Source organism: Haliotis asinina, chromosome 11 (genome assembly GCF_037392515.1).
Source record: "Haliotis asinina isolate JCU_RB_2024 chromosome 11, JCU_Hal_asi_v2, whole genome shotgun sequence".
In the NCBI taxonomy this organism is placed as follows: domain Eukaryota; kingdom Metazoa; phylum Mollusca; class Gastropoda; order Lepetellida; family Haliotidae; genus Haliotis; species Haliotis asinina.
In genome coordinates this window covers 7368457-7512635 of record NC_090290.1, presented here as the reverse complement: position 1 = coordinate 7512635, position 144179 = coordinate 7368457, and the positions used below count along the sequence as shown (strand labels likewise).

The 144179-nt window shown below is 40.7% G+C and overlaps 3 protein-coding genes across 5 annotated transcripts; 1 reads left to right on the top strand and 2 right to left on the bottom strand.

Annotated features, from left to right (window-relative positions):
* Positions 1-194: 194 nt before the first annotated feature.
* LOC137256471 (zinc metalloproteinase dpy-31-like) lies at positions 195-32067 on the bottom strand. The gene is made up of 16 exons (XM_067794310.1): positions 32017-32067; positions 31319-31452; positions 23506-23797; positions 16572-16682; positions 16147-16333; positions 14254-14374; positions 13730-13796; positions 13393-13596; positions 12684-12807; positions 12307-12441; positions 10085-10198; positions 3449-3566; positions 2479-2597; positions 1442-1559; positions 650-726; positions 195-199 (listed from the first exon to the last, which is right to left on the bottom strand). Exons 1-16 carry the CDS (start codon positions 32065-32067, stop codon positions 195-197), a joined length of 1977 nt encoding a protein of 658 aa, XP_067650411.1.
* A 31213-nt stretch (positions 32068-63280) lies between these two features.
* Positions 63281-107035, bottom strand: LOC137255710 (sperm-associated antigen 1-like). Of its 2 annotated transcripts, none has more exons than XM_067793202.1 (22): positions 106830-107035; positions 105152-105286; positions 104118-104192; positions 103334-103538; positions 102815-102879; positions 101500-101618; positions 98979-99037; positions 97599-97698; positions 96511-96588; positions 95700-95806; positions 93285-94008; positions 75853-76027; positions 75208-75288; positions 74612-74909; positions 73318-73425; positions 72525-72614; positions 71620-71733; positions 70986-71118; positions 69842-70129; positions 68617-68688; positions 67829-67924; positions 63281-64553 (listed from the first exon to the last, which is right to left on the bottom strand). In XM_067793202.1, the coding sequence occupies exons 2-22, from the start codon at positions 105277-105279 to the stop codon at positions 64459-64461; spliced, it is 3210 nt and encodes a 1069-aa protein (XP_067649303.1). In that variant the 5' UTR covers positions 105280-105286; positions 106830-107035; the 3' UTR covers positions 63281-64458. The 2 variants fall into 2 exon arrangements, with proteins under 2 accessions (XP_067649303.1, XP_067649302.1); XM_067793201.1 differs by having other exon boundaries at positions 102815-102882; positions 106830-106977.
* A 3254-nt stretch (positions 107036-110289) lies between these two features.
* On the top strand, positions 110290-141831 carry LOC137255763 (cullin-2-like). 2 transcript variants are annotated; one of them, XM_067793282.1, is made up of 21 exons: positions 110290-110409; positions 113350-113474; positions 115247-115349; positions 116144-116241; positions 117239-117344; positions 117694-117776; positions 118174-118270; positions 118794-118904; positions 121040-121202; positions 124355-124479; positions 125115-125222; positions 126443-126505; positions 127806-127934; positions 130055-130141; positions 130660-130809; positions 131426-131503; positions 133242-133308; positions 134177-134379; positions 135699-135800; positions 136308-136424; positions 137277-141831. In XM_067793282.1, exons 2-21 carry the CDS (start codon positions 113356-113358, stop codon positions 137406-137408), a joined length of 2241 nt encoding a protein of 746 aa, XP_067649383.1. In that variant the 5' UTR covers positions 110290-110409; positions 113350-113355; the 3' UTR covers positions 137409-141831. The 2 variants fall into 2 exon arrangements, with proteins under 2 accessions (XP_067649383.1, XP_067649384.1); XM_067793283.1 differs by having other exon boundaries at positions 110371-110430.
* The last annotated feature ends 2348 nt before the right edge of the window (positions 141832-144179 follow it).

Sequence of the window (144179 nt, the reverse complement as noted above, 5' to 3'; positions counted from 1 at the left end):
CTATCTTTCGAATTATTTATACGATATGTAGTTAACATAATTCCAGATGATACAGACATAGTTCCTGTCATACTAGATGTGATGTAAGAAGATACTTGTCGCCACTGATCCATCTTTATTATTTTATCATTCTGCTAATGCTAATTCTCGTGCAAATTAGATGTACCAGTATCGATGTTGCCCCAGCAGTGCAATCAACCTGAAACATATCATACGCAAAATATCCATATTCTGTTTCCAAACATGGAAGCATGAACACTTCCTAAGGTGTGTGGGTCCTTGGTCATTGGTCCACATTGTGTGGGTCATTGGTCCACGGTTCATCTGAGTAATGAATTTGGACGCAGTGAAAGACCTGAGAGAATTCATCGTTCAGGGTTATGACCATACGTGTTTGTGAGTGAATGAGTTTAGCTTTAGGTCTCTTTTAGCAAAATTCCAGCTATATCGCGAATGGGCTTCACACATAAGGCCCATGTAGGGGATCAAATGCTCTCACTTATAGGCTACCCAAAATACCTGCATAGGTTTTAGACCATTACAACATGTTAGTGAAAAAGCAAGCATTACGTTCTTACTACGTGTTAGCAGAATCTGGCCAACGGGCCTCGCTGTACACTGTACAGCCTGAACATACTGATATACTTACGGGTGCATGTGTCCCCCTTGAGCGTGAATCCAGTACAGCATGTTTTCACTTGTCTGTAACATGTATTCAGTCTATACCTAAAACACAAGCAATACGAACTCCTCAGAAATTGTGTGAGTCTTTGCACGTCAACGTCGCGCTCAGCAACATAGTTTTCTTTCGTTGTAAAGTATGTTTAGGGGGAAAGTAGGAAGATGGACAATTAATTCACAGGTTCAATAAACAAGGTTAACCGTATGTTCAAAGATATTCCGGGACAATCACATAAATATAGTGCGAGCAGAAGGTCCTTGACATCAGCAAGGACAGGATTTGTTTTGTGGGGTTTTTTTTGGTTTTTTTTTTTTTGTTGCTTTTTAGGGAGGTGGGGGAGAGGGTGTTGTTCTGTTTATTCATCGTTTCTTTGTGTTTTTTTATGGGTGGGGTTGAGATTTATTCCTCGTGGGGCCGACTGTAAACGATACTAATAATCAAGGACAAAGGCTCTAACAAGAAAACCCCGTCATCAAGCAGTATGAGCATCAATCTACGCAGCGGGGATATGATGACAAGGATAAACCACGTCAACAGGTCTGATCGCCTGATCCTGTTACTCAACAGGCACAAGTTGGCGAAGCACACGTCTGACTCGCGGGTACGTCGAGAGGCAAAGCTAAAACAGAGCCATTAACAGAGACAGACAGACACAGAGGCTTGGATAGACAGAAAATCAATCTAATAAACAGAAACTCAAGGGAAAGTAACACACGCATGCAAGCAGACACTGAGAGACAGAAACTCAGACGAACTTACCGTGGGCAACGTCCGTTTCCACACCAGACATAGTATCTGCCTCTACACGTGTACGTCTGTGTGTCCACACATGCAGGTCCGGATCTGCTTGTACTGGATGAACAGCCGCCACATGGTTCTGAAACAGAGGGTCTTTAACTGAATGAAAGACAATGGCAAGTACCACTACTATAAGGTTAAAAGAGGGAAAAAGTCAGAGAAAGGAAGAGCAGTGTATGGATGGGAGACACATTAAGAAAAAGCTACATCAAAGACTTGAAAACCAATTGTCCAAAATGGCAAAATATTTTATTCTAGTAAGCTTTGTATGATAATGCTGATTCGGATGCATTACGGCTAGTACAGAAATTTGATAGAAGATGTGACCTCCAACGATGCTGAAAGTGGGGACCATATTCGGAAAAAAGACAGTGAGTGAGTTTAGTTTTACGCCGATTTTTAGCAATATTCCAGCAATATCACGCATTGCACTCATGTGGGGAATCGAACCCGGGCCTTCGGCATGACGAGTGAACTCTGTAACCACTTCGCTACCCCACCGCCCCGGGAAAAATAAGATATTTCAAAAGTAAAGATTTGTGATCAGCAGCTGTACCGATGGTAATGGAATCTTTGATTCCCCAGTGGCTATCAGTGTATGAAGCAAAGTGCATCGTGAATGTTGATCCAGATTTCTTCAGAGTCGGCTGTCCACTTGTATGTGTCTGAGTTACAGGATTTCTCCAGGGAGGTTACATCGGCAATACAGTCATCAGTGTCAACATAAGAACTCTGTGAAGGGCGTGGGTTGCCTTTTACAGACAAGCACGTGTTTGAATAGGATGTATATAGCTCATGATTCCTATTTTGCCTTAAACAGCACTCACAAACGAACATACACGCACGCACACACACACACTGGTTCAGCATGATATACATTTTCAACATTTCACGACAAACGGAGAGAGCACTGCAAGAGTGTCTCATTAATATCACTGTGTATCAGCATAACATGAGGAGAAAATGAAAACGGACAACCAAATTATTGTAGTTGTTACCAGTCTTGTATTCCACAGAGAAGCCACCGTATCTGTATCCTTCATAAGCCCTCATCAGTATCAACATCTCACTACCATGGGAAACAATATTGCCTTTGGGTGCTGAGTTACAGCAGTATCTGCAGAGAGAGCGGGTGAGTTAGGTTAGTTTTACGTCGCACTCCGCAATGGTCCTGGTGTATGATGGCTGTCAGTAAATAATCGAGTCTAGACCAGACAATCAAGTGATCAACATCATGCACATTGATGTACATATTTGTGATACGATGACAAGCTTGACTACACGATTAATGCCCCTCACGACAACCATGAGTTACAAAATATCAATTCCTACCTGGATCACTGGTCAAGTGTAGAAGGAAAACGAAGGGGGTATTTTGAGAGTATTACACGATGCCATTTATAAAGTGGTCAAATGCAACATATGTCATATTTGGGATTACAATTTCTAGTATGTTTTTTGTTGATTCGAACCCGCACCCTCACAGTCAGGCACCGAATCGCCAGCGCACAAAGTCAGCCGCCTAACCCAGATGGGACTCAGCCAAAAACGTACTAGAATTTGTACTTGACTGAGAAAGCGAAATCCCAAATATGACATATGTTGCATTTGACCACTTTCTCAATGGCATCATGTTATCATAGCTTTCGGCCGTGGGACCCGTGCCAATTCACACTTATCAGAGGGATACACAAAGTACGCAGTCTAGACTACCAGTTGTCCGACTTTCATTTTTGTGGAAGTCGCGGTGGCTGAGCGGGTTAAGCGGCTGACTTTGTGTGCTGGCGATTCGGTGCCTGACTCTGAGGGTGTGGATTCGAATCCCGGATGGGACCCAACCAAAAACGTACTAGAGTTTGTACTTTACTGAGAAAGTGAAATCCCAAATGTGACATGTGTTGATATTTTAATAGCATTCACGAGGATTCAGTGTTTCTATTTGTGGTTATACGTGTAAAAATAGCAAACCTTGGTCCTGCTTTCGACAGTTCGGCGTTCCTTATTTCCACGTACTCCAGGCAGGTTGAGTGACAGGGAAATGAGAACTGCCCCTTGAATCTTACAAGGATTCTTTTGAAACTTCCGCCTAACTGAAAGGAAATGCTATCGTGACTATTATAACAAGTGAGAAGTAATTGATATGTAAAACACACACCATGGTGCTAAGTATTAAAGGGCAGACAAAAATCTAATTTAACACATCACACATAGTCCCATTTCATCAGTGATGATATCAACCTCTAAACCTTACCCCTAGGCAAAACAAAAAGACTGCATTTAATTTCTAATTCGTTTCTTGAACATCTTGGTCACTTGGATTTACTATTCTACATGTATATTAATGTCAAAAGGAATTATTTACCCATTATTCAATGTTTTCAAACTTACCTGACCCTTCACAGATATACTTCCCAAATGAAACCAAACAGACACTATCGCAGCAGAGAGACAGTTGAAACAGATTTCCCTTGAGTTATCTACCTTGGTTAATATTCAATCCTTATCTTCAATGCATGGCCATATGCGCACCATGAACAGTAGTGAGAGAAGGCAGAGGTCCTCGAGGAAGTACAGATGTAGTATGTGGTTAATATCGCGAAACTGCAAGCGGGCTAAGCATAATACACGACAGGCACGAGGGGTGAGCGGGTGAGTTTTTACGCCACTTTTAGCATCACAGCAGGCAACTCCAGAAATAATAGGTACAGGTAATAGAAATGATAGGACATTTCCAACGTGCATATATCCACAGTGAAGTATGCCCAAAGTTCTACACTGTACAAATATTTCAGCATAGTTTGAAAGACATGAGAAAAAGATGGGTTTTGATCGAAAGCTAGTGAAGTCACTGGTGTTCCGGAGAGGAAGGGCCAGAGCATTGCAGACTGTTAGGAGACTGATCTGCTGTCTGCATAAGAAGAATGATCTGTATGGCATAGGAAGAGTGGAGAAATAAGCAGACCTAGTCACGACAGGTGCAGCAGCATTTTGAATTCGTTGAAGTCTCTGGAATAGTCATTTGTTTGTTATAGGGTTTACAATAGTCATTACTTGGGATACGGTGACAGTTTTTGCCGAATCTGTGGTCAGGTATTGCCTAGTGGAACTGCAAAACATATTCTAGATAGGTGCGATATGTGATCATCAAATGAGAATGGAATATTTTCTCCATCAAAATCAAGAGCGTTCAATGAGAACTGAGAGCAACGTTTTGCAGGACAGAACCAAGTAGAGTGCACTTTCTCTTCTCACACTGTATCACGTGGCACTGCATCACAGAGTTTTGTCCCCTGTTTTCAGCAGCATCCGTCCGTATGTCCGGTTTCTTGTTAATGCGATATGTCATGAAGCATTTCACTTGTCTTTAAATATGGTGATTTACGCACCAGCCAGCCTGGGCGGCCTTGACCATATCTTCATGGTCACTATGACCACTTTTCAAACCGCGGTATCTCTTAAAACGTTGTACACAATTTCTTCATGTTTACCCACAGCCGTCATTAGGGGGTTATGCAGTCTTTTCACTGTCACATGACACTTTTCAAAATATCGCCTGTCGCTATACCAGTCATTATGATCTTTCATATGTGAAAGGTTGTATTGGTCTTGACGATTTAGACATAAATCTTAAAGTCACCTGTTTTAAATATTATACATGGTAAAGATACCTGAAGAATATGTTACCATTTCTTACAATTTTGATGTCAGGAATTACGATAACGGGTATTAGGGTAGGGTAGGACAACAGGAGGTAGAATACCAAGGAAGAAAATTTAGACTTGCCCAAGTCCTAATACACTCTGATACTGACAGTGGATTTGTGTACCTGCATCTATGCATTCAAATCTACTATATTCATGACATATTTCTGAGAAGTGACCATGACTAAAACCAGCATCACACAAAAGTGTGACCAAAAGATACAAACTATTAAAAAATTGCAGTCCTCTTTAGCGGTGGTGGGCATTGTCATGTTATGACTAACACTTCTTCGATTCAAATGGAAAGCGGTTTAACTGTAATACGTTTTAACCACGCTGTGCATTCTTTGAAAGCGCTGCATAACGGTCAGGTGAGATCTCCACAGTATAGTTTCTGTCAGCGGCTCCATGGGGCATTCAGGTCCTGGGGATATGACATTGGTGGATCCCCATTGGATCGTCCTGGTGGTCAGAATATAGTGCAAATATTGCTCAGTGTTTGTCAAAAGCATCTATTTTACATCCGGTTCATGAGATGAGATGAGATGAGAAAGGATATCTGTACTTTACTAGGTGCAGACGAAACAGTTCCCTGCATCACATGTTTTATAAGGATCAAAACAAGGTATGTCGCTACCTTGTCGGTGGTCGCCTCTGTATCAGTCTGCTTCGGAACATAGTTCTGCCAAAGTATGGCCCTTGGCATTTCACCAAAGCTATGTGATCCCTAGTCGTCCTTCACTTTCTTGGCTAGCAAAAGCAGGCAACATCCGGAAACAGCCCTTCAGGATGGAAATGTTCTCATGAAGGTCTATCATGACTGACGAGGATCAGATGTCGTGTTGAATGTGTATGCTGTTTATCCCGTCGATAGGGTTGTAGTGTCACTCATGCGACTTGCTGTTATGAGTCACTTCGGAGGTGACTCAGTCAGAGACTGGTACGGACTGAAACTGACGCTGGTGATGGCATTCTGTGGATACAGAGCCCTGACAAAGCACAGAGCTAATTCCTTGCCCTCGTCAAGTTATATCTATATTGTCATCATTTTATGAAAATAGCAACATTACTGTTAAAATAGAAATATGTGAAGCATCACATCTTCACGTCCACTATTACCTATCAGAACTGTCATGAAAAAGTCATGAGAACCACACCTCGTACCCACAAGATAAAGGCAAAATGACAATCTCGACACGAATGTTATAGAAGGTTGGTGGGTCGTCCCAATGTTATCTTTATGGGAGGATAAACAAAGCTCATAACATATACCACACAGAAGAAGCCTCATATTGCTCACGGAAAGGGTTACTGGAGAATGATATCTGTTAAAGTGCAAAATATCCAAGAACATCTAATGCAAGTTCCCTAACACGTCCAGTTGCGCGAAGCGATGCTTATGATGTTGATCACTGGACTGTCCGGCCCGGACTCGATTTTTACAGGCGACAATCAAACAAATACTTGGGGAAAATGAGAATGCACAGACTAAGGCACAGGGACTCAGATCTGTCTCAGTGGTGTCTATGTTCCATAGATGTCAACAGGAAAGTTGGTTTCAGTGGGGAAGGGAAACTATCGTGTAGCATAAGTTAAGACACAACAGCATGAAAATGGGCTATAGATTACCAACAGTTCAAGGTAGATCACCATACTAGAGGACTTATAGTACATTTGCTTCATTCATTTAACAAATCTAAATCTCTCAAAAATGAAATAATTAAATGACAACACTTATTGTTAAAAAGATCCTTCATAGTTCGTGATTTGAAATAGTTATCCCTTGTGATGGAATATTCAACACAGTCAAAGCGGGACATGCTTGACCATGATTCTTTCATCACATGGGATACAGAACGGCGGATCCTCACCTTTCAATACCTATGCGTGAGTATACCTTGTGTGGCCAATACGACATCGTCGAATGATGACCATGTAATTTCTTGATACCCACTTGCGTGCCCCACGTCTTCGGCATCAGACTTTAAAATCAGAATATGGAATGTTGACAGCAAGATCGGCCTTTGTGTTCCCAGAAATGCCCACATGGCTTGGTAACCAACAAAAGACGATGTCGTATTGGCCAGTAGCACGATCATTATACAGTTCATTTATTTCTATTAAAAGTGGATGTTTACAAGAAATATTTGTAATAGCCTGAAGGCAAGAAAGAGAGTCAGAATAGATTATATACTGTTTATGTTTTGGGTGTCTTTCAATATATTTAAGAGCCGTTAGTATGGCGTTAGCTTTAGCTGTAAAAATAGAACTGTTGTCTGGTAATCTAGAAGATATTGTTCTGGATCCAATGACAGTGGCACAAGCCACCGGCCTTGGACCCATCTGTAAATAAGGATTTGTAATTGCTATATTTACTTTGTAATTAATGATATTCCTGTTTATATTGTAATTCATTAGTGTCTGGTTTCTTAAATGCAGTGATTGTTAGGTCGACTTGTGGCCTCCTAACCAATTGGAGAATTAAGAAGACAGGAGGGAGCTATATTTTCTAGCTCAATGCCGGCCGAAGAAAGGACTGGCTTAATTCTGTGTCCTAGAGGCGGAACAAGAGAAATATTTCTTGTTGTATAAATCCTCATAACGGGGATTGAAAACACAGTTATAGGCAGGGTTAGATTCATTAGAGTACGATTTGATTATGTATTGTTTTATACAGTGTTGTGTCAGAGATGGTTCATCAGTCTCAACCGAGAGACTTTCAGTAGGTGAAGGTCTGAAAGACCCAAGACAAAGACTTGCACCTTGGTGATGGACAGAATCAAGAAGTTTAAGGTTACTTTTGCAGGCTCCACCATATACGATGGGGCCATAATCGGGTTTTGAAGGGACCAGTGATCGATATAAGTGTAAGAGGGTAGTTTGATCCCCTCCCCACTCCCCACTGGAAGCACCTTTCAACAAATCGAGTGCCTTCAGGCATTTGGCTTTAAGGGATTTAATGTGTGGTAGGAATGTGAAATGGGAATCAAAACTTAGACCCAAGAACTTGGACTTTACAACTTTGATGAGCGTGCCCTTTAAAGATAGTTCTGGGTCCTTATAGGGCTTATGTTTTCTACAAAATGGATTTTGGATTTAGAAAATGTAAAGCCGTTTCCAAGACACGTTTATTTATTTTGTTTGAACATAACTGCAGTTGTCGTCAGTTGTATGTGTATGCTTTCCACGACAGGAAATATTGAAATCATCCACAAATGAAAACAAGTGAAGCATCGATTGAATCATTTAAAACTTGAGCTAAACTGTTAACAAACAGATTTACGTTACAGGCAAAAGGCAAAATAAGTAAATGTAAATCATTAAGATTATTCCTTAGCCCCCCTACAATTCCACTGAATAATGGCATCGGAGCTCATGGAGGCTTAATTGGAGTCCTTGACTGGGGTCTATTCCCATGGCCTGAGACTCCATCTCAAAAGGTTCAAATGGATTGTGAACCTTTACAATGGTGTTTTTGTTTTGTTTGTTTTTTATTTTCACTCTTTGATAATTGTTTATGGCTACTGGCATCTTTACCGTTTTGAAAATCGATTTCAAATGCAACGTCATTTATGGATTCAGACAGTAACTCTGTCTGAGAACATGACACGGATGTGTCTGTCTGTTTCATGGATATCTGAGAAACGTCATCTAAAAGGAGTCGATCTGCAACCCAGGATATTGATGTCTGACACATGATGGAGGTGGTGGCAACTTTAACGACTGGAAGTGGGCAAGAAATGACAGTTGAATATTTAATGGTAGGAGTTTCAGAAGGATTTAGAACCATTTGAGGTATATTTGATTTTAAGAATTTGGGACTCTTGTTGGAAAAAGGGACAAGTCTTTTATGAGGCCAAATGTTCTCCATTGCAGTTGGCGCACTTAATAGCATTTGTGCACCCAGTGCTTTCATGGTTACCATTCCAAGGAGAGCACACCGTATCATTTCGGCAAGATTTTGTTCCATGTGCAAATCAGTGGCATTTATACCATCGGAGGAGATTTGGAACATGAACTTCCACACCGATATTGAAATAACCAACCTTTCTGATTGATTTTGGAAGGACTGCAAAACAAATGTTTGTTTTGACAACTTCATCATTTTATTTTATTTTTCTTTTGTAAAGCGTTTAACGCCGTAACTCCTTGATTCCTTAGTTCAACTGGAATATTTTCCTCGATCATGTCTGACAGACAAAGAGCTCGGTCCCTGATTATCCCTCGACATGAGTTAAGCTTCTTAGGCATAAAACATGAAAAGCTGTAATGACTAAAGGAATAAATTCCAGGCTGGTTCGGTCCATGACACTGTTCTCAAGAAATACAGAATTCAGAGTTTCGAATATCCAGATTAGTCCATGAGCCACCGCCTTCTGGCACTGGGCAATTTAACAAAACAAAGAGCCATTGGTAGACACTGTGTGATAGACCTGCCATGAACAATAGCAATATAACAATAACCAACCGATTGATAGAATCGTTCCAGTTCTACCAGCCGTCAAGGTAAAGTAAGGGCCAAAGCGGTGTACTGAGCAAATGAAACATTGGTCCAGGTTCCAACTGCCCTCAACCATCAGGATCCCATCATCCACCGACACAGGGGAGCAGCCCACGGCAAACGGGTTGTCCAATTTGGGACCTGCAATATGGTGCTGTTGACACATTCTGTACCGGGTCCACACGGGACAAGAGCGCTTAGTATTACCCAGCACCCACCCGGAGGAAGTGGCTTTAAACGGGTGCCCTGACCTATCAGAGACAATGGTAAGATTAGTTCATTCAACAAGAGATACACGTTTTTTAAATGTAAATTTCACTGTTGAAGAAGTGTAAATTCAAATGTAAATTACCCAAATGGTGAAACAGTAATCAATCCATGGTGACAATGCTAAAATAGCACCTACTTTTATTCGCCAACTGCATTCTGAATTAGCTGGATATGATTGTCCATAGCTTGGAGACTTGAGTGTCTGCCATTCTGAAGATGCCTCAAGGTCCGTATCCCCACACACAGCTGAAACAAATGAAACGCGAGCCTATAGGGCGTTGCGTAAGGTGACAAGACGCGTGAAGATTGGTATTAGGATTGATCTTCAACAACCCGTGCTTTTCGTCTGAGGTGACTAATGGGATCGGGTGGTCAGACTCGCTGACTTGGTTTTCACACCTCATCTTGCCCGGATTCGATTACTTACAGACCGCCGCCCTATAGGCAGAAGTTTGCTGAGTGTGGCGTTAAGCAGCGAACAGACATAATAAATAAGTATAGCTGGTTTAATGGTCAGAATGCTGTCTAACGCAGACGTGATGTTCTTTGAGCTTTATCACGGAAAACCAAATTGGTACATAACTAAACTAGTGTGCAAAAGAAACGATACCACTTGTTTGTAACGACATAAAATGAAAACAGAACACGGTTAGGATTGGTGTTATACTTTTGATAAATCATTTCAGTCAAAATTGAACACTGAATTTGACAAGACCTTAAAGATGGGTGGGGGCGAAAAATGAACATTTCCTTAGAGCACTAATGAGAGAAACAATATGAAACGTCACATGAAACGTTTCAACGTCAAGTCAGTAGAGGGTATGTCCACCGTCAGCCTCAATACACGCCCGAACACGCCTGCGGACTGATGACGTCAAACGGGTGATGACGTTGCCATTCCTCGAGAAGATATCGTTCCAAGTCCTGAACGTTTACTGGAGGCACAGGACGACGTCGGATGTGCCGATCGAGGTGGTCCCATAAGTGTTCGATGGGATTCATGTCCGGTGAACATGTGGGCCATGGCAAAACCTGTATGTTGGCGTTGTGAAGGAAGTTCTGTGTCAATCTTGTGTGGCCTTGCATTGTCCTGTTGGAAAATGATTCCACGTGGTTGTCGCTGAAGAACGGGCACCACAACAGGTCGTAATGTGTCATCACGATAACGCTGCGCTTCAGATTTCCACGAATTACGACAAGCATTGTCTTGACGTCACCACATATGCCACCCCAAACCATTAACCCTCCACCTCCAAACGGCCGGACTTGATGAACACAGTTAGGCGCCAAACGTTCACCAACTCTTCGGTAAACAAACTGCCGTCCATCGTTTCTGAAGATGAGGAATCTGCTTTCATCCGAGAACAGAACACGTGCCCAGTCACGACATTGCCAGCGTCGGACTCGCCTGACCCACATCAATCTGTCGTGCCGATGTCGAGGTGTAAGGAGCGGTCCGCAGTAGGGATGACGGGGCCGGATACCATACTGCCGTAGTCTCCTGTAGACAGTCTGTGGACTGATCTGGTGACCCAGTGCTGCAGCCGCCATGGACGTCGCCGCTGCTGTGCGGTTCCTCAGGTGAATTACCCTGATGTAACGATCTTCACAGAGTGTGGCTACTCGTGGTCTTCCACTCCTGGGCCTGGCTAACGTGTGACCTGTCTGTCGTAGCCGCTGCATCAATCTGGTTGATGGCTCTCTCTATGGCTGTCAAACGTGGCATGTCTTGTGTTCTTTTGTGTTGCTGTGATATCAACGTGTTGACCCATCCGTTTTTCTACAGTCTTTAGGCACGTCACTTTCACGAATTTACGTTTTCCCCGGAAGTGGTAAAGTGTTCCAGGTATTTTCCATCAAATACGCTTTGTTTGGAATATGCAATGCGGATTGGCACTAATTTTTTAAAAGGTTGGTATAGTTTCTTTTGGACACTAGTTAAGTAAATAAAAGCATGAAACCGTGGAAATACGATCAAGTCAAAGACCACAGTCATTCCCCGTTGATCTTACAACAATTAGTCAAGGCCGACATTGCTCTATCAAGTAATGACAGGCTCCATTTTTCTTACAAGCACTGAATGACACCACTGCTCATACAGCAAGCACATGAACTCCCCCAAGCACTGAAGACTTACAATTATTGGGATTTCCCGTTACTCTTCCAATAAACACTGGATTTGCCCATTGCTCTTACAAGCACTGAAGGCCCTTGGGGGGCAGTGTTTCCATTGACAACTATGAAGGTCAATGTAGATGTAATAATTGTCTGTGTTTTGCTTACTAGATCTTTTAAGTGAACATTAATTCAGTTACTGTTATCTACAATGATAATGTGTACATATAAAGAGTTACCTCCCTTTCCTGGTTTCACATCCGCGCAGAAGTCCCCACTAAGTCCATCTGGGCACTTACATCTGTTGCAGTTCTTTGGGTCTCTGTAGCCATCATACCTGCACGCCTCCCATGACAAACCTCCGTCGCATGTCGCTGTTGAAACAAAGGCATGCTTCATAAAGCATGTTTTATTCATGAAAAAGTACCACGACACGTTGATAGTATATTTTCAGTTTACCACCTCAAAAAGATTTCACAGACATGATTTCAAGTTTGGAACCACCACAATCACCTATATCATGAAGCCATGCAATCAACCAATGTTATTCCATTGTATTGTAACCAGCACGTCCGGGTGAACAAAGACAAACGAGTGGGACGATGATATTACTTACAGTTGCAATACATCAGATTCGCAAGTTTGACATCATAAAAAGAAAGATTTCGTCTGGAACCCAAAGCCGAATCCATACCGGCCTCTTTAGCTGTGATTGTTTTTGCCCAGTTCCTGCTGAATGCCTAGACAAACAGATGATCAAATTATGATTAACCCAACTCAAAGGTATTTATAAACGACCGAACAGGAGTTGATAACGGCAGGGCCATAATCCTTTGACAATTGTTCCAATATGCCTTTCAAAGAAACAAATAAACATTCTCAAAGGAAAGGAGTATAAGTTCATCCCAGTCAGCATGTCAGATGAATGATTTTGTGTCTTGCATTTTTGTCATTTAGCAGTACATTTCCACCAGATTGCCTAAAAGACATTTTACTGAACAGGGTCATGGGGATGTATAGGCTCTAAAGTTCGGGTTTGCTGCAGACACACTCCTTGATTGATATGAAGCACCAAGATCATACAAAGTTTTAGCAGAACATTTCCACCAGACTGCGTAAAGGCCATTTTACTGAACAAAGGCATCAGGATGTATAGGCCCTATAGTTCAGGTTGTTGACAACACCATCGATGACAGTGATCGAATCCCACCTCCAAAACACCCCCCCCCACACACACACACACAGAGAGAGAGAGAGAGAGAGAGAGAGAGAGAGAGAGAGAGAGAGAGAGAGAACGGAGAGTTTAGGCTTGTAAATATTGGTACCCTTTCACGATAATGCATAATAGAAGAATAGTCGTATGGCATCCCAAATGATTCAGCTTCTTCCCAGCCTCTACTGTAAAAGTTGTGACGTTTTCCCCACTCGATGTTTCCATAGTGAATAGTGACATAGTTGTCTCGGTCCGGTCGTGAATGCTCGTGCCAGAACCCCAAGGCGTGGCCTATCTCGTGGGCTACAATACCTTTCTGTGTGAAGAAGAAAAAACAGATGCATGTTGACATTTAATGCGGTCGACACATGTCTAATCCTCATGTTGATTATGGTTAGCTGTTACTGAGTGACAGTCGACAATTTATATAAATGTTTGCCAAAACTTACTGTTTCGCAACCACGTCCGATTGATATTGTTTGGCTAAATGATTGTTTGCCAACATAGGAGTAGCATCTGAAACAGAAAAGAGAGAGGTTTTCGCCACGCACGGTGCTGGACACAGAATGTGAAAGTGACAGAACAGATCAACGGCCCCAAAACCAAGTCCTTTTCACTTATCGCATAGTTCGTGAGACAAACACAAAGGGTATGTCAGAGAGGCCAGCTGTTTACCCAACAAGGCTGGATGCAAGATCCGTAATACTCATTTAGGGCTTTCGATAAATCGTAAAACCGAACAGTGTACCGGTTACATGCTGTGTGATAGAGAAATATATTCACTTAAGCTATCCTGTCACGCAAGAAAGACACGACTGTCTGTACACAATTTTAATTACTTTCCCAAGGTTCCGACAACTGGGAAATATCCGTTTGAACACACACATTTTCAATTGCTGATGTTTCTTATTGCTATTATTTATTAGAATCATAGCCCATGTGGTGTTTGGAATCAACAAATTGGTTCACATACCCCCTTTTTTGCTGGAACAACAGAATGGGACTTCCAGTATGTTGTCGAGCTTCAAACTTTAAGCATGTCTCTTCCTCCCAGTGGTGAATACCCTCTTTGATGGCCTTCATTCCTGCTGCATCTGGAAACATTGCAACCATGTTAGAAGCACATCTATGGCTCTTGTTCAACGCTGCGCTCAGCAGTATTTTAACCATATGACAGCAGTCAGTAAGTAATCGATTTTCGACACAACAGTCCAGTAATCAACATCGTGCACATCCATCTCCTCACTTGGATATGATGACACATGTAACACCAAGTCAGCAAGCCTGCTCACCCGATCCCGCTATTCGCCTCTTACAACAAACATGGGTTGCTGAAAATAAATAACTATTCTTACGAAATGAGCACCATTTGCAATTTTACATGTCTACGCATTCAGGAACAAATTTTCCATCTCCAATGATAGTATACCATTTTGTGTGAATACGTCAGAGCATATGTTCACCCAGAGTACATTTGCAACATACGATAGCGACCCTTTCGTCCATACCCAGAACATATCTTCCTGTGGTTAAACTATACTCAAAAAAGAGATTTCACATTCTTTCTTCGTGACGCTATAAAAGAACAAGAGATTGTAAGATGGTTAAACTGTTATTATTTCATTGCTGATATCTTTGTGATGTAAGCGATACACTGACAGTGACACAATCAGTTCAATTAGACTACACTGTTGTTCCAAATCATGGATATACAGAATGTCAAGTCACATGAATAAAAATTAGAAATTTCTCAGTTCAATATTGTGTATCGCCGCCCCACGCATTCACCACTGCCAAACAACGTCTCCTCATTGACTGCCTGATGCTTGTGAACATGTGGTTGGGGATTCTGACATTGCTCGTGCAAGGTAGAGCCAAGTTCCTGCAAATTCTGAGGCTGGTCCCTAAGATCACGAAGCCTTCTCCAAAGTGCATCCCACACGTTCTCTGTTGGACTGAGGTCAGGGGACCTCGATGGCTAGTCTTGACGTTGATTCCAATGTTTTGAAGGAAATTTCGTGTCAACATCGCGGTATGCGACCGTGCATTAACATGCTGAAAATGTAGACCCGGGCAATGAGCCGTCGTGAAAGGAACGAGTTCAGGGGTGAGCACCTAGTCGCGGTAAGCAGGAGCTGTGAGGCTTCCACGGATGACCACAAGTTGAGAACAGTTGTTCCCACAGAAAGCACCCTACACCATGCAGCTTCTGCCCCTGAATATGTCAACTTCCTGTACACAACATATCGGTCACAACGTCGTCTCCAGACTCTTTGCCTGCCGTCCGCAAATCTGAGAGTAAACCTGGATTCATCACTAAAGACGACTCGATGCCAGTCTCTCTGGGTCCATCGGAGGTGACGTTGGGCCAACAGCAGACGTTGACGTTGATGAAACGGCGTCAATATTGGCCGACGATATGGACCTCGAGAATGGAGATTGCCAGCCCACAACCGATTTTGTCCTCTGTGAGGACAGTCGACCTCTCAGCCCTGGTTCATATAGCTAGCAGAAATCTGTCACGTAGGTGACGTTGGACGATTTGACGGTCTTCTGCTCGTGACGTCACACGTGGACGACCCGACCTTGGGCGATCAGAAGTGGTGCCAGTTTGTTGTAGACGACCTACACAGTACGATGGCTGCATCCCATTGCTCATCCGACGACAATAACTGATCGTGGCATTTAAAGTACCGTTAGAACTGTGGTTTAAAAGTGATTTTTTTATTGTTTATTTGGGGGAGGGGGGTGTTTATTTTATTTATTTACTATTTGGGGGGATTAACGTCGCTGGACAGGTGGAGTCCAAAATAATACCGCCCATAAAAATGCGTTGCGCGGGATAAACAACAAATACATTATTTACGTCTAACGAATACTGAGTCGATGTTGTAGGGGATGGTTGTGGACCAACGGTTTCCATCCCTAGCCTTCCGCTTGAGTCTTCTGCTCCTGCTTTCTTGATTTATTTCTCTTTCCATTTCATCCACATCCTTTCTTGTAAGTACTAGGTCGTCGTCAGAGTCAAAGATGTCTTCTAAGGCTAAAGACTCCTGAAAATGCAAATGGAACAGATCGTGGTGAGCTGGCATGCCCACGTCTCATCTTACTGGATTTGGCACCATTGTGCATCATTTAAATGGACTAGAGGGCGCAGAAACACAGTCACATCAATTACTGCATATCCATATGATGTCATATATATGTACATTTTTGTTTCAATGAGTATTTACACAAAAGTATGAAGCGTGTTCATGATAAATGTATAAAGTGAAATGTCTGGATTTTTACCAATGTGTAATTGAATTTGTCAGCAATCTTCTTTTCGATGCGTGCTATCTTGGTGGCGATGTACATAATATCCGACAGACTGTGTTCCTCCAACATGCTTTGAAGTGACATCTGAAATATAGGCATTGTTTTAAAGGAGACACAATCAACCAAAGCTTAATGATAACACATTAAGTGCGCGGGTTTTACAGATGGCATGCCTGTCGCGTTTTTCTGACTTTCAGATACTTTCAGATCAGTAGACTCACAAACGGCAGATAAATATTGTATAAGTTAGTGTCTCCATTCCACGGTCACGGTCGAAATTCTGAAGTTGGGCCTCCTAAGGACCGGTTTTGAAAGCAAATGTGAAACATTTAATTCATACTTCACCATACCCATGATGAAGAGGATCGTCATCAAGTTATTTTGATGGCGCCGATACACAACTAAAGAATATATGCTTGACTGGCTTTGCCGGTTCGTTACTGAATGACCACATTTAGCATGGATGTACCAGCGAATATGACTTCCTCTTCCTTACAAGCATTCGATGACACATCAGTCAATGGTGGTGTGTTTAATGCCATCAAACTAAACTTACTACTACTTGAAAACCAAGACCTGTTACTCAGTGTTTATAACCTGAATGGATAATGCCTGGACTGTATCAAAATTAAAAGTGAAAAGATGAAAGGTGCAGCTCCCCGTAACGATCTCCACATGCCCGAGGTAAACAATTTACCAAGTCTGGTTCCCACTCTTGTAATACCACCTAAATTACAGGTACCTGCGATTGCCTGTGAAGTAGAGTAGTACATCTGCTAAACGGGGTGAACATTTGTTTTATCTCAGAAAACTGAAACTGGTTGCCTTTCTTTTATCAGTCAATCCTACAGACAGAGGGGCATTCTAGTGACGCAACAGAAGTCCTCTGCAGGTCAGGACATAAGTACCCCTGCTGTGCTGCAAAAGGGTGAAACTCTTATTGTCAAGGGCTATAGCTATATTCATGCGAGATTTGCTCTCCCAACATCCATTAAAATGGAAAACGTTTCATGAGGGGATTGGTCTACTGTTTGCTGTTTCTAAAAGCAAGTGTTTCATTTATACACACCAATTTCCAGTTGAAGTCTGGAATTTGAAAATAACTTATTACCGTGTGCTTCGTTGAGACCTTGTCACCTTAACTGTTAAACAAACTTGGTTTTGATTAGGTCTTTTAGTTTCTGCCTGTTGTATTTTTCATGTTTCTGAATTAGTTAGTAGTTAAGCCTGGTAATCGTGCCAAACTAATACCAAAAGCTTGTGAAGATAAAATAAGCATAATAGGAATACATTAAAAGAAGTGTGTTACCAGACTCTTTATTTCACATATCAACTCGTATAGCGAGAGTGAGTGGGTTTAGTTTCACGGTGAACTCGCCCCAGTATTCATGTTATATGGTGACGGCTTGTAAATAGAGTCTGCACCAGACAATCGAGCAATGGACAACATCAGCATCGAGATTTGGATACAATGATATGTGTTGACCATGGCCATAAACACATCCAGGCAAAGAATAACATACAAGCAACAAACATTGGGTATTGGTGACCAATTCTAATCCAGGACAGTGCGTCATATAACACTATATCTCTTTGGATTTAAACTGGACTGGTAAGTACACTTGTGAGTTCTCAGCTCAAAGAGTACAATAACATCATCACCAGTGCTTTAAAACAGACATGTCTTAACAGACCACATCTGCACGGTTTTACAACAAATCTGTTGATAAAGGTGAAGGGTAACAGAAGCAGTTATCAAGTAATTCACGAAACGTAGCCACTTCCAGGCTGTTGGAGACGTTCTAATCCACGACCTACTGTGCGTCGACATAACCTTGTCATTGCTTTAGCAACTTGAGATCTTCAGTAAAATTGAGATTTGTCCCTCCGTGTTGTCTCGCGTGACCATAAATCATAACTATACCATAGTATGAAAGCAACGTTAGCATTACTAGATGAATCAGTGTCAGTGTCAGTGGATCGGAGGTTCTGAATAAAGCAGATCGTCTTCATAGACTACATTTGCACTGGTTTAAACTGATCAACAATATAAAATGATATTATAGCTGAACGTAGTGATGATAATGTTATACTAAGGAGCAGAACTCATAGCATTCGATTCATCAACTGTGAATGCAGATCGGTTAAGTGTCTGGTTGGCAAGTGTGAGTTCAACTGTGTCAGTGGCTTTCACAAGACTCGAGAAGTCGAATGTTTTACCCACAAGTTTGCTGACTTTAGAACCGTTAGTCGATGACACAAAGGAAGTTCCATCTCCGGTTCGTGATGCCGAAGTATTGTTTGTTGCCTCATCGTCAGAAGATTTCTTTATGGTTTTGGCTGCTCCTTTTGCTAGGATACAGCTAAGGAGAAGGAAAAGCAGTCTATGAAAAAGTGGTCCCATTGCTAAGGATCTGGCTGTCTGGTGCGATATCTGCACATGACCTACGTTAATATACTACATTCGTAACCGGGCAGAATGTGTTTGACGTTCATTATTCTGCATGATTGATCGTAATCGCTGGATTGAAACGAGGCGCAGTTGGCGAACACAACTCCATGTGATATATACAATACCATATATGGATAATAAGCTTGAGATGTACGACTGTCTAGAATGCAACTTCATATTTTGTGGAATATGTCTACAACATTTGAGGCATGCAATTTTTCTCACGTAATTCTGTTTAAGTGTATTGGATATTATTACAATAATGTTATATAGAGCCGAGGCATGATCGGATTCAGCAGTACAGCGTTCATTTAGTCCATTCTGGTTTTCATGTTCTACTATGCTTTAATAGATACGTCTGTAATTCCGTTAGTCATTTTCGTGTCGTTGGTCCTTCTTGCAGTTACAATTTGGAAAAAATGTGTTGAGCGTCTTGAATTAAGTACAACAAGGTAGGTAACCGCAATATTCCATACGTGAGTGTGTTTAGTTTTACCTTGCATTCTGCTATATGGCCGAGCTCTGCACGTAATTGAGTATAGATCAGACAATCCAGTGACCAACAGCATGAGCATCGATTTGCGGAACTGGATCCGTTGACACGTGTCCACTACGGACCATGGCGAGCCTGACCACCCGAACCCGTTAGTCGCCACTATTAGAGGAAGACCACTTCACACCAGGACCTTCGCGGACTGTAGGAAATTCCCAAATCACACATGGGCAATTGACGAGTACAGTTTACGTGTCAGTATCATGTTATTATGTGACTCCAGTTTAAAGGGAACACGGTTTAGTGAGTGAGTGAGTGAGTTTCACACTGCAGTCAGCAATATTCCAGCTATATGGCGGCAAGGGAAGAAGGAAACATGTTTTATTATAGTGTCATATGCCGATTTCCAACACATATATAAAAACACACTGATATACAGAAAGAGCATCCAGGCATCATCAACAAATGAGACATCATCAGCAAGCATCATGGTAAGCACATCTTTGATACAAAGACACCTTTACCACCAATTTCTTCCATGGGATGTACAAATTTGTTGATAAAAATAATGAACAAGTGTGGACTGAATATACATCCCTGGCGAGTTTATGGCAGAATGACTTGGTTTTTGCGATTTTTCAGCGTAGTTTAGGATCTAGTTGTCTATCATTAAAAAAATCTTTCCTTTTCATCATACCAGTTTCTCACCTGGCCATGTGACTGTTTCAGTTTTTCTCACATTGGTCTATAATCTCATTTTTTATCCACGATTTTTGTTTTCCCACAAACAACGTTTCTATTGCAATCGATGCAACGTTTCCATGTAGATTAGCACCTTTATTACAATCGATGCGACGTTTTGAAGTGTGTGCTAATGTTTACTGAATCGATTGCAATAAAGATGATGTGTGTACTCAAAGTTCCTATTCATCATTTGTTATACCGATTGACATATTTTGTGCATAATAGACTGGTAAGCGACACGTGGCATTTAACCTGTTTTTGTGAGCTGCAGATGATCGGACCTGTGTGCAGATATTGATGGTTCTCCTACACCCCTTTCACAAGTATACAGACAACATAACAGCATAAATACTCGGACTGGCTGTATTTGCATAAGATAGCATGAGGTTCAAAGAAAGTAAGTTTTCAGAGCCCTAGTGCTGTTTGCCGTTGTTTGCTGCAGCAGACGCACCCCCACTACGAAGACTGTGCAAACCGTACATTTTTATGTTCTTGACAAACGGCTTGAATATCTCTATAAATAGTTCCCGTAACCTCGTGTACGACATTGGAGTATTGCGTCTTCGTAACATGTACCCGGATTTGGTCTTGGATATATTTCTGAAAACATACTCATCAGACTCCGGTGGAATGTTGGAATAATCCATATATTTCAGTAAACAAGATACTGGACACAGTTTGGAATTTGTTCTGCCTATGACCAGCCAAGAATCGTCTCTATACACATCAATCTTCGACTTTTCTATAAAGAGCATCATATGAGTATCTTAAAAAAGGAATATCACATCTGGAAATATTCAAGAGTTCTGCGGACCTCCACAACCCTGAATATGCCAATAAACACATCGTAGCAATTCTCAAATCAGCCAAAGAGGGTTGAGACATTCTAGCATCATAAACTTTCTCTAATAACTCAATAGTAATTGGTGCTTTTCTCGAAATCGACTTTGCTAACTTACGTTTAGCAGTTTCCAAAACATTTCTCACCAGAGAACTGTCTGTTGGGTTTTCAATACCTACACTGACATGCGCATGCCTGATGCTATAATATGCTGTCTGCACAGCAGCAAAAGATTCACTTTACTGAATTACTGACAATAAATACAAAGAACAATGCAAAGGTGATATTGGTAACTTTTTGCTCATAGACAATGATTTAACCCATACCGATTATTCCTAATAGTAGAATCGGCTCTACAGTGGGACAACAATCTCGGCAAACCGGCCGGTCGCTTTCTTTAGCTGTGGGCAGGTACATCCACTCCTTCACTTGTGTGATATACACATTGCCGACTGCTAACAGAGGCCAAAAGCATGAAGAATATCACTCTGGTACAACAAGTGTACCTCTAGCACCGCACCCCGACATATGTCTAATTGTTCTTGGTATGAAACAGACAGGAGGAACAACCCAGTTCAAACCACTCCATTCCACCGTGAAAGTCAACAGCATCACAATCAGGATTGTAAAATCTAGAATTGAACCTTACAAGCTTGGTATTCTAGTAACTAGCAAACCCATCCACTTCATGTGGACCCCATTTGGCATCAGTTTGTTGAAATACGTTCCTGGCAATTGCCCAATCATCGTAATCAGTCACTCTGCTCAGCATATCTGCTAACTGATTCTCACAACGAGGAATCCACTGCAAAGACAAATGTATCTGGTTGACAGAACATACTTGAAATATCTGCATGGCTACATCATGTAAATGCTGTTTCATGCTAGCCTTTTCAACAATAGATGCAACATTTTGACTAGCAGTAAACTACGTAATTCTGTGCGATTTCAAGGATGGTATGAAACTTTTCAAAACCAAATAAACCGCCATAAGCTCTCTCCAGGTGGATCTACGGTTATCCTCCTCAGCTGACCACTGCCCGTGCGCCTTTGCACCAGCCAACTCAACACAGTACCCACCAAACCCTGTATCGCTGGCATCACTGAAAATCGTCACCGAACCAAGTGACTGTTTGATCAAAGCCCAGCTATTCAACCTTTTGATATTGTCTTCCCAAAAATGTAACTGATCCACACTCTTCGACGAAAAATGAACCCAACTGTTCCAAGATGGACCACACACAATATCAACGCTTAGAGACCTTGTCATCAGTTGACAAACTGAGCCCAGCATAAGTTTCATAGACACAACCTGACCTACTACAGATGGCACACTTCTAACTTTGTGATAACCAGTCCTATTGTTCAACAGCTCCTGAACACAGTTCAACAACTTCATAAATTTTCTCTCGGGCACCGACATTGCCATAGTAGTTGTATCTATGTAAAAACCAAGCCATTCTAAACTTTGCGATGGATACCATAATAACTTCTCCACCTTTGGCGCAAAACCTGATTTAATCAAATCATTCTTGACACTCTCCCCTATTGTCAACGCACTTGTAACAGAAGGAGCTGACATGATATCATCATCGAGGAATGCATGTGTAACGACTTTCTTGCTTTCAAAACGCCACTTCTTTACCAACTGACGCGTGACTTTTGTAAAGACATGAGGTGCCGAAGTGAGACCAAAAGGTAGGACCAGGAATTTATAATAACTCCGCTTCCCAAACGAATGCGACCACGAACACCCCAGAAAATCAGTATGTAGTGGGAATATATCTAACTTGATATCGAACTTGATTAACCAGTCACTGGAATTGATGTAGTCAAGCACACACTTCCAGTCTTCATATTTCACGGATTGTCTAAACACGTACTTGTTAACCATGGAAAGATCTAGAATCAAACGTTTCTTGCCAGATGATTGTAAAGAAAGTGTCAGTGGATTCACAACGTAAGGTGCAGATGTACATTCACCTACAAGTCCTTTTTTCACTGACTCAATAATAGCATTCATCACAAAGTCACAAGTTGTTGAGCAACTCCAATCCAGACGGCACTGAAACAACGGGAATTTTGTAACCGTTTGCAATGAGATCAATTACACACTAGGTTACATAAGATTTTACCCTTATTTCGGCCATGCCCTGCTCATATTCGAAATCGTCAGTAAAACACATTTGATTTATCAAAACACTTCACTGACAAGAAGGAATCCTCCTCATTGCGACGTTGCTGTGGTCGTGGATTGTCGGGTGATCGACTGACTGTAGAGGTGGGGACAATCTCTTCTAAAATGGGTGAATTCGCCACAGTTGAAACAGGCTCCACTCCTGGGACCTCTGACACGAAAGGGCTGGTTGATTCAAACCTGCTGAATTAGGAAGCGTGCTTTCTCCCTGCGATCGTCGACTCGACCGATTTGTTGTATACAAAACTTGCTTCTCTGACGGATCTTTTTGCAAGCCTTATTATCTGCCTTTTCAATCCTCTTGTCATCATCAGAAATATCTGCCAAATCATTAGCAACATACTTCCGTACAGTTTCCCATCCTCCGTCGGAGGAATCAGCAATTTTTATCAGTTTGTTTCTGCGTTTTAACTTTTCAATACCCTCCGTGACAAGTGAATCTGCATCCTCCTCAGAGTCTGCGTTCACAGATCTAAGTAAACAATCCAAGACCTCTGAATTGAAACTACATTGTATTCTGTTACCCTCCTTACTAAAGGTGTACTCCGTTTCAGTGAGTGAGTGAGTTAATATTTTACGTCACATCTCAGCCATATCGTGACGAGAACCTTTAAATGAAATATATGCATGTGGTAAAATCTGTCAACGAAGGACAGTAAAACAACTAGAATATCACAATTTCAATTAAAACTAGCATGGAAAGTTAAAACTAATAGCACTATTTAGACAATACAATATAAAAACAGACTATAGATCGCCAACAGCAGAAGGTATATCACCACACTAGGGACCATGGGGACTTACAGTACCTTTGCTACCTACATGGACCCTAGTTGGATTTACACCATCCTTTCAGCTGCTGGTGATCGTAATTAAAAATTAAAAGAAAATGAATACTACGATTAAAAACCTGGTACACTTAAATTTACTGTAAATGTCTGTGGACTTACGTACCCTCTCAGGAGGACAATAATTTTACAATACTTCAACCCCCCTTGAGGGCACAGTCACCAACAATTCAAGTTACTAATTCAAACTACCAATCATTAAAATACATCTATTTACAGAACATACTATTCACAATACAACCAAAAAATCAATTTCTTTTAAAAAAAAACAATAATTAAATGAGAATTAACGCTGGTAAAAGATCCTTAATTATTTTGACTGATCCTCACCTTTTAACAGGTATGCATGAGTATATCTAGTGTGGCCAATGCGACATCGTCGTAGTATGACCTCTTCAAATCTGGACTGACAACTCAAGTGGGTATAACCAATGTAAGGTTTTATCTCATGTAATTTATTGATACCCACTTGGGTGTCCCACTTCTTCTGCATCAGATCACGGATACCAGATCTAATGATGGCTTTGTAATCACTATCAGGAACAAGAAGTGGTGTCACAGATTTGTTGAGTGCTGCTTTAGCAGCAGTATGATAAATATATGATTTAACTTTGTAATGATCAACGATTTTAAAACATAACTTCTTCCAAAAAGAGCAATGACCAAGTGGACATTAACGTGTCACAACATGTAAATTACAGAAACGAGTTCCGTCCGCCCGTGCGTCAGTCACACGCATTTCTCCTAAACTATTCGTGATAGCTTCATCACATTTGGTACACATGTCAGCCATGATCCCGAGATGTGCCCTTTAGGGGTTAGACCCAGACATGAATTTTATTTTCTGTTACCTTTATGTAAATATGACTTAGGTTGTGAGAATATCATCTTAATCTGAGCAGATCTCTTTAACTATATATATTACCTTCATCAAACTTGGTACACATGTTCACCATTATCCCAGGTCACCATGGCCACATGTGTGTGAATTTTATTATTCCTGGTTTCGATGGAAAGGTGGCTTCAACTTGATTTTCTTTATTGTTGCGACTCATGTTGACGGCGTGGTCTTCTAGTTTGTCTTTGTAATTTGTCTCTACCACATCATCTAAGTTTTGTGTAAAAGTGAATCGAAAAGGATAGAAGTCTCGTTAAGATTTAGTTCTGACACTGGTTTAATTTTCGATCTTTTGTTCGATCCTATCCAAATGAGATATGTTTCGGTTATTTTAACCTTCAAATCTGTAAAGAAGCTTCGTATATTAAATACTGGATAGATGCATTGTGCTGAACCATCTAAAGTGCATGTTTTTTTCATCGGGAAATAGATTCAGTCAATATTCAATGTTGCCGATCGTATTACCCATAATCTTCTAATTATTTCGAATTATTATCGCTAATATCTCCACACAAAAATAAAATATACAAAAGGAGTACAATTTTGATTTGTTACCTATAAAGATAAACATAACTGTCCTTTCAGGTTAGACATATTTAACGATCTGATGAGGTATGTATTTATATAAATCCATAACAACTTTAGAACTTCAGTCATGAAACCGTCTCGTCTAGGACGTTTCTTGTTTTTTAAACATTTCAGTGCAGAAAGCAGGTTTTCATACTCTAGCTGCCCCTCCAATGCTGTTGAAGTAACTTCGTACAGTCATTAAGATTTATGTCGTTTTCTATCACTGGTTTTGCCGCAGACTTAACTTTCTCTTGTATCTCTTGTTGTTTTGGGAGAGTTTTGCCATCATTAGTTTCCAGAAGAGAGGAAGACTTACCACAGAATGTTTTAGAAGTGAGTAAGACTTGTTTGAGAAATTTCTTGTTTCAAGACCTAAAAGACCATAGGTTCTTGTTTATTTATTTTTTAATGTGTTTAGTCGAAAATGATGCTCAGTAACTTCTAATGAGGCAGACTTTGTGGGAGTGTCACTAGTTCTGTCATATCTTCTTTAAAATTGTTTAAATCTCCTAGTAACACAAACGTTTAAAATATTAGTTGGTTTTGCCACAGAATGTTTTAGAATGGAAAGACTTAACTTCCTCTTGTATCTCTTGTTGTTTTGGGAAAGTTTTGCCATCATTAGTTTCCAGAAGAGAGAAAGACTTGTTTGAGAAATTTCAAAGACCTTAAAATGTTGAGTGGGGTTTTTATCGGCCCAAACTGTCATTTCACGTAAATATAAGACCCTGGGTCCTTGTTTATTTCTCTTTTTTAGTCGCTCATGATTTCAGGAACTTCTTCTAATGAGGCAGACTGTGTAGGAGTGTCACTAGGTCTGTCCATAGATTCTGTCGTTTCCTCTATAACATTGTTTAGCTCTCTTAGTAACACCAACGTTTGAAAAATGAGTTGAGCGTCTATAACAAATTTGTTGTCGTTATCAAATGTGTTTTCATATCGAAGGCAGGTTTCTGATATAATGTATACTACATATAAACTACATCTACGCGTCTCATGTTATGTAAAGGAACTCCTTAAATTTCCAATACTCCTTGCGTCTAAATCACTCAAATTAAGAGAAATCGATTTAGGAGAGTGATCAGATTTAAAAAATTAGGTTGTTTTTTGTATCGGTAATAACATGGATCATATTGTGGGATACCAAAAAATAATAAAGTCTAGCTTGTTTCAGTGAGCATAGTTTTCGCCAAGTGTATCTTATTTTATTAAGATAGCTTTACGTCATGTGTCTAGGAAGTCAAGTTGATCTTGGGAATTGACGAATTCTATCTCTGACTTTTACATTATTCTTATAATTTTTATATGTGTCTATGAATTAAATTTGCATTACGTCACAGACAATAACACGATCATTTTGAGGGGAGCATATTGTTGAAACGAGAAGTTGTGGTTGTCAATGTTCGGCGCACACAGTTTGACAACGGAAGATTTTGCAATTATCTATAGTCAGCGGCATAGTCAAAATAGTAGCTTCATTGTCTTTTTGCACAATATCAAGTGTGTAGTCTACACATTTTGCCACACAACTAATAGTACATTTTTCTAGTTCCAGTATCTTACTCAGGGTTCTGTGATGTGATCTCTCCAATGGAGTATGGTCATATGTTTCAGTACACAGAGCAGGCTTACAAAGATGTACGAAGGGTGTTACACTGGCCTCCGTCATTCCATAACTGGTGCAGCCATGCTTGTTGATTAGACAGTAATAAATTGGCAAAATTGGCAAATAGCTTCAAAGTCCCAATGTGTGATATGTTCAATATATCTTTCAATTGCCGGATATGTATCGTGTGATAAGCACTACTACACCAGGATTTCCAGACAGTGTGGGGCCATCTGCTGATGGAACGGAGAAATCTTGGTCTTTCAACCAAATGATCCCAGTATTTCCCTCTTACGACAGTAAGTCGCTGGAGAGCAATTTTACCCCAGACTGTCCAACATAAGAGACCATGTGAGACAATCGGTCTCGTGATAGGTTAGTCCCAATGCTGTTGCCAAAAAACAATGTATGTCGCCTATATCAACTGTTACTTACAGAGCGAATTGTCAAGTTACATATAATCAGTATCAACTGTGCAATATACGCACACATGTTGATTTAGACTTTGGGAGACGACTTAGATGCATTAGAATTAGAAATTAGGCGGAAAACCTTAAAATCGTATGTACATATTGATTGTGAGTATTGTCGTAGTGAGTGACCTCGTCCAAATGGATACAACGGTGACAACTGTCGTTCATTTTCCGATTTCAGTTCGCATGACGACCTTGCTAGTGAAGCAGAGAGCTAATGAATTGACAGTAGTTAGTGCATCATAGACCTGGCTCACGTAAATCACTATGTTCATCGGTCAATGAAGGTCACCCCTACTACATGAGCCCTGAGATATTGACAGACCTCACCCAGATGTTCATGACCAAGTCAGCTGTCGTCAAGTGCATTGTTCATGCAAGCATTGCAAGGGCATCAGCTGTGATCAACAGGACGTGTGTTAAAAAGTTACAAATGATTCCCCACCTACGTAAATATTCATTTTTCCAATGTCAGTAAACTTAGAAAAGTTTCGCAAAGGAGTGTAAGGAGTGTGCATATTCGGTGGTAGGATAGCAATAAGCTTATCAGGGTGTCGTGTTAAAGCTTGCCAGTGTAAAGTGCTGTTGTATATCTGTACACATGCACATTCGTGCTTTAGCATGTCTGATTCGGAATTCAGACATTATCCCATAGAGACGTGTTTCCTCAAATTTCAGTTACTCACTAGAATATGCTCCACACCTATAATGATTCATGTTGAGTAGAAAATAGAAAATTCTTGGCCCTAAGATTATACTGAAGTATTCCCATTCTACATACCACTCTTGAGCAAGATCATGAGACTGCATCCGATGATAACAATCATTACCATGTATTTAGGCATTTGCCTGAATCATGTCTTTTGACAATTTTAAAAATATTTGACAATGTTTGTAAAACCATGGAACGATTGGTAAACAATAGATTAGTGTGGAATTTGGAACCAATCCTATCCCAGATACTCAATGTGGTTTCTGGAAAGAACGAAGCACTATCGATCATTTAAAGCGATTAGGATTTTATTTTAAAATTGTTTTTGCAAATAAACAACATATGGTGTCAATGTTCTTCGATATGCAGAAAGCACATGTTAACAGCTCTATTTATACAGTCGAATCCATAGTCATTTTAACGGCTCTTAAATATATTCAAAGACGTCCTAAAGGTAAATAATATATATTCTTTTCTGACTCTCTTTCGTGCCTTCAGGCTATTAAAAACCGATATGCAAAACATCCGCTTTAATTGAAATTATTAACTTATATGAAGAACTTGCATGTAGCCAATGCCACATCGTGTTATACTGTTACCCAGCCATGTTGGCATTTCTTTCTGGTAACACAGTGGATGATTTTGTAGTACTCAACAAAATCTGCGACACCACTTCTCATCTCATACTCTGATTAGAAAGCTATCACTAGGTCTTATATCCGTGATGTGATGCAAAAGAAGTGGGACATTCAAATAGGTATCAATAATTTGCAACAAATAAAGCTAACTATGGCCATACGAGTTATATTGATGATTATTTGTTAAAAGGCGAATATCCTCCCTCCCTTTTGCATAAGATAATCACGGTAAGGTATGTCCTTCTCAGAGGCTGAATATTTCAATGTCAAAAGACTTAAGGATCTTTTTAATAATGTAAATTATCATTTAAATTGAATTATTAGGTAAATTGTTAACAAAATGTTTTGTAAATCGAAACATTTCATCTAACTAGCGGTGGTATAGATTATTTATTTTAAACTTTCCTGCCAGTGGCTGAAACGTTTTCAGTTTCAATTAGGATATCTTGTGACAAGCATTTGACAACCTATCAATATCACTGAAAGGTTAAGGTTTAATAGCGCAGCAAGGGTGTCTTTGACTTGGCCCTACAAGCCAATTAATGGGGGTCGTCAGCTTCTCAACTATGGAATGCAGTCTAATTCAGTATGCATCAAGAGAACATTTGTCTTTGAATGAGACTGGATAGGCGAAAAGGAATTATTCAATATCTCCTTTAGTTAACATGTGGTGTTCGGAAAGCAAACAGGTGGTTCAAGCAGGAGAAGACAACACCCTAAATCCATCACCAACACTAAACCTGGTTTTATATTCAAGAACCGAAGATTCCAGCTTTGAGTGATGAATGCTCGGTCAGTCAGCACTCACTGAAACCTGGTTTTGAACTGTTCACCTGGACCGCATCGCAGCCATCAACATGACGCCGGAAGGATAAAAACTGCATACGCCATGCAGTAGGCCACGGGGTGGCAGTGTTTCAGTTCTTGTCAAAACGCTATTTTCAGTGCTCTAAGAAAAGGGCAAAACTCTATGTCAACGTTTGAAGTTAAGTGCTGCTTAAAGCTAGATCAGAACGACCACATTATGTCTTTGCTGCTGTGTACTTCGACATACATGCCTCACTTTTGAAACCAGTGCTGACGTTTTATGCAAATTCATCATGGTACAATTATCGTATCAGAGAAGGAAAGCAGCAGCGACGAAAGCTGGAGCGTCCAATGCATAGGACGAGGCTTGTTGTTCATAAACAAACGCATACCTACCATCGTTACCATGTCTGGTCGAGCAGGCAAAAGCACAGCACTTAAAAGAGACTTTAGATGGTGCGTCAGGACAGAAGGAATTCTTGCAAAGCTCAAACCAACTGTTGTTTAAGAAGAAGAGCAAAGTATACCCATCAAGAGACACAAAAGAGGAAATATTTTGAAAGGGTCAAGTACATTTACTTGGATATTGGAAGTATTCGTCACAGATCAACACTGGAAATACCTGCACCATGCTTACAATCTTATCTGGCCAGATACAGACCAGCTACTTAAGTAGAGGTCCTGAATCTGAGAAAAACGCTTGTGTAAGTTCTGCTGTCCTTGATCTTATGTCAATCTATGACTCTGAACGCGAAAGAAAATGTTGAGCTGTAACGTCAACTGTCACTAACATATTTAACTTGTCTCTCTCTGAATGTGTCATACCAACACAGATGTTGTCATCAATGTGAAAGAAACATAAACTGGATCCAGAAGTGATCAACAACTACCGTTCTGTGTCAGATTTATTATGATTATATTATTATAAGTGTTCTTGTATAGCGCACAGATCAAACTGCAAGGCAATTTCTCTAGGCGCTAGGTATTTTTCCCTCGATCACCGGATGTCAATCTCAACAGCACATCGTATTTCAATCTCAACTCCCTGGGGAGTATACAACTCTTGCTGCCACTAGGCGCACCGAGTTTATTGTGGCTCTCTCATCCTAACGAGGTACCCAATTGACAGCTGGGTGGACTGGGACACATAGTCACAGCACTTTGTCCAAGTTTACTGCACGTTGCTGTACATGCAACTAGGTGTATGCACGTGTTCATGTGGCCACCATCTGGTCATATACCAACGGATTCGTGGGTTCTTTTAAGTGCACAGGGTTGTGTACTGTACACTAGGGGTTGTGACAACACTGAAAGAGTCTGCACACAAAGTTGACTCCAAGGTTTTTACACCCGGTCACAGGGGGGCTCGATCCCGAAACCTCAACCTCGCTGGATCACTAGCCTGGCGCCTTAGCCAGCTCGCCCACCATGCCATACCTACATCTCATGGCTCACAGAACGAGTACTTGCCTCTAGACTCAGAGAAAGTGCTCCTAAATACATCTTTTGAGACAATGCTTTCGGCATACACAGCACGGAACCACGCTTCTGCGCGAAGGAGCAGGTGCTCTTGACCTGCCCGCATCATCTGACACAGTGAACCATGACATTCCTTTCTCAACTGTGCATTTTCAGCAATATCCAACAGCAGCAGAAACTATTTCAAGTTAAATGGCGAAGAGAAAATACAAAACTCTTCATTGTGTGCCAAAAGTCAACTGCATATAAACTGGATATCCCAAACATCACCATCGGCGGCAACAGCATTACTCCCAGTTCAGATGCGAGAAAACTCTCTTTGACTCGACCTTCAGCCTCCACAAGCATTTCAAACAGACGTCTGTAAATATAAGGAATGTTTCGCTTGTCAGAAAATAGTATAGATGTTTCTGCTTCGCTTATGCAAGCACTAGTTATCTCACAGCTTGACTACTGTTATTTCTTCCTATATGGATTACCAAAACATCAAGTTCAGCAGCCACAATTATTAATCCAACCAGCAAATTCGAATATGTCGCTCCAACCTTAAACTTTCTATTGGATGCCCATTGACCACTTTCAAGCTCTTAACAATTCTATAAAGCAGCTAATCATCTTGATCATCTGTGATCTGGTCCAGCCACACGAAGCTCCACGCACCCTGCGATCTACCACTCCACATCCAGAACCAAGAGTAACGGTGATAGCCATTGCTGTGGAACAATTTGCTAGAAATGATCAGTGCATGTCAGACGCTAAACTCACAATCGTAACTCACGATCACCTAAAAGCCTTTTCCATACCTAATATACTAAGCAGTCCATCTAACTACATCGATGAGCAATCGACTGCAATTAATCGATACGTTGATACCTCAATTTCATTATCAATCTTCCGAAATTAAATACCTCATGTTCTAGAAACGTTTCTTCCATCTGCCTCTGCACGCAGCTGCCCCTGCTAGTAGACCATTACTAGTGACCACTGTCTGTCCATAAATATATCAGATAGCCTTGAGGACAAGATCAAATAAGTATAATTCTATTTTCCTTATAAGATCCAAAGATCAGATAGGGATCCTGTGAGGGTTAAGCAAATTGCCTTGCCGGGCAGAATCCATTTGTAGGTGAATCACCACTTTCCAGTCTATCTGTCAAATGTCTCCCATTATCTCCTATTTGGGCCAATGGTTTATATTGGCTGATATTCTCGGTGTGGACAAAATCATACTTATCAACTGTTCTTCAAACTTTTAACTCACTCTATCATCTGATGTAATTCAAGATGTGTCATCTCTGGTGTCCCCTGGCATAATATTGCGGGAATATTTCTAAAAGGGGCGTAAAACAATACACACTCAGTATTAATTAGTTACTGGGGAAAGATATTTTCACGCTTAAAATGAAACGTCACGTATTTAGTTATCACAGACGAATTTGTTTGATTTAATCCGTTACACTCAGTAAAAGGTGCTAATCTACTGTATGCGAAATGTGTCATAATTCTTTGCTTGTTTGTCACAAATCTCACCAGTGTGATCAAATACTCTATGGACCAGACAAACCAGTGATTGATGTCGAAGGCATCAACGTATAGGGACATTTAAGCGTGACAAGTCAGTCGCTTCTCTAGAACAGGACGCCTTGCCGGAAGCACGTAAAGAAACGTGTGGCGTGAAATATTAACTCACTGGGATTACTTGAGTGCTAATAATTTGTTGTCTGATCATCTTCGATGGAATGACACCAAGTGTGTATTTCTCACAAGAGGATCTCAGACTATTTGAGAACTTTGGCCACATCTGCAACTTATGTGTGAGGACGATCTAATGAGGGTTTCTCTGTTTATGCAGATGTACTTAATATAACGTAACCTATTTTCATTGGTTTAGTTAAATGGATGTTATGTTTTCATTAAAGTATATTTCCTCGTATTCAAATGTTATTTTAATGTATAAAATACATTTAAGAGTCTATGGTGTACGTTTGGGGATCTGTACGTACAGAAAGAATTTCAGAAAATAATCATCTCAGAACACGCAACTTGCATGTAATGATTCATATCTGTGAATTTGATTGTACGTGAAGAGAGAACCTTTTGATCAAAAAATAAATATATAAGAACGGAACGAGACAACTGATGAGAAGAATGCACGTTTAAACATAGATTACATTGGTAGCATGCTGCACATCACAGTCAAGACCTGCATCAGAACTCACTCACATTGTAAATCATTCATGTTCCTGATATGAATCTGGCACCCGTGGCAAGCCACCTCCTCGTGGTGGGTGCCGGATAACGCTAAGAGCTTGCCAACCCCCGTGTGGACCCGGGTCAATTAGGTCCATAGCACCCCATTGCTGGTTGCAAGGAGCAACCGAATTGGGCAACCTGTTGGTCGTGGGTTGCGTCCCGTGTCGGTGGAGGACGGTAGGCTGGTGGTTGAAGACACTGGTTCCAGGAATAGCGTTCCTTTGTCCAACACACCACTTTGCCCCTTACTTCACCTAGACGGGTGGTAGAATGGGCCCGATTCTACCAATCGGCTGGTCATGCCAAGCCCTGTGCATGGACAAATATGTTGCACACAATATGATTTATTCCACTATGTATTGTATTGTCTTGGCGCTAAAGGTTGGTTGAAAAACATAATTTCTGATTCATTCTTTTGCCTAGAGTCCTATGCCAGAAGGCGATGGCTCATGGGCCAATCTGGTAGGATTTATCTTTTCAAGATTTTTCCTGCTTGAGTATACCCTCCTAGTATCCTTGGTGCCGTCTGCTGGAGACCCACTGACATAAGGCATCGTCCATGTAGACACTCCATGGTGGGTGGGGAGCTAGGAGGGTGAATCATATTTGCTACAACCATGGCACCCCCACAAAAAAAACGTTCACACGAATCGGATGATTCTTGTTCTTCTGATGATGATATCTTACTATCTCAAAACAAACTTGATCATTGGGCACGTTATCTTGTTATGTGTTCTCCTGATGGCAGTCCTCTCAACTTAAATCCCTTTGCCATTGCAAAGGGCATTGAAGGATTAGCTGGTGACGTCAAAGAGATAAAAAAGCTTCGATCGGGACATTTACTTATCGAATGCAAAAAACAAATCCAATCACAGATCCTCCTTTCTGCAAAGTCACTAGCTAACGTTCCTATTGAGGTTTCACCTCATAGAACTTTAAACACCTGTAAAGGCATTGTCCGCGATGTTGGTCAATGCCTCTCAGATATGAATGTGTGTGACATTCTTTCAGAGCTACATTCGCAAGGTGTTATTGATGTGAAACGTTTTACTCTCAGGAAAAACAATGAAATTAAAACTACTAACACTTATTTATTCACTTTCGGTGTTCCAACGCGTCCGGACTCGCTAAAAGCAGGTTATTGTCATCTAAGGGTCGATGCATTTATTCCAAATCCACTGAGATGTTACTGTTGTCAAAAGTATGGACACGGCTCTAAATCATGCCGAAACCCAGCTGCTTGTCATCGATGTGGCGGAACATGTGAAAACAGTGCATTGTGTGACAAATCCTGTTCTTGTGTCAATTGTTCAGGCAATCATCCTTCTTCATCTAAAGACTGCCCAGTGTGGAAACAGCAATCCAAAATTTCACGCGTCAAATATGAACGCAATATCTCTTTCCAGGATGCAAAAAAGATTGTTCTTGCCCAAGAAACTCCAGGGCCATCCTATGCTGCTACTGTTTCCGTTTCTATTCCAGCTTCTAATACAGCCCCACGAACCATTTCAGTTAATACAGTGGGTTGCCAGACAGAATACACATGGACTGAATCCTCTGCTCCGTTATTACTGTCTACTAATGCTCATGCCACATCATCTCAACGGACATCTGCGTCACAAACTGATCATCATTCAAATGAAAAGAAAACAAATCCAAATGTAAACTATTCCAAGCAAAAGCAACGTTCAGATCGTGTGCCTAAAGCACAGAAAAATACTGCTTTTCTCTTCAATAAGTTTGGCGTGCTAGAGGACATGGATGTTTCCTCTCCTCAGAGCACCCGTTCCCGGAGTCATTCTCCGAAGAAGAAAGACCGTGAGCAATCTCCTATAACTCCACCATAATGTCTAAAAGTACATTAGTTCAGTGGAACTGTAGAGGTCTTAGGAATAATTTCACTGATTTACAGCTCTTAATTCAAGATTTTAATCCATCGGCTATATGCTTACAAGAAACGTACTTCAAAGACACTGACAAGTTTGATGTCAGAGGCTATACTTCTTATAATGTCTTTTCACCTCATGCAGCTAAAGCCACTGGTGGTACATCAATCCTAATGAAACGAGGTGTCATCCATAGCCCTATCAACCTTACTACTCCTCTTCAAGCTGTTGCCGTCAGAGTAACTTTACATATTGTTTTTACATTGTGTTCTCTGTATCTTCCACCGTCTTCATCTCTCCAACAATCTGAACTTCAAGCTCTCTATGACCAGCTCCCAAAGCCCTGCGTTATCATGGGGGATTTAAATGGACATAATCCACTTTGGGGTAGTTCTCAGACCAATACTAAGGGGAAGCTCCTAGAAGATTTCATTTCTAATAACAGCTTATGTGTATTTAATGATGGCTCCCAAACATATTTACATCCCGGTACTGGTACTTACTCTGCTCTTGATTTATCAATTACAGACGCACAACTGCTAAACGAATTTGACTGGTCCGTTCACGTGGACCTCTGTGGAAGTGATCACTTCCCTACCATTCTAAACCCTGTAACTCCTTCAGATGTCCCTCCCTCCACAAAATGGAATTTTAATAAGGCCAACTGGTCTTTATTTGAAATGCTTGCCATTAATAATTTAAAATCAGATGTGTTTATTGATGTCTCTGACCCTATACAATTATTTTCTGATGAGCTGAAAAAGATAGCCGATGAATGTATTCCTAAGTCCTCTATGAACCCACACATTCGAAAACCATGGTTTAATGATACCTGCAAACAGGCCAGAAAGGCACGGAAGAAGGCCGAACATTATTTCCGTCGCCATCCCACAGTCCATAACTTGAACAAATTTAAACTTTTAAACGCAAAAGCACGGCGGACTTTTAAGCAAAATAAACGCCAATCTTGGCGAACATATGTCTCTAAAATCAATGCACGTACCCCAATTTCGAAAGTGTGGAATATGATCCAGAAGATCAAGGGTAAGGGTTCTCGAGCTAGCATTCACCACCTAAAAGACGGAAACCAGCTACTAACAAATAAATCCGATATTGCTAATAAGCTTGGTGAAACATTGGCCAAACATTCTTCTTCAACTAATTATGAACCTCAATTCCAAAAGTATCAAAAACAGCAAGAAAAGAAATCTATCAATTTCACTTCCGATAATGGTGAAGATTATAATGAGGTATTTTCAATTAACGAACTCCATACTGCTCTTGACCAGGCTCATGATACTGCCACAGGAGCTGATAACATACATTATCAACTCCTGAAGCACTTACCTGAATCATGTTTAGAGACGCTCTTACATATTTTTGATAACATTTGGACATCTGGATCATTTCCTTCATCATGGCGTGATGCTATTGTTGTTCCCATACCGAAACCTGGACGTGATCATACCGATCCATCGAATTATCGGCCAATTTCGCTAACAAGCTGCGTTTGTAAGACCATGGAGCGCATGATAAATAATCGACTTGTTTGGTACTTGGAAACCAATAACCTAATTACAGATACACAATGTGGTTTTCGTAAAAATAGAAGTACTGTCGATCATTTAGTGCGATTGGAATCTTTTGTCAAAAATGCCCTTATTAATAAACAACATGCAGTGTCGATCTTTTTCGATTTAGAAAAAGCTTACGACACGACATGGAAACATGGAATTTTAAAAGATTTACATGACTTTGGCTTACGAGGCCGTTTGCCTCAATTTATCTCCAACTTTTTAAATGACAGGCAATTTCAAGTCCGAGTGGGCACTACCCTGTCTGATTATTACAGTCAGGATCAGGGTGTCCCGCAAGGTAGTATTTTGTCTGTCACATTGTTTAGTATAGAGATCAATAGTTTATCCACGGTTTTAAATGATTCAATAGATGGATCACTCTTTGTGGATGATTTTAATATTTCTTGCCGCGGAAAAAATATGCATACTATTGAGCGGCAATTGCAGATGTGTTTAAATAAAATAGATAAGTGGTGTCTTGAAAACGGCTTTAAATTTTCTAAATCAAAAACCAATTGTATACACTTTGGCCGTCAATACAAACCCCATAAAGATCCAGAACTGTTTTTAAGTGGCACCCCCATCAAAGTTGTCAAGGAAGCTAAGTTCTTAGGTCTCATTTTCGATTCACATTTGACGTTTTTGCCTCATATTAAATATCTAAAAGCAAAATGCTTGAAGGCACTTGAATTATTAAAGGTTGTTTCTAATTCAAAATGGGGAGGGGATCAAACTACCCTCCTTCACTTATATAGATCGTTGGTACGATCGAAACTTGATTATGGCTCGATCGTCTATGGTGGAGCCTGTCAGAGCAACCTAAAATTACTTGATTCCGTCCACCACCAGGGCTTAAGACTTTGTCTTGGGTCTTTTCGAACTTCTCCTGTTGACAGTCTGTACGTTGAGGCCGATGAACCTTCTCTTAACCACCGTCGTATAAAGCTCTCTTTACAATATATTGCCAAATTATTTTCTACTGAGTCAAATCCTGCATTTGACTGTGTCTTTAACCCTCTTTATGAGGATTTGTATAACAAAAAGTCTTCTCTTGTCCCGCCTCTTGGGCTCAGAATTAAGCCATTTATTGCTGCTGCTGGTATTGAGCTGGACAATATAGCTCCTTCCCGACTTCTTTCTTCTCCTCCATGGCAGTTGGTGAGACCACAAGTCGACCTAACATTGACCTCATTTAAAAAATCAGAAACCAATGGCTTACAATATAAACAAGAATATTATCAACTTAAAAACAAATATACCAATTACAAATTCATATTTACCGATGGATCCAAGGACGGTGGCACAGTGGCTTGTGCCACTGTCATTGGATCCAGGACAATATCTTCTAGAATACCAGATAAAAGCTCTATTTTTACTGCAGAAGCAAACGCGATATTAACGGCTCTTAAGTATATTCAACGACATCCTAAACATAAACAGTATATAATCTATTCTGATTCTCTTTCTTGCCTTCAGGCTATAAAAAATGTGTCTTGTAAACATCCACTTTTAATTGAGATTATTGAATTGTATAATGATCTTGCTACTGGCCAATGCAACATCGTCTTTTGTTGGTTGCCCAGCCACGTGGGCATTTCTGGAAATACAACGGCCGATCTTGCTGCCAAGGCAGCACTCAACAAATCTATTACACCACTTCTTATCCCTTACTCTGATTTCAAAGCTTGCATTAGAACTTACATCCGTGATCTGATGCAGAAGAAATGGGACACCCAAGTGGGAAGAAATAAATTACACGCCATAAAACCGTATATTGGATATACCCACTTGGGTTGTCAGTCGAGATTTGAAGAGGTTATCATGCGACGATGTCGTATTGGCCACACAAGGTATACCCATGCGTACCTGTTGAAAGGTGAAGATCCTCCGTTTTGTATCCCTTGTGATGAGAGAGTTACAGTCAAGCATATCCTGCTTGACTGTGTTGAATTCTCCATCACAAGGGATAAATATTTCAATGTGAAAACACTTCATGATCTTTTTAGCACAGTTAATTGTCCTTTAATCATTGGTTTTTTAAAAGAAATAGATTTTCTTGTTGAATTTTGATTAATATGTTCTGTATATAGCTGTATTTTAATGCTTGGTAGTTTATGTTAGTAACTTTGATTGTTTGTGGCTGTACCCTCGAAGGGGGTTGAAGTAGTGTAAAATTATTGTCCCCCGGAGAAGGTACGTAAGTCCCGATACTTTCATTGTCAATTTAAATTTACCAATAGTTTTTAATCGTAGTATATTTGTTATTTTAATGTATGGCTAGCATTGTCCAAATTGCTAATGGCTGAAGGGATGGTGTAAATCCAGCTACGGTCCATGCAGGAAGCTGAGGTACTGTAAGTCCCCATGGTCCCTAGTGTGGTGATCTACCTTCAGTTGTTGGCAATCTATAGCCCAATTTTACATTGTGATGTCCAAATTGGTTTGTATTGTTCTATTATTTTTTAGATTTGGACGCTAGTTTTATATTCTCAATGTGATAATCTAGTCATTTTACTGTCCTTCGTTGACAGGTTTTTACTATATGCACGTCTTCATTTCAATATGTAACATGTTCACGTCACAATATGGCTGCAATATTGCCGATGTGACGTTAAATATTAACTCACTCACTCACTGATATGAATCTCTGAATACAGTCAATACGCAATAGACTCTGTGACCATGACGAAATGGTCTTCTTCAGTTCACACGAGTTCTTCGATTTCACACTTTCAACCACAATAACTTACATTTGGAACTTAATGATTAGATTATTTAATAGCTGGAAACTTCAAAATTTACAATGTTGAGAAAGTTGATTTTGTAGCTTCAATCAACAGTGATGTTTGCATTGTCATTGTTCTGTTCTGTAATATCTCTCTGTTTCATGTTAAGGACATCCTAACATTTCTTTCACTTACAACGTGTTTATCCTCACAAGGAAAGTAAACTACATTTTCCTTACATTTATCATTCAACCAAATCATATACTACCGGCACAAAATAAGGGAACTGATGGAATGATAGTGAATGTGAAATTGCTCTGAATGTCCATTAAATCAAATTTGGGCGTGAAGTTCAATATCTGGGGTGTCCTCTATCAGTCATATCCAGCCTTAGGCTTTCCAATCTCCTTCGTTTGTTTTTAGAAACATGAATACCAAGTCACCTTCTGTCAACGACAGTCAGGTTTCTGGGCCTACCTGGACCTCCCTGGTGCTCAATGCCATATGCATTTGAAATATTTTTCAAAACACGATCTAAACAGTGGACAGTCCTCTAAATCAAATTTGGGCGTGAAGTTCAATATCTGATGTGTCCACCATGTTCGGCGACACGTTCACGACACCTTGATGGCATACTCTTGATTAATTTCCGGATGATTCCCCGCGGTGTTGTCCCCCATTCCTCCTGAAGAGTTGAATCAGGAAAAGGCCGAGCAGCTCCAAAGCAAATGGCCGACTTTTACTGCCTCGGCAAGCAATGATTTTACTTGAAGGTTCATTCGTCCCTAGACGTGCATTTATCACATTATTGTGTCGCTTTGGAATAGATATAAAGTATATTGTTGTTCATGAACAATTAATACTCCAAATGCTGACATTTTAGTGCATGTTTTATTTTTAAATTACAATTATAATTAGCTCACTGCATTTAAATGCAAAGATGAATTATGGAGGTATTTAACGGTAACGTACCTGTTGCATTTGGTAACGTATCTGTTGCACATTTACCACTGCACCTTCTATCAGATTTTCCTAACATAATGGGATGTTATAGCACGAAATTGTAATTTTAGATGACCATCAACGGCTGATAGAGTCTGAGTGGGTTTTTAATTTCAGATTCGTACTGTCATGGCCAAATCAAGGGCCGAAATTCAAAAAGCCTTTCGCGAACGCAAGAAAAAGACAAGGCCATCCAGTCAGCAAAGGCTGCTTGTGAAGCGGTAAAGTCACCTCCAACCAGAAGACGATCTAAAGCATAAGAGACGACTCGCTGTGAAAAAACCAGTTGAAAGAAGCTTGAATGGGGAACAACATCAACGTAAACGGGTAGAAAAAACGCTTCTGAAGAATCACTAAAATGTTTATGATTCCGCCCACATCAACGGTAACCACAAGACTCGGTAGTGCGATCACACAAAGAAGAAGATGAGGATCGTCAAGTTGTCTGAAAGTGGTTCTGGATTCATCTCATTCAGCTCTTCCTAGAACATACTGAAAGAGTAACTGCGCAATAAAAACCGCTCCATGATCTGAAAATGAAATTTGCCTCAAGGACACGCTGTGATACATATGGACTTCTCGGAAATAGTTATATGCCAGACCATGAAGGAAACTCAGTCTGCATACTGGAATGCTACAGCAGCTTCCTTACATCCAGTTGTTGTTTACTTCAGGAGTACCTCAGGCGACCTAATTCATAAGAACTTAAGTCTGTGTGTCAGATGTCAATCCCCATAATGTCATTGCTGTGTACACCATCTTGCAGAAGCTGATACTTGAAGTGAAAGCATTCTATCCAATGCTCACGGATATTCATTACTGGGTTGACAGTCCATCTTCTCAGTACAGAAACAGGTTTATGTTCAACATCATTGCAAATCACACCCAGTATTTTGACAACATCCGAGCCAGGTGGAATTACTTTGAATGCGATGGGACAGGGGGGACATTGAAACGTACGGCAACACAGGCTATCAAACACTGGAAAGCGACAATTCAGGATGGCCGCTGTAGCTGAAACATTTAATCGTTTTGGATTGTGATACATATTTTGTACCTGAAAAATTTAATCGTTTCGGATTGCGATCCATATTTTGTATGCCCAAGGGGCAAGGGAGGTAACTTGAATGATGGGAATGATAGTGGACCATGTGCTTCGCTGCGGCGAAGATGCAACTTTGTGGGTTTACAAATTAGCTTGAACGACTGCCGCGATGACGACGGCGATGATGATGATGTTGATGATGATGATGAAATATGGAGGAACACAAGAATTGATGAACACTGTGGTGTATGTAATGATGATGAGATGGAAGTAAATGTCGAGTACAAGGAACAAAAAATGAACCCATTTGTTTATTGAATTATAGCCGTGATTAATACAAATGTACATCTGAGAATGAGAAAACAATCCGGATTATTTTCTACTCCCGAGGATGATTATGATGCTGCAGCAGCCAATCTTGCCTCAATGAAATCTGAGACAGTCCCTGGAACTATGAAGATCCATAGTGTACAGTCTGCTAGAGACAGAGTTATCTATGTTCGAGAGACATCTTGCTACTGTGATAACTGCCTTAACTGGAGTCGACCATGTGACAGCTGGATTGCCCATGATCTGACATCAGTAACAACCACCGTAACTGTACCAGAAGCTTCAGCTACTATTGAACTACAGCAGCCAACATCATCAGACACACCTAGGGTTCTGCCAAAAGATTCTGAGACTACGCCTATACAGGTTATCTCACACTGTTGTCACGAGTGTGTATTTTCTGTATATTTTGTCATTAATTACGTAATAATCATTATTGGGTCACAACGTTTAGTGTTTTGAATAATACTTATGATGGGTCACATTTTGTATAATAGATGTCAGAATTTTTAAGATGTAGGTAGCAGGCTGTCTGGAAATTATCTGCCCTTGGTTTTGTATGTGTAACTTCCGGGAGATTGCTAAAGATTTCTACAGTGCTGGCGAGAGGAGGGGGGTGGGGGGGGGCAGTATCATCATCAATCACTGCCAACGCTTCATCTTCATAGCCGCTGTCAGACCGCTCGCTGTATTTACATTCTGCATAACTGATTCTCTCTCGCACTGAGACTTTGGTGAGTTTGTTATATTATATTTTGTGACCCACTGCCTTAGATTTTGTCTCATTTGTATTGTATTTGAAATCGGTATTGTGAAATTGACTTGTGACTTTGTATACCTTGCTCTCTTTGCCAAATAATACAAAATTGAATGTTTTTTTACTTGTCTTTGTTCTGTTTTGCTGGTTCACAGGGGGTTCCTTACATCGTTTGTCATGGCAAACCCTAACCCCTTAACCCTAACACTGTACAAATGTGGAGGATATGCTGGCTGTGAAGTATGATGATGATTGGTTTCCAGGTGAAGTACTTGAATTTGATATGGTGGATGCAGATGCCTTTGTATGATTCATGACAACGAAAACTGTTCAAGGAAAATTCCGACTGCACTGGCCAGAACATCGTGACGCTATATGGTGTTCATTCCAAGACAAAACCATGCCAGTTGAAGTAACGTCCCTTGGGCGATCCAGAATATATTACACAGTGGTACCAGATCTTGTTCAGTCAGTCCCAAATGCCATGGCCACCATGTGAACAGATACGTTAGTTATTGTAACTGCTGTTGTATCATTATGGGTTCCTTGGTGTTGGTTTAGAATTTCCCTGCGTTGATCTACTACATGCATGTTTAAAAAGTTAAACGATTGTTGCGTTAAATATGTTCACTTTATAGTGAACCAGATACGTGACATGGGAGTGACAGATACGTGACAATTTTGCTCTTAGTGAAAATGGTTCCTTACAGAGATTAAGTTAGTATGTTTCCATCTTCCTGTTCTTTGATCATTTTGTGCACAGACAAATGTGTCATGAGGAGAAAATTATACATTTCTTGTTCAGTTCCCATTCTTTATGCAGAAAAAGGATATGTTTGTAATGATTGAATAAATTGAAGAAGATGTTTGTCCTTTTCACCCAAACGTTATTTGGTATACTTCAAAGTGCAACATGTACCCACTGGACATGAGTTTGGTACTACAAAGGGTATCGACAATTCAATAATATAGATTCATATCTGATCTCTGCATGTTGTTTTCCATATAGTTCCCTCATCTAATAACTGGTGCAGTAACGTATCTGTCCATACACACAGAGGGGTATATCAGTATTAACCGCCATAAAAACCAGCACAAGCATCGCAAAGTCCAGCCACCTCAGAAATATGTTCCCCTGATGTCACTCTGCAGTTTACCTAAACAATAATAAATAATCTATGAGACACTTCATTTCTCAGCACCCACACCAGCCTATAATGCACGTTTAGTGGAGAATGAGCCTTAATATATCTGCTCTAAAGAGCACGAGTGCTGAATGGCACGTGTTTGTATCTTGTGGTAATATTGGTCTTGTTCCGATTATACTGCGTATCAGTGTCTCACCACCCTTACTTTCATAGGATACATAAACGAGGCAGTCAGGTTTGAGCAATTTAGTGCGAGTCCAATCGTGACATCTCCACCACAGACAATGTCACAATACGTCTCCTGAGTAAACTACCATTCCGAAACAATGACCATGGACAAATAGTTTTCCTACTAGGAGTATCACGGACAAATTGATTAGTCTGAAAATCGCTAATTACCTCTTCATCGTTGAAAGCTGTGTGAATTGACTTGCAAGGTCCTTCATTTTGAAGGAGGGTTAAACAGACAATGCAGTTTGTTATTTCGTTATTAACTGGCAATAAGCGTTGACTATATCAAAATGGTGACATGACTCAGTGCTAGCCATATCACAAGACCTTACGTTGTGTTTTATTTCTTGGAGCGAAATGGGGTGACATAATTATCTCTCGCTGATGTGTAAATCTGGCAATGGTTTATTGTGGTCTGTAGGTAATGGCTCATATAAAAAATGGAATTCAAGTGGCGAAAAGGAATATATTCTTGGTTGATTACTTAAAGAGTAATTGAAACTTCTAAGAGAATAATCTTAAGCTGAGAATAGGTTACACTTTGATTATAAGATGTTAATCAGGTCAGAATAATATACAACTGGGTTTTGTTTAAAACGATCTATTAGTCTTGTGTTTCACATTCGGAAAAATTATAAATATGTAATGATTTCCAGGTCAATTGGGGGTTTGATCTGAGAGAAGCCAACATATAATCATGCGCAATTGAACCTTAAATATTCCATAGACATTTTTTTTATATAAAACACGGAAACACACTGCTGTAATAACCGTTTTCGTCATTCTGTTACTTCACGACAGCACGCAAATATTCCAGTCTTTGTTTTTTTGCTAAATCATCCTTCCAAGCGTGGATATTATTGTGGCAATATCTAATTTTCTCTACAAAATGACTGTGCGGAGTATGTCAATACGATACAGGAACCATGTCCTTTTATAACTTCGTTCTGTTTGAAACAATCTGATGATACTGCTTGAACAAAAAGCGCCAAAGAGATATCGTTCTGAAAGGCAATAGTGGTGATTGAACAGAAGGGAACCCACCCGTTTGATTAACGGATTTGGCTACTATTCAGAATGACATGAGTATTAAAACCATTGTAACTAACCGTGTTGATTGTTTAGGCAAACTTTGAATGCATTCGTCTGTAAGTCTTCCATTGCGACACTGCAGAACTGGAAAAGCGGTGGCTGAGCGGGCTAGGCGGCTGACTTTGTGTGCTGGCGAGTAGGTGCCTGACTCTGAGGGTGCAGGTTCGAATCCCGGATGGGACTCAACCGCCCCCCCCCCCCCCCCCCCCCCCAAAAAAAAAACAAAAAAACTAGAATTTGTACTTTACTGAGAAAGTGAGTGAGTGTGTGAGTTTAGTTTTACGCAGCACTCAGCAATATTACAGCTATATGTCGGCGGTCTGTAAATAATCAAGTCTGGACCAGACATGAGCATCGATCTGCGCAATTTGGAACCGATGACATGTGTCAACCAAGTCAGCGAGATGGACCACCCGATCCCGTTAGTCGCCTCTTACGACAAGCATAGTCGCCCCTGAGAAAGTGAAATCCCAAATATGACATATGTTGCATTTGACCACTTTCTAAAATGGCATCGTGTAATCATGGAAAACGATTTCTTTAATCTGTCATTCTTGTTTCTCTGCGTTTGAATACTGCACGCAGCCATGTTGATCCCTGTCATGTTTATCCCTCCATAATGTAATCGAGATCAGATGAACCAGTGATCGGTATAAGGGGCAACGGGAACACAGTGATAAGAAACCGTTCCCGTTGGTCACCTTGAATATAAACCTGTCTTCCTCAAGTCCAGGCTACGGTAAGTATTGGCAATCAGGGAACAAAACCCACCGGTCGCCCGATACCGGAGAGAGACGAGCACTTGCCTGAGATGAGGCAGGGGGGCAGCTCCTAGCTGTCTCTGTCCTGAGCCGGCGAGGTATCAACGACACCATAAAGAAGATAGTGTCAGGCCTGAAACGATAACGCGCAACCACTGCGGTCGAGCAACCCTCTCTCCACTCTAGTCTTGTTTTTACGGCAACGTTGTCTCCTCCTATACGCCATTTTCATCTCAAATCATGACCTAAGTTATCTTCCCAGCAGACTCAAATTTTTTGTGTTTTTACTCAAGTTGAGTCGAAAACAAACCCCCAATTTTGTTTGAGAAATGCATTTTGCTGAGGTTTCTTTTAAAATTTGAGTAAGAACCGGTTGTTGTTTTTGGCATGTACATCCTACAAAATGCGACTTCTTAGTATGCATATATTGTATCCTGAATAAGTTGCTTTCACTTTAAATGAGGAAGAAAAGGTAGAAGTACGTTTCCGTGCACCTTACTCCATACACTAAGTGACTGTTCAGAGAACCACGCTACCTAGCGTGTTATCATCTAAAAATATGTTTCTATTTTCGTACATTCATGTATACGTGACGAATGATGGAAACTGAAGAATGTACAAAGTTTATATCTGTAACACGTACGCTTATCTAATAATTTAATAGAGGTATTGAAAATTTCGAAATAATAGCGTCACGGTAGTGCTTCCAAATGTGTTCCTGATCTAATTTCGGAAAGTAAATTGCCATGTACACGCCAAAACTTTTGACATAGTCATACCTAGTTCAAATATTCATGAAGAGTATTTTACCATTGTGGTGGTTACGCGTGACTCTTCCTTAAGGTTTGCTATTCATGTGGGACATAGAAAACAGATCAACTTACTCAACTAGCCCTGCAATACACAGTCAGAGAATCCCATCGTCGTTTAAAGGGCACTGACAAAGGATAACAAAGCATTACATTTGTTAACGAGTTACAGTGCCGAGATGTATAACGGGAGGCGAGTGGGGAATTGACCGACTTCTTTCAACGTCTTTTCCTTGCCTTGGGACATCGACGACCGCCATTAAGATCATGGACATGCCTATAACCGCTCGTTAGAGAAAGGACATTTGAGTACATTTGTGGTGTTGCCGAAGCCGCATACAGCAGAGGTCAACATGTGTAATTGGCCGTAAAGAGCATCCTTGTTGCTGACGTAGGTGGAATTAGTTGCATGGGAAGAGGTTGGTCTTTTAGAACAACTGTGTTAATGTCAATGCCGTTCCTAGTAACAATTGAGGAACCTTCTGCAAGACGCACAGAGACCACAGGAACCCGATATCGCACTGTTGGTTAAACATAGACCGTAGATCTACACTCACGTCATATATATCAATAGAGTAAAGGAGCAGCAGCTGCCATATTGGATTGTCGTACAGAGGTGTTTCGGTTTGATTTTCGAGTTTTAGGACGTATTAAAGTTAATAAAATGGGTGTTATGTCGTGGAAATCAGGCAGGATGTGTGGGGACATGTATAAATGAGAAGTACGTGTGTATAGTTTCGAATGTCACTGAATTCTTAGCGTACGTTTCAGCTTGAAATCGGAACGAGTCGATGTCTGCACGACAATCCAATATGGCAGCTGCTCCTCCTTTACTCTATTAATATATGACGTGCGTGTAGGTCTATGGTCTATGGTCTACAGTGCGATATCCGGTTCCTGTGACAGAGACTCATTTATGAAGACTGAGAAGAAGGTGGCTCGCATCACAATACGCAGGGTGCGTGCTCAGTGTACATTCATGTACCAGAAGTTCTGCTTTTAGTTTCCTAGCATGGCTTTTTCTCAACATGGGTACAGTTTGTTAAGACCACTTACGTTGTCCCCTCACGTGAATTGAGTCTTTGCTGTCAGCTGAAGTGTTAAACTATGCATATTCATTTAAACCGAAAATGGAATAGTGTGACATAAAACGAACTCTCTAACTTTTTTCGTTGCTAGGTTCCGTGCAGAAAGCGTAAGTAAGTCCCCATGTTTCCTAGTATGATCCACCTTCAGTTTGCTGGCGATCGTGTACCCATTTTAATAATATATTGTATTCTTTTGTAATACACATTTTAAGTTGACGTACTAGTTTTAAAACTCTAACTGTGGTATCCTAACTGATTTACTGTCCTGTGGCGTCAGGCTTTATTTCACATATTATCCATTATTAACGTATGACCTATTCTTCTCATAATGTGGCTGAAACGTTGCCGATGTGACTTTACATTTTAACCCTCGCTCACTCCTGGCTGACAAGTTATATCTTCATTAATCGTTTCCAGTGTAACCACTCTTTACTGATCTGATATGTTTTGTCATTGTTGTCTCCATAATGTCGGTGTAAAACGCCCATTGAAGTGCCGCCTTGTCAAGTACAAGACACAACGTAAAACACGACCTTTGTAACGGAGGTTGAAAATGGGCACATGTATGCGTGTTACTGATCGTGTTTTGGGTTTGTTTTTTGTTTTGTTGTTGTTGTTGTTGTTGTTGTTTTATATATTTATTTCCTAAATGACATGTACTGTTTTTCGGTGCCCTTTTGTTAATTGTCCGAGAAATGACCTTATCAATATGACACTCAAATGTCATATCGTATGACGTTCCTTGTAGGTTTACGTGTATGTTGCAGTTATGGAATGAAGTAGGTAAAGGTAGTAGTGATGGCGTTCGAGTAGCAGTGATGTGGTAGAGATGAAGTTGAGGACGTTGAAAATGGTGCTGGGGTAACAGTAATATGAAGAAGCTAGTAGAGATGAGCGATTAGTAGTATATATAAGAGTGTGAAATGTGAGTGAGTATGATTTTACACCGCGTTTATCAAAATTCCAGCAAAATCACGGTAGGGGTCATAGGTAATGGACTTCACACATTGTACCCATGTGGGGAATCGAGCCCGGGTCTTCGGCGTGACAAGCGAACGTTTTAACTGGGCTACCCCTGGGCTTAAGTAATGTGAAGAGGTAGGAGATATGTGAGGCATGGGGGTGGGGTGGTTGTAGTTATGAAGAGGGTGGAGGAGCCGAATAAACCAATCTTGAGCTGGTATGGTGATTCTGGGCCTGCCTGGCGATCCTGAGCCGAACTGACTTGTTTGAAACGGGTCACCAAATCCGAAATTTGTTTTGTGTCCACTGAAGTGTTGTGCAGCCCTTCAGGAAACTTTTTCCGGTTTCAAGACGACCAATGGCGATATTTCTATCTGCAGCACTCAGTCGACTTTTATTTTTGACGACGAATGATAGAGTGTAATACAGATTTACACAGGATTTTATACGTCCCAGCATTAACTGCCATTCCTATTATTTGCATGTGCATTTGGCTTTTGGTATAGATACCATGAAAACGCCAGGCATGGTGAAGAAATGAGACAATAAAAGATCCATTTGCGTGCTAATTAATGTGTTCGAACGATTACGTTCATGAACGACATACGTGATTTATATATATATATATATATATATATATATATATATATATATATATATATATATATATATATATATATATATATATATATATATATATATATATATGAGAGAGATAGATAGGATAGAATAGGGCATTGTGACGGAAGTATAGAACGTCGTGTTAGACTGAGTCCAGTGAGCTCGGAGATTCAGAACCACTAGAGTTCTAGACTATGTCAGTTATGTAACAATGTAATTGAAGATGAGTATCATTTTATCCTTGTATGTAAACAAGTTACCTACGCGTTAATCTATAGCGTTATCTACCATGTACGAATCAACACAGTATAAATATTCACAAATGCAGACAGTTAATGAATTCAAATTGTAGCCATGTATTAAACATTTTATCTAGATATATTTGTAGATAGTTTAATCTTAAGAGAAAAACGTGCTTGAAATCTGCGACATATGTAAAATATCCATGTACATTGTGTGTAATGGGCCAATGGCCTACATGCAAATAGACTACTTGACTTAACTAGACTGGCTTCATTTGGGCAAATACATCACAGAAGAGGTTAGGGTAAACGTTTGAGTACGAGACTGACAATCGGCGTGTGTAAGATTGAGCGAATGTTGTTCATAAAAGGAGGGAAAAGATTTAAGAAACGTAATCTCTTATTAGTATATGCATTCGTATTTCGGAAAAGTAAATATATAGATCTGGGCAAGTAGAAGATGACCTTAATTTAAAACACGCTCTGCTGATCGCAGCTGGTGGCTTTATAACATGTTGGGACTTTGCAGTTGACTACAGCCTACTCAGTAGCGTTCATCTAGGTGGAGTCTGTCAATATCTCAGAGCTGACATTGTATTGTCGACGTTCATGAGCTGATAAAGTGATTCACGTGATCCTACTCCATGATGCGATAACTGTTGTTAAACCACTAACACTCTGTTTCGAGGACATCGTAGCCATGCGACACTCTGAAATCGAGAAATGAACGACAGTTGGTATTCAAGTATCCGTTTAGACGAGGTCACCCACTACTGTCAATATGTATATACGATTTCAAGGCTTTCAACGCAAAATCTAATTCTAAAGCGTCTGTCACCGTACATACCAACTTTTGTGCCTGTGTATTGAATAGCTGATAGGAATTAAATACAATTTGACAATTGGCACTATGACAGCTGGGACCAGTTGAGTTTGGCGAAATTCATTGTGTTGTTAATAACAGCACTTGGATTGATTTACAGTCCAAATCATGAGGCTGATTCAGCATTTATTAGTTAACAAATCTCACATGTTAACAAACATGTTGGGTCAAAACTGATCTTCAGCAAACTGATCTTTTATATAATGTGATATTATTATCCACCATTTTCAATCATGATCTGGGCATGCCTACATTTTCAAACCAGAGTTATTTAATACAGCTATCAGTAAAACATTGCCCTAACTGACATGACATGCCGCACGTTAAACGGGCCTGTGCACCATGGCAACCGGCTTTAAGCAAATCTGTATCATACTTGATTGTGAAAAAGTACATTCCATTCGGTCGCCAGAACTACATCACATTTGGACCATTTTGGAGGTCTGGCTTCTAGACCATTAACATCACACGGCAACTTACATGAGTAAAGAGATCTTTCGCGTTTACATATTCATAATGTAAATCCCTTGCAATTTTAAAGTCAAAGATTTGTCCTTATCTCTTTTACAAAGATATCCGTGGGTGAACCGAGTATTGCCAATACGACATCGTCGTAAAATGGCTTCATCAAGTCTTCTGATGCACCAGTGAATCAGATCTTGCGTGCCGGATATGTCACCCCAAACCACTACAATGTCCTCACCGGGTCTGTCGAAATGTAGAATACAATAAGGGGCATCGCTTTCATTTCTCCGACGGTAAACAATGATGTCTTCCAATTTACCGGTGAAGAGATGAAATCATGATTCATCAGAGAACCAGACTCGCCTTCAGTTTCTGGGGGCATAGTTCCGGAATCTACGACAGCATTGTAAGCGATTCGGCCGATGGAAAACTCTCAGAACATGGATGACAACTGGCCTTCCTCGTCGAATCCTCACCTCACACCATCGATTTCTGACATTTTGGTCGGAACTTCTTCGCAAGTAGGAATGCGCCGTGCAGTATCCACGGCTTTTGAAATATGATGACACATGTGAAGAACCCGTATGTAGCGGTCCTCGGCTTGAGTAGTACCTCTTCTCGGCCGCTTCTTGGGCTATCTTGGACTGGATTGGTGTGCAATTAACGATCCCAAAGGTGAGAAATGGTGCTCTAATGAAGGTTTAAATTTACGGCAACTGAAGACTGCGACTCCCCATGCTTCAAGGCGACCTATGGCGCTGTTTCGACTGGCACAAAAAGATAAATGTTGTGTTTGATTTTCTCATTCGTTTTTGCCAGGACAATGGGGATAAAATAATCATGACTATTTCCCCCTCTTTTTACAGACAAAAGCGAATGGCACAATTAAATATAACATTTGTCTTTTTGTAATTAGATACTGCATGCGTTTCCGCTTACTTGCTCGTGCATTTTGCTTTGCATGTTTTCTTGGTGACGTTTTGGGGAATATTTCTTCAAACGCTTCCAAAACCAGGTGAAAAGTTACAGGTGAAGCCAATAACACAATGCTGACGTTTTGGAAAGAAATAGTACCCTGGTTTCTCCTATTTTCGACGGTGTAACAGAATAATGGCTACATACGGGAAATCCGGAAGAAACAGGCGTAGCAATAAAGCCTATCTATCATGTTATTATTGGCTACATCAGGTTTTCTTTGATTTGTTTTGGATATGCCGCTACGGCGATCGATAATGACGGACCCATCATTGTAATAACATTTCTCCACCAACACAAGGGTGTGCGGACATGATTTCAGCACAACACTCGGAGAGCTTGTCGATGACGTTGTGTCAGGATAGGTCGTATGGCGGGACGTCGTGATCTGATGACGTAAACGTTGTCGAACTGTGTTGGGGTGAATACGTCGATGTCCTGAGATGGTCCGGCAGTCATCACTGCAGTCTGAAACCTGTGGTGAAGATAGGTCACCATTATCCATATGTCCTGTCTTGGCATTGTTACACGTGGACGTCCAGAACGTGCCCGATCGATGACGCCATTTGTGTTCTGGTAGCGTCTCACCAGTGCAGAAATTGTGTTCTGGTGGCAGTGGAAATGTGCAGCCACTTGTCGTTGAGACATTCCCCCAAGGACCATCCCAAGGACCTCATGACGTTGTGCAGACGTTGACCTTGGCATGCTATGCGTTTCGACAGCCGTATCATTTTTGAACGATCGCAAGGGCATGGTTGGGGTTTCCAAAGTGGCAGAATTGTGTAGCATTCATTTGCTGTTTCTCTTTCCTGGAATGCTCGTGCAACAACGTAACGCACGTCTCAAGGACGAAACCACTGACGTCACGGAACGTGGCACGTGCATGTATGTTGGATACATGTCAGTAATCTGTTTAAATCCTTATGTGTCTAGGGTTTCACAAATTTAGATTTTAATTGTTTACGCATAGTTTCGTTATGTGCCTGGTATTTCTAGTAACTGGAAAATCTGACAAGGAAATTATGTGGCATTTAATTGTGCCAGAGGCATGTTGCCATGTGTAATGTTCGGTATGTTACCATGCCTTTGTGTGCTTGTCTGCTTATTTCCTTCTTGTGTTCTTACTCACTCCTTTTCATTCTGTCTTTCTGTTTCTTTCAGTTCCGAGATGGTCGTCATGTTGAAGAAACGGACGTAACGCTGACAGGGACGTCAATGTGCACATGAACTACGTCACTGCGTGGGTGACGGAACCGGTACCCAGTGCCAAAATTTAATACTAGGGATGCCACGATACATCGACGTGTCGATACTTTTTCTACTTTGTCATGTTATTTTTGTTATAAATGAGTATTTTTCATACACAAGGAAGGGAAATTAGAACTTTTTAGTCTCTGATATAAACTGTTTGTCCTTCTCATGGACATTTACGAAATGTTAGTGTTAAAATGTCACAACATGTACGCAATAATGCCGCGAAAATAGGTTTCATAATACGTATCGAATCGTGAAAGGGTATCGCAATGCGTATCGATTCCTGAAACTTGTGTATTGTCACATCCCTACCAAATACTATCACACGTGAGTCCTAGACATGGGTAATTTATTGTACTGGGTAATTTATAACTTACAAGCTATTCCAAGGAATAAGAGTATGCATAGGTCTTCCGAAATTCCGACAAAGGCATTCTTCAGGGGGTACTTTTCGTCTTTGACTGACAAGTTCCATTCAAACACTTCAACGTATGTTGAGATAAAGCGTCGTGACTTGTTGGTGCCGGCCCGATTCTGCAACGAGAAACTGAAAATGTGGAGAACCAAAACCGGGAATATAAGTTGTGCAGTATGACCAGACGTTATTGAGAAATTAAAGATTGTAATATTTTACTTTTGTTCACTCATTACTCACGTATTAAATGAGAATATTAGCAGAACATAACTCCAGATTCAAAGACAGGTGAACAGTTCGAATTGTGTGAAGTCACCATGAGCAGCAATGCAGGCTTCAATGCGGAGCGGCGTACTGCTGATCAAAGAAGCTAGAAAGTCGTGATCCATGCTGTCCCAATATACCTCTTCTTTCATTTCGGCAATATTTGTCAGAATTTTCTTATTGACACTTTAGTGCATGATTCTCCAAACAGTTTCTACTGGATTTAGTTCAGGGTTATAGCTTGGCCAACCTAATAATGTCATATTTCGCTCCAAAACCAGGCCTGTGAATACTTTGATCCATGTTTTGGGTCTTCGTCCTGCAGAAATCCAAACATTTCCATAGAGCACGTGAGCAGATGGAAATAACTGTCCCTCGAGAATACCTGTGTACAGCTCACTGTTCAAATACACGGAGGCGCGTTGCCCCTAACACAGATACACGTTACATTTCTGACTTTACTTTGGGCGCTGATGCAAAGGTTTTTCTTCAATTTGTTTGGTCAAGATTTTCAGTGCATTAGGAAATGGCCAAACAGAACTTTCATTTGAGAGGATCACATTGTCCCAGTTAAAATTTCTTTGCTGTAAGCGCCAGTTCAACCGTCGCTCCTTTTGTTCAGGTTTCATTATAGGCGATGGAATTCCTCCACTTTTCTGGCAACCCACTGCATGAAGCCCAGTTCTAATTGTCTCCCACAGTTCCTCTATCAATCATATCCAGCCTTAAGCTTTGTTAACTCCTTCGTTTGTTATTAGAAAGAACAATACCATGCCTCTTCCTGTCAACGACAGTCAATTTTCTGGGCCTACGTGCGCCCCCCTGGTGCGCAGTGTCATATCCATTTGCAATATTTTTCAAAACACGATAAAGAAATGACAAATGGACGCCTATCCTACTTGAAATTACTTGAGCTGATCTGATGTCCTATTTATATTACTCCAAAACAAACTTTGTCTTCTGTAAATCATCCATACTGGGATCACTGAAAATGTCGTCTTCTAGCAACTAAACGAAGGGGGATAACTCTTCACAAGCTATTGAAAAAGGATTAACGGAGTGGTCGCTCTTGAATAATACCAAGCACTTAACAGCTAGTCAGGGTTGTTTATACTAGAAATCCAATTCAACATATTGCTAAAATTCTCAATAATTCTGAACAACCAAAATGATATTTATTACAGGGTAGCAGGATTTAATGTGTGAAGACATTTTATGGCTCAAGATGGCCAATTTTAGATTTAAATATATGTTGATATAAACCAGTAAGGTTGGAATCGATCGAAAAAAACTATATTATCACTGAACTATTAAGTCAGGCTGAGCTAGTCCGGACACCAGTTAATTGTAAGCAACAAGTGTCAAGACATGTTTTGCATACATTTAACATCTCAAAGGATGGCATCACCACATCATTTCGTTTCTCTCAAGCATGTCATGGTTAGGTCAATTTCTGGACAGGAACTAACACTCAAAAGATCCTGGCACAACAAAGGAGTAAGACTGCTCAGCCAATACTGCAGCATAAGAAGGTGTGGAGTCACACATGCATCCCTTAGTGGAAGAAAAAACTCCAACACAGGTTTAGATATTTACACTTTATTTCACAGGAAACACAGTGACTGTGAAGTGAGGACACTTCGGAGGTGATCATCCAATCATAGTCACACTTCTGGGAACAAGCTAACATTTGTGGGGACACTCAAGTTCACCTGTTTAGTATACAAAAAAACATGAATACTTTCAACAGTTTCACATGTGGTGATCACAGTTGGTGTAAAAATACATCTGGAAAAGGGAATTAGTAAACTGCATTAAGTTATAATATATTAAGGAGGGTGATGATTCTCACCACGGGCAAATGTGCAGTATACTCCTTCTTAAAGTGGGAGATGATGATGCTAGAACTGGAAATCTGGTAAGTTGGGATCAACCTGACACATGCAAACATTTGAGTGTAGATTGTGACTGTTCACACACAGTTGAAACAATTTACTAGTCCTGATAAGTCCACAGACAGTTGACTAAGGTTGTCTAGACCAGGACCTTCCATAGAGGGCTGACAAAAGGGAGCTCATATCCTTTCTGCCCTCAGACAGCTGAACAAAGTGAGTCTAGGTCCTTTCTGTCCAGAAACATCTGACCAAAGAGAGTCTAGATCCTCACTGTCGACAGACAGGTGACCAAGGGGAGTCTAGATCCTCACTGTCGACAGACAGGTGACCAAAGGGAGTCTAGACCTGGACAGTCTAGGTATAGGCTGGTCACAGATCATTAACCTATGTGACTGTCTTCACCTACAGTAGGAACAAATACCACATGTTCATCACGACCCATACATATTGTAAACCAAAAGTTACTGTGTTCTGTAATCTTATTGGTTGAAAAACATGATTAAATGGTATTAGATTCCCGGAAACTGAAAGACTATTCACCGCGTATTGACACGTAAACAATTGTTTTGTTGTGTCATCAACAGTGGTGACGTCATTCAAATCATATTGTGACGTAAAGTTAGAATGACGTCACAAATGAGCAACTCCAGATGCTACCATGAGAACCAGCTGAAACGGCCAGCTGATGACACTTCACTGCTGTGTCCGCATTCGATGTAAACGAGTGCAGACACTAAAACCCCTTTGGTTTACTTTTGTGTTTACAATGTCGAGAATATTTCATTTGAAACCTCCGGCTGACGCCGTCGGTTCCAAATGCGTTCCCGTGCTTCAAATACTCAATAACACCCGGAAATTGGCCAACACATGATGTTTATCTCCTAATTGACTTCACCAACACCTCAGGCTGAGGATAGGCACCTGAAAATGCAGACATTTTAAATGAAGAATGGACATGGGTATCTCATCTTGCAGACTGTGAAGAATGGACACAGGCACCAGACTCGGGTTTTTTTCTTGAACTGACTGACTGTACACCGGTTTTATGGAAACTCACAATGGATCATTTATATTCACAGGCACCTCACAATGTTCTATCATGAAACAGGCACACAATATACATATCATACAATATACATACTTAAATAGTCATGTTGATTTAGTCAAAGCACTTGTCTGTATTTACAAATGTCACACACGTCTTAGATAATACTGACTAAGTGTCATATTTGGCAAAGAAGAAGTAACAAAAGACAAGACAAACAATAAAATTATTGAAGGTCTAAATAGGGAAGGGTTGGGATCTAGAAGTCATCACCCCAAAAAAACTCATCTATACTTAGTAGGATTTGCAGCTGTCTTATGCTGAAAATTCCTTACTGGCAGCAAATAACACTGTTTGTGAATGAAGGAAGTACTTAACAAGTACATATAGCTAAGATGGGTGGAATTATAATGTTACCACTCTCTAGTTACCAGAAATGTGTAGACTGCTGCAGATGACAATGGCTCACTGATTCCCTAACAAATGTCCATCATCAGTTCTGCTGTCAAATGACATCACAGCAACATTGGTTGCTCCATCAACCTAATGACATCAGTGATCGGTCAGCAGGCTGTTGAGAGTTGTTTGAAGTACACTTACAATTAAATTTACAATATCATTTTGTCTTTTTTTAAAACACAAACTCCATCAATTTCGATATTATAAGGATAACATTGTTTTTCAGGACATTCTTATTGCCAGAAGCCCAAGATCCTTTCAACTGCCATCCTTCATCAGGCAGTTAACTAAAGATCTAGTCTTCTGAAAATGATAATGCCCTGAAAAACAGCATTACTCCAATAATAGATGCCTAGAATCGATGCATCCATGCATCCTGGTGCACTACACACTAAAGTGGGGCATCTCATACCACTGGGGCCCCCTGTACCACATATAAATGAACATCAATTTTGATACTAATTAAAAAGCAAACACCAAAAATTATCTTCTTGTGAGATAAATACGTGATCATAAACCCATAAACAAACGTATGAAAACATATGATCTGAAATATCACTTTGTGAAAGACCTATCAATAAAGTTTCAGTGACTGAGAGGGGTGAGATGGGTATTTTAGTCATGTCCAGAGTGGGTTGTTTTGATGAGTGAGTGAGTGAGTGAGTGAGTGAGTGAGTGAGGAACAGAGATAGATGTGTGAGTATGGTTTTACACTGCTTTTAGCAATATTCAAGCAATATCATGGGGGCAGGTTGGGCTTCACACAATGTACCCATGTGAGGAGTCTTTGTACCCTGGTCTTTGGCATGATGAGCAAATGCTTTAACCACAAGGCCATCCCACCACCCCACTCTTACTATGGGCAAGCAAAGGCTTTCATTACCATCAAGAGGAAAGCAGTTTTTAGTTTACCTCACTGTCAAAACGTAAATATACAGGTGTGTGCTGATGATGGTACGCATGGACATCAATGGATCCTTCCACAAGAAAGGGACACAAGTCTATACAGTGAATATCTATGCAGGAGATGTCTACAGCACAATGTACCCTGGTTCCGGTAAAACAATGTTTTAGAATGAAATCCTTTTTCGGTCGTACATGGTATCTGCAGAATTCATAAATCAAGCAAACAAATGTTTTAGTTTCGTAATTCTAATGAAAGATGCATTCACATAAATAAGAGGTGGACGTTTGAAACTTTTGAAAACACTTACTTCAAAATTGAGAACAAAAAGTGAGAAAATCGCTGCAAATTTTCAGGAGACATGTTCCTAAAATTTAAATTTGAGCAAGTGTTTGACCCAAGTGTATTTATACAGATGAGGTAGATTAAAACAGGAGACATGACATTATTCTCAACCTGTGTCTTTTCCTCCTATTTTAGCAATGCTTATGCACTTGATATCAGAATTCCAAACAAGTACAAGATTGGAATGAAAGCTGTCAGCCAGCAGAACATGTCCCATAATTGACAAATAAATAATTACTGGCTTTAAACAATTTGACATTTCAAGTAAGTCAAACATTTCTTTCATTATCATTTTGATAATATGTAATAATGAAAAAAAACAAACAATTATTTCTCGTTTTGCTCCAAAATGGTTACAAAATGAATTCTCCAGCACAAAAGTAAGAAAACTCTGCAATGAAAACATTCTTTGTGTGAACAAAACCTGTAAGGACACAATGGCAAGACTATTTCAACTTCCTTTCATTCCTTTAATGTTCCCATACAGATGCAGATAGCACAAGCTTCCAAATGCAATCTCACTTCATCTCAGTTTTCACTGGTACACTGATAGAAATATAACTTAAATATAAAGGATAGTAGGTAGCCTACCAGATAAATCAGCTTGTCTCGTTAAAGGCCTATGTCTAGTTTCCACACAGGTACATTGAGTAAAGACCATTTCTGGCGTACCTGTCACAATGGTGGAAGAGTACTAAATGTGTTTAAAACCATAACTCACTCCCTCCACACATTCAAATATCAGTTTTGGTACATCACAGTGTTCACATTTGACCATTCTTTCAACTCCAGGTTCTTAGCAACAAAGAGTTTGTATTGTTACACCATGTTGTAACTCAGATGTTTTTCACTGACTTACAAACGTAACTCTACAACTGCTTGTGGATCTGCATGTTGTTGTACAAATAGCCTTAGCGCTAAGACTATCTTCAGTCTATGTTAAGGTATGAGAGTTACTGTTGCCTACGGCTAAGACTACCATAAGTCTATGTTAAGGTGTGGGAGTTACGGTAACCTTAGCGCTACCAGCTCCTTGTACAACAGCACCAGTGACCCAAGTGTGTTGTCATAGTTACACATCAGTGAAGAAAATACATTACCTGTGCAATGTGAAATCTTCATTCATAACATATAAATAGAAGTAATAAATATAACAAACACATATTTTTTTTACTTTGAACAATACTACTATAGATCGTGTCTTCAACAATCTCAATGATGGGTAACTTCACCACTACCAACCTCAGACTACGTTTTTAGCCACTAGTCCTATCCAAAGTGTAGTCAAATACTGTCAGTATAGAAAGCTTAATAATAATAATCTACATGATAACACTAAGATGGGATGAAACTAAGGTGAAGAGTTAAATCTGGGCAAGACGACTGATTGTTTTTGGCAGACTTTTATTGTATAAAATCCTATCTGTTTGTACAATCAATGTCACTGAATGTCACTCAATGTCAAACACTTGTATGATATATAGCAGTTTGTATAACAATACATGAATTGCAATGTTTTGTAAAACAATATATTTAACAATCCACAACCCTACCCTTAATAACTGCAATACATTTCCTCCACAACAGACCTTAAAATCAAAATGACACATCCTCGAACAGTAGCAATCATTACATAACCTTGGATAAATCTGCGATCACCCCTTCAAGTTGTATCTGCATGAAAACTTTTCATTTATCAAGTGTCACATAAATATCAAGAATATGACTCCTAGGAAACAAGACAATGTCTCACCACACTTCCCTAAAAATGTATTTCTCTCAATAATACTAGCTATCAGCCCTCATGGAAGCTACCAATTTAATAAATAATTTATATCATAAAAAAGTTCAAATGAATTAATGCACCATTTCATTAAATCAATTCTCAGGTCCTCAACATTATTTCAAGCATACCCCATAGTGTTATGTCCCTTGCAGCCCTCTTTACGAACAGATTGTCAAATATGAGTGACACTGTGCCTTTTAAGTGAAACACACATACAGTCAAGTAAGCATATAAACAGCAAGTGACATACCAGAACACAAGGCTGGTCAAACGTGTTTAGTTACACCACTCAAAGACAGAAAATAGAAACAAATAGCTTTGACACACAAATATTTTATGAACTCAATACAGAACCTTTCTGGGTAAGATCAGTTGACATTGTTTCAACAACTTTTAGAGATATGTACAAGCTGCAATTTGATCAGAAAGGAAAGATAACAATGTATGATGAACAACATCTTTCTGAAATGAGAGTAAGGTGCCTTTGCAAGCCTGTGCAGGTTGTTCGGTAACAGTGAGAGAATCTACACGATAACAATCTTACTATAATAAAGAAGTTCGTCATCCATATACAGAGAGACCCCAGATATCCGGACACATTCATTTTGCGTAAATTATCCAGATAACTGAATATTCAGGTGTATGGATTTTTGTCATCCAGGCTTTGGCATTGTAATGGTAGCAGTCATATATTTCTTGGTTAAATCACTTACAAAACAGCATGGTCGTTTTGATTTGGCAATTACAATTCACTCAGTGTCAGACAGACCTGCTTATCACCTCCAATATTGGTGGTAGACCTGGTCTTACGTCAAAACAGATGGGACACTTGAGGTTCACTTCACATGTAGGCAAAAGATAAAAACTTTGCACGCATAAGTGAGTCAATTTTGTGTTGATTTAGCAAGATGGTTTGTAAAATTTACCATCCAGAAATGGAAACTGCATGTCCGTTGTAGACAGTCACTTTGATATGAGATTGTTTTTTTATGAGAAGGTGAGGTTTCCAGATATTTGGTGTCCGGGTATCCAGAATCTCACTGTATTGTTACCCTTCATCATGATCAGGAATCGTCCGTCTGCTCCAACTACCTCCCACTAGCGTTCAAAATAATCATCGGTCTGCAGGCCCAGCACGAGATATTATTGTATTAGGCTGGCAGTTTCAAATATCTGCTGGCCCTTGTGGCGTGTAGTACATTATGTGTCACTTTGCTTTGCATCTAGAATCTCTTCCATATTTTTTTTCCCTTTATCAACATTCAAGAATCATCCTTTATGTTATGATACCTTAAGTTTCAGTTCCTGTTATTTCAGTGCTTTCCACCTAGGAATGTCAACACCAATCTTCAGAAAATATAACATTCTCTCTTCACCATAGACTTCACTAACTGATTTAACAGAAAAAGCATGAAGTGTACAGTGAAGTCTGCTTTGTTTTAACAGCTCTGACTCAACAAAATGGGCCTGCAAATTTCATACAGGGCCTGCAGATTTTAAAACTTGCAGGCAACGGCAGACCCTGATGGCCACCTGGCAATTTCAAGTATTGAAAACACTGCCTTTGACTGATGAAACATACATATCACAATTTTCCTTGCCTCATTATTTTCTACTGACATAAATTTGATGTCAGATGACAGGATAGAGAGTTCCACACCTTCAGCACTATTTCAGTAATATCACAGGATAATGGTTATCGAATACAGTATCAACTGTGTTAGACATTATGGCACATCATACTACATAAAGGATGTCAGTCACAGAAAAAGTGAAATATATGATGGTCAATATTCACATTCGTGGATATATAAAACTAGACTAATGAGACAGCAACTAAATCTTGTTGATGATTTATTAATTTAAAATGCTGAAGTCAAAGAATTACCCTTGATTCTCTGTCTCTGAAACATACTGAAATGCCATAAACATCCCATAGGTTGTATGTCTGATAAAAATTGCTGTAACACTTTTGGGTTAGCAAGGGGGTGAGGAATTGGATGCATAAATTTCTTTGGCAGTTTTCTTTGGTCAGTTTATTGTGACTATTACTACAACATCATGGCTGTCTGAATATCTTCAGGTCTGAAGCCGTGAATGTCTGGGACAGAAATGATCGTCAGTAAACCATGCTTGCCATAAGAGACGGCTAATGGGATCGGGTGGACAGGTTCGCTGACTTGGTTGACATGTCATTGTATCCCAATGTGTGTAGGTCAATGCTCATGCTGATGATCATTGGATTGCCTGGTCTGTTTAACACTGCCATATAGCTGGAATATTGCAATGTAAAGCTTAAGACACACTCATTATGTCTGGGTCTGGGAATCCAGTGGTCGACAGTATGAGCAATGACCCACAGCAACACGGTACATGGACATGCAAAACACAAAGTTTCCACATTGACAATCCAAACCTCTTAGTCGCCTCTTACAACAAGGTGATATTGTCACAGAGCAACCCTTCTCTTACAATAACATGAGGACGTCTCAGACCAACCCTCCTCTTACAAGATGAGGATGCCATAGACCAACCCTGCTCTTACAAGATGAGGATGCCATAGACCAACCCTGCTCTTACAATAAGATGAAGATGTCAGATGTCAAAAGATAATTTCTTATATCCTACATCAAACCTTTCACTTTTACCAGAACACATCGCGATTCACACCCAGAGAGTCACAGTTTATTTCTATATTTTCAGTTTCTTGATCACGCAAAATACACAGAGCATTTGACAAGTATTCAGCATTTCAGTATCACACTGGTATCTTCTACTGGCAAACAAGGGTAAGTTGGAAGACACAGGGTATGTAAGAAGTGGGCAGTACGGCAATAGGTACTCCTGTTTGGTTTGTGAAAAGAAGGCTAGTGCACACGCAGTGAATGATGATAAAATTGACTCATTCACTCACAATGGCTAGCACCAGTAAGCAGCACTTGTATATGCTAATTGTCAATTGCTCAACTTATCCTTGTTTTCCAGTAAGTATGCACCCCTACACACAAGAAACATAGCATGGCACATTCATTTCACATAATTTTAGCAAAATATTAAAGTTTGCTGCACCAACATCTGTAATTATTATCATGATGAAAATATCTTCACCTTACAATCATTCAAATCAAATAAATATCTCTGTTTCAGCAACAGCGAATTAGGAAATGAATTCCATATTCAAATACATTAATCCACTGCAGGATATGGCATCCAGCATTGTATTTGATCTTACACCTGCAGACAAATTTCACTTTCAATAAATACAGCTTGCATACTTCAAGATATAATACTAAACAGACAACAGGGGTAGACCCAAGATCATATTCATCAAAGCTCATTTCAAACTAGCATTACTTGTAAAATAACAAGAACTTGGATGAAATAAACACATTACATGCAAAATTTCTGCAATCTGAGACTAGATGACTGGTAGCCATGGGTATCTCTGGACAGGTTTAAATCTTCTGAAAGTATTTAATTTGGTGTTTGGAAGGCCTGTGCATTCTCCCTCTCTGCACTTTGTAATCATGTTTAGTCAATGTTGTAACGACTCAGCATTCACCTGGTGAAGGAACAAGAATTAGCTGAGAAACGTCCTGTAAAGAATGAAAATGAAGTAGTTATCCATAAAACGTGTCATGAATTCAGTATTTAATCTGTTTTCATTCGCAGAGATGTAGAAGTCTCATTTCTACAACAGGCACTGGTAAACTTTTCACAAAACACAAAGAAGTGCTGAGGATAAACTCTGAACAAGTGCATGTACACCTGAGTGAATGCTGCAGTATGACATAGTGACACCGTCCTTCACAGTTGTCAGTAGGAATGGATATGACGAGGTGATGACAGATATGAAAGTGACATCCTTGTACTTGTACATCTCATGATCCATAGTCCTTCCTTAACTTGGACAGATCTTGTTCAGAGTATGCAGGTGACCTGTGTCTTGATATCACATCACAGACATGACCAATGTCTGAAATTTGGAAAAACAAATTTTGACTAATTCAACAATAACACGTAAAAATACAATCACAAAAATTATAAAGTTTCTCAAATCATCATCAAATTACTTAGTTACATATGGAAACCAAATCGGCAAATGGTCGGATACCTAAGTGACCCTATCTCGGGTAGTCTGCATAATGTGGGAAGTCATGACCACTCGTGTGGGTAATGAGGTACGTCCAACATCCAACGGGGTACATTCAACACACGATAAGAGGTACATCCAACTAGCACACACAACAGGGTACATCCAGCTCATACACATAACAAGGTACTTCCAATTCGTACACATAACAGGGTACATCTGAATGGTACACAGAATAGGGTTCACCCAATTTCTAGATGGACCGGGGTATGTTCAACTCAAACACTTGACAGGGTACATCTAAATGGTACACAGAATAGGGTACGCCCAACTTCTGAATGGCAGTGAACTGAACCATTAAAGGTTCACATGCTGACTTCTACAGAGGACAGTTGAATCAAAAGGGAGACAACTCCCATATGTTTTTAACTCTAAGAAGTCCATCTCAACAGCAGAAAATACTGAGTCAGGGTGTGTCAAGCTACAGCAATTAGAGGAAGCTGGGTATAATGCTGCCTATATTAGATATACATGAGCAAAGGAGTTTAGTTTCACACCGCTTTTAGCCATATTCCAGCAATATAACCAGAAGGAGAACACCACAAATGAGCCTCAAATTGCACCAGTGTGGAGAATCGAATCTGCGTCTTCTGTGTGACAAGCTCAAGCTTTAGCCACTAGGTACCCTATGGCTCCCTGTGAGAAATGGTTGAAATCTTGAGTAAGGTGCTTGTATGAACTTAAAATGTCACTGAAACAGTGGTCAAGCGTAACATGTTACGTTTGTGATTACATTTTCTCTGAAAAGCAGAGATTCTAGTACTTTTGTTGGTTGAGTCCCATCCGGGATTCGAACCCACACTCTCCACCACCACCCTTCCCACTGTGTATCAGATAAACTCAACATGGGTCTTGCCTTTCTTTTCACCACCACCCTTCCCACTGTGTATCAGATAAACTCAACATCGGTCTCGCCTTTCTTTTCACCACCACCCTTCCCACTGTGTATCACATAAACTCAACATGGGTCTCGCCTTTCTTTTCACCACCACCCTTCCCACTGTGTATCACATAAAGTCAACATGGATCTCGCCTTTCTTTTCACCACCACCCTTCCCACTGTGTATAAAATAAACTCAACATGGGTCTCGCCTTTCTTTTCACCACCACCCTTCCAACTGTGTATCCCATAAACTCAACATGGGTCTCGCCTTTCTTTTCACCACCACCCTTCCAACTGTGTATAAAATAAACTCAACATGGGTCTCGCCTTTCTTTTCACCACCACCCTTCCCACTGTGTATAAAATAAACTCAACATGGGTCTCACCTTTCTTTTCGCAACCACCCTTCCCACTGTGTATAAAATAAACTCAACATGGGTCTCGCCTTTCTTTTCACCACCACCCTTCCCACTGTGTATAAAATAAACTCAACATGGGTCTCGCCTTTCTTTTCGCAACCACCCTTCCCACTGTGTATCACATAAAGTCAACATGGGTCTCGCCTTTCTTTTCACCACCACCCTTCCCACTGTGTATCAGATAAACTCACCATGGGTCTCACCTTTCTTTTCATCACCACCCTTCCCACTGTGTATCAGATAAACTCAACATGGGTCTCACCTTTCTTTTCACCACCACCCTTCCCACTGTGTATAAAATAAACTCAACATGGGTCTCGCCTTTCTTTTCACCACCACCCTTCCAACTGTGTATCCCATAAACTCAACATGGGTCTCGCCTTTCTTTTCACCACCACCCTTCCAACTGTGTATAAAATAAACTCAACATGGGTCTCGCCTTTCTTTTCACCACCACCCTTCCCACTGTGTATAAAATAAACTCAACATGGGTCTCACCTTTCTTTTCGCAACCACCCTTCCAACTGTGTATAAAATAAACTCAACATGGGTCTCGCCTTTCTTTTCACCACCACCCTTCCCACTGTGTATAAAATAAACTCAACATGGGTCTCGCCTTTCTTTTCGCAACCACCCTTCCCACTGTGTATCACATAAAGTCAACATGGGTCTCGCCTTTCTTTTCACCACCACCCTTCCCACTGTGTATCAGATAAACTCAACATGGGTCTCACCTTTCTTTTCATCACCACCCTTCCCACTGTGTATCAGATAAACTCAACATGGGTCTCACCTTTCTTTTCCCCACCACCCTTCCCACTGTGTATCAGATAAACTCAACATGGGTCTCACCTTTCTTTTCATCACCACCCTTCCCACTGTGTATCAGATAAACTCAACATGGGTCTCACCTTTCTTTTCCCCACCACCCTTCCCACTGTATATCAGATAAACTCAACATGGGTCTCACCTTTCTTTTCATCACCACCCTTCCCACTGTGTATCAGATAAACTCAACATGGGTCTCGCCTTTCTTTTCCCCACCACCCTTCCCACTGTATATCAGATAAACTCAACATGGGTCTCACCTTTCTTTTCCCCACCACCCTTCCCACTGTGTATCAGATAAACTCAACATGGGTCTCACCTTTCTTTTCATCACCACCCTTCCCACTGTGTATCAGATAAACTCAACATGGGTCTCACCTTTCTTTTCCCCACCACCCTTCCAACTGTGTATCAGATAAACTCAACATGGGTCTCACCTTTCTTTTCCCCACCACCCTTCCCACTGTGTATCAGATAAACTCAACATGGGTCTCACCTTTCTTTTCGCCACCACCCTTCCCACTGTATATCAGATAAACTCAACATGGGTCTCACCTTTCTTTTCCCCACCACCCTTCCCACTGTGTATCAGATAAACTCAACATGGGTCTCGCCTTTCTTTTCACCACCACCCTTCCCACTGTATATCAGATAAACTCAACATGGGTCTCACCTTTCTTTTCCCCACCACCCTTCCCACTGTGTATCAGATAAACTCAACATGGGTCTCACCTTTCTTTTCACCAGAACCCTTCCCACTGTGTATCAGATAAACTCAACATGGGTCTCACCTTTCTTTTCACCACCACCCTTCCCACTGTGTATCAGATAAACTCAACATGGGTCTCGCCTTTCTTTTCATCACCACCCTTCCCACTGTATATCAGATAAACTCAACATGGGTCTCGCCTTTCTTTTCCCCACCACCCTTCCCACTGTGTATCACATAAACTCAACATGGGTCTCACCTTTCTTTTCATCAGCTGACATGAACATCTGCACTGTGCTGAATCTGTCCACTGTACACAAGTGCTTCAGTATACTGTAGCCCCGCTCCACATCTCCTGAAAACAGGACAACCCTACAGTGAGTCAGCGAATATGGATTTACGCAACTTTTTTAACCAATTTTGTAGCAACATCACGGCGGGAATCCATAGTACTATCTCCTTGTCATCTCACGTGATTGTGTAACTTGTTCACGGACCATGACGCATGACACAGAGGGAATATCAACCCATGGTCCTGAGGAACCAGTGAAGAACGTCCTTACCTTACTGAACTCTGGAATGTTAATTGTGAACTGTTTGAAGCACAGATATCGGACCATAATAAGCACTACCAGAGTTAGGCAATAAGGCAATTAGCCAAAACAGACATCAGATGAGAACAAAACCACAGTTAGAGTTATCTCTCTTCCATGGATTTGCTATAGAAAAACATCAGCAATAAACAAACATCATGTGCGACTCAATTGTTGGAGATAAAGATTTAATTACACAAAATACCAAATGAATTCCCACAGTTCTGCATTCCCAGAAAGTATTACTCATTTAAGTGGGTACATTGAAAACAATAGGAGAGTGCTCAGCCAATCAGTGAGCAAAAACATTTATGTGAGAGGACCACATGAGAGCACTTGCTGTGCATTTGACCTATTTTCAAATCTGTACCCTGTAGGCTGAGTTTGAGACATCCAAACATTCAACAAACACGGAAGAAATAAGTGGTAAATAGCCTTGAGTTTTGAATCTCACCTTTGCCAACCATCAGCTTCACACAACCTATGATCTTGTGCAGCATCTGCCCATCTAGCTTATTGCTGATCACTGAAACAGACAATTTTAAAGAATTCTTCGTTATTCAAAACAAAAGTTATCAGATGATGACAATTTTCCCACATCAATTTGAACATTTGTGTTAGAGTTAAACTTTTCAGGCTAAGTCTGAATCGTTTCCATGGAAACCAAGAAGAATAACAAAGAGTCATCTGAAGATGACATATCCCCCCAGCACCCACATATTTAAAAGAACATATCATCTGACAGTTGCTTAATGTTTATTGATGAAGTTCAAATCGTTTTAATGGAAATCATGAAAAATACAAATTTCAAATATCTGTAAACAGAAGTTCTGTTGAAAGATGTCAAATAGTTTTTGAGTTGTGCTCCACAAACGAAGCCCAACCCACCCCTCCCTTTTGAGACTAAGTACAAATCATTTCCATGGAAACCCAGAAAATGATATATCACCCAAATCTGTAAAGAGCAAAAGGCACCATTTTGGGATCTCCCATACATATCTACCAAGTTTTGCTGAAAGATAGTAAGAAGTTTTTGAGGTTCACATTGTGAGACAAAGTTTGAAATGTTTCCATGGAAACTAAGCAAATTAAAACTGACAAAATTTTGTAAATAGCAAATGCAAACACTTCAGATTCTCTTTCACATATCTACCAGGTTTTGTTGAAAGATATTGAATGGCTTTCATGTTGTACTTGGAAACAAACGTCACCCCTCCCCCTGAGACTAAGTTCAAATCATTTCCATGGAAACCAAGAAAAATATAAACGGCAAAAATCTGTAAATATCATACGGCACCACTTCAGGTACTCTTAGACAAATCTACCAATAACAGTCTTTAAGTTATTCTCCAGAAACAAAATGGTTACAAACTTACTGACGAATGAACAAGGTCTCGACTAGATCCTCCAGCATAAGATGCTGGGGGCTACAAATTTAGAACCTCACAATGGCCAGTTGGCCTCAATAAAATGACACCTTGCTGAACACTGTCATATTCATACGATAAATACTCGGTCATATAACAGATGCACCTAACAACAGACCACAAGCTTCTGTATAGGTGTAAAATAGCAAGTTAGCCTTACATCAATTCGGAATTAGCCAACATGAAGCTGTTTGAAACAAGCAACCAACATTTTAGTGTAAAATGCCATCAATGAGTCATTAGCATACTCACATCTTTTCAAATCCTTAGGTTCTATTTGTTGCAAGAGCTCCACAAAGGGTTCCACAGTGGATGCAGTTTTGAGTGAGTTCCAAGCCTGGAGGAACTCGTATGGTGTGGCCTTCTCTAGCTTTGGGACACTTATAGGGGACATGCTTGCTGTGCCTGATGTCTCTGTTGCTTTGAACTTGGACTTGGACTTTCTGGACTTGTTGGACTTGGACTGGGGAGATGTTGATGAGGGGGTGGAGTTTGTCTTTGCTTGTTTTGGTGCTTGAGGGTGGGGAAGTTTGGCTTTCTCTGAAAGCAAAGATGTCGAGTACTGGTTCATTTCATTTGAGAAGTTTTAATGATATCTTCTTCCTATATCTAACCCTCACACCAACATTAACAAATACTTGTGGTCAGTCAAAGAAACATGTTCAATAACTTCATGTACATTTCTCCCAGTGCACGGTGGCATTTCCAGTTTCTATTAGAAAAAAAACAAGAAAACTTTCCCTTTTTTATCATGGAGGCAAATCTGATACAAGAATAACACACTGAACAGATCCTGGCACGTAAGTGAGCAAGTGCATTTAGTTTTATCAATATTCCAACTATATGGTTGCAGTCTATAATTATGAAGTCTGGACCAGACATTCCAGTGATCAACAGCATCAGCATCAATGAATGCAACGGGGATACAATGACATGTGCCACCCTGAGTCATTGCAAGGTATTTCTATTTAGTATTAGATTCATTCCTGAAAAATCAGCTTGACAAGTTTTGTTAATATAGAGTCTTTTTATGGCAAATCACTGGCAATTAGGATCTTTTCAATGATGAAACAAAATTAGGGCCCTTATAGCAGTAAGAGTCCAAATTTCATGCTTTTTCAAGCTGTGCAATCCTGTTTTCGTAAGTATTGACCTCTGACTTAATGTGCATTATGCATTATGACTTAATTGTGCATTACTGTTTTAACAACAATACATACAAGTTTTACTCCACTTTTAGCAATATTCCAGCAATACCATGGTGGGGAGAGACTAGAGATGGGCTTCACACATTGTACCCATGTGGATAACTGAACCTGGACCTCTAGCATGACGAGAGAATGCTTTAACCACTAGGCTACCCCACCGGCCATCATGTATGCCCGACAGTACCCACCTGATTTTGGCTTTGGTTCTTCCTCGTCCTCTTCATCATCATCTACTTCCTCTATCTTCATCTTCCGTCTCTGTTTTAGTGGGGCCTCATTTGTTGTCTTTTCTTTTTTGTCTTGAACGTTTTTTTCATAATCCTGGAATTTAATAATCAACACAGAATAAATATATCAACTTATTAAGTGGTCATATGAGCGAATGTTGTTTTAATGATATATTTCAGCTGTGTCATGGAGGATTGTGAATAAACACAGTTCCCCAGGATTACAAATGGGGATAAAAGTGTTACAGATGCAGTGTGCACACACTTCCCAGTTTTCAAACCTGCAGAGACCCATGCTTGCCATAAACGGCAACTATGCTTGTCATAGGAAATGACTATCAGGATCCAGTGGTCAGGCTCACTGACCTGGTTGACACAAATCATGGGTTCCAATTGTGCAGATCGATGCTCATGCTATTGATCACTGGATTGTCTGGTCCAGACAAATTATTCACAGATCGCTGCCATATAGCTGAAATATTGCTGCGTGCAGTGTAAAAACTCACTCACTTACTCTTTCAGAACAGCTTTGTAATCTCTCACGCACTCACTCACACAAACCCAAGGAAACAATACTATCTGTTTGCTATCTCACCTTTCTATACAGTTTCTTAATGAGCTCAATTTCCTTCTTGGCTGCTGTATTGTTGGGCTCGACCTTCAGCAGCTGTAGCAGGTCCGCTAGGCTGTATTTGTATTCCTCTCTCATCTGAAGGGGAATGCAAAACACATACAGACATGGTTCATTCATCACATAGACCTGATTTACACCGATATGGTTCACACAGATAAAGTTAATACAGATGTGGTTCATACACGTTTACGCGGATGTGGTTCACACCAATATGGTCTACACAAAAGCAGAAGCATTTAGCTGAAGGTCTTCTCAATTTAAGTTTTCAAGTACTAACTTCCTTGCAAATAAGTTTGTTTCTCATGAAAGTTAGTTCCTTAGTTAGAAAGATTGAATGATACTACTGCTACTCAATGAAACCCAAGCATTTAACAGCTATCAATTTTACAAATTATATTACTGAATAATAGATGTTAAAACAAATATCACATAGTTCTACACAGTACTTCACAGTACTACACAGAACTAAGTAGTGGAACACAGTACTACTGGGTACCATACAGTGGTGCCCCTACTCTGCAGTACTACACAATATTGGGCAGAGGTACACAGTTCTACAGTATCAGTACTGCACCGTGCTACACAGTACCAAGCAGTGCTGCACCGTACTGTACAGTACTACACAGTGTTACACAGGTTTATTCTACACTCTGCCGTGCTTCACAGTACTACACAGTAACTGCAGTAACAGTAACTGCACTGTACTACACAGTATTGTGTAGTGAAACACAGTACTGCACAGTACTACACAGTATTGTGTAGAGGTACAAAGTATTACACAGCAACAGTTTTGCACAGTGCTACCCAGGACTACACACAGAACCACGTAGTGGAACACAGTACTCCATGTAAACATAGCACAGCACCTTCCTGGCCTGAGCTCTCCGGTACAAGGCTTTGGTGTTTTCTTTTTCCCGCTTCAAGGCCTCATCGCAATCACTGATAGCATCCTGGGGCTGAAAAAAAGCAAGCAAGAGGAATCAATTGGCTGTTAACTCAGCACATATGCATCCAAATCACTGCTTAATGTGAGCAATGTTTGCAAAGATTTTCATGTTAACAAATTCTGTTACTTTTAACTTGTTCAAACGACCTCAGAGAAACACGCACCATCTTGTGAGTTTAGTTTCACATCATTTCTTGCAGCATTCCAGCACCATCATGGTGGGGAACACAAGAAATTGGCTTCAGATACTGTACTCGAACCTGAGTCTCCAGCATGATGAGTGAACGTTTTAACCACTAGGCTACCCATCAACCCAGGACTAGGTGTACACTTTCATGGAGAGATAGAGCACAGTTTCAGTTCTTCAAATTCTTGTTCAGCAATTTCCTTCACAAAATTCAGTGTAAATATAGCCACGTGTAAAGTCTGGGTCAGAATGAAAACCATTTAGTGAATAATGTCAGGAACATGACTCTATGCTACTGACATTCAATCACTAGCAACAACCAAGTCAGGCAGCTTGACTATCCAGTCATGTTGGCTGCCTCCTCTGGCTGGACGGTTTGCTTCAGAACAAATATTACCCAGATGTTACTTGGACAAGACATCATATTGGTTCGGTTTCTGCTTGGACTTCTGCTGTGAATAAGTCTGACACTAGGGCCTATCAGTAGTCCTTTTCATAGAAAGGATAGCTAATGAGAGATTTGTACCTTGTTGAGCTTGAGGTAGCAGAGAGCTCTGTTGGTGTAGCTCACCACTCTGTCAGGCAGAGCGTCGATACAGCCGGTGTAACACTCCACAGCCTGCTGGTACTCTCCCTGCAAATATTAACACAATCAACACAACATGACGCAATATGACAGCTGGGACACTTGAAGTGGGCTTCATACACTCCTACCTATGCAGGGAATGGAACCCGGGCCAACACTTTCACCACAAGGCTACACACCAACCCAGATTTTAGTGATGGTTGTGATGATACCCCAAGCTCTGACCTCAACCTTGCGGTCTGAACAAAGGTCACAGTGAAACACTTTTTATCACAGTTCATACGAAAAATAGCAATAGCTCATGCAACCACTCAAAGCATGAAATCAACAAGCCCTTTGCTGCTAGTTTCACATTTCTGCAATGTTACAGTTTCCGACGACTCTCAATGATTTTTGATCAATACGACAGCGAAAGTCAGTTTACCTGGAATACAGAACAAATGTGTCATTTGTTGTGGTGGTGAGACATGGAGAACGATTCCCTACTCACTAGGAAATGTTATCTCCTTACATCCCTTGTTATGTCCTGACTCCCTGTGATATGTCCTGACTCCCCCATGTTATGTCCCCGACTCTCCATGTTATGTCCTGACTCCCCCATGTTATTTCCTGACACCTCCCTATCTCCCCATATCTCCTGACTCCATGTGTTATGTCCTGACCGATCGTGTTATTTCCTGACTCCCCATGTAATCTCCCTGACTCACTCAATGTCACGTCCTGACTCCCCCATGTTATGTCCTGACTCCCCATGTTATGTCCCTGACTCCCCATGTTATGCCCCTGACTCCAGATGTTATGTCCCTGACTCCAAATGTTATATCTGACTGCCTCATGTTATTTCCTGACTCCTCCCTCCTATGTCCCTGACTCTCCATATCTCCTGACTCCACGTGTTATGTCCTGACTACTCATGTTATTTCCTGACTCCCCATGTAATCTCTGACGCCCCATGTTATGTCCTGACTCCCCCATGTTATTTCCTGACTAACCCTCCTATCTCCCTGACTCTCTATATCTCCTGACTCCACGTGTTATGTCCTGAACGCTCATGTTATTTCCTGACTCCCCATGTAATCTCCCTGACTCTCCATGTTATGTCCAGACTCCCTGTGTTATCTTCTGACTCACTGTATTATCTTCCAACTCGCCATGTTACCTTCTGTTATCTCCTGAAAACCTACGAACAACGTCAATGAGCGTGACTATCATACCATCCAGAAATGAATCCTACCTTCTGGACATGTTTATTGCCACTTGATTTGAGTTTGTCAAATTTCTCCTCAGGGGATTCAGTAGGAATGGGTGCTTGCGCCTTCCCCTGCACTGGGGCCTTCTGTACCGGAGTCTTCATGGGTGCTGATGGAGGTGGAATGAATGAAGCACCCTGGGTAGCACTAGCTGACTGTGACTGGGGTTTAGGAGCAGTTGGATCTACAATTTCAGGAATCTCCCAAGGGAACACATTGACTAGTGGGGGCAGCTTTTCTCTCCATCTTGGTCCATCCTGGTCTGTCAGGTGTTTCTGACATCTGCAACAAAGTCAGTCAGTCAGTCAGTCAAAGTTTATGTTCTTTCACACTGCAGTACTTCAGCTATATTATGTGTAGATTATTCAAGCAAGGCCGAGCAAACCAGAGGATATTATCATGAGCATCAGTCCATGTATTGGTTCTACAAAACCCTTTCACCCAGATATTATCATGAGCATCAGTCCATGTATTGGTTCTACAAAACCCTTTCACCCAGATACATACCCAGTACAGCCCTCACTATCAACATCTGACATGTTGAATTAATCTTCAATAAAATGCCTTGCCAGTTTCTTACCTTGAAGCACCTTGATGAGCTTGTTCAACATTTGAATCTATACTGAGAATATGTTTGTAGTCAGCATAGGCGTGTCGATACCTGGAATAGAAACCACAGTTAAACATGAATACCCCACCCAGACACTTTACACTCCCACTTGACCATTTCTTGTTGTACCCATTATTGTTGAGCACCAGACAGGGACCACTAAGTACGATATGTTGGCATCTTTCGGTATGACATGGCCCTTGATCTAACTTCTGGCTGGCTGGATGTTCTAACCACTACATCAGAGGGGCAGCTGAATTAGAACAGATCCAAAACTAAGATTGGTTAGTGAAATGGACTCTGTGTTGAATTCTCCGTAAATGGGTCAAAATGTGTTACCTGGCTATGTAACGCCACACACAATAAAACTTCAGATATATGATTGTGGTAAATAAGTTTGGCATGAGCAAGCCAGTAATGGCTATCATGAACATTGATCCACACACTGCAGACAAAAGGGCATCCATCAACGAAGTAAGCAGCCCAGTAGACGAGATCATACTAGTTGCCTCTTTCTGAAAATTCAAACATAGATTTTCACCTGTTCGCGGGATATATTGGTAAAAAACAGTGATATTTTTATAATATATGACAGCAGATGACATAATAACTTACCGCTCCTTTGTTTCAAAAGCACTGGCCCTCCGCAGCAGAGGCTTAATGGAATGTGGAACATAGTCCAGAGCCATAGTACAGTCTGCTATGGCAGAAGAACAATCACCCGTCTTCAGCTTACACGCTGCCTGGTTGCTGTACAACAGAGACAGGTTGTACTCGTTACCGTCCGGCGCTGGAACAGATGTCACTTAATGTCAGTGAACATGGATAGGACAAGTTATTCTGTTTCCAATATGATCATGTAGGGTTTTCCTTCTGCTCAAAAACAGTTCTTCCTTTCAGGGGTCCTTGAAGGCAATATGAAGGTCCTGGGAAGTAATTGTGCATTTTTGGATAATTTCTTTGGAGCCTGGAATGAATCATAGATCATATGGACTGATGGAAATGATGTACATAACTGTTCTGAGTGAGTGAGTTCAGTTTTGCGTCACACTCAGCAATATCCAAGCTATATGGCGGCGGTCTGTGAATAATTGAGTTTGGACAAGACAATCCAGTGATCAACAGCATAAACATTGATCTGAGCAATTGGGTACCAATGATGTGTGAATCAAGTCAGCAAGCCTTACCACCCGATCCTGTTAGTCACCTCTTATGACAAGCAGAATTGCCTGTTTTGGCAAGCATGGCTCGCTGAAGGCCTATTCTACCCTGGATCTTCACGGGTCTGTTTTGAAAGAAACAACCCAAACCTTTGCAAGTGTTGTGGGTAGAGTGATTTGTGCATTCCTCTCCTAGTAGTGGTTCAAAAAATCTGTTAAGAGCCACTTGCCACAGGGCAAGTGACTTCAAGAAAGTAACTTGTCCTGACTAATTTTCCACTTACCCTGATTTTATGACACAATGAGTAGTATAGGGAATAGGGGTTCTGGACCACTTTCAAGAAATGTCTCTACAAAGCCTTATTTACTAAATAAGGCTTTGGTTGGGCCATTAGCTCTTGCTACTATTACCCCTACTACAAAAAAGTTGGTGGTAATTACTGTGCCTTGGTAGGAGGTAACACTGTGCCGTACGGTACGATCAATAATTCTTCTCTTACAAACCCCCTACCCGGCCCACCCCTCAAGTAGTATAAGTTAGGTTCGTCGGCTTTTATATCCACTTTATCTATGTTGTAAGTTTTGACTGACCATATAGGATCGGTGGCTCGCTTACGGCTATCGCCCTCGTGTTCCCCCGGCTGGTATAGATACCTCACTAGAGCCCTATCTGGTATCTGTTTCTCCTTCCCACGCAATGGAGCGGCCGACTCTGCAACTATTGATTTTAGTTTGATAGCGTCTGCCGGTTTCTTACCGGTGAGACGGGTGACTTCATGGTTGATTGCCGACACCACCTTGGGTAACCTCGTGACCCATTCAGTCGATCGTTTTCCAGGGGTGGCCATCTCCCTAGCATACTGATAGCCGAACAAGCGCTCAGCCAAAGTCCTATTAAATCTCTCAACTATGGCTTGGCTGCGATGGGCTCCGGCCGTGCCACGCCTGACCTTTGTATCGTGTTTGGCTAGCAGTTGTGACACGGCACCCATGAACTCCCGTCCGGGGTCAACTTGCAGCTCTGTTGGCCACGTCAGTGGGCTGCGTTTGTATATGCGTTCAAATCCTCTGGCTACCTGGGCCGAATCTTTCGTGGTTAAGGGTTCGGCTTCCTTGTAACGACTGGCTACGTCCACTACGGTTAAGGCATACTTGTACCTCTTGTCGTGGGGTAGGAACAGTAGGTCTGCCTGGTGAATGCTATTAGGTATGTTAATACCGAACCTCCTTCTAGGCACGTAGCGTGGTGCCGGTAAATAGATCTGCCACAGGGCTTGTTTTTCAAGCCACGCTTTGGCTTCCTCCGGGGGTACTCGCGCTAGTTTAGCTAGCTTATCTACTGCGCTAGCTCCTTTCCAGTACCCACGCGGGCTGTAGTAAATAGCCTCAAATTTTTTCATGTCCATACGCGTATGTGTTTATTCCATCAATAGCTATCCAACGTTTCGTGTCCATAGGCGATAGGGACGTCTTGTTTATAGTCAGTCCGTATATCTTATGTCCATCACTTCTAAGTGTGTTCATTTTATGTCTAAAGGTACGGGTCTTGAACAGGGCTTCCTTGAATCTGGCGTGTTTGATGTGTTGTTTCACCACATACTTCTTAACCCCCTTAGCCTTCCGGATCTCACTATTGTCGGCTTTCAGTATGGAGTACATCTTAGGTCTCAAACCTATGTACTCGGCTATGGGCGTGCCAGCACACTCGTCCTTCATCTTACCTAGGACCTTTTTATTTACAGTACTGTGTATGGCATGGGTCTTAGGGTAATCGCTGGTGTCATATAAATCGAGGTGTTTTTTCATGTCCTCGTACACGTCCTCGGTTCGAATCTCCATCAGCAGGGAATCCGTGTCAGTGTACAGCACTTCACACCTGTCGCCGTACTGTTTCTTGAGGTCGTTGTAGTAAAAGTCGTACATCAGGTGTTTGGATAAATCGAGGATGCTCATCCCCACGTAAACAGGCCGGTTGAATTTTATGTGGCTTTTCTTCATGTGTAGGGCAACCAGGTTGTCTGTGAATATCTTACTACGGTTGAATGCCGGACTGGCTATCAATTTCCTGAGCTTGTCTTCCTCACTCGATCGAACCAGCTTCACGGTCACGCGTTTCCTCAGGTTCTCCATAGTCTTACCAAACACCGAGTTGTTCATGAGCTTGTAGAGATTTTTCTCAAAATCACTGGTGGCTTTTTTTCGTAGGTCTGTGTTCATTCTGATGTAGGGCTCCATCCATGGACTCTGGTCGAACATGAGCACCCTGTGTATTTTGGTCAGCCTCATACCCAACGACAGGTACAGCTGAGGGTTGCGATAGTGAACGATGTACTTGGTCTTATTCATTAAGTTAGGCACGAGTTTTTCAACGTCTGTCACATGCCCACCTGACAAGTTATGTTGGTACTCAGACATCCAGTCTGGGTTAACCCTCATACGTTCGGGGGCCAGGGGGTAGCTGTTGTGTGATGTGTGTAATTCCTTGGGATACTCTAAGTCAACCTCGAGGATATAACCTTTGTTCGAATCTGGTGCAACCTCCATAACATCAACGTGGGGTACCCATTCGAATCCCCCTGTAGGTAGATACTGACTCATGGCCCAGCCGTACAGGTTGTTTGCGTCGAGGTAGAGAATGTGATTGGTTGGTTTGTTAGGATCGTAACCTTTCACGTATTGATTATTTGCTTTCGCGTATCGTTTGGATGCCATGGAAATCCCACCTCGCAAGCCTTTCTCAATGAATAGGTGCATGTCGTAATCTGTGAGCAATTCCAAATTAACTCCGGTCTTTTTAAGCAAGGCGTCCCACGACAGACCTGGGCTGGTGTAATACCATGCGGGGTCGAGTTTATACTGCTTTAAACAGGTCCGCCTGAACGTTTCAAACACGTCGGCTAACAGCAGTACATCTGTCCTCAAGTACAGGTCGTGATAATCACCCAGGTTCTTACAACCCAGTTTATTCCATACGTTAGTCGCGTGCGAGTAATCATCTCGTGAGACGGACGCCTCATTCAGCTTGCTATAAAAGCAGTCAATAGGGGGTAGTCTGGTCTCGGTGAACTTAGCCCAACTATCCATGTACTCATAGGGGTACACACCCTTCCTCATAAGCAGGGGTCTAGTCTCGGCGTCTGTGTACCGATCGGTGATAGGGAAGGTATTGTTGGCCTTGACCAGACTGTCGAGTGACGACAGGAGGAACTGAAACGAGTCAATGAACCTAAGTCCGTTTAAGCTGAAGGAGATGTATCTCTCCATGTTGTTGGGGATGCACGTTATATTACCATCGATTTTCGCGATGGCCTGCATGATCAAGTGTGAGTCGTACCCTCTCAAGTTGTGAAAGACAACGGGGATGTTTATTGTCTTAGGGTTGATTTTAAGCTTGAGGTTGCACGCGTTGTGAGCAGCGCCTCTATACTTACCAGTTATGTGACAGTGATCTCTCACCGAATCACCGTTAAGTGGTGATTCACACACGTGACAGTTAATGCTACTAGCGTGGGCTAGCCTGTCGACTCGGGTCAGACGCATGGGAGCGATTTTATACAATGCATTCCTAATAATTTTTTCTTCCTCCTGCAAACACTTTAGAAACCTTTCAGCCGCGTCAGGCCCCCTATACACTACCGGGGCTTTCGTTTCCCCGTCACAACGGACGACAATGTATCCAAACGAACAGGCTTTATGCTCTTGTGTCTTGTGGGTGAAGCTACCCCCACTAGGGGGTGTGGGGGAATCCCCACCCACAACTAAGGCTTCGAAGTCGGCGTATATAATATAAGGTACAGACATTTGGTTCTTGTGGTTACTGAATTTTAGGATATTTTCACCTTCCTTAGGCATTTCGACTCGTATGGCCGTCTGCCCCACACCTTGACAATCATCCCGGTGGGATTCTAATAAATCAGCTCGACTGAAACCGTGTAGACATCGTTCACAGAAGTGGGTCTTTCCTTTGTATGCTGATTGGTCATACAACAGCTTGCTAAAGTGTTTTATCCATGTGTAGTGATACTTTTCACCTCGCTGGATCATGAATATATTGATAACTTGGCGATCCTTCACCGGGCTGACCCTGTGTACTATTGTTGTGTTACCTTCGTGCCCAAAGACATTTATAGCCAGATTATTCTGTTTTTCTACTTTAGTGATCTGGGATATGGGGGTGGGTTCATCTATACCATCCCAGTTGAGCCCATCGTCTTGGGGATAGCTAGAAAGCCTATCTGAATGAGTGCCAGCTGGAAATAAGGCTGACCTGATAGCTAACCTCAGGCAATCGTTTCCTCTATTCTTAACGTTTACTATGGCATGTTTGTTCCTATAGTAGGGAGGCAAGGCTAGGTATGACCCGCCTCTGAACGGCACGTATTTAGCTATGTCGAGATAGACATTATCGATTTTATCTACAGCCCACCCGGACCCCAAGTGTGTGTAGCGTTCTAGGTATTCTCGTATCTGCTGAAAACTTGTATCGATTGATGCGTCAATGGTCTCTGCATGTGTGACGACCTCTTGTTGACCTCGGAAGTAAGGCTGAACATACTCAGTGATACTCCCAACCTGCTTATCGAGCGACATTTTCACTGTGATCTGAAACTTGATACTTCCTAGATTATTTAGTTCCTGGTTGACCTTATCAGCTATCAGAGGCTTGATATCTATAATGTCTATGTTTCTATCAACGTGCATGCGCCAACCTCCCAAATAGTTGCCTACGGCGTGCTTAGTGCGCACGAACTGTAGGTCAATAGCTCTATTCTGTCATAATAATTCTAAAAGCTGTGGTTTTCTCATACGGGAATACCCGCCTAAACCCAAATCGTGTGCCTCGGCTTTCAGTTGTTTTACAGTGGGACGTGCTACGGGGGCATGTGATAACAATGCGGTTAACCCGGCTCTCCCCAGGTTTGAATAACCCGTGTGTCCAAGCTGTTTTGCTTGAGCTTTTAATTGTTTTACCGTAGGAGGGGCTTCTAAACCTAGTAATCTCAACAATGCTGACTTCCGCATTCTAGAATACCCGATAACACCTCTCTGTTTTGCGACCCGCTTGAGCTCGCTTACAGTAGACATCGTGTTTACACCTAAGAGAACCAATGTCTAATTGGTTCACAGTAAGGGGAGGTAACTCTTAAGCGGCTATCTTGAGCAGTCGCCTACGTTCTTTTATGTAGCCTTTTTTATTCTCGTAGATGAGTTGATGTCTGACTATGTTCGCTCCGTGAGCTTTACATAGACAGTAGTGTCCTTTAACCCCGATACCACACACAGAACATGTGTAGTTAGGACTTCCCATATGGAAACAACAGAACCCCTGATTCCTGCATTTCCTACCACAGGCCTCGGTCTTCCCCATAAGTATATATTCGCATCGGTATGGAGCGGGTCTCATGTTTACTTATATAGGTGTTTTAGTTTAATTGCTTCGCAACCAACGCAGTAGCTGCTATACCCAACACTATGAAGCCCAGTTCACGATTCATTTGTCCCTTGGATGGTGTGTAGTACTGAGCGAGTGTGGGTTTATTGAGCGGTTCCAATTGTTTACCAGTTAGTAAATAGTATTCTTTCATTGCTTCATCGACATCGTAGAATGTTTTAATGGCATGGTTTTCACGCTTGAGTTGTTCGTTAATAAAATCGATCCTCTGGAGGCATTTTTTAACGTACTCGTCCTGTGCCTTTTGTAAGTTCTCAGTAGCGAGATCGTGCCGCTTCCTTTCTTCCTGTATTTCAGCCGCGTGATCATCTCGTAGTTTCGAGAAGAGGAAATTACTCCCGGAAAATGCCAGGGCATTCACTAACGCCCCACCGACCATCATAGCTATCGTGGCCATCCCTATATTTATTTCATTATATTATCAGGTATTATTCCTTGTTTTACTAGGATGTCTTTTGTGGCCATCGCCATACCAAGGTTCATTATGAGCATACCCATATCCTGCAGGTTGAAATCTAGCTTGATAGTTGGTTGTTTAAGCACCATTTTAGTCAACCGAGCGTACCCTACGGCTAGACTGGCGACCACTGTGGCGTGGTATGCGTCTTTGACGAACGTTTTCCCCTCAGACATTATGTACAGTATGGTTCAAAATTATTGAGAATAGCTAAAGCATTTCATATTATTAAACGAGAACAAATCAGATAAAATTGAATGTATTGTGAAAGTGAACTGACCTTTTCATGTTGTGTAGGTAACAATTTAATATTTTATCAAGTCTCCTTGAGCTTCACAGCACAGTCTAAGACGGGTAGGCATACTTCCTATCAGAGAGGTTAGTGTCTCGTGAGTTATGCTGTCCCAGTATCGGACCACTTCTCTCTTCATGTCTTCAATTTTTGTCAACCCCTTTTGATTCACACATTCCTTCATCATCCCCCAAATGTTCTCAATGGGATTTAAGTCAGGACTATATGCAGGAAATGGTAATGCAGTCACATTTTTCTCCTGAAACCACTGCTTGGCATGTTTTGCGGTGTGTTTAGGATCATTATCTTGCTGCAAAATCCAGTCATTTCCATAAAACACATGTGCACTTGGAAGGAGAAAATTATCTAATATGTTAGTGTAGCGTTGACTTGTCAGATTTCCCTCGAACACACACAGCGGGGTCGTTCCTAATAAGGATATCCCTCCCCATACATGAAACTTTGGGCTGTATTTAGGTCGTTGATACAACGGTGCTGACGCAGACTTTGTCCATATTTTCACATTATTGGGATATACCCATATTGAGCTTTCATCAGTAAAAATCACATTTTCCCAGTCAAAGTTTTCATGTGCCAAACACCACTCAACACGCCTGTCTTTATGTTCTTGTTTCATGAGAGGAGAAGGAATTCTAGTCTCTTTCTCCCATCCAAGATCAATCAAATTTCTTCTAACTGTAGATTTTGATACAACTGTTGATCCCCTTTCTATCATTTCATACCTGATGTTGGAGATGCTTGCCCTTTGCTTTTTAGACGCTAAAATTCCCAGCCGGACGCGATCTGAGAAGTCCAATTTTCTGGGTCTCCCTGCTCCTTTCTGGTGCCCAAAATCCTTTTCCTCTTTAAAATTCTTCCTAATCCTATACACAGTAGAAAGAGGAGTTCCTGTTCTCTCTGCCAATGTATTTACATCATCAATTCCTTGATTACACAACTCAAAAATCAACCTTCTTTTATCTTCAGCAGACATTGTTGACAGTGCTGAGGAAAATGACGTCTGCTACAAATTCAGGGGAGGTAACTCTAATTGTACTATACTCAGTAGGCCAAGATGAGTTACCTCCCTTATACCATTACTTAGTTTTAAGTATCAGTGAATCAGTTGAGGTGTTAGGATAGCTCAAAGTAAGAAGAAAAATTCTCAATAATTATGAACCAGACTATATATGATATAAAATATTAAAATTATAACATGATATGCGGGTCAACAGTGGGGCCTGCCGGCGGCGTGGGGGGTACCCCCACTCCCTCAGTTCCCTCACGTGTATATAACCATGTTATAACCACGGCAGCAGTTACACCTACAGCCAACAACAGTCGGGTTGGGTTGGTCACTTTATGTTGGTTACACCACCGTTTTTTACCGGCAGCTACTCTCTTAGGATTCTTCTGTCTGGTTACTGTTGAAGTGGTCTCCACCGTCACTGGTTCCTGTGAAGGGGTCTCCACCGTCACCTCGGGACTCACTGGTTCCTGTGCAGCATCCATCTATACTATTATTATTATTCTTTCTCTCAAATTGACAATGTTTTGCCGTGATAATCGCCGCCGTCACTGGAGCCAACAACATACCATATTTGTGGTACAGCCCGCAGCTGATAGAGCTCACGGCGTGTTCGATAAAAGGGTCTTTCTCGAGGTCCTCCCACAGGTAAAGTCGGCGCTCTGGTGGAATGGGAAAGAAGTATGACACAATACCGGTGTATATCTGGGTCATAGCCGATCCTATTGTCTTTGTCATTTCTGCTCCGAGCCGGGACTCGTATCTAGCGTACAGCTTATCGATTTCTTCGGCTGACATTTTGTTAATTTTATCCGGAGTGTAGTCTCCAAAGTAATGTTTGGCTTTGCCGCCAACAGCCAACGCCACCAGTTTCTCTCGCTTGTCATCAGTGGGGCCTGCCGGCGGCGTGGGGGAACCCTCCAACGACAATTGTTCGAGCAATTCCTCACACTCCATCTTATAATATAACAAGTAAGATTTAGTTTTAACTATATAATACCCGATACAGACAAAACACAGAGAAATGAAGGTTAAGTTGCACACGACAAATACTTCAAATATCATAGCTATGCTTAGCTTTGCTTAGCTATGCTTAGCTTTGCTTAGCTTTAGCTTAGCTTTGCTTAGCTTTAGCATACTATATATGCTACTGGTTGGTCGGTCTTTAGCACGAGCTTAGCGTGTTTAGTTTCAGCGAGCTGTTTCTTCACCCGTTCCCGTTCTAATTTACTCATCACATCGTTCTCTCTCAAACACTCCTCGAACGAATCCCTGTCCTTGCAGTGAAATAAGGCCACCCATCGCGTCTGCTCCCTGAGGTCTTTCAACACCGAGTTGAACTTCTGCGTTAGCACCCAGACGCTGTGATTTGCATGCCGGCCGGAGAAGGCCAGGTACGATAGCATGTCTCTCTTTTTTGTTATCTCGCGATTAGCGCTGCAGTCGTCCAGTATAAACAGCGTCGGTTCCCCTTTAAATTTCTCGTGAAGAGCTTTCAACCAGTCCTGCAGGCGTGTTCCAGGGTCGATTTTGTGTACGTCCGGGTCCGTCATCACCCAAGGTCGCGCGTACGTTTTATTCATGCTCAGAGTAGGGCACATGATAACGATGTTATCGAACACATCCTTGTAGTAACCCTCCAACATATCCAACACGAAAACGGTCTTCCCACAGCCAGTCTGCCCGCACACTATGGCGCAGTGTGGGTCAGTGGGTAACCCCAGGGGGTCTCCCCCACTAGTAGATGGCTTGCACGAATCTCCCATTGTCTATATTAAGTTGCGCGTCCATAATAACGTACAGATATAATTTCAACTTACCAGCGGTTTGAGCCTTCTTAGTAATCTGGATGGTTATCCCTTCGCTGCCGTTATCTATACGGCGCCCGCTACCGTGCAGTTTATCATCATCCGTGGATCGCATGTCCAACCATAGGGCGTACTTGGTGGTCAGGTATTCACCGATCTGCACGGAGCCTAGGTCCAGGTCCTTTGTTATGTAGTCCCCCACTGGTAGCTTTTTTATCTCATCCCACTGCTGGTGTGGTCTCATACCATGACTGAACAGCTGGTTGGGCACGCCCTCGATGGTAACTTCCACCTTTTCAATCTCGGGGTTGAAAAACTTCTCGCTGTCCCTCCGGAATGGATCGTAATCCTCCACGGGAACGACCAGGATACCTTTCATCGATCGCGCCGGCACGTTCAGGTTGATATTCCACACAGTGTCGCTCTTATCTCGCACGACTGATCTATGCCTCAGTACGCGATCGTACAGGATAGCCATCTTCCCAGAGTACTGGCTTCGAACCTGCCTGGCCAGCTCCGGGCTAGTGACCATGTCGAACTCCAGAGAGATGTTGTCTATGGCATAACTAGCCTCATCACCGTTCGGCGTACGCACTACTTTACTATAGTCGTTAAACGTGAGCTCGTATTCGAGCCTATCACCCAGCGCGGCCTGGTAAAACGGCGCGTGTCCCGTGAGCAACTCGAAGTCGAGCGGCACGCAGAATCGATTCCCGTATGCTAGAGCGATGGCCTTTTCACCGTCCGATAGCTTGTCTTGCTGGTCTGTCGTGAAGACGTATCCTATGCGCGCCCGGGTTGATTTGCTGATACCCTGGTACACATCATTGACTCGTTCTCCCTCGCTTTTCCAGAGATCCTTGTAGCAGTGAAACACGTCGCTGTCGTCGATGCTCAGCACCTCGTTACCGCTGATCTTGACGGTCGTTTTCTTGATGATAGCTCGACCCACGTTCCGCACTAGCTCGCGTTTGTCGTTGTCGGAGGTCAACGTGATATTGAACGCCAGTCGAACAGTGCCTGGTACAATGAGGTCATTCTCACCAAGGTTTGGAAATCTAACCAGCAGAGTTTGATTCTGGTCTATCTTGCTGGGATTGTTGGTGATGGTCACCGACTGTCGCACGGCTCTGGCGCCTAATGGCTCTCTCAATCTTCTGAAAGGATCTAATTTTCTGCCGTACATTGTTATATATAAATAAAATATATTTAAATACTAATGGATGAAGACATAGATATGACGGAGATGCCGGGCGCTAGTGCCCAGGCATTCGATGATGAGCAGGAGACCTCATTTACTAGTTCATCATTGAACCAAGAACTTTTGGCAACAACGGTAGATGATTATTACGAAAGTTTAAGAAGAGATAAAAACTACGTTGAACCACAGGGCCGATACCTTGATAATTTTTTTATTGATACAAAGGGTGTTCTAGCCTTAAGTCTGACCCAGGGGTTGACCTCGTTAACAAGCGCAATAAAAAACCACTGGCCTTGTCAACTCTAGCCAGACGCCATGGTGTCGAATTTATCCGTGAACATCTAAACATGCATGATTACGTTGGTACAATACCTAAGTCCGTTGTTGAAGATCTGCAAGCTACCAGATCCCACCTCACCACTAGAGATGAAATGACACCACAGCGTGCCACAGAAGCCTCAGACAGCATAGAAAAACTGTTGAGCACCTACTGGGACAAACCGTTACCGGGGTTTGACTTTCCGGTAAGGGAACTGCGCGGCTTAGACGAAGCCGTGAAACGCGTGCGTGGAGAACTCGTGAACAACATGGGGAAACTGAACGAAATCGACGAGCACATCGCTAGGGAAAAAACCAAACTCAACGAAACTGAAAACGATGATATGAAGCGTCGTATCAATGAACGACTACGTGATTTAGAAGACGAGAGACGTACACGATTGGAATCCGCTTCCTCGAATCGTGAACAGCTTCGATCCCAGATCAGTCGTATTCGGGAAACAATCGATAGAATACTGAACGAGGATACAACTTTAGCCAACAGGATTCGGATATTGTTCCGGGAGCAAGGGATCACCATCGCCAGCATTCTGACTGCATTGGGTTTCATCATATCAACCCTGGTGGTGTCACTGACGGGGGGAACCCCTGTGGGTCCTGCCGGCGGAGGGGGAACTCCAAGTGGTGTTAAAGACTGGATTAAAAAACTCGGGGAAGGCCTAGCTAAACTGGCTGGTAAAGCCGCTGAAGCCCTTCCCGGCATACTGGGTAGCATCGTCTCGTGGTTGTTGAGCGCTCTGTCTAAAACTGCCATGTGGCTCAGTCAAAACCTGTGGGCAGCCATCGTCGCCGTGGCGGGTCTGGTGTACGTAGCGGCTAAGAAATCTTTAACCAAATAAGTCCCAAAGCTACCCCACCAACCACTAGGGCTGTTTTATTATCAATATGCTGCTGATAGGGGGGTACCCCCACATGCACATGAGGGTGTGTGGGGGACACATGAACTTTAGGCTCCGGGGGTGGCGCCACTATACCCTTTTCACGTGGTTGGGTGTGTGGGATATGGTGGGCGTTAATATCGGGGTTGATACCCAACTTTTGGCCCGCCGTGGCTATGACTATTTTGTTGTTATAATTCACCTCTTTTTTTATTCTCAGTTGCATATCACTCGGAGCCATGTACAACCCCACGCCGAACACGTAATTGACTTTCGATCTGGCGTTTTCTAACGCTTTTTGGTAGCGGTCGATGGCCCTCGGGAGATCAACTGGAGAATTAATAGTATCATCAACGTTGGCAACGAACTGTTTCTGAGTGTCGAAAGCAGCTCCCTTACCTATGATGTTGGAACGCGTTTGCGCCTGCGCACCCAACAGCGCCCACACGTACGTTCGAATCGAGTCGTTCAAGCGTATTGTACCAGCACGAGTGAATTCTTTCGATATTTTTGAGATCATTTTAGTCCAGGCTGTGGCTGCATCAGGATTGGTTTGCTTTATACAGCTGACATGGATCTTTTCATTCGTTGTGGGGCCTGTAAATGTAAGACGGTTTGGGTTGTATGAACCATCTTTAGAACCGGCCTGATATGTTCCGAACCTGTAGAAGTACACGAGAACTATACCGAGACCATGGTTCACACCAGGAAGGCGAAAGTCTTTATTCGTTGGAATCTCAAACTCCCCACAAATACGTTCATAAGCGCGTCTATCATAGGGGTTATTCGTCATACTCCACGCTTTATCTTGGGGGAGAGGAGCACTTATTTCCTTCAATATTCGTCTCGTTTGATAATAAATATGAAACAAAATAACCGCCTTACTCAGTTCGTCTATACCGTAGTCTGGTGTCACACCCGACCCTGTCGTCGCACACCACACAGCAAAGTTTAGTTGGTTCTGCCAAAACTGCATTGGGTTTTGATTCCAGTTTACCACCGCCTTCGCGTTATTAACGGACACGATATATTTTTCAAAGATATTAATAAAGGTTGTTTTAAACCCCGTACCATCTGCATTCACCACGATTTTCAAGTGTGCTAAATCCATATTATAATATATAAATTATATATTATAATATGTACATAACACTTCCACGAATAACGAGCGGTGAGGCCGTTCAGCTGACGCACGCGATCGATAACACGTCAGGTCAACTCGAAGTCGCACTCTGCGATATCACCTACCTACCGCAATGGACTAACATTAATATCAGCAACAATAAGCTGTTCGTTAGTGGAACTCGCAGTCAGATAACTGACGGCTACTACAGTGTGTGCTCTCTCAACGACGAGGTCTTCAAACCCCTGGGAGCCGAACTCAAGATGAACGACTCAAACGGTACAGTGGTGTTAATCAACAACGGAAGAACCTCCTTGAGGCTCGGCCGACCATTAGCGAGGATACTCGGTATGTCTCCCGACGAGATAAAACCAACAACAACCGTCACAGGCACGAAGTTACCCGACCTAGTACCGTACCGAGAGCTGTACATTCATCTCGATCAGGTGAGCACAACATACAACATTCAAGGAGGTCACCCTTCCACTATACTGAGAGCAGTGCCGGTGAAAACTGAGAAATTCAACGACGGTAGAACCGAGTCGTTTTCACCACGGCAGTATAAGAGATTAACCCAGGGCAACATACCTGAGCTGACAATATCGGTGTTAGATATAAATCATAATCCTGTAAATATAGGATACCTCAGCTTAACGCTTCACGTAACATGACCAGCGCACAAGGACCCGGAGTGAAAAAATGCGTCAATATCGGGATCTCCGACCTCGGAGACACACGCGGTTTCGACGCTCCCGGAGTAGATGGTAAATCGTATGCCTTGCAACTGAAAAACAACATTTACAAACGCGTTGAAATCCCCTCCGGTGGAACCCTAAGTGATATGATAGATACCACAAGAGCAACAGTAAACACTAAGTACTCCCTTGTCAACACCGGTGATAATAATTGGGTAATATACCCATCGTTCGGTGGTAAACTGTTCGACTTAGACGATGTTGAGAGCACTACCGTCGTCAAAAACAAACCATATATGCTCGTCTTCACCGAAGATGACAAGTGGGTGTTGTTACCCGAGAACGACTGGTTTATTAATATTAGACTCGTCTCTCCCTACGTGTTTACTGATAATAAAGACAACCACCTAAACAAAGTCTTGAACAATGGAACCCTGCTCGTGGCTTACGTCCCAACTCAGAGACGTAGCATAGTCGTCAGCCCAGTCAACACTATAGCAGCCCACATGCTATCGAGTAAACCAGCCATACAAAACGTGAAATTGCAGTTGGTGTCTGAATTCGAAGGCGTGGTCAAGATACTAGAGAGTCTACCGGCAAACTCAACATTGATCATCAAAGTCTACCTAGGGGAACCATCGGTGAATGAGGTCGAGATCGTGAAGGGGATCAAACTCGGGTGGGTGAAACGACACCAGTATCAAGTTTGCAACGTTTACGTGCGGGTGGGTGTCGGCTCCAACACCAGTCTGCAGGGGGTCAACGTGATCGTGGAAAACAAGATATCACTAATCAATATCTTCCTGCCTGACAACATACACTTCATGGGTATGAAGTTAACCCCTGAATTATTATCAGAAAACCAGTTGGAAATTATATCGTAATAGTATAATAATGACCAGTCATCGTCCCAACACTACGCTTAACGACCTGGGAGATACGGAGGGATTCGATCAGCCTGGTGAGGAAGATGAATTATACATCCTGCACTTCAAAGACAACGTGTACAAACGGGTGTCGTTATCAGATTTTAAAGAGCCCAAATGGTTGATCAACTTAACACCAGCCTCACCTTATATCACAATAGGTGAAAATGGGGTGATCTCTAAGATTAAGAACAACGGTAGTTGGGTCGGGGATTTCATTCCGGAGAGGGCATTAATCATGATAACTACTGGTCCCGGAAAAAATAGGTTAAGGACTATAGTAAAAAATAAATTACCATTTCGCAATAATCCTTATAACGTATATATTGATATATCCTCCCCTTTCACACTCATCATAGAAGTCTTCTTTTTCTATTTAGGTAATGAAAACACCTCAAAAGTACACCAAATTTTACCCGGGGTGTCAATACACTGGTTTGACGAACACAAAAGCCAATATTGTCGTATTGTTATACAACAGGATACCCACGGGGCCCCTATAAACCGCTTAATAAGCCTCAGTGGGGTTTTTATTACAACAGAAAAGTCTATTAGTCTCTCACCTATTACCCTGACTGATGGTCTAGATCTTGTAGGCTTCAAATACATTAATAGACAATTAACTGAAACCCAATTAAAATATCTTTCAAAATATATATTATAGGATGGGTCTGTACCCAGTCGTAGAGGAAGTAGCGAAGACGTTGGAAACCGTAGATGGGTTCCGCTTGAGGCAGTTATGTGATGTGAAACGTCAACTAGAACAAGACCGTGACACGCGGAAAGCACTATGTAAAAAGTATAATAGAGCTTTCAATATCGTGAACGGGGCTGACACTACCCTTATGGCAACCAGCATGGGACTAGGGGCGGCAGGCGTTGGGTTGTTAACCACCATCGTGGCTGCACCTATAGTGCTAGGTATTGAAATAACGGCTGGGGTGACAGGGTTGGTAGGGTTGGCGCTTAAGTTAGTATCACGCAGACTTAATCGTAAGGCATTGAAACACGACGAGATCAGGGTTCTGGCCGAAGCAAAGCTGAACACAGTGAGTGAGCGAATTTCCACGGCACTCTCTGACAGTAAGATCTCAGAAGAGGAGTTTCGTTCAATCCTATCTGAACTCAAAAAATATAACGAAATGAAACAAGATATTCGGTCCAAGTCTCGTAAGTCTGCTATCAGCGAGGACGAGAAAAAAAAGTACATAGAACAGGGGATACAAAAAGCCCAGCAAGCCTTTATTATGAACACCAAAGAGATCGTAGGCGGTTCACGTTAAACTGTTTCATCGATATAAACATAACATAGGGGAACACGAGGGTGATAGCCGTAAGCGAGCCACCGATCCTATATGGTCAGTCAAAACTTACAACATAGATAAAGTGGATATGAAAGCCGACGAACCTAACTTGTACTACTTGAGGGATGGGCCGGGTAGGGGATTTGTAAGAGAAGAATTATTGATCGTACCGTACGGCACAGTGTTACCTCCTACCAAGGCACAGTAATTACCGCCAACTTTTTTATAGTAGGGGTAATAGTAGCAAGAGCTAAGGGCCCAACCAAAGCCTTATTTACTAAATAAGGCTTTGTAGAGACATTTCGTGAAAGTGGTCCAGAACCCCTATTCCCTATACTACTCAATGTTTGATGTTAATGTTTACTGGACTATTTATCGAAGAGTGATAAATTTCAAAGAAATTATTATTATTGCAATATGCAGTAGGTACATTATGAGCAGATATGAAATGAAATCCAAATTTATTTGCAGTTTGAAACCATAAGTGGAAATTATCTCGTAGTCCATGGAGAAGTAAGCTGCCATTATTTGATTGCTCGAAATGAAAAATGACTTGTCCAGGGCGTCAGGCGATGGGATTTTTGAAACCCTGCTGTACAGTCATTCTTGTTTCCTACGTTTTCAGTCAGTCTGTTCCAATACCTATATTAGAAACATACACTAATCCTGTCAAAGAATTCCATGTTGATACTAGATGTACAACAGGTTCCTGATGGATGATATCTGTGAATGCTGTTCTGAAATACACAGATATGGTTCCTTCAGGTGTGTTTGGCAATCTGAAAATAATCGACCAAACGATCCAGTGATCAACACTGTGAGCTCAATCTACCCAGCTGGGATACGACCAAGCCAATAAGGATGATCGCCCAATCCTGCATGTTATGAGAACGAGTTGCTCAAGACCAGTTCTATCCTGGATCTTCATGGGTAGGTCCATTATAATCTAAGGTATCTTGTTTCCATCATTGTTAATGCCATTGCTAGACAGGTCTGATTCCATAATCTGATGTTACTGCTACAAGTACAACTATCTGAGGTCAGACGTTAATGTATCAGAGATATGACAGTCTCAGCTCTTACATCAGGGGTCAGGGTCAGGGTCAGGGTCAGGGTCAGGGTCAGGGTCAAGTTTTGGATCAGGGCTTGGATTAGTAGATTCATATTTCGAAAATTCTTACATGGAAAGACAAAAGCAACTGCAGTATTGGTCTTGTACCACCGACTGTACTTCACAAGCACTTAATACCAATGAGTTCCTAAGATTTGCTTAGCAGCAGTCTAATAGTTGCCACACTTTCTGTCCTTGTATTTCACTCTTGTCAAATATTGTGCTTACCAATTATCATCAAGCTAGCACGTACAATTCATGCTAAACATCATACCTGCATCCAGCTTGTTGATGGCATTCTCGTAACAAACCAAAGCCTCGGCATACTGTCCAGTACGGAAGAGATTGTTGCCCTGCTGTCTCAGTTCAGCCACATCAGCTGGGAGAGGCAACACAGTGAAGACTGGTCGAGCCACATTCCCTTGTGCAGCATCCTGTTCTTCATCCTTGCATTGTTCACCAACACTAGTTGTACTTCCATTCTGTTCATCAACCTTCAATTGTCCATCTACACCCTCTGTTGATTTCTCAGTTCTATCTATTGCACTTGTGTCTTTACTGCTTGACACACAACCTTCATCTGTACTGTTTGACACAGCATCTGTGTCTTTACTGCTTGAAACAGCTGCCACGTCTCTATCACAAGTAGCTGCCAAATTACCTTGAACCTTCTTCCCTACTTCATCATCGTTCCATATATCTTTAGCACCACTTCCTGTTTTCCCATTATCAGATGAAGTGCTGCCTTGTTGATCTTTCCTGCCCGAGTCAGACTTTTCTGTCTCTTGTCGCTTTTCTTCCGCAAAACCGTTTTCAACAATATTTTCAGATCCATTAGCCTGCTTACTACACATCCCTTCATCAATCTTACTGGATGCCTCATCCTCAGTCTCACTACCTTCCACATCCTCAATCAACATCCGGTGACCTTTAGCTTTCTTCTCCTTCTTCTCCTGTTCAAACTTCTTCTGGTCTGCATCAGTCTCATTTAGTAAGTCCTGGATTGGACAAGTCAGAAGTGGGTAAGATAGAAACTGGTGTAAATACTTCATGCAGTTATTGAACAACAACAAAAACACAGGACAGGAGTATCATATTAGTGTAGTTCAGGAAGTCACACTGACAGATATGTGTGAGTGTGAAAACAGATTGTATTATTCAGTGAAATGTTTCAAGGCTTCTGAAAACTATGAATGGGTCTCATTCCTCAAATATGTATCAATAATAACTGAACATATGAATAGTAACAAACAGAATGTTCTCGTAAAATTATCCTCTTCATATTCACTGCAGCAATATGTAGACATAACTCTTTGGATTAGGTTTAACAAACATAGATTTCTGTTTTTCTTCACTTGACATTTTTAATAGTTGTCAGAATTCCGAAACCCTTCCAAAAGTTAACAAGAAGACACAGTCATCAATATCCTCCGCATTACCTCCAATTTAAGTCACACTTGTTGCCATGGAAATGCGAAAAATATTTTATTAACACTAATACACCACCAGATCTAGCTATGTGCCTAGTTTGGTGAAGAAATATTGAATGGTTTTCAAGTTTTGCTCCAGAAAAGATAATATGGATGGACAGAAGGGGTGCATTTTATACCCACCCCCACCCCAAAACACATTGCAGGGGATAAAAATGGAGTGGTTGAGGGAAAAAGGTTCATATCAACTCTGACCACCCAATCCACAAGGTCACATATAACAGCAACCCGTGAAGATTCAAATCAGGATTGGTATCTTTATGTAGGTCAATGCTCATGCTGCTGATCACTGGATTGTCTCGTCCAGACATATAACTGGAATATTGCTGAGTGTAGTGTTAAAAAACATCTAAGCATCTTTGCATTGGTTGTGAAGGTGCTTAGTTAAACCCACAATCCAGTCAGTTCCCAGTTTAGTCCCATTTCACAAGGTTGGTTTTGACTGTTACATTTTATAAACATGAGTGAGTGAGTGAGTTTAGTTTTACGCCGCACTCAGCAATATTCCAGCTATATGGCGGCGGTCTGTAAATAATCGAGTCTGGACCAGACAATCCAGTGATCAACAACATGAGCATCAGTCTGCGCAATTGGGAACCGATGACATGTGTCAACCAAGTCAGCGATTCTGACCACCCAATTCTGTTAGTCGCCTCTTATGACAAGCTGAGTCGCCTCTTATGGCAAGTATGGGTTGCTGAAGGCCTATTCTACCCCGGGACCTTCACGGGTCTTATAAACATGAATGAATTTGTCTCAAAGACTTCAGGAAATTTATATTCCTAACATACTAGTAATCCATTAAAGATGTAAAATTTGCAAATGCATTTTGTGCAACTTGCCAAGAACTCCAATAACTACACAGTTTGTCTTCTTAGTTTCTGTGCATAAGCAACAAAAAAAAAACAGAAAATAATTCATAATTGCGACTAACTGATTATTTTCAATGGCTGATCAGTTGTAATGAATTAACCATCAATAATGACATTAAAATCTGGTTAAAATCAATTTCCAACACTAGTCTTATACCACACTCAACAATATTCTAGCTATATGTAGCAGTCTGTAAATAATGGACCTGATTAAAATCTCATAATTGATGGAACTGTTTGCGACAATGGTTATTCATAAAGGATGTACTATCATACTGATGACAATTTTGCAACATTTAGACTAGCTTCAATTCACAATCATCTAACCTGAGCTTTTTTATTGGCAGGTTCCAACTCCAATACTCTTTTGAAATCTTTCACAGCTTTCCCGAATTCCTTCTTTCCTTTGTGTGCGGTGCCTCGTCTCAGTAGACCTGCAGTCAAAAACGTGTTGTTCTGTAGTCAAATATATTTCAACAAAGTCCTCCATTGAAACTGTAACAACATCGAAACTGTAACAGCAAGGCGACTGTAACAACATGGAAACTGTCACAGCAAGACAACTGTAACAACATGGAAACTGTCACAGGATGGCAGCTGTAACAACATGGAACAATTTCCTGTCATCTCCATTTTAACTAAGGCTTGGCAATAAATCTTCTGCGAGTAAAGCGATAACATAAAAAGAATCATGAATTGTTCAGTTGTTTTACATACAAAAAAACTTCCATTATATCATAAAACAGTCTGAAAATACAAACTAAAGTATAATACAATATAAGAAGCATGCCTGTAACATATCGATGGATATAACAAACTAATTATTTTGTCCTAGCTAGTATATTTCAATCAAAACGTGCTAAAGAAATAACAGGTATACAAAACTAACATAAGTTGTCCCCTTGCTTGAGTTTAGTTTAACAGCTTACAATACAGTGAATCATTGCCTAAAACCAGTCACTTTAACTGTTTACCACTGAAAATCAAATGAGAACACAGTTGGTAATATTTCTCTGAAAATGATGTTATTTTACACTGCAAAACAACGTGTTTCAATTGTATAATATACATATGAGACAAACACTCATAAGTAAGACATACACTTGACACAGGGAACATGGAGCATCACTTTACCGACCTTTGATGTTATCTGGTTCTGATTTCATCACCTCACTAAGGTCTGTCAAACATTTGTCCCAGTCTCCCGTCTTCAAGTCTGGAGAACAAAAAGTGAAACTTGCTAACTACCTCTCTGTCAAAATAATTTGTTTGTTTGTATGGTAACGCTGCACACAACAGTCTTAAAGCTATATAGAGATGGTCTGTAAATAATCAAGTCTGAACTAGATAATCCTGTGATCATCAGCATGAGTATTGATCCACACAGCTGAGATACAATGGCGTGTGTCAGCGAAGTCAATGTGTCTGACCACTCAAACACTTTAGTTGCCTCTTCGGTGATGGAAATCAATTCCTTCCTGGATTTTTTTGGCTCCCAAATATGAAATGACTAAAGCACTGTGATATCTGCAAATGATTAGCTCTATCCAAAAGCCCCTAATTTTATCAATGAGTATTTAACATTTAGATAATTTCACACCCAAATAATTTCATCTTTTGTCAAACAAACATACTTGATATGAAACGCTGTTTGAGTGAGTGGCTTTAGTTTTATACCACTTTTCAACTATATTCCTGCTGTAAGTAGTCGAGTCTGAACCACACAATCCAGTGATAAAAAGCACGACCAGTGCAATTGGGACACAATGACATACATATGTCAACCAAGTCAGTGAGCCTGACCATCAACGCCTGTTAGTTGCCTCTTACCACAAGCATGGGTTACTGAAGGCCAATGTTCTAACCTGGACGTTCCTGGTTGAAAAGCTGTTTGAGACAAACACTAACTGTCCATCATATTACTTGATCCTAAAAAGGAAACTGGAACTGGAGTGAGTGAGTGAGCTTAGTGAAATACATGTACCAATCCCGTTAGTCGCCTCTTACAAGCAGAGACACCTTTCATGGCAATCATTGGTTGCTGAAGGCTTATTCTTCCCCCGACCTTCACAGGGAGTTATGCGTATGACAGTATTAGACAACACATCATATTTCTGAACTTATTTAATCAGCATTTTCTGAGGACAATTACCTTTCACAATTCATGAAATCAGCACTTACTGAGACATGGGAACATTCAGGATATATCATGCAGGCCATACTCACAAGCCAGGGCCCTGTTGTTGTACGAGGCTGTTGTTGGCAGCAACGAGATGCTTCTGGAGTAGTACAGCACCGACTCCTCATAGTCACCAGACCGAAACGCCTGCAATAGCCAGAGTCCATTATTGATCAGTTCAACTTTTTACCTATATTCCAACCTGTGACTGATTCACTTGGGAAAACTAAAGCAGTTAATATATAGTAAATCTTTCATATTTCAACCAAAACAGAGACAGAAAACCATACTGACACTTGTCAACAGACCACGAAGATAGTGGTTAGAACTGCTCTTTATCAATCCACACATGTTACAAGATACAACTTTCAGGATTTGGTGGTCAGGCTGGCTGACTTGGTTGACACATATCATATCATATCATATCATATCATATCATATCATATCATATCATATCAAATCATATCATGTCATATCCCTATTGCACAGAACAATGTTTATGCTGTTGATCCCCGGGTTATGTGGTCCAGACTTGATTATTTACAAACCACAGCCATATAGCTGCAACATTGCTGAATGCAGCACAAAACTAACCTCACTAACAAGTAAAGTGTGGCTAGGCAGCAGACAATATACACCACTGTGAAACAACTTCACAAAACACACACTGAAACTCATTATCAATTTGTTCTTATCACAGGCAAACAATTAATGCTGATTCTAAATTCTCAGCTAATCAGTAGTCTATGCTTGCTGCAAAAGGTGACCAAGACGTTTGAGTAGTCAGACTCCAGTTGGTTCAAGTCATCATATGCAATGTGTGTAGAAATAGAATGATGCTCATGATGTTGATCACTGGATTGTCTGGTGTGATCATTTCCTAGCCAGATCTTCAGGATTTCTATTTCCCCCTCAGCAATGACTTACATAACATCACTGCCATAGGCTAATTTGCATATCACATGACCACTCTTTTCTCTTGTTTGTAAACAACAGTGCAACTTCATAAATAAGCAGAGACTGGCATAATGCAAGCAATTCAGCGAGGTTTTCACATCATTTTAAATGTTTTAATATTCTTCTCCAACTGAGACAGTTAGGATTAAGACAATGCACAGTATATTTCAAACCAGCTGCATTGTCTCCTCTCCATAAGGATTTGATGGCAGCACACGGAGCCACAAAAAACAAAAAGAGGATCACTTCACAAATCAAAATAGTGTTACACCTTTTAGGATAGTTTCCCAGTGAAAGGAAACCTCTCTAACAATGATGCAAAATTAGACTCATCAAAAATATAAACGCTAAGAAATATGTACATCATATTGAATGGACTGTCACATCTTTCTGGCCTGTGGCAGAGGTACTATGCTGGCTGGCCGCATGGAACTCTGGGTAGGAGAGTGCTATATTTGTGCATGACTCACCTCATTTCCTTTGTCCTTCTCCCTGTTGGCCTTCATTAGCTTTTCTTCAGTAGACAGACCTGTAACCAGACAAAAGAATTCTTCTGTTTGTTTGTTTAATGCAACACTTATCAAATTTTGAAATCTTCCAATATTATAGTATCCTTTCGATAATCTACTCTGGGCCAAAAAATCAAATGACCAATGTTTGTAGCAATCTTTGTTAGCTTAATCCTGAGGACCCTTAAAGGACCAGGGTAGAATAGGCCTTCACCAACCCATGCTTGCCATAAACTGCAACAATGCCTGTCGTAAGAGGCAACTAACAGGATCAGGTGGTCAGGCTCACTGACTTGGCTGACACACGTCATCGGTTCCCAATTGAGCAGATTGAAGTTCATGCTGTTGATCACTGGATTGTCTGGTCCAGACTCGATTATTTACAGACCACCGCCATATAGCTGGAATATTGCTGAGTGCAGCATAAAACTAAAATCACTAACCCTTGGCATGGTGCCCTACCTTCAGTTCCTGGTGACCTATGGCCTGTTTATATTGTATTGTCTTCAGTTGCAAACTAGTGCAACATAGGTTTACATGATAGTTTCAAAAGCCATCTGTGATTCTCTTATTTAACAGTCCATCAATGACTGAATTTTTAACTTGCATTTACAATGCATGCAAAACCTTTCTCATCACTCTTTGGTTGAAATATTGCTGCTGTGACGTCACTCACTCACACACACTGTTCAACACCGTGCTAAGCAATAAAAGCTGTATGGTGACCTGCAACGCTCAGAGAATCCCCATACATTATCTTGCTTACAGCTTTAGGCTTGCTTATGCAATCAAATGTCAGTATTTTTCAACTGGTCACATTAAGAGTCACAACTATTCAAGACACTTTCAGATCTTTCAGAAAAAGTGAAGCGCATTTTGTGGTTTTACAGTGTGAAAACTTATCTATAACAACACAGAAAAGGACTTTTGTATCAAGTGATGTCTAAATGTGAGTGATAGTCTGATAAACATGGATGAAATAAATCAAACGCATGAAGAAAAAGCACAATTTGAAAAGAGTTGTCCTCCTTCATAGGTTTGTGGTTTGTTTACTGAAAACATGGCTGGGAGTTAAGGTCCTCAAAACCCATGTTTCTACATGCATACTTCTGATCAGTGTATCATACATCATATAGTCCACATAATGCTTACTTATTAAGAGTGTTTGTGTGGAATTTAAAGGTCACATGCAACCAAAAAATCAAACATAATTAAAACACATTTATCACTTATTCATGACATATGATATACATTGCTGCTTTTAAAAAACAAATAAACACAATTATAAGCGTACAATCGCGGTTCAAAAGTGCAATATTTTGTACTTGGGCTTACTTCCCCCGAAACAAATCCCTCGGGAGACCGAACCCAGTCATAGCGGGTGGATATGCATTCAAGTGTAACGACGGCTTCCGATTGGCTGGTTCATTTGCTGATATGCTGAGGGTTCATTGTGTGTACAGAAAGATGATCTCTTTGATGGGCATTTTAGAAGTATAGCCAGTCACAAGAAAGTAAGATTCTTTATTGATAACAACTTCTTTTTGTGTACTTGATGCGTCGTTTCAGTATGGATTCATATACTGTTGTCAAACAAAATCATATACACGAAAAGAAGTCGTTATCCATGAAGAATGTATATAGAGATGTTGGGTTTGGAAAATACATGTTCTCTGAATTTGCGCTCGATCCAATAAAAAATCATCTCAGTAGAGATGGTGAACTACTGGAAACTGTCATTCATCCAAGTACAAAGCAGGACTTGAAACTGACAAGAGTTTGCACCAGTTTCCGTCAGATCCAGTCATCCGAAAAAAATGAATGTAGTTTGTTTGCAACCCACAGACATAAAAACGTCATGTGTATCACACGTGCCTAATTACATAATGTGGCAGACACGGGACTCGGGTGCACGAGTCATAAATCAACTTATTTTCTTTATGTCGTATAGTCTGATAGGTGTTAATTTCAAATTGCATGTGGTCAATGATTGAAGCTGTGTATTGCATGTTGTCTTTAGCAGGCAGGCAGACAGACATACAGGTGTCAATAAACCAGACATTGAGCTTTCTCTGTGGCAGAGACTGCTTACCAAATTCAACAAGTTGTTTTACGTAACAAGTAGATTAATTACTTGTTTGTGTACGCAACCAAGATTAGACTACTGCTCATGACCTCAGACGCTGGGCATGCATACCGTTATGGACGCAGCGCAGCACAGCAGTTGAAACCAGTTTTCCCCCCAGCGCTGGGGGGAATTTAGTGAAACGTTTGAACTCCGATTTCGCGGGCTTTTTTTTCATCGCGTTTTTTTCAACTTTATAGGTTGAATTGGCATTTTTTATGATTTGTTTCGGCAAGTGCATACTGAAAGGTACCAGAATCTGCAAAGATGTGTTTTACGTTGCATGTGACCTTTAAATATCCCCAAACAAAATCAGAAAACTGTCAACTCTGTCTCTTAAAACTGTATGTGGGGTACCTTTTGTAGAGATCTCACTGTCCAGATTACCAGGTAGGCCTTGATTCAAAGCGTTCTGTTTCCGTTTGGTTTTCTCACCCTCTTTGTCCACTTTCTCCAACTCCTTATCTAAGTCGACCCTGGAGACACAATACAGAATAAAAGTTTGTAGACCTAGCTTTGACGACGATACATAGCTTTGATGACAATACATAGCTTGACGACGATACATAGCCTTGGATGTAGAACATTCCTGACAAGACATGGGTAGAACTGGACACTTCAAACTGGACTTTCCGAGAAATGGACACCTCAAACTCGACATGGGGAGAACATGTACACCTCAAATTGGACATGGGGTGATATGTACATTTCAAACTGGACATGGGGATATTACGTACATATGAACTACACATGGGGAGAAATTGACACCTTGGACTGGACATGGGGAGAAATAAACACCTCAAACTAAACATTGGGAGAAACAGACACCTCAAACTGGACATGTCAAGAAACAGACACGTGAACTGGGCATGGGGACATATGGACACCTCAAACTGGACATGGCGAGAAATGGACACCTCAAACTGGACATGGGGAAAAATGGACACCTCAAACTGGACATGGGGAGAAATGGACACCTCAAACTGGACATGGGGAAAAATGGACACCTCAAACTGGACATGGGGAGAAATGGACACCTCAAACTGGACATGGGGGACATATGGACACCTCAAACTGGACATGGAGAGAAATGGACACCTCAAACTGGACATGGGGAGAAATGGACACCTCAAACTGGACATGGGGAGAAATGGACACCTCAAACTGGACATGGAGAGAAATGGACACCTCAAACTGGACATGGGGAGAAATGGACACCTCAAACTGGACAGAGGGAGAAGTGGACACCTCAAACTGGACATGGGGAGAAATGGACACCACAAACTGGACATGGGGAGAAGTGGACAACTCCAACTAGACACGGGTATATTATGTAAACAAATGTACATGGGGAGAAATGGACACCTTGGAGTGGACATGGGGACAAATGGACACCTCAGACTGGACATGTCGAGACAGAGGCACCTGAACTGGACATGGGGAGACATTGACAGCTCCAACTGGACATAGGGAGACACTGACACCTCCAACTGGACACAGGAAGACATTGACAGCTCAAACTGGACAGCTCCAACTGGACATGGGGAGACATTGACACCTCCAACTGGACATGGGGGAGACACTGACACCTCCAACTGGACATGGGGAGAGTATGGACACCACAGGTCAAGACTGAGATGTAACACTACATTCATATGAGTCAGACACTTACTTTTCCCATTCCTTGTGATCTCGGGGCTTGACTCTTCTTTTGGATTTCTCCTCATTAGTTCCATTCTGCTGAGAGCAAAGAAAAACCTGTATTGCTGAGACTTCCTTCATTAAACGGAATCGTCAATTGACCAACACAAACAAAATGTATAGAAAATGACTTTTTATAATCATAAATGACTGCCTCATTGAGTGAGTACAATTTTAAGCCACTCTTAAACAGGTGACACAAGAAATGGGCTTCATTGTGTACCCTACCGCTACTATATATCATCTAGGCAATTCAAGCCTCTATTCAATAAAGAGAACAATCAGAAAAGAGGGAAAATGATACAATTATATTCAGAATGAGAAATCATTATCACAAGAAAAATAACCTACAAACTTATATCAGATAACCATAATAAACTAAGACTAAAAAACAAAATATTCCTTGGGGTTTTTTAACGTTTGTAACGAACGAGTGATCAAAGACACCCCTACTGTACTCAGTATGGTAATCATGATAAATGATTCATACCTTTGCATTGGACATTCCTATAACCCCTGATCTGATGGGAGGAAGGTCAGGGTCACCTGATATAATGCCTGAACCGGAAGTCAACATTTCTTCTTTGTTTTTCATTTCCTGATTCCAGTCCTTGAGGCCATCAACAAGATCCTGTTTATCACCAGGGTCAAGGTCAGACAGTCGAGGCAGAGGCTGATCCTTCCGTAAAGCTCGGCTACACAGGATATAACAAGCATTATTGTGTTGTGCTATTTTAATTAAAAAAGTCAATCTGCTCACACAAAAAAATAAGTGTAATGTCTTGTGGAATGTAACAGGTGGAATGACTTGAAATATTATGACATGAAAAAGGCTATAGAAACAGGGGTAAGGTCATTTGGTTTGCAATGACAAAAGACCTAAATAACACATTTAAGAAGTCTACAAAATTATCAAAGGGATCCTGTTTGCATTGAGATCCTCCGTTGGTGGGTTGAAGAAATGAGAAGTATGTGGTGAAAATCCTTAACACACACTACAATTAGAAGTGGTAACCATGGCTCAATTTGAGAGATGTTAACCTACTTGCACCAGGTGCAACCTAAGATAAACACCTAGCTGCACCAGTCAAACACCAGCTTCACTAATTTTATTGCAAGATGTAGATGCAATTATTTAGATGTCTTACTCAGAAGTTTACCCACTCAAAGACTGACTTGCACCTGGTGCAAGTTAGACTAAGAACTAGTTGCACTAGTGCAAGTAACAGAGCACTAAACTGAGCACTGGTAAGTTGCCCCAAATTCTGGCATACCTGTTTGGGGCCAATTCTGTGAGCTTGTTCTCCGCTAACTTTTCAAGTTGAGGAAAAAAGCCTTCCTCCCCGGACCTGAGTGAAGAAAAAAAGCATGAGTGACACTGACAGTACTACATACATAACAACATGACGAGCAGGAATGTTCAACTCCAAAGTGAATGATATCTGGCTCCACACATACAACTGTCACTCTTTGTTAGCATGTTTATCATTTAACATCACATTCAGCAATAATCCAGTTACATGGTGTCAGTCTGTAAACAGCCAAGTCGGGAGCAGACAATCCAGTGGTCAACATCATGAACATCAATCTATTCAGTTGGCATATGATGACGTGTCAACCAAGTCTGACCACCAAATCCCATTGGTCACCACATATGAGCATGGGTTGCTTCAGACCAATTCTTCACAGGAGGCCAATTCTAACCCAGATCTTCACAGGAGGCCGATTCTATCCCAGATCTTCACAGTTTATTTGTCATTGTGCAATATAAAACAGGTTCTAGTGTGTCAATCCATTCTTATAACTATTCTTGTAAGGATTAGTGGATGCAGTAGAATATGTCATGCAGAGACCTGACTTGATCAGGTCTTACAAAGGTAGGTGGTCCAATTAATACAATTTGAAATGATCAAAGGCTGGTCTTTTTGACTATCCAAATAAGCAGTTGATCATGTTTTCACACAATCGAACACATTTTTGGATCACTTGTCTGCATCAGCAATAATTTTCAAAAGGTTGATTTAGTCTGTGATTGAATTTACATTTCATGGACACTAAAAAATCATTCCAAGTCATGACTGAATTTATCTCATTGACTTATATGAGAAAAATGATGCAAGTAACTGCTGTGAAAAGACACTTATATATACTCATATGTGTGTTATGAGTAAAGTGTATAATAATGTGCTTTCCTCTGGACACAATGATTGTTTTCCTTCTGCACTGATTCTCCATATTTGTGCATACTGGACACATATTTGCTCATCTCGTGAAACTCAGAACATATCTATAACTGCAGGCATATTACTTCAAGATTTTGTAGATTTTCTCCAGTTCCTTGACATCGCTGCAATTTTTCACATAGGCATGGTCCAGGTGAGACAGTGGGATGTCGTACTTCTTGGTGTTCCCTGTCATGTGTACTGCTTCACCCATGACTGATCTGAAACACACAAACAGGGATAACATAAGTTTTATTTGCTGGGTGGCCTAGCACATAAAGTGGTCGCTCATCATGCAGAAGATCCAGTTTCAATCCCCACATGGTTATAATGTGTCAAGGCCATTTCTAGTGGTCCTCACACGAAACTGCAGGAATAGTGCAATAAATGACATAAACCATACTCGACTTGACTATTCTAGGAATGTCACAATGGCCAGTCATGTCTTCACCAGCAAATGAGTGATCGATGCCAAGAGCAACATGCCATGCTCTAAAGGTAGGGCTCAGGTAATCATGTCATCATGAAAGACAACCTGTTCCTTCCTAGGCCTGATTAAAATTTCACCACCTTAATTATGATTAGAAAACATTGTTTGTACCCAAAGGAACACAACTGTGCAGTATACATGAGTGAAATACCAAGTTGTCAATTACGTGCAAATTGGCCAATTTGACATTTGTTTCCAACATATTTCACTAATTTTCAGATGATAAGAATTCTAACCTGGATCATCATGGGTTGCCATGTCATGAACCTGCCAGTCTTGGATCAAAGTGAGTTGAAATGGTGGCATACAATGGGATGGAGTTTACTTAATGTACTCACAAATTCTGACATGTCAAAACTGACACCATTCTGGACGTCAAACGTTTTCAGACAGCTTTACTCCCACTATAACCAGGCTGGTTGTGCCAATCAATCCAGCAGTATCAAGGCAGCTGGCACCAGAAATGACCTTCATATATTGTACCCATGTGGGGAGACGAACCCAAGTCTTTGATGTGACAAAGAAACAATTTAACCACGCCTACTGCAATCGTAAAGTTCTACACTGCATTGTTCTTCATAAATTCCCCAAACGCTGAAGTCCATTTGACACACACAGCATCATAAATGGAGATGCTTTTTGCCTGTTATGGGTTAACCCAAAACTTGGAATATTTAAGATGATAACAAGCCCTCTTGGTTTGATGTTGGAAAGATTTCCGCCCATACACCCCACCCCAGCTTCATGTTATCACACAAATGCTTATTTATCCAAAATCTTGAACACGAACCAAAGACCCTAACCCAAAGACCCCAAAACCACAAAATAATCCTAATAAACAGGATACATTTCAAGCGGAGGTTACGGGCGGAACTCCTACCTGATGTTGGACGTCATAACTTAGACATAAGACGCTTACTTTCATTTTCATCCTTATCGAACTTTCCATTCAAACTCAGTTTCATTTTCATTTACGGCAATAACTTCTATTTTGGGGGGTAGATATCGATCCAAACCCCATAAACAACGTGCATCCAATACTGTCACAGTCTTTGACGCTGTCCCTTGTCGGCAGAACTCACGAGAACAACTGAAAACTATGCTGAATGCCAACCAGTGACTAACGAAAATACGTGACGAACACTCAATGAGTGTCAAAATTGAAAGTAAACACAAACTTCTCTTCCCTTGCAAAAAAATGCCCCTTGTTATAAGAGCATGCAGATCAATCAATAACTATGTGTGTCGTATTTATTGACACCGTCTATCCTCACCTGATTTGTTTCACACAAAAGCAACCCGTAGGCTAAGTCCAAGCACGTTTCGTTTCGTTACCGTGGTGTGAAGAAGCTTTCCTTCCTCTGATACCGTTGATTCACGTAGGTTCTCACGGGTGAGCTGCAACGCAATTGGAACAACTCTATCTGCACATAACAGTGACGGGGATACGACCAAGCTCCGAGTGTTTCCGAATGCGCATACTCAATATCATATAGTCTTAACAACATATTCCATTTATAAACGAACATGAACGTTCTCTGTGAAAAAAATAAATACTCAAGCTCATATTCAAGCTCTGTTCGAATTTTGAAATCAACGTGATTCGGTTCCTATTTAGGTTTACGCCACACTCAGCAATATTTTGCAACAATTAAAATGTTAAATTTATGTGTAGCGGCTAGGATTCGAAACATGGACATCCTGATCCGATGTCGGACACCATGTCCACTTGAGCCAAGAGGTTTAACGAATGACTCCACGCCCTGCTACATGCTCACCTGTCAAGCGAAAACACACCGTAGGCGACGTTGCAAGTAGTCAAGTAGACTGACATCAAGTCTCTAATATGAACATATTTTTCAGAAATATAATCTGTAATAATAATAAGCACAAAATGAATCTAAAGGAGCCCAGAGACTTTCTTCATTTTCAGAAATTGTAGAAATCCAGCCTAGCCATTTTAGACTTGCATGCGGTCTCTTGGACATATTTGCTTCAGGGTCTGTATGACAGACTAGGTTAAGACTTATCTTGCTAAACTGAAAATGTCAGTTTCACAATGGGCACCATATTATTTCCAAGTCCCTTCCAAAATTACTGGGACGGACGCGTTGCCCAGGTGACCAAAGGGTAACCCCGTGAGCAAGCTAGCAAGGCAATGATGTCTTCTGATGGATGACCCCACGTCATGTATAAATATACATCGGTGATAAGTTAAAAACTGAGTCATATCACCTAATGGTTGATACCATGAGCAACGTCTGTTAAGGTCATGATTCATCACAATCTAACATGACAATCAACGAAGTAAACGAGCCTGGCACGATTGCCCATTATGATCGATTCTCTCACGACAAGTATTTACACCGCATTCAGCAACACTCCCCCAATATGGCGGCAGAGCGTCAATCTATGCAACTGGGATACAATGACATGTCCAGTCAAGTGATGAGCGTGTAAGCATTTTAAACAGGATGCAATATATGTCAGCAAATTAATATTTCACTTTGTGTTAGCTTGGTATGTGAGGAGAGCTAAATGACATGTAATCACAAGAAGATTAGCACTTGAGTCAAAACCGAGCTACTATGTTGTGTTGACATCCTTTCAGGTCATAATCAGGGCTACTTTTGGCGTCGAACCTACGATCTAAGGGACGTAAGTCTGTAAGCTTATGTGGCCCCTTTAACGAATGTGCCACCGACGTTTGTACACACTCTCACGAACTTACATTCTCATGCAGTTAGAATGTCTCTCGGCAATTCCGGATGAGAAGACAGACCTTTTTCTCATCCACACTTTTAGCAAGATATGCTTGTCGCAAAAGGCTTCTAAATGACTAGCTCTGTCAGGTTCACATGATGTCATAATATGCCTCTTAATCGTTTTTGTTTCTTTCTTCTTCTTCTTTATATATATTGTTAATTACCATCATTCATACATACATTATACATTTATTGGTAGCGACATCCCCTTATATTTATTGCATGGTGACGCCGCGATTGTACAAACTGCATAGCTTTCACGATTGTTTATGATTACAATGCACTAGAATTTATTAATACTATATTGTTACTTTCAGCTCAATGCTTTAACGACACTTATGTTTCCATATCAACCTGCTGACTGTTTCTCCAGAAATAGAGAAACATACTTTGTAGTTATTAGTTTTCACCCATATATTACATTCACAAAGAAAAAGCTAAAACAACCCTGTGCGAAAACGGCACGAAGCATAACAGGAGGGGTGGCCGATAACAATACGGTTATAATTACATAATGCCATTTAGAAAGTGGCCAGAGGTAACATATGTCATATTTGGGATTACACTCTCTTAGTAAAGTACAAATTTTAGTACATTTTAATGGGAAACCACGCCATCATGCCGGATAGGGCTCAACTAAAAAAGTAGTAGAATTTGTACTTTACTTAGAAACTGTTACATTAAATATGACGTATGTTACAGCACGCGCACACACGCACGCGTTCGCGTACGCACATAAGCACCCACACAGAAACAAGCCAAAAAAAAAAAAAAGAATTTCAACATTTACCTCAGTACAATTCATTTGTTTCATTTTAATTCTGTATTTTCACAGTTCCATTTCTGGCTTGGCTAAGTGCTATCTGTATCATATCAAAATCTGTATGATTACAGTGTTCACGATGGGGTTTCAAAGTAACAGGACATTGGGTCCTGTAAGTTTCAGATGTCTGCCTGACCCACTGAAAATTCACAGGACCATCAGAATACAGTTAAACAAACATTTCAGATTTGACATTTCTTATAACTGGCATTGAAATTATTAACATTATATGATAACAAACATAAGATTAATAAACAACAAACAAGTGTCACATGACGCTAATAACAACTTCACACAAGGACACTGTGAAGTATTCAGTCAGACACTGGGGCTGGCGGAAAACGGAAAATCATATTAAAGTAGATTGATATAGGTGCCAACAAGAAAGCCCTCTTTTCTTCTAAAAACAAATATCTTTTGTGCATAACTCATGTAAAGAATTGATTATTCAAGTGTAACGTATGTCTTATTTGGGACTACACCTTCCTTGTACAGGACAAATTCTAATACCTTCTAGAGTACTCCGAAAATGGTATGGGTTTGAATCCCGTTTGGGAGTCAACAAAAAAGGTACTAGAATTTGTACTTCACTAAGAAAGTGTAATCCCAAATATAACATTTGCTACATTTGATCACTTTCTAAATGGCATTGTGTGATCATGATTATTCAAGGTCGAAATCATTCTGTTTTCCATTCATTGGTGAGGTCTAATGAAGGTCCTTGGTCTAATGAAGGACACAGCAGAAGTCCGTGGCTTGGTTTTAAAAGATTATACTTGTTGTTACCACACAATAGCTTAGCAGTTGCGGAGAAAACGAGTACTGAATGGCATGGGGGTCAGGATAAGCTGTGTCTGAGCAGGGACCATCTACAAAAATATATGGTCTCCCTGGTCTGAGTGAGAACGACAAACTTGTAAATGTTCCTTTAATCCTGCACAATTTGCTATGAACTAAATAGCAGTTTTGCAGTATTTACATGGAATTTATGGTAACAATGTCTGTGTTTTAATGAAACATTACACCATTAGATTCAATGGTAGTATCTCTTTTTATATGCATTTTCATTTGGATTCGCTCAGGTTAAATGCGCAGCCGTTTTATTGCTAACACGTTTATGGCCATTTTGACGGGAGCCGATTTGGCCTGGTTTCGCTGGCTAAACTGTCATGGCTGCTCACTTGGGATGGCGTAGAGCACTGTCTTTCCTGATACTAACCAACTGATTATCTCACCTTTCACCGACATTTTGCATATACCGACAGTGTAGGTATACATGTGAATATAGTATGTATTTCTCAAACCGAATTGAATGTATCTCGTTAATGGGTTCTACTTTTCAAACTTGAATGAATAAACATGTTCTGCAAGCCAGCTGATGTCTGCATGGCGATAAATTCTGCCAATTCATTCCATGACAGATTAATACTGATTCCCTATTTGGTGTTCGCCAGCTTTTGTGTACTCCGTTTGTATCCTTCCAACAATCTCTGAATACGAAGGCTCATTGTATATGAAGACGTGTTATTGATTTTCTGAAATCAGATCTGGAATTTTCTGTGGAAAGTCAGACATAACTATAAAACAAGGACATACAGTTTGACATCTCGTTTTGAACCTAAACTTCTGTGCCTATTTTAGCCCTGGTACAGGTGCCATTGTCATAAATTATGCATAAATTCAGAAATGATATTTGTTTGATTGGTCATAAAATGATCAAACACAGCAGATGTCAATCATGATGATTGTGGTTATATTGATATAACGCTCATGTCCACGAAGCTAGTACGTGCTTACATACTTGAATCATACTGTATACATTTCCTGATTATTTTTGGCTATTATTCTGACATCATGCGTTATTCTGTGTTGACATCACCCACATTGGTACAGTGGTACAAGGTGTCCCCTCCATGATGTTTCTGGAATGTTGCTAAAAGCAGCCTAAAACCTTACTCACTCATTCACTCTGTTGACATCAGTGTTTCTCTTACTGTTCACATCATGAACACATGGTATGTTATAGGTAGATCACATCTGTCGCCAAACATTCACCTTGAAGCATTGTAGGAAAGACTGAAGAATTTGTCCCACATAAGACTGAAGGGGTGGTCGGCATGGTTACTACAGATATGTACCCCAGTGTATACACAGAAACATACCCTAGCCAAAATCAGAATTCAGAAACATTCCTTAGAACAAGACCGTTGTGCATTGTTTTCTTGATCAGAGGGCCCGGGTAGCCTAGTAGTTAAAGCATTCACTTGTTACGCTGAAGACCCGGGTTCTATTTCCCATATTCGTACAAATTACAATGAATGAAGCCCAGTTTTGGTGTTCCCCACGGCACGATGTTGCTGGTGTATAGCTAAAAGTGGCATACTGGTATGAGATGCATTTGATTGCCTTTGTATAAGAAATGTGTATATGCACTGACAAATGTTTTGCGCTGCACAACAGCCTATAACTTGAACTGCTTTCAATCTAGGATTGGGGAATATGGACTCGCCTGACATTTAGGGTACCAGGTACATTTATATGTCAATGCTGGGATAGTCGTTAGTGTACATATACTACTGACATGATTGTAGTGATGGGTTAAGGACAGTATTAATATACTAGAGGCTAGAAGAGTCCTTGTTGTATAGGCGTACTGTAGACAATTTAGTGACAGTATAGTGGTATATTGACATACTGTAGGCACGATTGGGATGCTGGGATAACCCTTAGCATATACATATACTTTAGACATAAGTGAAGTGATGAGATAGTGGTATATTTATATACTACAGACTTGGAGAGTTTTTATTATATGTATGCATGCTATAGACATAATTGTTGTGATGAAATAGTGGTTAACCAGTAATCTACATGCATCTATTGGCAGTGGGGTAGTCTTTTTCTTTGAGATTATAACCATCATCGTCACCCACTTTCTGCGCCCCCTCCTCCCCCCCTCCATCCATGGTTCCTTGTTTTAAGTCAATTTCTGTAGCTCCCAATGCTGGTATTTGGGGGATATAAGCTTAGGGGGTTGCTGAACCAACCTATCTGTAGGTCAGAGACCAACTATCAGGTCACTGTGACCTGTAGCCTGGGGAAAACCCTGAGTTCAGTGAAGTGATGACGTAATATGACTTTGGTATGATGCAATCCTCCCCTGGATGTAACCATGCTCATAGTTGCAGTTCCATATTGACTTTAGCCCCCACACACTGCAGCTACTAGGTCACTGTGACCTGTAATAGCTAAGGGGAAACCCCTGAGCTGGTGGTAGTGATGATATAATATGACTTTAGGGGAATGTAATCTTCTTGACCTCACCATGCCCATGAATGATGATCCACATTGACTACATCCTTACTATAGTAAGAGTGGGCTCTATGTTATGATTACCATTGTGTTTAAAAACATTATGTGAAATATTTTGGTGTCAGGTTTATTCTCAGTCCATGGTCTTCTTTGTGTGTTTCAGAATATATTACTGACAAATGTAGTGGGTGTTTAGAAACTGAAAAGCATGTATTCTTTTTTTTAACAAATTATGCATTTTTTGTAGAATGTGATATTGTATGAAAATAGAAATGAAGTAAATATGATAACAGGTTGTCTTTTGCATTTGAAATATTAAAAGAAAAGAAAAAAAGATTGAACATGTTGAAACTTACTTTTGTTATTTCTGTCTAAATTTTAATTTTTTCATGTTTGACATTCAATAACCTCACCTCAACCAACCACATTGTTTGTTCAAAATTGCCCTGTCCACCCAGCAGAAAATGGGTACCCGGTGGTGTAAGTCATAGGACCAATAGCTTTGTTGCAGCTCACAGACAGGTTGGGTTATCTGGGGTAATAATGTCCATCATTATGATGTGTGGTTTGGGCATGTCCATGCGGTTCTGAGTGAGAGAGGGAGAGTTTATTCGTATAGTGGTCTCATGGCCCAGAGTACAAAAAATACGGAGTTCTGTACAATATAAATGGCCATATTATTATTTTTATTTTTGTTGTTGTTATTGTCCTTTCCGGTATTGATCTGTCTTGGTATGATATCTCTGTAATAAGTTTAGAAGAAATCTAATTTTCACAAAATTAGGAAGAATTTATGGATTAACAACTTTATTTAGAGAGTGAGTGTGGTCTTATGCCACTTTTAGCAACATTCCAGCAAAATGACCTGTTTTAAGGGTACAATTTTCTTTTCAGGTTAGTATGTCCCTCAAACCTCGACGTGTAGACTTTCCTGCGACCTGGACTGTCCTTCTGGACACTGTAAAGGGCGTGGTCACCTGTGGACGAGTTGCCAGGGCAACGTGGACTGACAGATTCCAATATCCTTTATCACTGGTTTAGTTGAGGGATATATGTAATGAGCTTATATGCTGGAGGATGATGTGTTGTCATCTGTATGATCTCATTATTTCTGTCTGTCCAAGGTTACAGCAACTGTGCATTGTTTTGAAGGTATAAGTGGTTTGGGACAGGTGTTCTACATTTAATGGTTTTAAGAATCTTGGCAAACAGATTTTCTTAGATTGGTCAAATTAAACTTCAAAAAGAAAACTTTGCATTTTATGTCCTAATGTTTTTGTTTTTTTATATATAAATGTGTTCTTGATCATTTGATTGTTTTGTGAAAGTAGATGCTAGTTCTGTTATGATATTATTGACCCAAGTTTTGTCATAATACATAGATTTTGTTAGTGTGAAATACTGTATGAAGATTTAAATGATATGCTAATGTGGTAAACAATTTGAAGTGAAGAGAAGAAAGTAGACTAAAACTGTAAAACAAATTGCTGAAGTGTAGAACAATTTTTGAAAGAATAGACCAATTAAGAAAGTGTAGAAGAATTTGTGAAAGTGTAGAACAGGCTACTGAAGCAAGGAAAAATTTGCTCAAGTGTAGAACAATTTACTGACGTGAAGAACAATTTTCTGAAGCGAAGAACAATGTACTAAAGTAAGCACTCTGTGATAAAAGTCTGCAAAGTTAAGTTCTTCTCCATTAAACAACACACTTACTTAAACTATGCGGAACTATGAAAAAGAAACTTCAAAGGACATTTTAATGTCATCCCAAATTATGGACACATCCGATGCGTCTTCACAGCTCCACAAGTGAGAGATAAGACATATCGCTATGGTTACAACTAGTGTGAAAATCAGCATCTCTTTGAAAGTGTGTATCCTCGTGATAGCCCACTGACACTGACACCTGCTTTTTTTATAGAAACTGGAGGTGATATCGATATGAAGTTTATACCTGATAGTGGTGTGTTGCACTGTTTTAGTTTCAGTGTCATCAACTAATGCTGACTAGACCTTCTGGCTTGTGTCAGTTTTCAGAAAGAGGTGTTACTGAATTATGCAAACACAATAGTTCAGGCGGACGTCGTCACATGAATTTAACTCTTAAACATTCCACCTTTGTAGATACAGGTTAGAATTGGTCTTCAGCAACCCATGCTTGTTGTAAGAAGCCATCAACAGGATTAGCGGTAGGGGTCTCTGACTTTGTTGACACATGTCATTGTGTCCCAGTTGCGTAGATCGATGTTCATCATGTTGATTGTCTGGTCCAGACTCAGTTATTTACACACCGCCACCATATAGCTGGAATATTGCTGAGTGTGGCGTTATACAACCAACCAACTTGAGTGATCTGTATGTATGCTGAAGGAGCTATCGTTTGTAACTCTGGCCCGTATGAGATCCTACTGCCAACAGTCAAATAGCATTTTCATAACATTTTATACTGACCATCTTTCGAGGCACAGTAAATTCAGTGTAGAGTTGTGTCCTTTGCTAACCAGGAACCGTGATTGTTGGTTCTATTCCTGGTTTGCTCCAATTGATTCCAGATATGTCACCCAAGTATATCTGCAAGCTGCGTCACTGAGGCAGTTTCCCTACATTAAGCTAACACACTGTGATATTAACTGTTGAAAGCAGTTTTGAAGCAAACATTAGACCATTATATACATGAAATTGATTCTCAATAGCTTTACGGTCACATACATTTCAGTGACAGTTTTGTTGGTCGTGTGTCATGTTTGAGCCCAATTGATGTATTTGAGTTGTGTGCCCTTGACAATGAGACTGATGTGTATCAGTTGTGTGTAGCATTCCCGGAACCTCTTGGAGATAAGCTGTACCAGGAGACTAAGTCCTTCCTGGAGGCCCATGTGTCATCCCTTCTCAAGGTCAGTACATGCGAGGTTAAGGTCACCATTACTAGGTTTGTCAGTATTGACCAGGTCTAGATTTTTTAAGTTCACTTAGCACTAAGATAGTGCCATACATTAACGTTAACTTATGACTATCTTAGCACCAAGAGATATTCGAAAATCTAAGCACTGTTTCAGACATGAAAACGATATGTATTACGATATGCTGATCAAAATACAGTATTTTGACATGAATTCAGAAAACTTTTTTTAAATGCTTCTTTTTCTTGTTTCATTTGTGCTAATTGTTATGTATTTTTTTGTGTTGTCATTAAAAGTTTTTGTTAACTTCAATCAGTCATATTGATTTTGTTATGTTTTTGCATTAGCTTGATTATAAGCAGTTTTTTTTGTGTTTTTTTTTCTTACGGTATGTTTTTTTGTGTTATGGATTGTTTGGCCTGTTGGTGGAATGTCACCTAAACCTTTTTCACCAAATCATCATCGTTTATTTGCATGGTTAGTGAGAATCTGAAGATTCTCTGTGTGCATTTGGCTTAAATCTGATTCCAGTATGTTTCAGGAAAGCATTTTGACCAGTGTTGATTATGATGACCTTGACCCTATTTTCAAGGTCATCGAAAGTATTTGACGTCTGTGCTTGACGTTTCTGATAAATGTCCAGAAATTTTCCAAAATGGAGTTACCCAAATGTTAACAAAGTATCTCAGTGAAGTTTAGCGATTCCCATTGATATTATTGACCTTGACCTTAATTTCAAAGTCATAAGAAGCCTTTTGACTGGTGTGGTTCTTGATATTGTTTTTCAGGCTGTGCAGAGCTGTGGGTCAGAGAACCTGCTGGCCAACTACCACAGACACTGGGAGGAGTACAGTCAAGGTTCCCACTATCTAAACCAGCTGTATGGGTATGTTCACTGAGTGATATTTAATCTTCCTAATGTTACAGTGTGTTGAAGTATCTGCCCATATAATGAAAGCCCAGGTTCATTCACCGCATAGTTGAAATTTGTTTCCTTTGTCTTCTGTCATATTGCTGAATAATCCTGAAAGCTGAACAAAGGGGCAATGGGGTACCCTAGATCTTAAGGTACATTATAAGCTGTTCACTGGTCAAGAGGATACATCAACCCATGGGCCCCAAGGGACCTGTAAACAAGGTAACCTTACTGTTAAGTTTGAACTGTTTTAAGCACGGGTATCGGACCGTACACATCAGAAAACCTGTGTGAATAAAAGATTTCAAATCTTGCATCTTGCTGTTTTCTCCACAGGTATTGTCTGAGTAAAGTCGCCATGGTGTAATTTCTCTTCTTAGTATTCACACAGACTATATTTGAACATTTTATCAAAATTTATTTATTTGAATGCAAGGCAAATCTTTTCGTAGCCATTGCTAGGTGTAGCAGACGTCACCTGAAATACAGATTTAGAGTTATCTCCCTTCCATCGACTTGTCTTCACAAAACATCGGTAATTTCCGTACATTATACGTGGGCCAATGTTACCTGAGATAAAGAAGTACAGCCAAAGTTCCGAATGAGTTGCCATTAGCCACAGAGTGCATTGCAATGCACCTCGCTTGTAAGCAGGGTACATTGAAAATATTTGAAGAGGGCTCAGTCAATCAGAAAGGTACATTTATCTGTGATGTAAGATAAATTAGATGTCATTACTCTGAAGACACAGGTTCGATTCCTCACTTCGGTACGTGTGGAGCGCACTTCCTGCAGTGGGTACAATGTGTGAAGCTCATGTCTGGTCTTTCCCGCCATGATGTTGCTGGAATATTGCTGAAGCACCTTTAAACCAAAATCACTCATTGATGCTAAAACCCAGCCATGTCTTGTTCCGTCAAGAGTTTTCTCAGTAGTCTCCTAATTGTGTATTTTGTCATTGCTACAGCTACTTGAACTCCACCTTCATCCGGAAGCAGAAAGTGAGTGATGCTGACCTCAACTATGGCGGATTTGCCATGGACATGGCGGACCAAATGCTGGAGATAGGAGAGGTGAGGATTGAGGATTGCATCGTGGTGGTACTGGTTGGAGGATAGTGGTACATGATTGTAGGGTGGTGTTACAAGATTGTAGATTGATGATACATGGTGGAAGGGCAGTGATACAAGGTTGTAGGGTGGTGGTTCATGATTGGAGTGTGGTGGTACATGATTGTAGAGTGGTGGTACATGATTGTAGAGTGGTGGTACATGATTGTAGAGTAGTGGTGCATGATTGTAGGGCGATGGTACATGATTGGTAGGTGGTGGTACTGGTTGTAGGGTGGTGGAACATGATTTTAGGGTGGTGGTACGTGTTACAACGATGTTGGATTGTGAATAAAATGAGCGCTTGTTTCAGCTTGCCCTGGATACATGGAAACGGTTGATGATAGAGCCACTCAAGACTCAACTTCTCAACCTGATATTACAAGAAGTCAAGAAGTAGGTCATGAATAACGTTCTACTTTGTTATTCTGCCATATTTTCTGGAAATACCTTATTTTTGAAGGGAACATGAGAGCATAACTGTCATTGTCATGTCAGTTTCTGCATGGCTTCAAAGGAAGTTACATCCCTTTAATGTACAGAATTACATCCCTTGATTGTGAAGGTTACATCCCTTGATTGTGCAGAGTTACATCCCTTGATAATGCAGTTACATCCTTTGATTGTACAGAGTTACATCCCTTTATTTGCAGAGTTGCATCCCTTATATTGTGCAGCAAAGAAAACTGATTATGTGCAATTGTAATTAAAGGTCATTCTGAACAACACTATACTAAATTAGTCATTTTCTGCTCTGTTGCATATACTAAATCTTGCTGTGTGTCATGTTCAGGGACAGGGGAGGCAACTCTGTAAACCAGACTGTAGTCCATGGCGTTATCAACTCATTTGTCAATGTGGAAGAATATAAGAAGAAGTATTCCATGCAGGTAAATATCTCATTGGCTGTACTTGAGGTTTGAGTGAATGGATTGCCAAGTCCTTTAGATGAGAGAGATATGCCCCTTTGTTTCCCACTTTTCTTTGTTTCTCACTTTCGGTAGCCAGTGTAAACCCACGGAGTTGGGAAAATCCCTCCTTTGTGAGTTCACATTTGCTACCAAAACCTAAGAGGCAAGTTTCTTCCTATACCTTCATGTATTGAGGTGTCGGTAGCAACAAAGCACTTAAGCTAGAAGGGGGTGTGTATGTTTAGTGTTACTTTTTGTCTAAAAGGAAATATTATTCACTGATAGGCTGAGAGACCAGTCTTTAATCAGGAATTTTACTTATATTTATTAATATAAGTTATCTCGACAAAATGTCAGGACAGTTTTCAATAACTGGTTTACGTTAAAGAAACAGATTCAGGTGTTGCCGTTGGGTAAAACAGCAGTGTTTTTAGATATGATCTGGCAACGTATTGAATGGCTGAAATTCAGCGTGTGTATGTTGTCTCTTGTGTTGTTGTAGTTGTATGAAGAGTTGTTTGAGACGCCGTTCCTACACGAGACTGGAGACTACTACCGCCAGGAGGCTGCGAAACTCAAGGATGAGTACAACTGCTCAGATTACATGGAGAAGGTAAGACAGCAGACGTTGCCCACATTTTGGACAAGGTATGATAAGGGTGGTTTTTGGCCCACTGACAGAATTGGCGCTGAAAACATGTTATTTGTTTAGAGGCAAGTTAACTTTGCATAAAAATGCTACATTTTATATGTTCTGAGGTGTAATTTCACTGTGGACGGGCCCAAAATGGGTTTTACCAGTTCCCATGAAAAATAACAAGAAGTCTGAAATATCAGTGTGCCATAATGACTTATTTACAACTGTTATTTTATTTGCATACAAATTTTGTCAGTTTTATGAGATGTAGTCATGCTGAAAAACATGTCAATGTCAATCATAATGTTGTAACCTCAAGGGGCCCAATTAGGGTTGCAAAACTTTGTTAATTTAATTACTTGCCAGTTGTGTCCCCAAAACTCAGTCATTATTCACAGCATTCTTTGCAAATGTAATCCATGAGTCAATTTTACAACATCTAAGCATGGTATCCAGTCATGTTGTACTAAGAATTGGGTAAGGCTACATTTGGGCACAGCTTCATAATAACTAGTAAGTGTTACAAGTCAGCGTTTACAACCAGTTTTAGCAAATATACAGTTAACATCTCAATCATCATATGTTGCTATAATAACCAATCATGTTGCACTAAAAATCACAGGTCTTGACCTCAAAGGGGCCCATTTCGAGATGAAATTTCATTGTCAGCACAGGTTCATATTAACACCATGCAAGTGTTAAAGTCAGTATTCAAAAGACTTCACAAAGTAATTATTCACAACGTATCCACTTTAAAGACATAAAACATCCACTATTATTCTTCATTCACACAGTCATCAATCTCAGTTTCTGATTCACTGTCAAGAACTGCAGTATTCAAGAGTGTATAAACCTAAAGTAGATCAAAATATAAAAAATATTGATTTTAAAATATTTGGAACAAAGGCAACTAGACCGACTTGGAAAGGTGTATGGTCAGTGTCTTAAGAAAAGATTTACATGATGTTAATTAAAGCTTGTTTCAACAGAATTGTAACATAGACTACCAAACTTAAGAAAAAAATTACAATATTTTGGTTTGATGTGAAACAGTTTAGTTAAACATTGTAGACTTGATAAACAAACTTTGAAAAAAAGAAAGAAAAGTTACATGCATTTGAACCTGCATGTCTGATAACAAAAAAAACCCCCAACAGTCCACTATTGCAACCATTAGGCTACATATTCCTTTGCCTCACAATGTGAATTTAAGCTTATATATTACACTTTACAGATATGTATGACTATATGTGTATGTGTGTGGCTATACCAAGGTGCCCTTGTAAAAAAGTGGCCTCAGCGCTATGACCGTCGTACCTAGTAAACATTAACATAGACATATAATAGTCGTAGTGCTAAGGCAGTTTTGTAAAATGACACCCTGGTATCCTCTGCTCAGAAGTGGATCTCACTGAAGCCAGAAACAAGATGGTTTTGAAAACGTCAGTTGGAGCCCAAAACTGTCTTCCAGAATACCCAGTGTTCACCGTTACATTGTTGCATGATTGGTAAACATATTCCAACAATCACCTCCCCAATCTGGTCAAGGCACCTTGGATTAGTTGGATGAAAGGCCAGTCTCGTATGCCTTGTAGTAGGATGTCATACGTTGAGGATTGACTACGGTAAACGCCTTGGTCTTCAGCGAAGTGATCATTTATGTCATTTTCGTACTATTTCATATGTAGAAAATGAGTATCATTTCTGTCTTGAGTGTCTATTCTATAATGATCTGTGAGAAAAGACAATTTCTAAATATTTCTATATTCACCTATCACATGAGAAGTTGTTCAGTTGTTTCTGAGAATATAGTGATATTTTTATACCTAACTCTTAAAAAACGTAATGTGTTATTTCGATTGTAATATCCTTACATCCTGATGTGAACCCTTCTCTGTGGCATTCAAGTCAACGATTATATCGGTGCTTGTTCATCTGTGCACTTGGCGTGACATGTATAATGGGCCTGTGGCCCGATTCCTGAAATAAACACCTCTCTCTCTCACAGTAGCAAGAATGTTGATCTGGTTTTAGTGAGCAGTGCAGTGCATCAGCAACTATGGACAGCATCTATGACTGTAGTTGTGATATAAACGTATGTTGTGCAACAGGTGATACAGAAGCTGGACAATGAAGACTTCAGGAGTCGGAAGTTTCTGCACCCTAGTTCGTACACGAAGGTGACCCACGAATGTCAGCAGCGTATGATAGCTGACCACCTACAGTTCCTCCATGGCGAGTGTCGCGAGATGGTGCAGATGGAGAAGAGAAAAGGTTTTGCAAATCATCTTTATAACTTATCTTTAGTGTTCCTTCTTTCATCTTATCATGATCTGACCAGCAACCTGTGCTGGGCCCTTACTCTCAAAACATTGATAGCCCTAAGAATCCTTAACTTTGATCATAGCCAATGTGTTAAGAATGGGTTTAAGAAGTTTGTAGGGCTACGAGCATTTCGAGAATAGCCAGCCTGGTTGTGAAAGAAAATGTTACTGACTCTGTATGTGGGACTGGTGACATGTGACCATTATGCCGCAGGATTTGTTTGTCAGTTTATCAGTGATGGATTGTGACTGTGCTCATGGCATCAATCACTTTTTTGTTGTAATTATTTACATTCCACTATCATGTAGGTGAGTGTAGAGTTAACTAACACACAGAGAATGTTCATCTCTACATAAGTGATATAGCTGGAATATGTTTGAGTGCGGCATACAACAAGCAAGCAAACAAAAACCTTCATAAGTACAATAATTTTTTAAAGCAACGTTACACCCCACTTCACCTCACCATGTATTTAAAATAGGTGAGTGTGTGTAGTGTAGTTTTACGCCACATTCAGCAATATTCCAGCTATATGGCATAAAATAGGTAAATGACATTATGTTTTTTCACATTTATGCGTTGGTGGTTAGAGTGGTGGTTAAAGCGATTGTTTGTTATGCAATGACTTCAGATTTCCTCATTTTCGCACAATGTCTTGAAGCCTATTTCTGGTGTACCCCACTGTGATATTGTAGGAATATTGCTAAAAGCAGCGCAAACTAGACTCATCCACTCACCTTACATTTCCGTGGCTGTTTTATTTTTGGAATCCAGCCATTTGTATTTTTGGATCTGCATTAGAACTGATCTTCAGCCACCCATGCTTATCCTAAGTAGCAAGTGACAGGTTCAGGCTGACTTGCCTTTATGCCCTGTGACTATCTACAGAAATGTGACGAGATGTAATATACAGTACAATGTGTTTTCGTTACTGATGATATGTTCTCAAACCTGCGACAAATGAAGTGACTCATGTCCCCAGTGTTTTGATGGGTAAGTAACGAATTTACATTAACAGGCATCCATAATGTTTTGATGGTAATTACTCAACTGGCATCAAACGCCTGACAAGACGATTATACGATTATAAAGGGTACCGACGTAATACTTATGCATGCACATGTGCCCTGGTATATCTTACCAGATAAATAGGTAATTTTTTAATGGAAATCTATGGCAATGGTTTGAAATTTCTCCATCCGTGTCCGTATGAATGGGGTCCGACTAAGTGAGTTCAATAGCTGAAGGTAATTTTGTTTCACCTAAAATTTGTACAGAAGGCAGGGTTTGCGCACAAGGGGTCCGAGTCAACATGATTCTACTGTATTTTATGCAAGGAAACAGTTTCTCAGTTAAGTACAGATTCTGATGTTTTGTTGGGTTGTGTCCCATTCACATTTCGTCATCCACTTTTGCTTTCACAAATATGGAAGCTGAGAACTGGCAGTCCACAGACTGCACCCTTTTGAAAAGTGTAAATTGTTATGGATTCCAGGCCAAAATCTGAATACAGAATGTCGCTTAGAAAGTGGACAAATGTAACACATGCTGTATTTGGGATTATTCTTTGTACCCCAGGCCTATTCTACGCAAGACCTTCACGGGTCAAGACAGTAATAGAAGCACCACTGTATTTTGTAACGTAATGCAGTCCAAAAATTTTGAATTGTTTTTCGTGCTGTCATTTGTAACTACAGTTGTGCCCCGTTTATCCGAACACTTGTGTTCTTATTGAAATTGTCCGGATAAGCAAATTTTCAGGTAGAGTAATTTTAATACGTTGTGAATTCGTTTTAAGGAATTTTCGTACGGTAGGCGAGTTTTCCGGATATCTGAGGTTCAGATAAATGGGGCATGACTGTACTGATGACAGGACAGTTTTATACATTCAAAATAATGTTTGGTGTGTTTTTTTCCAATGTTTTAATCAATGTGGGTTCTTCTTAACAATTTTCAGCATTGTGATCATATCTCATTTACTGAAGCCAAACAGACTGAACCAAAGCCTTGTACCACAATACATACTGTACCAGGGAAGGAGTGCACCATTTCACCCCAGTTTGTGTATTCACAACTACTCTTGTATTCACACAGACAGATTAGATAGAAATTCTCTGATAATTTGGGGTTAAAGCATTCTCTTGTCGCACCTAAGATTTAGGTTTAGTTCCTCACAAGAAAATCTTGAAAGAGGTAAATGAAATCAGTTGGAAAACAATAGATCCAGCTCTTTTGTTAATAATAATTGGGAAGAGCTGTGGGGTAGAGTAGTGGGCAAAACATTTACTTGTGACTGATGATATCTTGGTTCATTTCCCCACAAGGAGGAAGCCGATTTCTGTTGTCACCTGTCATGATATTGATGGAATTTGTCAAAGTGGCGTAAAACCATGTTCAGTTAGTTTTCTTGAATATCTGCGTGCCACTGGATATCTGGTATCTGAAGTAAGCTGGTCCCCATCTCTCTTATCGCAAGGAGGAAAGCCAGCTTTGTATTGAAAGTAGCACCTTACAGGCAGTGTCACAAGTAGATTCAGAATGTCACTAGCTAGTAGGACTAATGTTCCCAAAATGTCACCGGCCCTTCAGACACTTTACTGATCAGAATAATTCATGATAATTTGTAGATAAAAACAACAGTGCATACGAGAATAGTTAGAGTATTCATTTCACAAATTAATTGTTTCAGACCATTAACTCTGAGCCTCTGACATTGATAGGGTTTGAGAACCCTCCTTAGCCATCTAAGTTTTGCTTTCAACAAGTGGTGAATCACTGTAGCACTTCAGAACTGACCAAGGACGTTTCTGCTTACGATATATAGTTATTTGTATGACAACAGGCATTTGACTATTTGTTTATGTTTTTAGGACATTGTTGTTGCTAAAAATAGCAAATCAGGAATGAGGTGTCACAGTCAGCTCCTAAATTATCACCAGAAACACGGGCCAGCTTCAGTAACTTTTGATAGGCCCAAGCAAAGGTCAACTAGCATTTTGCTAGTGGACAGGCAGTTATTTCGAACACTGGTTACAGGCCCTGTTTACAGGTGACAGTAATATGTCTGGAGTGATAAATCACATACTGTTTCTGTCTTTCAGACCTGACACACATGTACAGCCTCCTGAAACCAATTCAGTCGGGGCTGGGTGTCCTCATGCAGGAAGTGGAGGACCATATAAAACAGACAGGCCTCGAGGCTGTCCGCTCTCTCAAGGGGGAAAATGTAAGTCTGACCTCATTAATACATGGATACATAGAACACAGGCCTCGATGTTGTCCACTCTCTCAAGGGGGAAAATGTAAGTCTGAACTCATCAATACGTGTATACATAAAGCACATTAATACATGTATACATAAAAAAAACAGGCCTCGAGGCTGTCTGCTGTCTCAAGTGAGAAAATGTAAGTCTGACCTCATTTATGCACAAGGGACAGTGGGGTAAATAGTGGTAGAAGCATTTGCACATCACGCCTCAGGCTTGAAATAGATGTGTGTGAAGCCCATTCCTGGTGTCAAACTGATGTTGTTTGAATATTGCTAATAGCAACATGAAACCCAACTCATTCATTCATTAATACATATCATGTTGACATAAAACTCCGGACTCTTCATGTTTCTGTTCTCTAGCTCATGCATACAAGAATAACATTCCTTGTTGAAGTCTTTACCTGGATGTATGTTATTTTTGTAAGTGTGTCAGTGTTTTATGTTTTTGCAAAAATTAGCAATATTTCCTTCGTAATGTTTCCCACTTGGCTCAATGCTGCTTTGTTTTGACACCTGAGGAAGGTGCTACTTTGTGTTGCTGCTTGGCAAGCGTGAGCAGCAACAGTCTCATTGATCAACTCTGTTTACAGGTACCTGGGCAGTTTGTGGAATCCATGTTAGAAGTGCACAGTAAATACACAGAACTAATTCAAAGTGTCTTTCATGCTGATCAGCAGTTTGTTGGTGCCCTTGATAAGGTGAGTCAGACATTTTGAGTGTTGGGTATGACCCAGCAGTGGACGTCTCATGAGACCTACCAGAAGAAACCTGTAGACAGCAACCATAATATCAAATATTCTGAATACACATTCTGTGTAGAAAAAAATTACACAAATGTCCAACCACAAAATTCCAATAGAACTGAAGATTGTAGTTTGCCCTGACATCAACAGACCAGAAGCAAGACTCATATGTGAGCTGCACAATGCAGTTCACGACCTTTACTGCTTGACTTATGCATTGTGCAAGGGTGGTAGAGTAGCCTAGTAGTTAAAATTTTTGCTCATCACGCCACTGACCCAGGTTTAATTCTTCACATGGGTACAATGTGTGAAGCCCATTTCTGTTGTTTCCAGGTTGATATTGCTGGAATATTTCTAAAAATGGCGTCCCACTGACTGACATATTGTGCAAGAAATTTTATGTATTGCTTATTTTGATGACTATTTCCAGATATTATAAGTTGTTCATTGGTCACGATGGGGTCATGGGTTGAGGTACCTCGAGGTTTGTTTATGCTTCCTGAAGGGCAAGGGGAACATAAACAAACAATGAATGTACCTCAAACCATGGTTCCCCGAGGGACAAGTGAACAACGCAGTTATCTTTCCGAACACCTCAGTGTTAAGTTTGAAGCATGGGTATTGGATCGTACACTTCAGCCAACCTGTTTGAATCAAACGATTCGAATCTTGTTGTTTTTTCCCGTAGGTATTGTCTTAGTAAAGTTGCCGCAATATAATTCCCCCTCTGAATATTCACAGGGACTACATTTGAACATTTTATCAAACTTTATTTGAATGGAAGTCCCTTGTTTTCATAGCCATTGCTAGATTTTTTGGACGACACAGGCAACACAGATTTAGAGTTATCTCCCTTCCATAGTTCTCCTTTCACAAAACATGGGTAATTTCCATGCATCATGTGTCATTTAAAGTTCTTTGAGGTAAAAATGGTATCTACCACAAAGTACCAAATGAGCTGCTATTGGCAGCAGGATATATTGCAATGTACCCGCACTTGTAAGTGGGGTACATTGAAATAATAGAAGAGTGCTCAGGAAGTCAGACAGACAGTCAGAAGACATTTATGTGTGAAGTAAGATAATGTGTTATGTAGACAGGAGTAAATTGATAACAAAAAACAGCATTTCCACTGATTCTGTGTTAGATGTCTGAGTGAATGTTTTTCCTTCCAGGCATGTGCAGCGGCCATCAACTTCCGTTCTAATCCAAAAATGGCTTGCAAGTCAGCCGAGCTGGTCAGTATCAGACTGTATTTAAATCTTAAATTTTATCTGTTCAGCAATACCTCTGACAAGCCCATTGACATGATGTGCAGGGGACTTGCCATTCAGCTGATCACTTGCTTATGTGATCCAAACCTATCTATTTACAGACTATAACTGGAATATTGCTGAGCATTATCCAACAAACTACCTAACTCATTCAGCCATTTAACATCAAGGTTACTCTGAATATGAGCTAGTGAAGTTTTCAGACCAGCCTGTATGCTTTCTGTAAATTAAAGTGAACCTGAATAGGGAGCTCAGAATGTAAGTAATGTCGACCCTGACATTACATGTTTTTGTGATATTTTATTAATCCTGTTGCCTTTGTTTATGCATCCTTTGCCTACAGTGATCATGAAACAAAGACTATTGTTATTCTAACTGTAACGGGTTGTGGGGTAGCCTAATGGTTAAAGCATTCGCTCGTCACACTGAAGACCTGGGTTCTATTCCCAACATGGGTACAATATGTGAAGCCCATTTCTGGTGTCCCCCACCCTGATGTTGCTGGAATATTGCTAAAAGCAGTGTAAAAGTAAACTCACTCATTAACTGACATTGACCAACAGTAATTGTATCACATTCCTTCTCAGAGCCATGACATCATCAAAATCAACAACCTGAGTACCATTGAAGGAATGTTTGTTTTAGTGTCAGTTACTTTGTGTGAGAATGGCCATTTTCTTATTGATGACATTACTCCATGAACGTCCTGGTTAGCATTGGCTTTCAGCAGCACATGCTTGCTTGGATGTGACTACAGGATTGGGTGGTCAAGCTCTCTGACCTGCTTGAAACATACTGTTGTATCCCAATTCTGTAGATGGCTGTCATGATGTCAGTCATTGGATTGTCTGATTCAGACTCAGTTATTTATTTGCTGAGCCTGAATAAGAAGCTTAGAAATTACTTTATAAGGTGACATTTGCTGAGCCCAAGAACTCTCTTATCATATATTTTTATACCTCAGTCTAAATTTGTACACTGTGCAGTTGATTAAATGTTCTGTAGAGGGTTTGTGAGATCTTTTGGTGTAGAATGGAATGAAATACCTGGTGATGATGAGATTCACTTTGACAAGCGGATGTTGAACATCCTGTTGGTTGAAAGGCTACTTAGGTTCTCCTGTATAGCTGAAATATAGTAGCTACGGTCATACACAGATTATTAAGGACTTTGCTATCTTCTCATTCATATTAACAGAATGTCAAAGTGACATTTGCTTTTCATCTTAGTGCTTATGTATTGCTAATCTTGTTTCATTTTACAGCTTGCCCGCTATTGTGATGGGTTGTTAAAGAAGAGTTCAAAGGGTATTTCCGAGACGGAGCTCGATGACAAGCTAGCCAACTGTATAACTGTATTCAAGTATCTAGATGATAAAGATGTCTTTCAAAGGGTAACCTACAATATGTTCCTGTTTTGTAGAATTTTTAATAGTTGTTGGTATTGTGATGTTTTCTAAAACTGTCCTTCTGTGTTTTCATGATGAAGATGGCTGGTTTACATCACTGTTAATGGTTTCCTCAAATTGTTAAATGATCAGTAAACCTGAAATGACGTGTTCTATATGTCCTCCATTATTCTGGCTATGATGTATCAAACCATCCATGTTAGTAAAGTGGGTATGATGTGCAAATATGGCTCAGGTTGCTGTGCATTTCTGTGTTCCATGCATGCCTAAAACCTTTTGGACTTTGAATCTTGAAGATCCAGGTTAGAATTCACCTTTGGTAACTCATCCCAAGAGGCAGCTAACTGGATCAGGTGGTCAGGCTTGCTGACAGAGTTGACACGTGTCATCTGTCCCAGTTGTGTACATTGAGGCTAATGCTGTTTATCACTGGACTGTCTGACTATGTTACAGTAGAAGCTCTCAAAACCAATCTGGCCTGCTCTCAATATCAGCACAAGAATTTAGTCTTGGCAGAAGCTGTTAACTTATGATCATTTACATGCCCTCTTGTCCTCGATATCTCTAGGGTATATGTTCCGATAAGTCTCCACTATACCCTGGATGCATCTACGTCTCTGCCTGATAAGTTTATTAAATCCCTTTGCTGGCTCCACATTCTCACAGTAGCCAATCAGCTAGGCCACTGTTATAACCGAGCTTGCCAGTGTCAGAAAAGGCAGTGATGGCAACTGCGAAGGTTTGCTCACAGTGTGACTAAGATTTAAGGGAAATCATACAATTAAGTAGACAGGTCCTTAACTTTAAAACAACATATGGAAGATCTACATCTTCCAGAGAACCTCTGCATGGTTTGTGTTTACAAGATTAATCGGTTAGATAATTTAAAAAATGAAAGTGAGTTGTGATTGGTTCGTTCAACTTCACAGCGCAGACAACTGACTGGATAAAAAGACAGCCAAGGGAGGTAATAGATTTATGGGGCAGAGAGGTAGATGTGTCCATGGTGTGGTGGAGACTTATCGGAATGTACACCCTAGAGATATCGAGGATGGTTTGATGTCTATCTATTCCATAATTTGGCACAACAGATACTGTCCATTGGTCTGTTTGTACAGTAATTAACGCTATCTAACCTGGCATCTGGCTGAACATGTATTGACAACACAGTGGTTTACCATCAGCTTTAATCTCATTGATATTGCCTGTTAAAAGGATTATGGATAAGTAGAGATGCCAACCCTTACACTTTGGGCATAATTATTACAATTTTTACGATTAAGTTATGCCATTACACTTAATCTGTGAAAATTACACTTTTCTACTAATTTTACACAAATCAATAAAGCGAATACAAGTTTATAGGGAAGTGTTTTGTAAAACATTCAGAAATGGCCATCCAGTGATAGAAATTGCTTACTCTTAGCATCACGCTCATTCCAGTTAACTTGTAAGGGATTACATTATTTTGTATTACATGACCAACAAATTTCGATGTATGGAGGTTCATAATAATTGGTCATATGTATTTCTGTACAGAATCTTCCTTTAATGAAAACATGCACCATGTCGAAGCTACTGGCATTCAAGTATTTCACTTTTTAGGTTCAAATTACACTTTTTCACCTCCACTATTATATTTAGGCCCAAAATAGTGTTTGTATCTCTAGATAAGGATGAGGCAAACTGGTGAGAGACTCATGTTACTTGTATTGTAAATTAATTGTCATGTCACAATTTGTCAGTCATTCACCTGAGATCATTCTCAGGTTGAAAAGGGAAGAGCTCTCTAAACTGGCACATCCTCTATACCAGCACTTTTGATGGTCCTAACGAATGCTGGTTAAGAGGGCTTCCACTGTGTTTACCAACTGCCGTCATATTGCTGTAATATGGCTGAGTGAGATGTTAAAGTCCTGATTACATGTCTAGGTTATTCACTGCCTTACCCAGAACATGGGTTTCAGCAACATCTGAAACTAGCATTACTTGAGGCTTTCTCCGATATAACTGGAATATTGCTTATGGATTACACCAAACTCACTCAATCATGCTTTTTTATGAACATTTTCTCATTATGAAGCACATTTAACCTCTGGTTACAGTTTTATTCTCGAATGCTTGCCAAACGCCTCATCTACAGTCAGTCGACCTCCATGGATGCTGAAGAGGCCATGATCAACAGGCTCAAGGTAGGAGGACATTTGGATGCCATTTTGTATTCTAGGGCATCAGGCATCATGTGAGACAGAATATTTCCGTGGTCATTTTTTCAAATTTCCCATAAAGGAAGACCTGAATATATTATACTTCATCAAATGGAACTATAGTTTTATTTGGTGGTAGGAGTTAAGAACACATTATTTGGATTTGAGGACCCACCTTTCACCATTGCAGGGGTCCAGAATTTTCACAAGCTGCCCATGTGTTCACAGCTTCTGCACCTTCATTTATGTTCAGTGAAAATACTTTCGTTTGATAATATCTGAAGTTTATTTTTCACCATTTTATAATGGAACAAATTTCCCTTTCAACAAGTCACCCATGGAGGAACGTATCTTCAGTAAGCCATGGATTGGCTGGTCAAGCTAGTCCAGACTCAATTAAATACAGACCTCCGCCAGATAGTTGGAATATTGCTGAGTGTGACGTTGAACTAAACTCACTCACTCACTCTTTTAACAAGCCCCATCCCTATCTGTGTTTACAGCAAGCATGTGGGTATGAATTCACCAACAAGCTCCACCGAATGTTCACTGATATGAGCATCAGCTCGGATCTCAACAACAAGTTCTCGGACTTCACCAAGGAGGACAGTTCCCGGGACCTCGGGGTCAACTTCTCTATCCTTGTCTTACAGGTAAACTACTTCATACAGCTGGACATGGGAACCTTTTATCAATAAATAGAGAGAGCACAGGCTGCTCAGTCATTGCTGCAAGTTACAGTATAGAGTTGTGGCCCTTACTCATGACAAAACTCATTGCTGCTATATTCCAGTGCAAGATTGATCCTCATAACTCATAACGGTTCCTGGTTAGTTAGCTATATGCCATTCTCATTGGCTTTACTGAAGATGTGAAAGGATGAGGCGTTTGAACACAAGTCTCTGACCCATCTCAAATGGGATTTGACTCGAATTGACAACATAGATATTTCTATTTATCTATTGTATAAATGCAGCCCGTGATGCAGCCCATGATGGTCTAGTGTAGAATAGGTCTTCAGCAACCCATGCTTGCTCTAAAAGGCGACCATGCTTGTCGTAAGAGGCGAGTAAGAGGATTGGGTGATTAGGCTTGATGACTTGGTTGACACGTCATCAGTTCCCAGTTGCACAGATCAGTGTTCACGCTGTTGATCACTGCATTTCTGGTCCAAACTGGATTATTTACAGACTGCCGCCATATGGTTGGAATGTTGCTTAGTGTTGCATAAAACTAAACTCACTCACTCTGTTGTTTTTCCTGTTTTAGGCTGGCGCCTGGCCCATAGCTCAGAGTAACCTTCCTTCCTTTGCCTTACCTCAGGAGCTGGAGAAAAGTGTTAGAATGGTAAAAATAAAGTCAACTTATCCCTAATGTGTTTTGAACACACACTACTGATAAAAGTTTATGATCACACAGTTTTTCCATGTTCTAAAATTTACCTCTTTTGGCTAGGGAATTATGCTGTTTCTATGGTTATCGGAACACTTAATGATTGCTGTATGTTTTTTGTATGTTTGTTTAGTCATACTGAACTTTTTTGCAAATTATATTTCTTTCATTAACATGCACTTTGCGATAAGCAGGTGATATGTCCAGGAAGTCAAGACTCACTAACTTGAGACCTCCTCCGTTGTGTAGTTGTTACAGTGTCCTCCTACAGAGTTTCATGTCTTAGCAAAATATGGTTCTTGTTGGTCCAAGCATTTCGCTCAGCATGAATGGGTCCTACAAGGACTGGTCGGCTCGGAGTTAGTGGTTCATTCCTGCTTAACTGCAGCATGGTCTGTTTGTGAGCAAGAGCTAGTAAACCAGCTCCAGTCTCTCTCTAGTACAGACAGACACACATGCATGCATGAACATAATCATCTCATTGTGTCCTAGCTGCGTAGATTGATGATGTCACTTGATTGTCTGGTCCAAACTAGATTGTTGAACACTGAACTCAAATAGTCAGTAACAACAGGGGTAGATAAAATAGCATGAAATACAATAAAAAGGAAATGGTATCATAAAGACAAATTTTACATCCAAAATATGCATTGTGGTCAAATAAAGACAAAAACAACATAGACAATATTTTAATTACCCTGGTATGCTGGGTTTTTGATCTGATAAGTGTTAAATGTTTTGGGAATGAAAAATACATACAGCCTTTTGATATTGTTCAGTCTACCTTCAGAGAAGGACATTTATTTCATAAACTGTTACATTCCCGTGAATGTCATGCATTTTTTACTCGCCACAACATGGAACGGGACCCGTGAAGGTCCCGGGGTAGAATAGGCCTTCAGCAACCCATGCTTGCCATAAAAGGCGACTCAGCTTGTCGTAAGAGGCAACTAACGGGATCGGGTGGTCAGACTCGCTGACTTGGTTGACACATGTCATCGGTTCCCAATTGCGCAGATTGATGCTCATGTTGTCGGTCACTGGATTGTCTGGTCCAGACTCGATTATTTACAGACCGCCGCCATATAGCTGGAATATTGCTGAGTGTGGCGTAAAACTAAACTCACTCACTCACATGGAACGGGGGACTATGTATTCAGCAGCGTTAGTACGTCTTGATTCTTGTGAATTTGATATCTCATGAAATGTCCCCAATATCTTCAAATGGGAATCATAATGGCAGATCGAAAACATGATGATGCGAAATGTAAAACGGGAGGATAAGTTTACAAAACTATAAATATCTGGAATGGTAACGTAGAGGTTAACACATTCACTTGTCATGGAGAAAACACCTATACAGTTCACTTCATGACTACAATGTGTGAGGCCCATTTCTGGGCCCACTTGCACAAAGCGATCTTAGCGCTACAACTATCTTAAGCCTATACTGGAGAATGGGAGTTACAATCATTGTAGTGCTAAGATCGCTTTGTGCAAGTGGGCCCTGGTGTCTCCAGCCATGATGCAACTTTGATATAGTTAAAGCATGGTAATACCTTTGCTCAGCTGACATGTAGTGGTATAGACAGTTGTTCCATTGGAAACAGGATTCGGTGTGTTTATTGCTTAGAAACTGGCAGTTTTACACTGTAACATGGAGAGATATTCAGTGTATATGTTTCTGTTGCAGTTTGAATTATTCTACAACAAAAATTTCAGCGGGAGAAAGTTAGCATGGATGCACAGCTTTTGTAGTGGTAAGACATTAACATAATTCTTTGAACAAGTTTGGGCCCCTTGAACATGTGATAAATCTGTCCATGGTAAGTTTTGTAGTTTTCTGTATACAGTCACAAGGTTTATGACTTTGTACCTTTGTACGGACGATTCCACTTGTGTCTCCATAAAGATTGTGGGTGAAACAGTGCACTGTTACCATACAGCATATTTGATTGAACGAAACTTTCATTTTATGACTAGACAGAAGAATGGTACAAAAATACTGAATTTCCTGAGTGCAATGTGGTATACTAAACTGAAGGCAAGATACCGTTTCACCGTTAATAAAAACTCCACAGAATTCTATTTCTGAATTTCAAGCAAAGTGAACATTCTCAGTTTCAGGCTTCACATTTCATTGTTTATTCTTAAATGATAGGAAAGTTGTTAGTTTATAGGATCTGTCATGAGGAGTAAAAGCGACGGCAGTAATTAGTATAACACCTCCCACCTTCCAGAAATTTTGTTGGAACTTATCACTGAGTGTACCAGGTTACTAAAAACAAGCAAGGTTTGCTGCACGGTTGAAACAGTGTCCACATGTCCATAGACCAAAACCCTTAGTATTAAGGACATGGTCTAACTGACAGTGACCAGCACTGGTGTTCAACATGGTCAAGATATGCAGTATTGGTTGGATGTGTTGTTATACCTCCTTTTGATGATGTCTCTACATTTGGTCTAGGAGTATATACTAAGCAGCAGAAGAAATACAAGTTCCGAAAAAATGAAATCTCATAAAAGTAAGCGTTCATGTTGATGTCTTCTATTTGAAAACTTAAACAAAAAACAGTTGCATTTCTTTTGCTGTTCAGTGTAGGTATAGCATTTTTTCATTTGTTCCAGTTGAAATGAAGTTTAACTATCTCAAGAAGACGTACTTCGTGACAATGGGGACCTTCCACATGGGCATCCTGCTGTTGTTCAACAGCGGCGACAACGTGGAGAAGCTCGCATTTAGCTTTATACAGAAACACACAACACTACCTGAACGGGAGTTGGTCAAACAGCTGCAGTCACTAATAGATACCAAAATAATCTCACATGAAGTAAGTTATTCTGTTTCAGTTGTCCAGTTGCCTCATCAGTGCTCATGGTGTTGATCACTTGATTGTCTGGTCCAGACTTGAACATTTACTGACAGCTGACATGCATCTTAAACATTGCCAACTGTGGTGTGAAACCAATGTCTCACTTTCCAGTTGTGTTATTTAATACTGTTTAATAAAAACTTGAGAGGGTTAGATGACTGACTTTGTGTGCTGGTGATTATCTGCCTGACTTAGAGAGCATGGGTCCAAATTCTTCACAGGAGTCAATCTAATAAAAGCACTTCCTTACTGAGAAAGTTTAACCCCAAATAAAACATAATATATATATAAATGATACATTCAACCACTTTCTAAATGGCATAGTATATTCATGATCTAATGTAATTGCATTCTCTCCACAAATGAAGTTATATAAGCAGGGTATAAAATGAGGCTGTCTGATCGCCCAAGATGGGCTAGGTTTCTAATGGACAGCCTAAATTTACTGCTCGCCAGCCTGATGGCCTGGTATAATTTTTAGATTTTTCATTCATCTAGGTAAATATACTAGATCTTGTCTGGTTAAATCCTTTGTGGGCTGGTAATTTTGAAGTTACCAGCCCTGATGTCAGGCTAGGGTTTGGGTATATTTCATACACTGATATAACTGTGTGTCACCCTAAAGACTTGTGTTCCGATGTGAGTACAGTTTGGTAGCCTGGTGAAAGGGCTTGCTTGCCATGCCAAACACCTGGGTTCGATTCCTCACAAGGGTGCAATGTGTGAAGAACATTCAGATGTCCCTCACCGTGATATTGGTTGAATTGCTTAAAGCTGCGTTAATCCATCCTCACTCACTCACTATGTTCCTTTCTGGTGATAGCCAGAGATATAACTGGAGGAAAATTGACTATATTAACTCATTTATTAGCTTGATTTTATCAACCAATGAGATGAAATCTTATCATATACAAGTTGTATGAGACTTTGAAACAAAATGATTACAAAATGATCTTTTTTCAAAGAAAACTTCATCTTAAATGAGCCATGAGATGTTTGCAGCCACAATGCAGATGAAATGTTTACACTTCGCCATTATCTTATGTCTACATCTAGTTTTGTTTGTGAGACATCCAGTTAAGTTTGGCTGAGGGTCAAGTTGAGGAGCATCTGGCATCATGACCTCATGTTACAGGTGACAGTGTGGTATCCTAGTGTTTAAAGCATTCCCCACGTGGGTACAGTGTAGGAAGACCGTTTCTGGTGTTCCCTGCTGTGATATTGCTGGAATGTTGCTAAAAGCAATGTAAAACTAAACTCACTCACTCATGTTACAGGGAGAAATTACCCCACAGAGCGACTTTGAGTTAAACTTAGCTTACAACAACAAAAGAACCAAGTTTAAGATCACAGCTGCCGTGCAGAGAGACTCTCCACAGGTATGTTGTGCTGTGTCAGTACAGGTGTACTGATACAGTGGTATGACTGTGTGTTGCTACGGGATGTGGACTTTGATTGTGAATTGACTTTGATCATGGCTGTTTTAACGATGGTACAGTGTGCTGTCATGGAATGCATTTGCATTGTCATGGAATTGTCATTGGTTGTGACTGTGTATTGTCATTTGGTTTAACTATATCAATGACTATGTTTGGGTTGTAATTACGAAACCAATGCCCCTTTTCAAAAAGCTGTCATAGCATTACGACTGTCATAACTCCTAATACTGCAACAGAGACTTACGACAATGTAAGTCTAACAATTGCAAAACCCAAATTATTTCTAACAGTTCAAATATGATTGACATTAGAGCCCAGACATCATTCTGTTTGAAAACATGAGTTTGATTCCACCAGACGCTATTGTCCTGATATTGTGTGAGTTTTACATTGTGCTCTCTCACTGTATTGTCAACATGGCTGCACTGTGTTTGGGTTTCATCATAGGAAGTAGAACTGACCCACTCCGCCGTGGACGAAGATCGTAAGATGTATGTGCAAGCTGCGATTGTACGCATTATGAAGGCGAGAAAGGTTCTCAAACATAATCTTCTCATACAAGAGGTAAGACATTTGGGAACAGTAACTTGAAGTGGAACTTGTTTCGATATTGTGGATTGTTAGGGACTTAGTGGTACAATAATTTAACACTGTGCAACTTGCTGTCCCTGGTTTTGTCTCGAAGTTCCTCAGCCAACTGATTATGATGTTAAATTTGATATATGAATCAGATTAAATAGAAATATTTCTCAGTGGTTCTCCACAAAGCTCACTTTCTCGTTGGTCTATTAATGTTGAGTCTTAGAACTTCGTCATTTGAATTTCCCTATGCTGAAGATGCATTATGTGATATTACTGGGATACGCTGAAAACCTTGTTAAATGTACTATCTCACACTTGCACACACTCACCCACACACCCACTCAAACAGTTATTGAACCAACAATCGACTCTCACACAACCATGCCTGTTGGCTGACTTAATCAAAGACTCACTCAACCACCCATCCACACTCAGACAACAATCCACTTTCTGTCACTTTCCTACACTCACACACTCAACCATGAACTCACCCAACCACCCATCCATACTCTTTCAACCCCTCACTCAACCAACCATCCATACTCTTTCAACCACTCACTTAACCACCCATCCATACTCTTTCAATCCCTCACTCAACCACCATCCACATTCTTCCAATCCCTCACTTACACACCCATCCATACTCTTTCAATCCCTCACTCAACCACCCATCCGCAATCTTCCAGTCTCTCACTTAACCACCTGTCCACACTCTTTCAACCCCTCACTCGGTTAACACTCTACACTGACTGAAACACTTACTCAGCCACTCAGTGACCCTTCCACACTCCCCCCGACCTCACTATCACTCAGCCGTGGTTTGTGTTTGTGCAGGTGATCAGCCAGTCGCGGTCCCGCTTCAACCCCAGCATCAGCATGATCAAGAAGTGTATAGAGACTCTCATAGACAAACAGTACCTAGAAAGGACAGCTAACACTACAGACGAATACAGCTACGTAGCATGATGCAGCGTTATCTGTGGTGTGCATCACGCTCTAGCCCTCATAACAACTGCATTGTCACTAGCGCTCAATATGTCATTCTACCTAGATGTGAAATCAGACTGACTTTCAAGCTCCTAATCAGAGGCTGTGAGAGCACCTGTTGAAGAACCGCACTACAGGACTGGATTATATAAGGAGTGTGTATTGTTAATAAACATGTTGAAATACATCAAAGGATTGGATGGCATTTTCAGAGGATGATAATAGATTGACTTTCGCATGGAGTCCTACGAGGAAAATTGAAGAATGGAAAATGGACAACTGTTCATAACAATGATTTGTTATTACGCCTTGACAGGAAAAGCAATATTGGTGGAAGAGAAGTGGACAGTTCTGTCCAACAAGAACATGACAATAAGGTTGATGTCAGAAAACATTGTGACTATGGAGTGCAACCACAGACATTAGTTAAGAAAATAGTGAATTTATTATTGTAATAGTTTGATGAAGCCTGGAGTAATTCAGTCCCATATTTCTTTGATCCTCAGAATCGAATAAAAAAAAGGGAGTGGACAAAAAATTGTGTGTAAATTTTGCCATAAAATATAAAATAGGTCTGTGAAGTCCTTGAGCAAGGAAAACCTACAGAAATCTGCAAGTAGCGAATGTCTTTTTTCTTTTCCTTTAAATGCAGTCCTTCAACTCTTATATATGGTTAATAAGTGATGATCTTGCTACAGAAAGAAAACTGTAACTTTTAGTTGACTTGAGGTGAAAATTGACCTGGTGACAATTCTTCGAATGAATGTCAGGGTTGTCAGGGTGTCACTCAGTGGAAGAAGCTGATGTGTTGATGGGCATTTTAGGAGGATGTACATGTTGTACAGGTTTAAATCTTCCACTACAAGGTGTGTTGAATCTGGGTGTGAAGTTTTCGACCAGATAATGCTAGTCTTGTTTCAGTGGTCATGTTTGGGATGATGACTTTGGGAGAGATCTATATAATTTATTTGACGTCTTCCCAAGAGGATGGTGTTTCTCACTCGTTAAAGTGTTCGGTCATCATGCTGAAGACCCAGGTTCAAGTCCCACATGGGTTTAACGTGTGGAGCCCATTTCTGTCCCTTGTGATATTGCTGGAATATGGCTAAAAGTGGCTTAAAACTAAACTTATTCACTCATTCATTCCCATGAGTTCTTAGTTTTCATCATCTGTCGGTGCGTATTCTCATTGAAAACTGCAGTTGCAGCAGCTAAGATGGAAAATCCATTTACCATAGTTACCATGGTTACACAAAATGATCACAGCAATTTCGTGATTGGCTTACAACAGTCCTGGCACTCTGACGGTCATCAGTCAATTCACATCACTTTTATATATCAACAGATATGGAAAATATTTTTCATGTACCATTTTCTGACAACACAAATTCTTTAAACATGTTTAAATGGGTTCTTAAGAATGATTTAATACATATTGATGGAGATAATATGTGAAGTCTGTTGATTATAGCATCTGCTCACCACGCTGAAGATCCTGGTTTGATTGCCCACATGCATGCAATGAGTGAAGCTCATTTCTGGTGTCCCCCTGTTGTGATATTGCTGGAAAACTGGTAAATGCGATGTTGAAGTATTCTCACTCACGTGATAGGGTGTAATGTGTTTTCTTTGTATAATGAAATGCAGTTCGTCAAATGACATATTTCTTTTATCATATTATCACCTCAGCATGAAGATGTAATTTTGACAAGATGAGACCCAGTGGCTGTATCTTTTGATAGATATTTCCGCCATTTTTTTTTATTATTTAATTACATTATTCACATTTTAAGAGGGGAGGGGAGGGTGTTCAGGTCAGTTTCATAAATATGCCATCCACTATTGGAAATTGTAGTTAGAACTGGACCACATCAACCCCTGCAATTCCGAAAATGAAACTTTGTGGATTGAATGGTCAAGCCCATGGCTTGATGGATACGGATTGATTTTACCTTATCAGTGTGGACTGTTGGTCACAATATCGGTCACTGGTTTGTCTGATCCAGACTTGAATATTTACAGACAATATGGCTGTGTGTTACTGTGTCTTCACTGATTCATGTTCAGGTGTCTGGCATTCCTGGACTCATCAAGTGGTCTTTCCCTTGTTTATCAGCCGGAGTGGTAGGGTGGCCTAGTGGTCACAGTGTTTGCTTGTCGTATCAAAGACCCGGGTATGATGTGTGAAGCCCATTTCTGATGTCCCCTGCTGTGATATTGCTAAAAGTGGCATTCAACACTAAACTCACTCACTCACTGTTTGTCAGTACAGACTGATCACAATGCTTGAGTATCGCTGCAACATTTACTCATAGGGGAGACAACTCTTTGCTGTAAAGTGGTATAATTAGGGTTTGAGTAAGATTAGCCAAATTGTCATTGTCCAGTGTAATACAAACTGACTTATAATGAGTAGCCTTGACCCAACTTTCATTTAATCCCAAAGGTTAGCAGAACCTGAATTGACAACTTGTCCCATCTTTAATTCCTTATGAAGGTGAAGGGGTCTGCTGAAGTAAATGACTAGTTAAAGCTTCGCTCATACTGGTCCTGGTTCCATTTCCCCCTCTTGGGTACAATGTAAGACCCATGTGTGCTGTATTTCTTTTAAGTGCTGAATTACCCTAGAATGTTGCTAAAAACAGTTCAATACCATGTTAGTTCACTTAACTTAAAGGGTAGCCTGGTGGGTTAGGACACGGGTTCATTTCCCCACATGTGTGAAGCCAACATCTGGTTTTGCCCGCTGTGATATTGCTGGAACATTGCTAAAAATGATGTAAAACCCAACTCACTCACTCACTCACTCACTGCTTAAGGTGTCTGAATCCAGTGTACATGAATAACCTGATCTCTTGCATTAACATAATAATCATTCACCCTTGTATCCAAAAGTATTTTTTTACATATTCAAAATGTCAATATCTGTTTTAATATACTTCATACAGAAATGCATATTGATGTTTGATTTCAGAATTTTGATTTGAAGGATTTACAAAGGAGGAAATTTTTTTGGCATAATATATCTGTTCCCTGTTTACCTCTTTACCTCTTTGAGTGGCATTTAGAAGTTGGTTAGATGGACATGAATGATGTTATGGAAAGGAAACTTCTATATTTCAATGGATGGAGCATTTCAGTGTTGTTGGTAACACCATTATCAAGCTAGTGATGAGGAGTGTAACTGCCATGTCAGTGAAGAGGGTGTGTAACTTCTGAGCATTTAGAAGCTGGTGTGATGGACAGGAACAGTTTGTTATGGACAGGAAACTTTCCTTTTGCAGGGGTGGTGGAGTAGGCTAGTTTATCATGCTAGCACCGTTATCAAGCAACAAAGACATTATTTATACATAAAAAGATCCCCTTTTAGTCAAGCAAACAATTCCTGCTCATGAACTGTCTTTAACTTTAGTGACCAAAGAATGTAACAAAAATTGTGATTGTCCTGATAGTTTTATAAATGTAATTCCTTATGTTATTTAATACATTCTGATATTGTCGTGCGACGAGAGTGATGTTGGAGCGTGTAGATGTTAAAAGCTTATGGTATAAACTGCACCAACTTCGAGTTCTTTTGATTAGAACTGATAATCAGTAACCCATCCTTGTAAGAGGTGACTAGCCATGTTGGTTGGTCACTCATTAACTTGGTTGGCATGTCATCATATCGCAAATCGATGCTCATGCTGTGGATTGACTGGTCCAGACTTGATTATTTACAAATAGCTGGAATATTGCTGAGTGTGGCATAAAACTAAACTCATTCACCTTTGATTAAACACATATCAGTATTTATTGGAGACTCCATTACAGATCCCAGTGATTGCTGCAAGAGCTGACTGTGGTTAGAGTTTTGTGGTTTCAGTACAAAATATCACAAGGTATTGTTATCCTTTTTTGGTTTGTGTGAAAATTTCTGCAGCAGCTTATGCATGGTCGTTTGCGCACAATTTCTACAAGACCAAAATCTCACCAAGATTACATAGTGGAAGAAATAATACTATTTACAGAAGTTTGACAAAATATGATTACAACCTTGTGACTTCTACTACTTGTTGTATGCTGGTCAACAAATTTGTCTGCCAAATGCTGCAAAAAATGAATAGGCTATGTTTCCAATGTAAATGCATTGTCATCTTCATATGAGGGTCTAGGAATAAGGAAGCATATTTGTGTTTTAATGGGAGTGCACTTAATTGTCCACAAGTGTAGACTGGGTGGATAGATAGTGAAAGTATCTGTCTGTGATGAATCTGTCCGTTACGATGATGTATGAATATTGAAAGATTTAGTTGAATGTATTGGAGCACATACCTTATGACATCTGGTGATTACCTTAACAGGACTGTATGATGTGCACACCTTTTGTACATAAATAAAGATGTGTGTATATTGCTATCAATGATTGGTTTTGTTTTTGTACCACTGACAAATAGAGGTGCAGTGAGATAGCCTAATGGGTAAATCATTCACTCATCAGGTCAAAGTCCTGGGTTCAATTCCCCACACAAAGAGCGAATGCTTTAACCACTAGCCTACCTCACTACCGAATGTGTTGTAACACTTGATTACAATGCTTAGCATGGATTTTTGAGTAATTGAACACTACCAACCTCCAATGTTACTCGTGATATCAACCTCATTCTCTGTATAGCCATATGATAGTCCATAGTCACCCTGTACGTTTCTGGGTTTCAGCTAGTTCCCAGCAACCAAGGACGTGAGATGAATTGGTTTGCCGGGCTTGGTGACAGTGTTGATGCAGACAGTCTCCAATACCTGCATTTTTAGAATATACTTCTTTTTTGAAATCCAGATTTGAATTTGCCACTGCATCAGTAAAGAGGCCAGATAGTCTCAGAGGAGGTGCGTCTCCATTGAAAGAGCCTTCCAAGTGGAAGTTAATTTTGCTACCACAATTTGATGATACAATTTCCATTCATCCTCCGCGGAAACGTCCGACGACTTATTTTCCTCTTCAAAGCACCACCCTAGAGTAATAAGAAACTGGAACCTTGCTAACCTCCTCAAAAGAACCAGACAGACACGTCAATATCTGCATCTCAACTTCCTCACCCTGCGCACCATGAAGCTCCTCTTCAGAAAGAATTTGATGACCACCTGACAAACTATCAAACTTAGTGAGAGAACCTGAAAGGTTATTACCCCTCTAAGTCATCAGCCTGTACCTCGTGGAAAGAATTATCAAAAAAAATACTTGACAAATCCTAAATGGAATCATTCGGCAAAATAGTCTTCTTGGAAGAAATGCCTTCGGACATCGAACGTGTCACTCCGGAAGACACACTGAATACTGAAGACATACCTCTCTCTCTCTCGCCCGACCCCACCCAATCCCAGAAACAGTGACAATTGATCAGCACCTGCTTTGGTACCATATGATCATTATCGTTCAACAAATCGGGCCGCGGGGTAGAATTATCTCCTTTAACAATACTCACATTACCTCATTAGACATCGCATATTTCCTCGTCTGAAATATCACATCTAGTTTTGCCATTTGTCGCATGTAGACAGATATCATTGTCGCTGTTAGTCCCCAGACCGGTGCATAACGCTAATCCGCATATTAATTGTAAAATCCCACCAGAGTATGGCATCACTGCCGCTGTTACAGGTCATTGGCTCCCTCCCTCTGCAAGCTGTCAGCGTTCTGTTGTTTAGTTTACATTTACATAGATTCCTTCATACAAATGCCTAAAATAGTTTCTTCGGGTATATTTGCGGACGAATCTTGGGTGTTCTTTCGCTCATGTTATGAGATACGAGTGAATGTAGGGATGGCGTCACAGCGATACATGTACTATTCATCAAATAGTGTACAAACAACTTTACGTATATTTTAGCAATCCTTTGTGTGCTTGTTTGACCGCTAGGTAAACCGTTTGTGTGGTGAAACTACCTCAGGTGGGTATTCTCTCTCTCTCTCTCTCTCTCTCTCTCTCTCTCTCTCTCTCTTTCTCTCTCTCTCTCTCTCTCTCTCTCAGGTAGAGTGCACCCTCTTTTCACTTTTGGTGGATGTTTGCTGATCTTTGGACTGTAAACTGGATTTGTTAATAATTCATGTTCACAGTCACAACCATCTAAGCGGTCTTGTTCTTGCTGAGGAGTATTGACCATTATGCATGAGGACAAAAATTACTTTTGGTTTTGGAATGGTATGCTAATATTTATCTCCTGATCATCCAATGGTCAGTTGACTTGTATGTCATTATGCAGAAGCACAAGAGACTCTGAATGGGTCATTCTGGTCATCTTGTCACCTTTTGTTTATACAGACAATTCAGTATGTCTCTAACTGTTTACGAATGCAAAGGATATAAAGAACTTATGGAAAAAAAACAACTCTCATCACTGCTTTTATCCATGTTGTGGGGTTTAGGTATAAAGCAAAGGGAGATAATCATTGAATGTTTCGTGAAAAGTATTGAGTCCTCACTTTCAGGTCAAACTATCTCAAAAGCATCCCCACATGCCGGGAGTTGGGGTTTCAGATAGTACACCTCGATGAAACGTGGGTGAACAACAATCAGTCAAAGGATTACATGTGGTTAACGCCATGTGGTACATGCAACAAGGCCCAAACCATTCCATCGAGTGAAGCTAAACGCCTCATCCATCTTCACGCTGGAACACGCGACCGTGGTCATCAGAAGGAGTTGTCCTTTGGATAAATGCAACACTCCCTACCCCGCCTGGACAATCGTAGCGTCAGCATCATGGATAACG

What these genes read in the sequence shown, in the direction of transcription:
- LOC137255763 (XM_067793282.1), top strand. Translation starts at nt 113,356, where the DNA reads ATGTCCCTCAAACCTCGACGTGTAGACTTTCCTGCGACCTGGACTGTC. An exon ending in ATAAAGATGTCTTTCAAAGG is followed by an intron (nt 127,935 to 130,054) that starts GTAACCTACAAT and finishes CTCTGGTTACAG; the next exon opens with TTTTATTCTCGAATGCTTGC. An exon ending in TGCAGAGAGACTCTCCACAG is followed by an intron (nt 135,801 to 136,307) that starts GTATGTTGTGCT and finishes GTTTCATCATAG; the next exon opens with GAAGTAGAACTGACCCACTC.
- LOC137255710 (XM_067793201.1), bottom strand. Translation starts at nt 105,279, where the DNA reads ATGGGTGAAGCAGTACACATGACAGGGAACACCAAGAAGTACGACATC. An exon ending in ACAGAATTGGCCCCAAACAG is followed by an intron (nt 103,539 to 104,117) that starts GTATGCCAGAAT and finishes TATCCTGTGTAG; the next exon opens with CCGAGCTTTACGGAAGGATC. An exon ending in TAGGAATGTCCAATGCAAAG is followed by an intron (nt 102,883 to 103,333) that starts GTATGAATCATT and finishes CTTTGCTCTCAG; the next exon opens with CAGAATGGAACTAATGAGGA.
- LOC137256471 (XM_067794310.1), bottom strand. Translation starts at nt 32,067, where the DNA reads ATGGCTATCACCGTTACTCTTGGTTCTGGATGTGGAGTGGTAGATCGC. An exon ending in CTGTCGAAAGCAGGACCAAG is followed by an intron (nt 2,598 to 3,448) that starts GTTTGCTATTTT and finishes CTCTCTCTGCAG; the next exon opens with ATACTGCTGTAACTCAGCAC. An exon ending in CTCTGTGGAATACAAGACTG is followed by an intron (nt 1,560 to 2,478) that starts GTAACAACTACA and finishes CCTCTGTTTCAG; the next exon opens with AACCATGTGGCGGCTGTTCA.